The sequence below is a fragment of the Juglans microcarpa x Juglans regia genome, chromosome 3S (genome assembly GCF_004785595.1).
Source record: "Juglans microcarpa x Juglans regia isolate MS1-56 chromosome 3S, Jm3101_v1.0, whole genome shotgun sequence".
Lineage (NCBI taxonomy): Eukaryota > Viridiplantae > Streptophyta > Magnoliopsida > Fagales > Juglandaceae > Juglans > Juglans microcarpa x Juglans regia.
This window is the reverse complement of record NC_054599.1, coordinates 21463834-21607213: the sequence shown is the minus strand read 5'-3', so window position 1 is coordinate 21607213 and position 143380 is coordinate 21463834. Positions and strand designations below refer to the sequence as shown.

Genomic DNA, 143380 nt, shown 5'->3' with positions numbered 1-143380 from the left:
CAGAAGGACATCATTAAAAGATCTAAGATCTTTGAATCCCACTCCACCAACATGCTTTGGCTTACACATTTTCTTCCAACTGACCCAATAGATTTTGTGTTCTTGTCGTTTCTGTCCCCACCAAAATTTAGCCATTGTTTGCTCCAATTCATTACAAAGAATACTAGGCAACTTAAAGCAACTCATAGAGTAAGTGAGTATTGAAAAGGTCACTGCCTTTATTAACACCTCTCTTCCTCCTTGGGATAACAATCTCTCTTTCTAGCTTTGAAGCTTTTGCCACACTTTATGCTTAATATCTGAGAAGACCTTATTTTTAGCTCGACCAGTCAATGGGTGAAGTCCTAAATACTTGTCATATTGCTAGAAGCTTTGGACACCCCAAAAGGATAAGAGCTCCCCCTAATCCACCCTGCCAACATTCCTGCTAAATACCATAGTTGTCTTTTCTTTGTTGATCCTTTAACCTGAGGCCCTTTCATAGATCTCAACTAATTTATGTATTCTCACATTCTCCTGCATATTAGCTTTGCAGAAAAAGATACTATCATATGTAAAAAGGAGATGAGTTACTTTAGGAGTTCCTTTGCAAATCTTGATACAAGAAATTTGCTTGCTTGCTTCAGCTTGTTGTAGAAGATTAATCAGTCCTTGAGTACACAACAAGAACAAGTATCGTGACAATGAGTTCCCCTATCTTAATCCTCTAGCTGGTGTTATTAGGCCCTTGGGTTCACCTTTGATCAAAACAGAAAACGATACAGATCTTACACATAGCATGACAAGTTGAATCCACCTTGCCTCAAAACCCATTTTGTGCATAACTTGCTCTAAATAATCCCACTTCAGTCGATCATATGCCTTGCTAATGTCCAACTTAATAGACATATAACTTGTCTTTCCTTTAGTTTTCCATTTTAATTTAGTTGTTTTACAATCTGTATTTGCTTTATTTTAGAATGCAAAAAAGTTTGTTTCACAACTTATGTTTTCCTCTATTATGGGCGTCATAATAGTTATGTTATCATCGTGAAGAAGATCAGAGAAGAAATTAACTCAACAAATGTAAATAAATGAAGGGATGCCAAATGCATTGTTTATTTTTCTCTGCCTGGATTTTGTTCTACATGCATGACCACATGGACTGCATGTGCATGACATTAGGCCATGACTCATCAACATGATATATTCAAAATTTGATTTGGAAAACTTGCTCTATTATGAAAACTATAGTGTAAGACCATATATCTTTAAACAGAAATATTTCTTTAGTGGTTTTTCTTTTTCAGGTTTGTGAATCCAGTGAGGGAATGTTTCTGGGTTGTGTTTTTTTTAATGGGTTTTGGTTTTTTTTTTTCTTTTCACATCATGGAACCGAGTGATCTCATGAATTCATGAATATTTTTTTATATGAAAAAATAATTGTGATGTTTAAAAATATTATATATATATATATATATATATATATATACACACACACACACTAGTAGTGGTTTAGCGTGCAAAACACGTTTGCCACATTTGCCTAATTGAAATAAAAAATAAAATTCTTGAAAATAATGTGTCCAAACCGTAAATAAAGTGACTCCCTACATGCAGCACATATCTTGAATAATTGAATTAGATGTTAGTTCACAATTATCAAAATTAAAAGAGTACATAATATTGATTAGTAAATAGTCTAATTATTATGAGATTTAAATTATGTTAAAATTTCTAATTATTTATATGATTTTACTCTTTTAAAAATATTTAGCAAAATTTCATTATTTATTTAATGATGAAATATTAGTATTTTATAAATTAAAGTTAATTTTAAATGTATGATATGATATTTATATTTTAATTATCTATTTAAGTTAGTTTATTTTAAATGTTTTAACTTTTACCGTTGGATCAAATCTAGAGACTCAAGATGAAGGGTTGGCTGACAAAATCAGAAGACTATAACCGTAATGACAAATCAAATAAGAGTAGCTGACAAAGTGCAAATGGAAAAGGGTAATGATATCCCTACGTTTTATTTACTACTGCTCTACTACCCACATTTCCTTTTACATTTTTCTGTCGTTTGCTCTCTTAAAATCAAATAGTTGTTAGAAACGCTCAAGACCCATCTCCACTTGCCGCGCTCGCTCAAAACTCTCTCCTTTGTACCCAAAAGATGTTGTTAAGATTGGGCAACTACAAACTCAAATCATCCACCCAAAAGACACCCATGGAGAAATACTGTAGCACAAGCGCCAAATGGAACTTCCTTGTCAAAAATTATCTTTGAACTAGTATATTTTGACAATTCATCTTTGAATTCATTTTCTTTAGAACCTCCTATCAAAAAGAATTATCTTTTGTTTTCTCATTGATTTTTCATAGTACATACTAAGAAAACAGATGAATCGGAATCATCATCTCAAGATTATTCTGGGTCTTTGACAAACGAATCTCAAAGAAATTGACCTCCACTTGGTGCCAGAGCATTTCTTTCAAGCTCTAAGAACTTTCTAAGTATTTAAAGATGGTGGAAATTAGCCAAAAAGTAGATTTTTTGTTTGCAAGGGCGCAAGTATAATAATATTATTCCATGAAGTTCACATTCTCTTGAAAGGGTTTTTCCGCTAAAGGTGGATATAGACATAGAAGCTCGAGCTGCAACTCGGATACCTTCTTATTCAGAAGTTGCAATTTGGGTGCAAAAGGCAGAGTTCTGAGCTTCTAAGCGTGTGTGGCTTTTGGGCGCCAAGGGGAGACGACCCTTTCTGACAATTTTTAATCACAAAATGTAGAAGAAAACGTAGAAAAAGAAAGCCATGTGGGTTGAGTAGTAGAGCGGTAGTAGTAAAAATGTAAGCGTATCATTTTCTAATAGAAAAAGTAAAATACAAAAAGTAAGACTAAAATCATAATAACACCTAACTATCAAGGGCATTGATGAAATATAAATGTTAAATAAGAATTACTATTTATTATTGTTTATCACTGTTGATTATTGTTCATATCTTATCAACTCTTTTAAGTATAAGGAGATATATATATATATAGAGAGAGAGAGAGAGAGAGAAAGAGAGAGGGCATTCAATAAAAAAAATGGGGAAAAGAAAAAATGCTGCACGAATTCAATGTTAAAGTACCGGACGAGAAAATTTTAGAATCTTCACATCGAAAAGAAAAAGTATTGGCATTAGTCTACTGTTTGGCATCAGCCAAAATACACCCCACGTGTCAACCGATTTTACCGTTTGATTTTTTTCCTCTCGTTCAATCGACAGTTTGATGTGAGAGAGAACACTTGAAGAGAGATAAGTGGAGGCAGAGAGTTAGAGCTTGATGAGAGAGAACACTTGAGGAGAGAGAGGTCAGAGAGAGAGAGAGAGGGGTTTGATGAGAGAGCTTGAGGAGAGAGGGAGAGGTCTGAGAGAGAGAAAGCTTGATGAGAGAGAGAGCCTGAGGAGATAGAGACGTAGATGAGAGAGAAGCATCTGACATTTAAAAAAAATAAAAAGTGTGTGTAGTGTGTGTTGAAATAGTTGTGGATCCCTAGCAAAGCTCCATGGAAGAACATATCATATTATAAGCAAGGGTGGAACACTGGAACCGCCTTTCAAGAAAAACACATTAAAAAAAAAGAATAAATATATATAGAAGTCACTATTGGGAGCATCCATTTTGCACACATGATGTGGCATTATCTAGACCACACATCTCTCCAAGTGAGTGTTGGTAACAATCAACTAGAAGCAGCCATGCAGTGAGTGCAAAGTGTGTACTGCTATAATGACTTCTCTCTAACATTACTCTAAAAAAAATGGTGTTTGTATGAGACAAAATTAATAAACCCCACAAAAAAATTATTTTCATAATTTTGCCCCCCAACTTGAATTACCTGGCCTGGTCCGCCCCCACAAGGCCGCATGCTGCACACAGTTGTCTAAACACTCATGTAACATGCAGCAGTCTATAAAAGCAAATTAAAATTTTTTTTGAGATTGTAATCTATAGCCTAGAGGAAACTCTAGAATTTAATAATCTATATACATAATGTCATCAACGGTTTCCATTGAAACACACTCACGAGGCTATTCACATCATATAGACCACCCACTTCCTTTTCTCTCAAAGATCAGGGCATAGAGACACAAGATGGTGAAGTTCTCTATTCTCTAAGCAGTTTGAATTTCAGCTAGCTTGTGCCTGCAGATGGGAAAGAGCCTTTTGTCGATTATTGGTAACCCAAGAAAGACCTCCAAAATATCCAAAAATATCCCTCTTCTTAATTATAGGGACAGCACATGACACAACAAGCAACAATTAGTAACTCTTTACCCAACACATACACTCGTCCATCAACATGAGTAATTCAAGTATTCTCTCTCTCTCTCTCTCTCTCTCTCTATCTTCCTCTCTCTCTCTACTAAGTAGAAAACATGTTATAAAGTTTTTCTTTCAAGATATTATGCATGCATGTTCGTTTTTATTGATATGCATGGACTCATAATTTGATCATCTACCCTTAGGTTCATAACAAACTCTCTTCATCGGCAAGCAAGGGCAAGGGATATATATATGTATGAGATAGAACAGCTTGACCAGTTTGCAGATACTGATGCTATCAAAGAATTTTTTAACGAAGTGAATCAGTTGATCTACAAAACCAAGGAGAAATAGTTCATCGATAGAGGACAGTCGTTGAAGTTTGAAGATCGAAACAATGGGGATTGTTCCTAATTAATCTCAAAACAGCATTGCTAAAATGAGGCAAAGGAGCTATTTCCCATTACACTGGAAAAAAATTATTTGGTAGCATCAATATCTGATACTTGGGTCAACTCCAACAGCCAAATCAATGGTGTTGATCATTCACGTCGGAATACTGTCTGCCGACCAAATTGGGCCAAACAGATCATGAAGTTGGTCAGTTTCGGTTAAGGTAGCTGATAATTGGTTGGGCCACTACCACCCAAAATTTTAGTTACACTCCCTTGACAGCAACGGCTTCCTAATTTTGCATACTTATTTCTGAGGCCTTTTAAGTATGCTGTATCTTAGAACCTGGCCTGAAGTATTTTCCCGACAGTATTTAACTTACTTTTGTTATGTGCAAGTGCTTCTAGATATGGCGTTATTATCTCTGTGGTTAGTTTTAGGATATGTGCGAGGGGAGTAATTCCCTGGGCCAGGGAGAGTAGGCCTGGTCCATAAGGCCCGAAAAGTCCCAGGGCTTGAGGACAAGGGCTAGGCTGGGCCAGGTTGGTCCAGGGGTCCAAAAAGGAAAGCCGTCGGGCAACGCATGCAGGCCAGGGAATGGAAAGCAGAACTGTCTGACACTACTACTGGCCAACATTCAGGGACAGCCCCTATCCTTGGACCTTGGCGTACGGATAGGCCAAAGGGATGGACGCACCTGACCGGTGCCACGCCGTATTTAATGAGACGAAAACGGGCACGCCACGATAGAGAGTCATGCCGCATTTAATGAATCCCGAGGCTGGGCACACCACGACGTGCTTCCTAGAGTGTTAGTAATGGCCACGATCAAGTCTGGCAAGCCTACTGCGCAGCAGGGAGATGGCAGGGACACCCGACTCCAATACGGAGTAGCACACCCACCACGTCCTTCTTGAGAATTGTTTGGACTATGTATAAATACCCCCTCCCTCAGCCAAGGGAGGGGTTCAGACACTGTTTTAAATATCGTACCGTACCAGCCAGTACGGCCGGTATATGCCGTACCGACTTGTATTTTGGCCCGTACCGGCTAATATTTCGGCTTTTAATTTTTTTTTCAAACTACAAGCTCATTTTTTTTTACCTCCAATTCAAACTAGACTATTTATAATTTATATATATATATATATATGTATTTATATATAATTTATTCGTATATATACTATTATTTTGGAATATAATTTATATATATAATTTATTCATATATCGACTATCCCGAAACGGTACACGAAATGGTACCGGTATCGAAATATTTTATTCCAGTACCTTGATCGGTACGGTGTCCGGTACGATATTCAAAACTTTGGTTCAATTCAGACACTTTGACACTTCAATTCATTATTCTCTCTTGGAACTCACAATGACTTTAGCATTAGAGGTGTCCCATACCATCCTGAATCTCTCATTAATTTCTCTCTAGTAGCAGGTAGATGAATTGGGCCCCGTGGAGTTGCTCGGGCTGGAAACATGACATCAACAATATGTATGGCTATATGCACGTTTGGTGGAAGGTAGTTCTCTTATTTCGTGTATTGAATATTGTAATATTGGATCTGATGCGTCAACAATATTAATATATGGCCACATGAAAACAATATTGCCATGTCCTACTTTTCTTAAAAGATTGTCGTGTTGAAACATCTGGGAATAGTGTTTTACCTGTGTCCTCTCTGTACATGCTTCTAAGCATTCAACGTAGATCCTCCTCATCCCCTTCGATCTGTCCTCTCTTCTCATGAATCTTATACCATATTTTTCGGTCGTTTGTCTTGCATCGATCTATCTCGTTGTATGTTCTGCTGCAGTGCGTCCGAGATCTCCTCGAATTTTGTCAAGAATTCCAGAGTCTAGAATATTGGAATATATAATATAAAGTATGCCTCATAAGACTTATTGTATATTTAATGCTGTCAAACATATTTATTTAGACAGTTATAAATATTGTCAAGTCTATTTCACGTGACCATCTCCGTCTCTCTCCATTTTAAACTATAAAGTTCGATCAAGACCTAAACTTGTATGGGGTTCTAGCCGGATGATATGATCGTATAATAATTTAAATAATTAGATTTATCTCTTTTCATATTTTAATATAAAGTCTAGCAAAAACTTTATGCATCTTATTTTTGCATTTTTGCATGGGTTTGATCAGCCTCTTTGTACTCGGTCCAATCATATTTTAAAACTGTTATTCTAAGGAGTATGATCACCAAACGATATACCCCTTAGAATGATACTTTCTAACATGGTGATGGTTCCCATAAAAGGTGATGTTTAAGGAAGTCATGTCAAGAGACACAACCTTGATAACTCCTTATAATTTCTTGATGTTAGATATGTTATTGTTGCATATTGTTTGGAAATCTTTCTATCTATATAGCTGCATAAATGTGCTTGTAACATGCTTTTAATAGCTCTCCTTGTGTGGAAAATTTTCTTTTGGGGGTGGTTATAGATCTCTACTGAGATGTGCATTCATCGGCTTTCTATCTTTATTAACTCTCGAATTCAATTGCAATTGTTTTACATGGTTTTATGATTCAAATAGCTGAATAGCACCAGCTCTATCGTCTAATATTTGGCAACTTTACTAGTATTACAAATAAAACAGATAGCAACAACTCTATTTACAAATTCACCTTTTACAGAGGGAAAACCAAATGGTTATTTTAGCATGAGGAGGTTTCAAGATGTTCTCTTATCTGAGCAGCCACATTTGGACTGATACTTGTAATAATTGAACGGACATGATTCCTTTTGTTTTTTATGACTCTTTTGGGTTAGTTCCCCTTATTTCTTTTTGTTTCTTATAACTTTTCACTTATGAATAAAATAGTAGATGATGTTGCTCTTTAATCCCTTCAATATATCTACTAATATTTTGTTTCTAAGTCTGTTGAGCTTTGCTGTGTGGGCCATTAGATAACATGAATCATCAGCATCAAGTTGAGTTATCTTCAAAGTGTTGATCTAGGATTTGTGCACTTTTGCCTATATTAATATCTTCTTGCTTGTTCAGAATGAAGGATTGCCATATACACTTTTTTGAAGATCATTCTCCTATCATGGTCTTTAAAATTGGTAGCACAATTTGTACATGTTTGTTTGAAATTGTTATATGCTGTTTAGCTAAATTTGGACTTCCATTGCGTTCATATTTATGTTTTAGGCTTATATTATGCCATTATTTTTCTACTTTTGGACTCATTCTCATTTCATCGGTTCTATAATCTATAATTTTATTTTTTTTCCCAAATGTGGCAACATGTTGTAGCCGCAAATATTTTTTTTTAACATAATAGGTTATTTCTGGCAATAAGATATTGTTGCTAATAAATTTATCTTCGAGAGAGCCTTTTGATGTATGTTGCCAAAATAGTAATTTGCAGCGATTGCTATTTGTAGAGAAAATGAATTATCGACAAAATTTTTTGTCACAAAAATTATTTGCATCAATATGTTAACACGACAAATAAGTACTCCCAATAATAATGAATGAGTAAAACGACTTATTTTTGGTAATTTTTGTTCTTATTTACGACAAATGGAGTTGATAGAATAAGTACAATTTGCGACAAACTGTAGTTTTGCCAAATAAGATATTTAAATTGGCATTTTATTTTCTGCAATCTTGTGAGCAATCTTTTTTGCAAGAAAAGAGTTTTTGTGCCAGTTTTTTTATGTCTTTTGTGGCAAAACTAGTCCTCGCAAAAAGTCATATTTGTTGTAAGAAGTGCACGGAACTTACAAATTTAACACTATATATAGCATTACTCATATGGGGTTGGATTCGTTGTTGGTTGTCAACTGGTTTAGGGAAGGAAAGTATAGTTTATGGTATTTTGAGAATTTTTGAAAGGATATTAGGCGACTACTATTGATGATGAATTTTCGAATTCAGCATGTGTTTAAGGAAGGTAATGTGGCAGCGGATTACCTTGCTAGGATGGAAAATAGTGTTTGCAATAAAGTATGGTTTGCACTGGATGAACTTCCATTTTTGCTTAAGGGTATTCTCAGAGCCGATCGCAGTGGATTACCTTATTTAAGAAAGGTTCATAGATGGTGGGTTGAGTTGTTGGGACGTCTGTTTTCATTTACTGGGTGAACTTTCAACTGTAGTCTTTCACGGGTTTTAGCTTTTTTTGCCTTCTGTTGCTATTTGTTTCATTGTATATTTTTTTTTTTGCAATAAGCAGCTTGAAGCATAGGTTTTTGTATAGGTTTCTCCGCCAAAAGTGAAGATGAATAAATAATGAGGCCTGATCTCCATTTTCGTTAAAAAGAAAAAAAAAATAGCATTACTCATATAGATAACATAATATTAATAACAGGTAATGATATTCAAATTATTTATACAAGAAAAATGATTTGTATAAGTTTTAAATAGATAAATTTTGTGTAAATTTTTATAAAAAAGTTGACTCTATTTTAAAAAAATACAAAAAAATAATTATTTTTTAACGAGATATTTTTTTTATAAAAGACTTGCACAATACTTATATATTTAAAATTTATACTTAACATTAATCTCATTGATTAATCCTTGTCCGGGCCTGTTTAAGGCATCTAATACTGTCTCTGGCCCAACTTGGGTGAGAGCCCAGGTGTTATGTGGAGCCCATTCCTGGCAACATTTAACTCATTTAAGAACTGTTTCCCGCCAATTTGTCTTCAGCGCGCGCCATTTCTGAGATCTGACACTATCGTAGGCGCTTTGGGGGGTGGGGATAGGGTTCTTCGCTCTCTCTCGAGAGTCGGATAGGAGAACGAAATGGAGATCGTTCGGTCACAGAGGAAAGCTCTCCACTACGATGCCGTATCGACCCTCCCTCTCTACCGCTCCGCTCCACCGCTCGAAGTCAGACTCGAGGATTTCGAGCTCTTTGCCATGGATCGCCTCCGCGGTATTCCACTTCTCATCTTCTTCACTTTTACTCTTCCACTTCTTATTACTATCCATGAAATTCCTCTCTGAGCTCAACTTCTCGAACGGAAATTTGGAGAAATTTACTCTCTTCGAATTTATTTTCTGAGGATTATATTTATGCTTCGTTTGGTTCTCGAGCAACTGTACAAAAACAATCAGATCAATCAATTATTTGATTCCTACACATTCCTCTCCTCTTTCAAAGCAATCGATCGAGATGTAGGGTTCTTATTTTTCTTTTCTTTTTTTTTCATATTTTTTCTTGTTTAAAAGTTTTGCCGATCCCTTTGGCTGCTAAAAATATATAGGAAAAGATAGAAATATTATAAGTGTGTGACTGTTTTTTAATACCTAATTAGAGCATTCAACAGCTATATGGCTCCGTTTTATTGAGCTTTCTTCCTTACTAAAGACAAAACGATGTAGATATGACATCGACCTTATAGTTACTTGATTTTTGTTGCCTTTGTCATCGGACTTCAAATTTTCAACACGTGTTCTTCCAGAGTTGCGCTAATTCTGGGCTATTGTTTCTGGTGCAGTTCTTAAAGGGATTTCTGATGCTTTGTCCCGTGGAAAGAAGCCGGAAGAAATGGGACAACTGGTAAATTTTATCGCTTAACATTAATCATTTCCCGACATTAGTTCCATTTTAACCTACATGCTTTGCACAGGTACGCGATCTATGGAAAGCAAATATGACGCATCCGGAGGCATCTGAGGTTGTCAACAAGGATATTATATCCCACTTTGTTCTCCGTCTCGCGTATTGCAGAACGTGAGATTTTGGTCCATTAGCTCTGTGCTTATATTTTTCTTTTTATGGTTATCCCAAAACCTCTAATTCTAATTGCAAAATGTTGTGTCTTAGGGAGGACTTGAGAAAATGGTTTCTTTCCATGGAGACTGCCCTATTTCGTTACCGTTTTCGGTTTGAAAGCGCTGAAGCTCAGGTAGGCTCTGCTTATTCTATGTAGCAAGTTCTTTTTCTCTTTTGAGATTCTATGTGGCACTTGGTTCTTCATTCAAGTCAGACGGTGATCCTTCGTTTGGATTACAGAGAGCACTGATGGCTGAATTTGACCTTCCATACAAAGCAGTTAGCAACGCAGAATTTGAGGTAATTATGTGCAATCTGGTTAATAGAGAAAACTTTGCAAATATATGCAACTGCTTGTAAAAGTAAGGTATTATTCTAATTCGTTAGACGACTGACCTCGGCCCATCTAATTCTCGAACATATAGTGCCTAAGCCTTCTGGAGTTTCAACCATTGTAAGTTTTATTGGTTAACTCATTTTCCTCCACAGAGTACGAAGGACAAATTGAGCCAAGTTGCACGTTCCATCGGTCTGCCGTTATCAACTGGTACTGAGTTTGGCCACTTATCATCTCAAAAACATTTTAGTTCTGTGTTTTGGTCCTAATGGGTGCACACCACGCACTTGAGTGAATGTAATTTTCACCACAATTGCGTTAATAACAGTTTGAGTGAGTACTATAAATTCTATTTTGTCCTGGGATCTGAAAGCGACTTCCTTGCGTTGTATTATTGTCTTAAGTATTCGGTGCAGGTTCTGAAATATAATAAAATCTATAAATTTCTCTTGGGTTTTGAATGGTACTAACAAAGTAACTTCTCTCATCAAAGAGATGGTTTGAAAGTTCATTTTGGTTAGTCCTCACATTCATCCAGTTGAAAAAAATTCAAGGTCGAGGTCTTTTCCTTGCGCACTTTTTCTGCATGTTCGAGAATCCAATTATTGAGGTATAAAGTATGTGTACATTACCGTGCCTCTTCAAATCTTGCTCACTGGCTGTTTTGGAAAGAAAAAGATCTAGAATTCTAGAAAATTTTGGTTCCTTCTTCTTGAAGTCTAGGTTCTGACTGTAAAAGTTTTAGCTTTCGTAGCTATTATTATTATTTTTTATATTCTAATCTTCTTTCTCTTTTTGTTTATGCCCCTTCTTTTGCAGCTGATGCGGTATTCTACAAGGTTAGTTTATTGTTGTTTTCTTCTCATCTGTTTTAGAAAAAGATACGTTTGTTTTATAGGCGGGTATCCTGGTACAGATAATGGATAAGGTTAAAAAATGATATTGAATGTATAAGAAATATTCGCTTATAAAGTCTTGCCATCACGCAAATATGCTGGTATGCTCAGAACTTTCATTGGCGATTTTCACTTTATTTAAGCATCGTAATCAGATATATCTGAAATGGATGAGCTTCCCCCACCTTATAGTTTCCAGAGTAGTATCTCATCTCTAGTTTGGTAGTTTAATTTGGCTTATGTATTTTTATGTCCTTCTTAACCCCAATGAAGGTACCGTTTGAAGAAGTTCCAGAACTTGTAGCTGGTCGTAGAGTTTTTGTCCATAAAGGGCATGCATACGTTGCCATGAATCAGGTTACTAATAATTCTTGCTATTCTGGTACTTGAGTGAAATAAAGGTCATTAGCAATCTTATGATGTTTTTCCCCCTCTTTACAGGTGGTTTCCCTTGTTGCCAATCAATTCCGTAGTCATCTATCAAAGGCACTCATTCTCACAAACAGGTTGTTGTCAGCGATGTAAAGTTCATAATGTTTTCTATTATCATATGTTTGTAACATCTACCAGTCTTTGTTTCCTAAAATTTTTCTACATCATGTCCACGGTTTTGTTGATGAGCTAGCCATTTATTTCCACAATGCATTGTTCTTTATTGTCAAAACAAGGGCTAGACTTTCAAAATGATAGAACTTGCTGTTTCTGCTTGCAGAAAGTGGACATCTACCATCAGAGAACAAGAGAGCGATCGGTTGGCTCCCGTAAGTATTGGATGATGTACCCATCAAAAGAAGTATTGGATACTGAACCTTGTAGGTCAAAGTAGGGCTATTTGTTTCAGTATGGTACTTGACATTTTTACTGGAATGTCTAGATTGTAGAAGCCCTATGCACAAGCTACTTGGGTCCTGACTATTCTGAGGTACTTTATTTAGTATTTTAGCTTATCCTATTACTCTTCAATTACATATTTATTGTTCTATTGTGATTAATTTTTTTAATGCCACTTTAGCCAAGAGAACTGGGTGATATATCCATAAAAGAGATTGACCAAATAGCTCAGAGTTCTTTTCCTCTATGCATGCGCCACCTGTTTGAAAAGGTAAGAGAATTATTTGTAGAATCAGGATTGCTATTTTTCCAATTGAGTCATTCATCATTCGTATGCTTTCATCTCTTTTTTTCTCTGACATCCCTTCGCATTTATTAAAATTTTCCTTTGTTCATATGGTTTATTATGTCATTTATGTCAGCTAAGAGAGGACCATCACTTAAAGCATGGAGGAAGGATGCAGTTCGGCCTCTTTCTCAAGGTTGTATTTCAAACCTGCATTATATTCATTTCTACCTTTCTAGTCTATTTTCTTACATGTGTATTTAGCATTTCTATTATGTGAGGCTATGGCGTTTAGTTGTATAAGTCATGGAACTGCTAGCATGGTTTTTTTTGCTTGATATACCATGCATATGCTTGTTGCACATTTCATGTGGTCAGAACCAGTTGGCATTTGTGTTTTTATTTCATGCAGGTACAACACATTAGTCTATGTGTCTATTTGTAATTGGTTTATATTAGGTCTGTTCTTGTTTTATATTACTCTTGATGGAATCATGTATTTTCTTTCACTTTCTTGGTACTAGTTAGACTTCTTCGTGTGTTCTCTCTCATTTCTTCTAAATTTCCTTCCTGTTTAGGGTATTGGATTGAAGCTGGATGATGCCCTTGCGTTTTGGAAAGCTGAGTTCTCCCAAAAGGTAAGCATGGCACAATGGATTATTTTGCTATTTATGTTCATATGCATATTGCTTGTATTCTTTACATCATCAATTGCAAGTTACAAAATGCATCAATTCAAAAGGTTTATTTTAGTACAAATTCACCTGCACATTATATATATATATATATATGTATATATCAATTATCAGTAACGACTAGAAACCTGTGCCTACCCTGTTACCCTGTTTGTGTACATGTAAAGATGTTTTGGTATGCACAGTGAGTTTATATTTTGGAATACAGAGACGTGCTCTTTGCAAGCACTATTTTGGATGCTTCCTTCTCTCACGCTCTCTCTCATGTGTACTGAAGTTTTGGTAGATGCTTTGGTATGTAGTGCCGTGTTCCTTGCATTGATCAAAAAATCTTATATCATTGCTTAATCATTTTATTATAGGTTGGTGCTGAAAGATTTGACAAAGAATATGCATACAGCATTCGCCATAATTATGGGAGAGAAGGGAAGAGAACTGTAAGACATCAAAACTATCCCCATCAAGAGACTAATATTAAATGCTGCATTCTTAAAGGAGCTGACCTCTTATTCAGAGATTCCTTGTGGGGGATTTTTATTTCCTCTACTTGCTCGTGTAGATGTCTGTGGCATTGAAACATTTATGGATGTATATGCAGGATTATACTCCTTATTCTTGTCAAAAGATCATCTCTTCATCTCCCGGTGTAGGAGATCATCATGGGTGCCCCTATCGACATTTCAGGTCACTTCTATTACTAATTGTGATTGTCTCAATTATTTTCAATCATGAATCATAGAATTCAACTTTTTAGAAATCAATATGGGGGTTACATGTAAAAATATGTAAATATTAATGTGGAATTGAACCGGCTAAGCTGTTCAGAGCATCACGTTACATCTGACAACCTTGTCAACAACTTTCTGGGCTTCACTCTATCCTTTAGTCCCTGTAATTCCCCATAATTGCATTTCTTTCTCATGTTCATGCCTAAAGTATGTAAACGGATTTTTTTCATCCTTTGGCTGATTTTCAGTTTCATAGTTTGTTATCACTAATAAAAAAAATTGTCTCATCACCAATCCCACAAAGATGCCTCACATATACCAGAAGTTTTGCACTTTGTACTTGTTAACGTTTTAGAGTCATTGAACTTTTACTGGACAGTTGATATCATGGCATTTGCAATCAAGGAATGGTATAAAATTGTAAATCTTTTTTCATAAAAATGTGAATAAAATGTACTATTTGTATCTGTGGATTAATCTTATTGCACAGAATGCCCCTTTTCGAAATGAAGTAGCATTTGTTAAAAAAAACTGTATTCATTCCAGCATATTTTACTTACAGCTCTATGCTTATCATCTACCTTTAGTAGCCATCCTTTCTCTGGGGTTAGAAATAGCTATCTAATGTGGTAGACTTTAATCACAAGACAGGCTTTTACTGAATAAATCTATCATACATTTCTTAGTTAGTTCCAAATTATCGACACTACCACCACATTTAGAAATATTGGAAACTAATTCTAATGGAACATCTCTCTTGGCTTGTCAACTTTATGTAACAGTGAAGAGAATCTAAGAGCTGCCCTCGGTAAAATGAGATTAAATAACAGGGCAGTTGAAGATGTAATGGACAAAGTGCGAAGTAGACATTATCAGGTTGGATATTATCAACTACCTATAAATTTGATTTCAGGTGATTTTGTAGACATGTTGGTCAAGCTTTGTCAATAAATGGCTAACCTATATGCAGTTGGCATGCACCTTGACCTTTGAAGCTATACATGGTACATCATGTGATGCCGGGATTAACCATCCAAATCAATACTTCACTGACAGCCAAAAGAACCTGCAATCAAAGGTAGATCTTGTTTTGAGAAGCCTAATTTAATCTAATTGTCATGGTTGAACTTTTAGTCACCTTTGCAAGTAATATTTGAATAAGATGTTCATTATTAACTGTCCAGATCCACTTCCACAAGAAGTTTGGTACCTCCGCAAAGAAACTTATATCAACCTTTCAGATTGGATCTAACCCAATGGCTTGAGCTTTTCCACTCCATTATTGTCCTTTGATAACTGCTCATCTTATTTTGTGGAATGGATTTCAGGGAAAGTTTGGCCCTTCCAGTTTTATTTGGGAATCACTTCAATACCTTTTTTGGTTCCTTGAATTGCTATGATATATCTGACCTTGGATACCTATTCTCCACTAAGTGGACCATATAGGATATTTTTATGTATGGCATTCATATAGAATGAAGCATCTGCTGATACTTACCATGATCTCAATTGTGAGCCTGAAATTAAGCCTGAGTGCCAGCCAAAAGTAGGGGTGTATCAATCCCTCAGTTTGAGCCAAAGTGGCTACATTTGGATTGGACAAGATCAATCAGTTGAAAGGCCTCCTCTCTTTGAACTATTATTATTATTAACTTCATTTGTTATTTATTTTAGATCTTAAGCAGCTAGATGATATATGAAATATTCTGGAGGCCTTCTGCATTTTTCTTTTTGGAAAAGGCTACATATACAAAGAGTTGTTTTACAAAATAAATATTTCAAACTGTGTGGCCGTCAACTTTCTTTGCAAATGTGTGTCGTGCATTTGGCAGGTGTGGGCCGTCTCATTAAACTGGAATGAATTGCATTGCAGTGCTATATAAACTGCCATGTTAGCTGGTAGCTTGTATATTTTGTAAAACCAGTTGTACACTTGTACCAATAGCACTAGTTTTTGCTCGTTATCATTATTATTTTTCTAGTATAGTTAAAAATATAGGAACTTTAAATCTTAGTCAGACTATCATAAGTTAGATCTTAGCAATTTACAATGTTTCCAGTAATTTAGCCTGTATTTACTCAATTTTTCCTTTTGCAGAACCAGTCTACAGTGTAAAGAGAATTTTCAGGCACACTTGTGACTGAAAGAGATGCAGCCATCTCCAGGTTTTTTTTTTTTTTTTTTTTTTTTTTTTTTCCCTCTTAAAAATTTGGATCAATCCCCTCACCCTCGCAAATCTCTATTTCTCATCATAGTTGTGTAAGGCAGGTAAAGGACCTATAGTTGTAATCATTGAACTGAACCGGATCACTTCCCCATTTTTTGCCCATATGTTTTATTCAAGGAACCAAAGTTATTTGAGTCTGTTTTCCTGCCCATTTGTAAAGATGCTTGAGACATTTCTACTAGTGGCAAAAGGCTAAGCTTTCTATCTACTTTATATCTGCCTTTCCAGTTTCCGCCTCTGTTTTACTTTAAAAAGAAGGTCGCATAATTTTAGTTATCTTCATGCTTGAAAACTGAATTTGGTGCGAATGGAACATTGGTGGTAGATCCTCCTTTTTCTTAAAATTGTGGGTGGTTGATGGGAAAATATGGCATCTAATGGCACCTGGGTTGTAGTTAAAGGTAATCCAAAAGTGAAAATTCTTCATTACTGGAAAGGGGGGGTTTGAGCACGTGTTGCAACTTTGGAAAGCTCTCAAATTCGTCCATCAGGTTGGTGTTCAGCTTGGGAATATTGAAGTTTGATTAATCAGATTAGTTGGGTTGACCAGTGGTTTGTTGTAAGGGTTGTCTATATGAGCAGAGAGGCATACCTTTTATTCATTTTGTAAGAACACACTCAGAAATTGATCACAACTCTGATCTTCGAGGGATCAGTTCCTCCAAGAAAGACTTTATTAATCTTCTTCAATGAATTACATCAGAGACTACCTCCCTTTTTATACACACTACAGACGTTAAGTCAGTTAAGACTTGAGGGCATTTCAGTACATTGCTTTAGCTAAGTCAGGGTACAAGAGTAATTGCAAACTACTTAAATGGCATGTGCCATCACGTGTACAACTAACTGCCTAACTGTTTATTGCTAGTCTTCAGTTGATGGCTCCCCTCTCCTTCAGACTTCTTCCATCCTTATTCACCTTAATGATCATAACACATTTCAAATTATTGCTTCTACAGAATCATTATTGAAAACAGATCTGTCTTTTTTTTTTTAGGAAAATGAGAATAATATAAGAGAAAAAAAAAAAAAAGAAATCCATGGCCTATTATGCAAGAAGCGTGCCATGTTGGTTTACCCAGTTCTTGGTGATCTTGTGCCATGTATTATATTTCTCCCTTGCCTGAAAAAAATGGTTTTAAATTTCCATTGCGATGCCCAAGTAGTCTTGTTTTCAAATTATATTCATTGATTGTCATCATTTTTCATTGGTCACGGACCACTTTATATAAATATATATTTATATATCGATGTAATTTTGCATTTGTAATGGAACAACTCTACATGAATTTGATCTTTTCACTTATTCTCCAGTTCAGGTAAGCATCTTGGAGGATGCAGTCATTTTTATGCGCATGTCCGTAACAAAACTTGTTCTGTCGTATTGAGTATTTATGTATATATGTAGGTAGGTGTGACTTTCGTGGACAATTATACAATGAGAATTGATTAAGATCTGCATGGCAGTATGCAATTTTGTTGCGGTTTCTAACATATGTTCTTGTACTCATTTTAATATCAATGGAATCTTCTGTGTTTAGTTGCGAATGCTTGAAAAATATATCGTGCTGCATTAATAATCATTATACCTGTGGCCATGTGCGAGGAACTAGGGGTGCTACCCGCCCCCTACCCACCCTGCCCCGCATGGGTGGGGTGGTGAGTTTCGTTCTCGTCCCCCGCCCCCAGAGTGCGGGGGCGGGAGACCTCGTCTCGGATAAAGGGGTGCGAGTGAGGGGGGTCATCCGTCCGCCCCCCACCCCTCACCCTAAATTGATTTAGGGGTTTCGGATTGGAACTCTAAGGCCTTGTTTGTTTTCAGGAAACATCTCATCTCACCTCATCATTACAACTTTCTCAAATTCTCACACAAAATAAAATAAACAATTCAACTTTTTCAAATCTCAAAACAAAAATAATATTAAAAAATATATTCTAACAATATTTTATTCAACTTTTTAACTTTAATCTCAATTCATTTCTGAAAATAAATGAGCTCTAAATTGATTTAGGGTTCCAAATCTGTACACCCAGAGGCCAGAAATAGTAAAATACAAACTACAAAAAAAAAAAAAAAACAACAAACAAACAGAGAAGAGATAAATTTCAAACACATACACAAATTTCTCCACAACATACAAATTCACAATAATTCTCATCCTCCATCTCTGATTCAACCCATCCTTCCTCCAATTTCCAATCCAAAACTAAAAAAATAAAATCTAGGGTTTCAGATTTCTTATCTTTGAGTGGTGGCGAATGCGAAGTTTCAAAATAAGTTCAAATAATGGTGGAGTGACTGGAGTCCCGGTGGTGCTGCTCGTGCAGTCGTGCGAGAGAGAGAATAGATCAAACGAGAGAGACAAAGAGACTGAGAGAGCGTGAGAGAGATCGAGAAAGAGAGAGAGCGAGAGAGAAAAGAGTTTGAGAAGGATGCGGGGGAATGGGGGACCTTAACTAAAAGTGAAACAACGCAATTTTGTTCATGACAAAACAGCGTCGTTTCACTTACTTATGGGGTTTTTTTTATATATATAATTTTAATTATATATATATATATATATATTAAGCGGGGCGGAGGAAAAGCGGAGTAGGGCTTCTCCCCCTCCGTCCCTCACCTCCGCAGGTCTTCTGGGGCACGGGTGAGCCGCCCGCCGCTCGAGCGAGCCTGAACCCCCGCCCTGCCCTGCCCCGCATGGGTGGGGGCGCGGTGGGACGGGGCAGCGGGGTGCAGGGCCCCGCTGCCCACTCTTACGAGGAACACAGTTGGGTAATGTTTTCACATCGGTCTGGTATCTACTTCTGCTTTGGGTTTACATCCCTTATCTTTTTGAGTGGTATACATCTTTTTTTTCTTTTTTTTAAGAATATAGTATCCCAATTTTATTGATTACATATTGTGAAGGAATACCTTGTACATATGATGGGTTACAAGGAGAAAAATAAAGTCCCAAACCCAAGTTCCTAAAAAGAAATAAAGACCTTATATAGATATTACAAGAAAATAAGGAAAATTTTATAAATTTTAATGCCTAATAATGGGAAGACCTGCACGATCTAGAGAGAACAGGGCAATCATATGCTTAGGGAGTTGAAATAAAGATGAAAACTTACCGTATGTCCCATAGTATCATAATTTGCTAGACTGTTTACTAGCATATTACCTTCTCTATAGACATGATTAATACCGAAGGAAAAATCATTCTTGAAATGTAAAATATCATCCCAAATGGTTGAGTAATTCCAAGGGGAGATGCACATTTAGTGAGCCAATTAACCACAATGAGAGAGTTAGTCTCAACAATTAGATCAATAATATTCAGCTAATAACGCAAAGTTAAACCAAATCTTAAGGCAAACAATTCTGCAAAAGTGTTAGTACTAACACCCAAAAAACAAGAGAAACCAACAATTATAAAACAATTATGGGAACATAAAATACCACAAGCAGTAGGCCCATAAATACCTTTTGAGGCATCGTCAATATTCAGTTTAAGAATGCCCAAGGGAGGTGGAATCCATTTGACCAAGATAGGTGTTTTTGCCCTAATAGTGATCCAAGAGATATGCAAAAAGTTGAGAACATCAGGCTTAAGCAATGTGTTTAGGTCCCAGAGCCACTTTTTAATCTTACCAATAATGATAATGGCAATAGTATTAAGATCGTCAAATCTTGCTCTATTACGAGCTAGCCATACTTCCCAAAAGAGAAGAGATGGTAATAAATGAGCAAGTAAATTGAATTGGTCAAAACCCTTGAAAGAAGACCACCAATGAATAGCAGTATTTTTCCTATAGCTAGAGTCCATAAGAAAATGACCAAAAACATAAGAGAAATAAAACCAAAATCTCTTCGCCAGAGAGCAATCCAAAAACCTATGATTAGCGTATTCAATAGAGTCCTCAGAACAACAAGAGCATTTAGAAGCCATGTGAATCCTACATTGTTGAATTCCATCATCGAGGAAAATTTCATTATGCCACAGTTTCTAGACGAAGACTAAAATTTTGGTAGGGATGACTTGATTCCAAATAAAGCTTAAGGCATTGACGGGAGGGGAGTGGTCTCGAAAAATGTTCCAAATAGACTTGGAAGAAAAATTACCATCATGAGAATGTTTCCAAACTCTAATATCGCGACCTAGTTTAAGAGTGATAGAGAAGTGATTAACTTCATGAAGCAGAGTGGTATCACCCAAATTAGAAGGGATGGGCATTTTCCATTCAGTTGATGAGCAAACATCTTTTAATTTAAGTTGAGAATTGTTGACATAGAAACTTTTTTGAGCTAAGGAACCATTCCTCGTCCAGTTATCATACTAGAAATTTACAGTATCCTCCATAATTTTCCATTGACTTTCTTGGTGAATGGGTGGGAGGTAACGACATATAACTTTTCAAGAACTGCAATTATAAGATTTAGCCTCTGTAATGTCAAGCAAGGGAGCGTTTATCATGTATTTGTGATGAAGAAAAGTAGTCCAAGGTGAAATAGAAGAAAACACCAAGCAAGCTTACAATGAAGGGCTTTGAGGACATCGTGCGAGTTTCTAATACCCAAGTCTCCTTCAAGGATATGACGAATTTGACGCTAAGAGATCTATTTTTTTTTTTTATATGACCCTTGGAGTCCCCCCAAAAAAATGTGGCAAAAGCTTTATGGATAGAGTCAATGACTTTTTTGGGTGGATTGAGTACAAAAAGAATATGAATAGGGATGGAGGTAAGGACATATTTGATCAAAATAAGCTTGCCTCCCATGGATAATAAACGACATTTCCACCCAACCATTTTCTTATGATTTTGTTTAAGATAAAGTCGAAACCGGATATGAGAAGTTTTTTATAGGAGAGAGGAGCACCAAGATAAACATTGAGAAATTTATCCTCATTAAAATCCGTGGCAACTTTAATGATATTCTTCCTAGTATTTCAGATATTTTTATGCAGCAAGAACGCACTTTTAGAGTGATTAATCTTTTATTCAGAAATATTCTCATATTAAGAAATGGCATAAGAGTTTGAAGGCTTTTCTTTGGATCCATTTGTAGTGGTATACATCTCTAGCTTGTTTATAGTTTCATAGACAACCTTGTTTGTTGTTAACGTTGTGTCTAGGTGGGCATGCACACACGATCTTGTTTGTTACAATATTCTGCCATTATGCAACTCAAATTTAAAAAATAAAAAATAAACAAAAGAAAACAAAGTGCGTTCGGTTCAAAAGCATAAAATGCCTTTTCTTTCTTCTTATGGAATCAATTGAAGAACTCATAAATGGATGATACTAGCCTACAAAAGAAGTGAAAAAACAAAAGGGAAAAAATAAAAATAAAAAGGCTGTGGTGTTTTAGAAAGTGGTAGGATCATCTCGTGAAGTTAGGGGAAAAGAGCGATGTTGAGATAGGAATCTTTATTATTTAACGTTAATATAGTATTTTAATGAGATGATGATAATGAAGCACAACATTATTTAACAAGTATCATTGGAATATTCCTCCTAATAAAGGTGGCTCAATGAAGGTGTGGCGCTATTATGCCTAATAAAGTAACTTTCGGCACACTTCAGGAAATAGCGGATGGCTGTCATGAAAGCGTTCGAGTATTTATTATTATTATTATTATTTTTTAACCATTCCCTACCAACAACTAGTGGAAGTCTTGCTTACTTTATTAAATCTATTTTAGTGTTTGTTTTCAGGCTCCCCAGAATTTGGGTGGGAGAATCCAAAAAAGCCCGCCTCCTCCTTGAGGACTTCCTCTTTAAAGAAATAGGTGGCAGGTTTCTTTTTATGACCTACTGGGTTGCAAAAAGGCTTTGTTTTTGCTATGCAGGACCATTAACCAGGTTTCCATTTCTGTAGCATTTCCATGACAGGGTTCGGTTCTGAAGAAGATGAACAGGAAAGTACAGAAAACAAAGGGGTTCTTATAAATTAAACAATTTTGTATTAATTGTGGTTCTATTCCCAACCCCATGATAACAGCCTATTCTATTGGGGAAGGATACAATAATTGAGGAGTCAAAGGAGCTTGCTTTCAAATTGCCATTTGTCTTTGGTCTCTTTTTTTGGGCGCGTATATCTGAGCATTATCTTAATGAAAAATTCTGTGGCCCTATATGTAGCACTCTGTAAATTTTTTTTTTTTTTTTTTTTTATCGAATGATAATAAAAATGATTTTAAGTATATGAATGTATTTTTTAATTTTTAAAAATATTAAAAAATATAAATAAAAAAAAAGTTATATTTACAACTAACAATAACATCAAATAGTAGTACTAAGATAGCAGAGTAGCACTGCTCTTATGTTAATAAATTCGTGATGTGTTGTTTGATTTATCTATGTTCCGTAGAGTAAAAGCAAATGAAACATGGAGATGGAGTAGAATGTTTGCTCTTTCTGACACAATACAACAATGGTCCTGATCCTATTCATTCACAGAAAGATTATATTCAATTGAAAAATTCTTCTCATAAATTATTATTTATTATTTTATATTTTATATTCTATAAAAAATATCTACTCATCTTATAAAAAAATTATAAATATAAATATGAAAGTAAATAGCAGTTAATATCTAATAAATCTCATTAAAAAAAAAAAAAAAATCTCCGTCCCTCAGGATAATAGAGGAGTCTAAACGTAAGAAATACGTAGTCGCTACGAGGGCTCTATAATTTATTCTCAGTTTCTAAGTTAATTTGAGTTTGGAAAGCACATCTCTTCAGTTACGACATACGACAAATTGTACTGCTACAAATAAATGAGACAATGTCCATGGAACAACATCTGCAGCAGATTGCCCCCCTACTGGTAAAAATGACGCTGATGATTAGATAATTAAGTTTTGCGTACTACTACTGTCTCACCAAAGATTCTTGACCCATCTTTTTACATACTATTTGTTACTATTGCTTTTTTTTTTTCTTTTTTTCTTTTTTTGGATAAACTGTTTAGGGTATACAGATAAATAAATTATATATCATTTATTCATAATTCTTTTTAATTATTCTATTATTATTATTATTATTATTATTAAATATATAATGATTTATCTTGGTTAACTCCCAAATTTAGACAGAAATTCGAAGAAATATTTATCGGAGATGGGACTCGGATCAAGGCTCTCACCGTCTCATGCAATGACCTTAGGTTTTCTTCTAGGTTAATATTGCTGGCTTTCATTTCTCATCTATAATTTCTCCGGTTGTTTTTTTCAAAGAATACAGGTCCATTTGTATATTGATTTTGATGTCGGTTGACTTGGACCTTGACGTTCGTGCAATCCAATGGATAAGAATAGAGTACTGTCGCTACACGTTAGGAAGGCCCCCACAGCCATGATAATACAACCGAAACCCTCCCTGAGAGGGGAAGATCTTTTTCATCAACCATGGAGATGTGAAGCATCAAAGAAACTCTTGGTTCCTTCCCCACCTTTTCTTTTTGTACTTGGTTTTTTATCCTTCCAAAAGTTGAAAACAACTTACACCCTGTCGCTTTTGTTGCCACTCCTTTTTTTCTTTTCTGTTCCTTCTCTCTCTCTCTCTCTCTCTCTCTCTCTCTTATTTTCTTTCTTTATTGTTATTTTTTACATGTTTTTCTTCCTGCTGCAAGCCTAAAAAGGAAGGGAGAGAGACTTGGAAAGCATTTCCACTCTTTCATGGTCGCTCTCTTTACCATTTCCGGTCTTTCTCTCTCTCTTTCCATCCCTCTACCTGTCGACTTTTTCTCAGTTGAATACATTATTTCTTGTCTAGTTATCACTCCCCATAATCCCACATAAACAGTTCAACCTCTTTCTTCCTCTGTCGCTGCTTCTAGCCACAAAGAGAGTTCATTCTCTCTATACACTTTTTAGTAGAACCGTGTGTCAGTGAGTTAATGGCTGGAAAGTCCAAACCAGGCATCTTCTGGTTTATCTTTTGCCCCATGTCTATAACTATTTCCACACTCGTTTAGTTTACCAATTTTCTTGCTTAACTGTACTGTTCAACTGGCAATTTTTTTCCAAATTATCCCCAATTGGACAGCTTGGAAGTCACCAAAGACAAGATTTTTGCCTCTTCAGTGCTTGGTTCGTGGGTTTTCCAGAGGTACCGGTACTGAACTTTTGCTTATTCATCGGTTTTTTTGTTTTTTTGGTGGAGAGGCTAACTCATCTTTACAATTTTATGAACTGGGTTTCTAATTGTGGGGGTTCTTTACCCTATATGTTGCAATGAAAATCATTCCTTTCTTTCTTCCCATGTCCTGGTTTGGAGGGATAATAGGTCTTATCATCTTTGTTAAGCTCATCAGTACGAAGTAGAAAATCTTAGGAACTAGGTGGACTTTGTATGTTGCAATAGAAATCATTTTTTCATTTTATGAGAAAAATCCATACTGGGAAAGTGAATGTAAACAGTGATAATCGTAGCGATTCAATTGAATATTTATCACTTGGAAAAAAATGCTGGCAACTTGCTCCCTCTTACAGGATCTCTATTGAAAAGTAGAAAAGAAAAATTTTCATCTCGATACCAAAGGTAAGCTTGTTTAAGGAGCTTGATGTTGAATTAATTTGACCAAATTGGGAAAACAAACGAGATATATTTTCACGGCTGCATGTACTTAGTATGAGATTGCTGACTGCTACGAAAAGGCCCTGTCTTTTGCAGCTTCCCTCAATTTATTCCTTGAAATAATCTGCTTCACATAATTCCCGCCGCCCCCGCCCCCCCTTCTCTCTCTCTCTCTCTCTCTCAACAACTAATTTACAACTATGTTGAAATTAAATCAATTCGCTCAACGTGTGTTATGGATGTTCTGTGCGATTTAGGAGAAAAAAGAAGGAAAAAAAATCTTGAATCCAAAATTCAAGATTTCCAGGTTTCAAAATTTTGATTTGGATTTTGGATAAATACTAATTTGAAAGATAATGTAAATAGCTTATGGGTTATAAACTAAGACATACTTGGAAATTTAACTGAGTTGAAGTGAGAAGTTATTCCTCACATTGATTCTGTTGCTGGTTCTGGCAGTTCAGAAGTGTGTGAGACTAGAAATCTGTATAGAGGGCTGGTTGGCTGGCAAGCTGAAGGAACCTGGGCTTTGTGTGATGGAATCATCGTCATCATCAGGATCAACAAAGAGGGCTCGAGCAGCTGGGAATGGAGGCCAGGTCCCTTTATGCTTGGTTGATGGGTGTAATTCAGACCTTAGTAAATGCGGGGATTACCATCGACGTCATAAAGTATGCGAAATCCACTCTAAGACCTCAAAAGTTACAATCAGGGGTCTGGAACAACGATTCTGCCAGCAGTGCAGCAGGTAAGAACTAGAATACTTACAGAGGCAGAATACTGCAGTTTTGTCTAGCATGTGTAAACCTGTAATTTTTTGGTTAATTTAATCTAACTTTAACATGGTATATTGTTGAATTTGTTGGGGTCATCATCTTTTCTCTATTATCAGCCTGTTAGTTTGTTTTCGGTACCTTCGTTCTTGACTATGGTGTCATGTTACCAGCTTAAAGCTTGCAAATGTACAAGATAATTGGATTGAGGCTGCACATACCTCAATCTTGGTTGTCTTGACTTTGTTTTGTAAGTACCATTTGGCTGCTCAGCATTTGCTGCATTTAAATTATTTAATGGTAATTTTAGAGTCTCATTGGCTTTCAGTATTTGATGTGCTTGAAAATTAAGAAACCATAGTTCCATGCATTACCTTTGCTTTACATTTTTCCTCTATCTTCCTTTTATTTATTTATTTTTTTAAAAAAAAATTGTTTTTCATTCAAAAGTTTTATCTACATATAAACATGCATCTCCTTCTTTGCCAAATATTTTTGAAACGTGGAAAAAAATAGTTTCCTGGATATATTCCGTTCTTAATATTCTCCTTGACTTTTGTTCGTCGATGTGTCTGTATGGGTGAGAATGTAACATGATGAAGACTAAAGAGCCAGAATATTTTGTAAAGGGAAAGGGAGAATGGGGGAAAAGCATTTAGGTAGTAATTTGATAAACTGTGGCGACAAATACAGGGCTGTCAATGAACTGGATTTATAATAGAGATTCCTAGTGATAAGAATAATGTTAGATGGAGTATAACAAGGCATTCAAGTTTGCCTAAGGTTAAACTAGACATGAGATCTATTTAGCATCTGAATCTGTCTCTAGTGGGAGTTCTCTTAACAACACATTTCTTATTAGCATTTGTAGAGACCCTTAGATGTTTTCATTCCTCTGAGGAACATATCTAATGGTTCATAATTTGCAGTGCCTGATAGGTATTTTTGGTTGGGTTCGCTCAATACATACTTTGTCCTTTCTTTGTATGCTTGTTTTATTGCCATCCCTTTCAATGAATTATTTAGGTTCCATTCCCTTGGGGAGTTTGATGAGGGAAAGCGAAGCTGCAGGAAACGTCTAGATGGACACAACCGACGACGTAGGAAGCCCCAACCGGAATCTCTGTCCCTAAATTCAGGAAGGCTCCCCTCCAGCTACCAAGGTTGAGATTTTTGCTTTGCTGATGTGCTTGTGGAATTTTCTTCCACTCCCTTCAGGGACAGGATCTTATTTATGTTGTTTTTAGGAAAAATAATTTAAGGTACTGTATTGATGTTTGAAACTTCATCGTCCCAGGCACCAGAATCTTAACTTTCAGTAGTCCACAACTATTTCCGCAAGGTCCTGTAGCGAGCTCTGCTTGGTTTGGGGCTGTCAAAGTGGAGAGTGATACTGCTATGCTTTACAACAACCATTCGCAATTGAACTTCTTTGATAGAAAAAACAAAACTCCTGATTCTTTATGCCACAATTACAAAGAAGGAAAGCAGTTCCCGTTTTCACAAGGCACTAGTTCGTCCCTCCTTCCTGGAGCTGCTGTTTGCCAACTGCCTCCGGGTGCTAATTTTGCATCCATCAATGCTAGTAGCAGCCAGAAAGAGTTCTCAAATGAATTAAACCGAGTCATCAACTCTGACTGTGCTCTCTCTCTTCTGTCATCAACACCAGCTGAGACTCGGCAGGTTGGTTTGAGCCAAATGATGCTGCAGTTCAACCCGAGCCCTTCGGCTCAGTCGTCCTTGGTCCCCAGCCTGCAATATAATGGTTTAGGAATGGAGGGCAAGACAATGTCTTCTGCTTTGGTTAATGACTGTAGCAGTAATGCCAACCTTCATTGCGAGGGTATGTTTTCGATTGGGCCTGATGGTTCATCTGCAAGCGGGCCTCACCAAACGCATTCCTTCTTGTGGGAGTAGTCATATACATATATAGGCCATGTCTACCTCTCTCCTTGGTAATCCTCTTAAAAGCAGGGAGCTTTTATCAGATGAAACTAACTTGAGATTACCAATGTGTTACTGAATGTAAAATCTTTCTATCTACTATGGAAGAATTCACGTTCCTTGAGGAAAATGGAGGTCATGTCTTTATATAATGCTGTGTATATAAAGACATCTTCTTTGCTTGCAAAGAACATGAGCCACCTAAAAAGTTGGTTTGGATCGATGTTACTCTCTGATTGATTTCAAAGGAACCATCAAGTTCTTTTTTCAAAGTAAGAATATCAGTTTCAACCTTTCAAATAATGACGCAGTTGTTACCCCAAATGAGAGAGAGAGAGAGAGAGAGACTCTTCGATGGGGATTACTTATGGATCAGACTATTATGATTATAAGGTTGGTTTTCATGTCCCACATTGATTATCAGCGATGACGTTGATAACCCACGAGAGCTCTTTGGTATCTGTGGAGAGCATGCATATATAGCTGTGCAGGTTGTAGGATTTTCATTGATGGGAGGGACAAAACTTGAACAAAGTTATGAATTTTAATCATTCTTTACAAGAGGGAGCAAAGAATCCCATAAATTCTGTTTGAAATCATATTAATTCCACCTCACGGGGTCAATACATGAGACAGATCATGATGATCAATAGCATTCCTGTTGGCCAAGAAACAATAAATTAATAGCCAGCTTTCCTTATGGTTCATCAAATTAAAGAATATTATAAAGAAAATTCTCAAATTGTTCCTGCCAAATAAATGATTGATGTATTATGGTCGTTCAATCACCACTGGTCGGTCTCAAATTAAACTATGTTCTTGAAAAGTGCTTAATGATAATAATCTCTCGAAGATTTTCATTTAATTCAGCCATATATGCAGGCATACTATAGTATTCATGCTGCAAGATCCAAATAATTTCTTCTAACCATCCATTATTGATTTTGTACCTTGCAATTTTTTTTACCCATAAATGGTTTATTTCCATTCTAGATACAGATGAGATCAATAAACTCTTAATTAATAAAGTAGCTGTTTACTTGCTGCTCTGCCCATGTGGTGGTTGGTTGAAAGCGATCTGAAGTCATTTTCATTACCATAAAGTTCTATGAGCAGCTCCTTGGACTATTATTGCCAGCACTAGTGTCCTGAAAATCTCAAAGTCTTACTCAAAACACATTGTTTACAAGTTACTGTTTAAAAACGTGGAGCTTACTATAATTATTAAAAAATTAAAATACAAAATTAACCATTTAAATATATTAGCTTTTGTGGAAGTTTTTGTTAGGAACTATATATAAGAGAAGAAATAAAGCAAAAAGTGGAATCAATTACACATAGCACAACGTACTTTATGTGATTCGATAACATGCTTACGTCTATAGAATTGTTGGGGATTTTATTTAAGACGATAATTAAAGATATAGTGCAACGGTCATACAAGTGAATAATACATATGCTGGGGTGGAACTATGTTGCAGATTGGGGGTGCTACTCACCCTACCCCCCCCCCCCCCCCCCCCCCCCCCCCCCCCCCCCCCCTCCCCCAAAAAAAAACAAAAAAAAGTTTTAAAAATTAGTCTTATATATTATATAATTACAATTTTAAGTGTAAATATTCTTAAAATATTTAAGATTGCCCCCAACACTCAAACACAATGTATATCACTCAAATATCCTTAAGTCTATTAATATAATAGTCTTGATTTGACATCTCTATTTCTCTTTATTTACCTTTGGTGTGCATTGTGCAGTTTGTTTAATTTCATATCAATAATATTATATAAATTTTTCTTATCTTTTTGAGCTTACATAGTTACATGATTTTTTTTCTCATACGGGCCATTCTCTACTTCATTGAGTTTCTTGTCTATCACCTGTACATAATCTTCCTTTACAACCTTTGAGATGTTTTCAACCACATATTAATCAGTTAACTAGTTAGAAGTTTCAAAAGAGTTTATCTAATAGTTAAAACAAATCTGGAAGATTCTTGCATGTGGGAGGCAGCAGATTTATCTAACTAGATGATTAATGAGACGTTTCTAGAGAGATAGAGAGAGTTGCGAATAATTTATTTTATTTTGTGAAGAATTTATTAGTTATTCACATGCTTTTTTTTTTGTTCACTTATTAATAGTAATACAATTATATAATAAAAATCTAACGAATTTTACATTATTAGATACTTTTTCAAATTTATTCTTGATCTATAAATTTTTCCTTAAAACTTAAAAAAATATGAGTAAGCCGAAAATAATTGTATAATTTTATGACGTATGATTATTTTTTTATATAGTCACGGGTAAAAAGTACATATTACTTATGCTGACACATATTTTACACTTTGCAAATCGTCCTCTCAGACACCAAACCCTAGTTCCTACCTTGAATATATATATATTCAAACCTAGTTAGTGGGTCAAACAATTTTTCCGGACGACAGACCCCCACGAGGCTTGTCTATGATCGCACCGGCTTGCTCCTATAAGCCTCGGCTCCATGGCCCAAGAATCCACCAAAAAATCGCAACAGAACCTTATCGAGTCGGATCATTAAATAGGCCATCACAAACACAATCATGCTCCACACATAGAGAACCAACAAATTCCACTTCAATGAGTTAGATGCGTCAATAAACAAGTTTCCAAATAAAATTTTCTAAAGCACAATCACATGACATGCTTTGGTACCTTTTTTTCCTCCCCGCACAATCTATGTAATGGTTGAAAAATGGTGCAGCTTGTGAGAGAGTTTAGACTAATAGTTTAATTATAGATTATTATGGCAAAGATTGATGATTGATTTTCTTTCTTTTTAACATATATAATATCTTTGCCTACTTACGTCAAGACTGCATTCAATCATTTTATATGGTATTGAACGAAAAAATATATTTTCAAGTTCTTGTCCAAACTAGATCAGTATTTCTCACATATAACATGGGCTCTATAACATAATAATAAATGCTGCATTCGAGTGATCGAGCTCTCAAGTTAGGATAAAACTTAAGGAAAACTGAATAAACCCTATTTCAAACAGATGCGAATTAAATGCAACTCTTGCTTTTACCCAAGTGTCTTTGCCACAAACAATAATGGCCGGAGCTTTCAACTGGTGCAAGAAAAGAAAAGAAAGGTGACCGGCCTGCAAAGAGATATGACCAGAGCAAAAGCAACGTGCGGTCAGTACTGTTTCTCAAAGTGATAGGACATAGATAAACTTGGGAGGAGAGAAACCCCTCTAGGTAGACGAGACTTCCTCAACACGTACGAGAATTACCAAATTTGGAATAAGGTTCACGTCTCATAAAGATTGACATTGACAGTGTCTGCCTTAAAATGGCAAGAAATCTGACAATGGATACGTAGTTATAATCGATGATCAGTCCCCACGACATTCAGCTTTAGCCTTTGGATATACAATCAACACTACTTCTTTGATCGTTCCAAGTCCAACCCTGCCTTTTTGCTCTACTAATAAACCCACATCCAAATTATAAACTTGGTATTTGCAGTACTGTGATATGAAGTAGTAGTACTCCCTAATCCACTAGTTCTTTGACTTTAAAATTAATTAATTTATGATTTAATCTTTTTTAAGTAGAATTTGGCACGTTATATATATTTATTTAATTGTACGTCATGTACGGAAGATGCTAGATTTTACGTACCCAGATCAGATGATGATGAAATTTCATGAAGATTAATGACCATGCATTGAATAGGATTTGATCAGGATGTTAATCAGTAGCACAAGTTTGCGAGAAATGATATTAATGACAGTGAAGAGCTGTAAACTTGAATCATCCCCAACATCTATATATATATATATATGACTGATCATCATCATCATCATCAGCAGTAGTAGTAGTAGTAGTGTATGTTGCATTCCGTATTTTTCATCAAAGAAGAAAGCTGGTGTGCAGACTTTCACATTAAAGCCATACCTTATATAATTTCTCAATCTTTGATCTGCTAGCTGGAAGCTTTTTACTCCATTCATTAGAAGTGAGTTGATCAAAAGGATGGGAAATTATTCGAAATAAACTCAACAGTAGACTGTATATATAGTTACCACTACTCGAGGGCGCGGAAGTAATGGGTCTCGGCCCTGATCTGCAATATCTTGTACTGCGCCTAGCTTTTTGAGAGACCGACAGAAGATCAAATCTGTGGAGTGGAGACCACAATATTCTGATTGATGATGGGTGAGGTTGAAAATAAAAGCCAAGGGAAGTGGTGGTCAGCTGTGCAATCAAATTTGCGGATTCATAATTTCGATCTTTCAATGTCTTTGGTAACTGGTTAGCTATATATCTGTCTATATATATATATATATATATTTTTTTTTTGAATAACTGTATATATATATATATATATATATATATATCTATATGTATATAAATGTGCAAGTGTGCGTGTAACCCCTCCTCCAGCTAGCTAGCTTTTGCATTTCTGCATCATTCTTTATATTATGTTAACTCATGTAGTGCTGCTTGTCTTGCATATATACAATATTGTACTGCAAACCAATATACATATATATATATATATATCTACTATATTATAATAAGTGGTTATTTAAATGTAAATAGTAACTTTTGTTTTTTTTCTTTAAGTCGTGTTTTACTAAAAGGTACCTAAAACTCTTGATCATTTGATATGTAGCTCCCTTGTAGAATTTAATGAATTGTCATATTTTACCAAAAGGTCCTTAAGACTCTTGACCATTTGACATGTAGCTCCCATGTAGAATTTAATGAAGGATCATGTTTTATCAAAAGGTCCTTAATAGCCCCCGGCGAACATGAATTGACATATTTTTTCATGTCCTTTTTGTTCTAATAGTGTACTCATTTTCTTTAATTTCTTTTTGTTTCAATTTTTTTAAATAAAAAATTAATAATATTTTATTATTATATAGAGAGTAAATAGATAATCCAATATGGATGCAGACCAATGCTCATATTTTGCTAAAGTTTAGATTTTTTTTTAATCTTTATTTTTTGTCTTTCTTTAACTTTCTATTTTCTTTTCCTAGACAATTAAGCTACTAATTTTTTCACTTTTTTTTTATTAAATCATTATGTCGGGTGCACCCCGAGACTAACACACCTGAGGCCGTTCCCTAGTATATGTGTGTGTGTGTGTATATATATATATATATATATATATATATATATATATATATATATATATATATATATTTATAGGTTTCAGAGTATATGCACCCTCCATTAACAAAAGTTGCGTATACATGCAGCTCGTCCATTTGTTAATATTTAAAGATAGCCTTTACCTAAATTGTTATAATTCTATGGGTTAAACCAAATTAGTAGTTAATGGTATTAGAATTTTTGGATCAATGATTAAATCACATTGAACAATTGATATCGAAATAGAGACTATGCCACGAGCATGAGTTACTGTAGGTATATATATATATATATATTTAGTACTGTCAAATCATTGAATGATGATAAATAAGTGGAGCTGTCAAAAGAGAAAAGAGAATGGTTACTATTGAGTCAATGTCATAAAGTTATATGGTCGCCAAGAATGTCAAATTCAAAAGAGAAAAGCTAATCCTACTAAGGATGGATCTCGAACTTTTTTTTACGTAATGATTAAAGAAGTATTTTTTAATGTTGTTGTGAATTTTTTTTAAATGATTAAATATATGAAAAAAATGAATAAAAAAATAGAAAAAGACCAATTAGTCTTGTTGGGAGCCATTCTCGAGTTACACCCTTGGTAGGTGTAGCACGACTCAATTTAAAAGTATGGTGGAATGTTATGATCATGATGATTAAAAACTTAATTAAATTAGTATCTAACAATAGTCGATCTTGATACTTTTAGATCAACAGTTAGGTTATGACTTTAACATTCTTTTTAAGTCTCAAGTTGGACCTGCTATATCTTTTAAGGTAGGTTGATAGAAAGAACGACAACTGATGTCTTAAAAAACCTTGTTGATATTTTCAAGGACGTGATGAGTACGGAAAGAAAAATGTCACGCATTCATTATTTAATGGTGTAAACCCGAATTTATATGGGGTATTTAGGTCAAGATTCTACATTGATTGCGTTGAAGTACTATCTTAAGAAGATGAATCTGTCCAAATATGGAAGGAAAAGCTTAATATCTTCATTGGACTAGGGCAATATTAGTTATTTTCCATCAAATTATATATTTATGATCATTTTTGCCTTATTGGTAAATATTTGGTTTCAAGTTTTGGAAGTGATTCTAATTTTGATTTTGGTCAAATTTTTTGTAAGATTCTTGTTTATTTATGTATTTACTTCTCATACAATAATTTAGTTTTCTTCATAATTTCAAATTTTGCAACTATTTCAGTCTAGTTTGTGGCCTTCATAAAATAATTTCGAATTTCACTATTAATCAATAACTTTTAGAGTTTTCTCTGTGTTTTTAGGAGAATTTCTTGTATTCTCTTTGTTAATCATTTGTTAAAACTAGCCATCAAAATTAATCAAAATTCTGTCCCACGTCAGCTGTCTATTTGAAATGGTTTTCATGTATGTAATCAAAGAAATATTATAGGAATTAGTACTAGATCTGTCATGAGTTAATGAAAAGCAAAATGGCAATGAAAATTGAAAAAGTCCAAGAAAAAAGAAGAATATTCATCAAGCAGCCTGAATGCACCAGCTAAGGCGGCCTAAGGTTATATAGTATACATCGTTTTCAAATGAAAAAGGAAACACAGACAAGCTTGGAGTACACGATGTTTGGACCTTCAGCGCATTCAATATCGATCATGATTCATGACCCTGCCCATACGGCTACTGCAGGAACTCATGTTTGAAACTTAGCTTTCCGAGCGGTCAGAGGAACACATGCATGACGATGAGGTGATCTGTGTCAATACAATGGTACGACGTATTAATATTATTGGTCCGGGTCCTAATTTTTTTATGTAAATACAAAATATATATATTTATAGATTAATTATGTATTTGCATTCAAGTATTATATATATATCTATATATATCAAGACTATATTCATATAAATTGCATTTGCTGGGAGTTTTTGCCTGATCTCCCATGCAAGTATCTTCCATGTACATATCTTTGATAGCTAGATGTTTTTTTTTTTTTTTTTTTTTGCTGATCAAATATTTTTTTTTTCTTATCAGTTTTTGTATTTATATTTTAGATTAATAACACCCCTTATATCTTTATTCTTTTCTTCAGCTGCAAGAGCTTGAAAGATGAAGAAATTAATTAAGGTCTCATTCGAATATAGAAACGGTTTTATCTCATCTCGTTTTATTTCATCATTATAACTTTTTTAAATTTTCACACAAAATATAATAAACAATTAAATTTTTTCAAATTTTAAAATAATAATAATATTTAAAAATAACATTCTAACAATATTTTATTTAACTTTCAACTTTCATCTAAAACCATCTCATCTCATCTCATTATCCAAACGGGGCTTAAGACATTCATACTTCATTTTCAAGCACGAATTAATCTTTGAGTAATAAGATTTAATTTGTGTTTAGATTTTTCTATTAATTTACACGTTAGTACTGTAGAGAACACATGATCTTTGCACACTACAAGAAAAATAGATTTTTGTGACCAATTAATTTCAACAAAATGACTATTCGCAACCAATGAGTAATGACATGCATGATCACTTGTGCCATATATATATATATATATATAGTACGTAGGAGCGCCTGACTATCAATATTTAAGAAAAATATAAACTTATTTTTTTAATTATCGTTCAAATTATATATCACGTAGCAAATGCATGAGTTAGAAGTACTGTACGTGTTGTCTTCATTGACTTGCCACATTAATTAAGTCTGAAGCATCACTTTTGAAGAGTTGATCTGTCTATCTTAATTAATTTCATGGCCACATGATGAAGGTCTCTCTAGCTTGCGGGTCAAAAATTAATGCAGCGCAAGTACTAATTAAACAAATCACTTTTCTGGTTTTAGGTGCATCTCTAATTAATTAATTAATTAATATGCATGGAAGCTGATCTTTCTAGCTACAGAAATTAAATTAATATTATACTTTAATTGGAAATAATGTGTGAATTGAAGGTGTATATTTATGGTTGATCAGCACATGGCCAAATTAATTAATTAATTAATTAATTAAAACCATATAAATATTAGCACGGCATTCCCTTCCCATCAAATAAAGTGAATCAAGATGATGATGATCATAATGTTATCAGATTAAAAATATTTGTTGTCAATATATATATAGCCTCACATGCATGTCTAATCAGCCTAAGGGGATCATAACATTCATGCATGCGGGCTAGCTATTAATTAATACATAGAGAATTAAGTAGTTTCTGATCCGTGTAAAGGAAAATGATGGTTTCTTATTTTTAAGCTGTATACACACCAATAATACAGGTACGGTCGGACGGCTATTCACATTCCCTAGCTAGCTACTACTGATCATGCATGTGAATTAAAGTTGGAGAAAATCTAGGTCTATATATAGAAGCTTATACGATGAATCTTTAAATGATGTGATTTTTGTTTTAAATGAAAATGATGGGACTTGATATAATATAACTAAAATAAAAGGCGGCTAACAATACAAAGTGATATCGTGCTTTTTTTTTTTTTTCTTTTTTTTTTTTACATCAAAATAAATGGGAGGATGTTTTGCCATTGACTTTGGCTTAAGTTTTTGTTGGAGAAATATACAACAACTAAGAAATGATTTCTACATTTTTTAAATGTACAGATTTCACGTACACTTCTTTTAAAAAATATTAGTAAATTTAAGACATGTATAAAAAATTTAACTTTTTAATTGTGGGTCTATTATTTTAAAATAGAGTATATATGTGACTTGCACGTCTTTAAATTGTATTTAACATTACTCAAGATAAATATGACAGTACTTGTCTTTCATTTAATAAGTCCAGTAATGATATTATTTGGATTCAAATATTATCCTTTTGTAATATGCTTATTAAATTATCCTACATCATCTGGAGTAAATCTAATATGGTTGTTGAGTAAATCTAATTGGCTTGGCGGAACGATCAATGCAAACCAAATCTAATTTACCTTCGATTAGGATGTGGTGTAAACAGTTCAATAAAAATATGAAACAACACCTTTTCAATTGACACTAAAATAAGAAAAACCTACACCAAATCAATCTCATAAACGGTTGGCCTCCACTATTACCACCTGTCGCCGGAGGTGATCGTAGATCACTTCGACCGAGTTGGATCTCGGGTGGTACCAAATAATTTAGCTAGATCTAACGGCCACGACGGCATGGGATATGTTCATATCAAAAAATGGTAGCATCGAACTTGACTTGATCCGACCATGTCGATGCGAGAAAAATTTTAGCCGCCGATGATGTCTAAAGGCATAATATTGTTATTTTAAAAATTGTATATCTCGATCTATTTAATTAATAATATGAAAGATTCAACTCACTATTCAATCTACACCATACACTTACTTTTTGTTTTGTTTTCCTTTAACAAGTATATATATAACATATGAATGATAAGGAGAAGAAGTCATAATAACATTTCTTTGTGATTGAAGTATATAAAATTTATTTTATACCCCATTCTAGTAGATATGCACTAAGGTAAAATTCGACGGAGTAATCGTAGTACTAGAGCTAGCTCGTGCTTAATTTAGGTTGTCATGTGAATAGTAGTGAAGAAATAGTAAAAAAATAATGATAAAATATTAAATAATAATATATAATAATAAAAAAATAAATAAAAAGTGATAATAAAATAATAAACCAGAAAACAAGGAGCTTAGGCTCACACAGACACCCAAGAGGGTATTTCCGTAAAAGTGAAGTAATATACGAATGACGAATGTAAGGTCACATGATTGCCCGAACCCCAAAATGGTCAGGTGGCTTACTGGACGTTCTTCGCTTCATATCTCGACACGTAGCACCGCCCTTTTAAGGTTTCTCCCATTTTTCCGTTTTCGTTCTAATCCCCTGCTTCCCACGTGCAACCTCCCCTCACCTCTCCACCGTGTGATCGTCAACCATTCCACATGATCAAGCACCTCCATAACCCTCTAGACTAAAAAGCTTACGTACAACTCCGCTTATAATTCGCTAATTTGTTTACTGTGTCTTATCATTGTTAGTGTATTAAACAAAGCAAAGGTTGTTAGATTCTCAGCAAAAGCTCCATTGGTTCACCAACCATCTAAGGTTGAAATATATATATATATATATATATGGGGTATAAATAGAGCAAGACGCAGAACCAGTTGATTTCAGTGTATTTTTCTAGGGATAATTTTGCTAGTTTGTGGGGGGAAATGGGGAGAGGGAGAGTGGAGCTGAAGAGGATCGAGAACAAGATCAACAGGCAGGTGACCTTTGCTAAGCGGAGGAACGGACTTTTGAAGAAAGCCTACGAGCTTTCCGTCCTTTGCGATGCCGAGGTTGCTCTCATCATCTTCTCCAATAGAGGAAAGCTGTACGAGTTTTGCAGCAGTTCAAGGTATTCACCAAAACAACAAAACCACTTTTGCACCCTCCAAACCACAAAAGGCAAAGCAAAACCATCAAAACTGCATCCTTCTACTTTTATTATTCTATTTTCTAAGTCATCTTTCTTTAATTTAGATCTCCAAGTTGATTTTTTGAAAGAGAGAAAAAAAAAAGGGTTATTTTTTTTGGATGTTAAGAGTTTTTTGCCGTTTTAGTGAATGTCTCGGCGTTTTTAGCAGGTTGAGTGCTTCGGTGTTCGTATTCCTGTTAGATCTGCAACTGGAAAACCATAAAAAGAAGATCACTGTTGGATTGACTCCATTTAGTGTTATCTTTGCTTTATCTTTGGGTTTTCAAAGTCTCTGCCTTCTATTTTTCTTTTGATCTTTCCGGCCTTCTTTCGCTCTCACTTGTAAAGCCTGAATTTTTCGTTCGTGTTTTTCGTTTTGTTGAAGAAATCTGAGAAATATTCAATCTTAGTTTACTGTTTGGTATACACTGCTTTAAGTTTCTTTACAAGAAGTCGGAAGATGTGATTCAAGTTTCTAGTGTCTCAGAAAAAGGTTCAAACTTCAAGTGTTTTTTTCCCTTAAGCGGCTTTAAGGCTTTTCATAAATTTTTTTCCTTCCTTTTCCACTCATTTTTCTCCAAGAACCAAACAGAGAGAAGCTGAAATCTAGAATAAATCTTTTCTATTTCCGTTTTGCAAATTCTCTCCAGTTCCATTAATTGGTTTTAGTTTCTTAACCACATCCAAGTTAATAAACCATTCGTACGTCTGCCCTTTATTTACAGAACCTCTCTCTCTCTCTCTCTCTCTCTCTCTCTGTGTCTGTGTGGATTGTCCATGTCATAGTGTTTTCATGATCAAGACTCAGGTCATGAGAGAATATGAAGACGTTTGTTACATCTGCATGATCTGAGTAATAATCTAGGGTTTGATCTTTCAAATCCCCTACCTAGTTTAGGGTTTCTCTCTCTCTCTCTCTGGCACAACCATTAATTTGTCCCCTTTCAGATCCCAATTCATGTCATTAGTGACATATTTTGAAGTCTAGTAAGGGTATTTAATTTTGAGATTACTAGTTATATACAAGGGGAAACTGGGTGTTTATTTTCTCATTTGAAAAGGGGAAAAAAAAATCCTCATGAAATTCTAATTAGTTCACGAGATATTGGTCCGAGCGAGGCTTCTAATTAATTTACTAATTATAGACTTCGGTGCGTTCTTCCTTTGCCTCTTCAAAATTGAATTTATCAAATTAACCAAGTTTTAATTAATTAGTTCTTGAACTAATTAAGCTTATAATAAACTTGGCAGCAAGCAAACATTGATCGAATTAATTTTTTGGAAATAACATCAAATTAATTAAAGCTCCTCAAAACAAGCTGGTAAGGTTAATTTTTAAACTAAAAAATAAGCCACCTAGCCATAATGGTTTTAAAAAATTAACATACAAGGGCCACCACAGTCCTTGTGTTTTCTTTTTTGATTTTCTCTAATGTTAAAAATGTAGATTTACAAATTTTCAAGCTATATTTCGCTATTTTCTTATGTATCATTTACATTTTTTGTTATTTTCTTTTATTTTAAGTTAATAATAAAAAATAAATAGTCTTTTGGACATTTTGTCCATAGAGTGAAAGTCTTCTCCTCTTCTATAGGGTGGGATTTGAAGTCTTTGCTTTAGGCAGAGTGTGATCTCTCAGACGGTTTGTCTGTAGAGAGTTCTAGAAGTTAAGATCATATCAGTCACAAAGGAGTTTGTATACTGGTGGAGCCCCAACCGTGAGTAGTTAGCTTGTAATCTGGATTTTGCCCTGTATGTATCAGTCACAGCTGTAACTTCACGTTCATAAATGAATGCAGTCTATTTCTCATAAAAGAAGAAAATAAAAGAAAAAATAACATACAACCTGATCAAGAGTCAATATTAAGTATATATCCTGCTGCTGCTGCTGATCCTCACTACTGCCATGAGGAAAATACTGTTGTAAATTCATTGAACAGGCATACTACTACTAATTATTTTAACAAGAACTCAGCTTATCTTATGTTTAATTACCAATTTTGTTATGAGCATTTACCATGCTTCATTTGATCCACATTCCACCATTACACGATCTATTCTTGATCTTATCATATATATTCTCCGTACCTCATGCATGACTTTTGAAAAATAACTGCAGCTTAATTCATTCATTATATTCTTATTATCATGCTCATGAATATTTAGACCATTGTATTTAGAGCTTTGCTACGTACTCATCATCTCACACAGTACACTTATTTTTATTTTTTATTTTTTTGTTTTATTCCTGCTAAACTAATTGAGTTCTAAGGTAAAAAAATAAAAAATAAAAAAATCATGTGTGGTGTGTGGTGAAGGGATGATGAGTAGAGTTTTTCTTGTATTTAACTGCATGAAAGTTTTGCCCTTTGATTTATGAAATCATGCACGTTCGTAATTAATTTCATGCTATTGAAAAAAAAAACATATTCAGCATGCTCAAGACATTAGAGAAGTATCAGAAATGCAACTATGGAGCGCCAGATCAGACAAGCATATCTGCAAGGGAGGCGTTGGTACAGTTTAATTTTTTTTGTTTTAATTTTTTGCATAACCAGTATATATAGAGAACTGCTACAGCAATAAAAAAATTTCACAAAAGTAAACTTATAAACTGACATGGTTTCATCATGTGATATATTGTTAGATCTACCTTACAATAGAAGTAGCTTTACAACCTGACGTATCACATCAAGCCACATCAGTTTGTAGGTTTACTTTTGTAGAACTTCTTTGTGGCTAAAGTATTTCTCTAATATATATATATATATATATATATATATATATATATATATATATGCTCGTATGGTATTATTTAGCATTCCAATCTGAATAGATTGAGCTAATTTGACACATGATAGATTTTGATGGAGGTTTTGGCTTAATTATACTAGTGTACTAACATTACATGATAATAAAAACAAATTAAGTTGCAACGATTAATTAAGTTGAAAGATTTTCTTAATGCTGTCAAGCCGCTTATGATTAGTTAATCGATCGGTACAGTACAGCAACTTAACTGATATCTATTTTGGGCCTCGCGCGCCAGCCATAACTTTTTATAGGTGCTAATATTTACTTGTTTTATTTTATAAACAAGGTACATGATATATATATATATATATATATATATATATATATATATATATATATATATAAAAGGTAATCATGAAGTTAGCATGCAAAAGAAATCAGTAAAATTAACAACTCTTCATTTAACTAAAAATTATGTGGCTGCTGGACGGACAGAAGAGAAATGAGTTAGGCGGGGCATGCAATTGGATGATCAGTCTTACATCTTCAAAGATTCAAAATCAACAGGCCAGGAGTTTTCAGAGGGAATTAAGGTGGTTAATATATAAAGAAGTACTTAATTATCGGATCGAGAAGGATTAAAGCAAACTGTACAAACAATATGCTAGGATATATATAGCAAGCTGCGGTATATACAAATAAATTAACTAATTAATGAGACATATATATATATATATATATATACATTTTCCTAAACCTGCTTGGACCCTATTTAGTTTGGAGGTGAAAGTTTAATATTCAATTAACGTAATATAGATCAAGGATGGTGAATTAGATCTCATGCATATTGTCAAAATAAACTCTCATGGCTTACAATGATTATAAGTGGCTTCAAACGTTGTAATCTTGTTTAGTTATTTTGAAGTATGATCCCATGCATGATATGTGTTTTTAACTTTTGGTAGCATATATTGTTAAAAGTTGTACAGTGTCTATATATGATCACAAGGGCTAGTTTGGGGAGTGAAATGAGATGAGAGTTTTGTGAATAATAGTAAGATAGTTTGTGAATAGTAGTGAGATAGTTTGAATTGAGTATTTTTTGAGTTTTGTGAAATGAGAGAGAAAAAATCGAATAAAAAATATTTTAAAGTTAAAACATTGTTAGAATGTAGTTTTATAATATTATTTTTATTTGGAGATTTGAAAAAATTGAATTGTTTTTATTTTTTGTTTAAGAGTTTGTGAAAGTTGTAATGATTAGTTTAAAAAAGTTGTAATAATTACTTTGAAAATTTTGTATTTAAATTATGTTTGGGAATGAGATGGGATGAGATGCGATGGAATGAGATGAGAGTTTTAGAATAAGATCTATTTCCAATCAAGCCCTAAGTGTGAGCTAGCATTGAGTCGTGTACACCTATATAATGAATCTCAAGGATTATTTAAGGAGCTGGGTTATTGTAGTTCACCAAATTTACTAAAAGAGAATGGTGAATGATAGATCCCACATTATCTCATGGGAGAAACTCTTGAGTTTATAATGATATCAAGAGACTACTATAATATTGACCCGTCTTTTTGAAGCATAAGTCCATATATGAATTTGAATTTTCATTGAGTCATTACATGATCCAAAACTAAACCAATTGAGAATTCTTAACAACTAAGAGTTAAATGAAAGCTCAAATCCAATTAAGGTATCTAGCTTACTTACCCTAAATAGGTCAAAGTAATTTGGAACTAAAGAGTTAGTTATTACATATATACTTACAAAAAAAAAAAAAGAAGAAGAAGAAGAAGATAGTTATCAAGTGTTGTACTCATGTGATGACTGTACGTATATGATCATCGGTATCATGTGGTAGTATGAATTCTCCATGCAATCTAATTAAACTCTACTATACTGTACGTACTTATATATAGGAGTTGAGTAGTCAGCAGGAATACTTGAAGCTTAAAGCACGTTGTGAATCCCTGCAGCGAACCCAAAGGTATTTCCTCCATCTTTGATTCTAGTTAGTTTTTTTAATTGGAAAAATGGAAATACACATACTGCCGGCGGCCATGCACTTATGCTTTTGATCGATGGTTATCGTATATGTTAGGCATCTTCTGGGAGAAGATCTTGGCCCTTTAAGCAGCAAAGAGCTAGAGTCACTAGAAAGGCAGCTGGACATGTCACTGAAGCAGATCAGATCAACACGGGTACTCAGTCTTACCACCTTACCTTATCATTTTTAAGATATAAAATAAATAATAAAATCTATCTCTTCCCATCAACTTAAATTTTTGGGACAAGTGGTATTTTGAGATGGTATCAAAATAGTGATCATGATGAATTCGAACCCTGACTCTACACTCTACTCCGCTTAATTAAATATTACACTTGTTGGGCTTACTCATTGAGGAGAAGTCTGGGCCACAAATGAATGGGAGTGTTAAGATGTAAAATAAATAATAAAATTTATCTCTTCCCATCTGCTTAAACTTTTGGGACAAGTGGTGTTTTCACAATCATATCATATATTACAAATATAATTATCCTCTAGATGATAATTATACATGTACACTGATCATACAAGTTTTTTGTATATTTGTTAGCGCATAGATCTATGATTAATGCTGGCATACTTTGAATACCATTAGAGCAAAATTCTATAAAAACAAACGACGTTCCTTGTCAACTAGAAATTGAGAAATTAAGTATGAGTAGATTTTTGCAATTGCAAACTGTCAATTGCTCAAACCTGCAATAGTAGATGATATATACATCTTCGAGAATTTTAATAGTTTGATCGCAACAATTGCTCTGTTGGTTAAGAAGAACTCTATTTGTAAGTTTGTGTAGACATGTCCCGACACATCGGACATGCTAAATTATGAAATTAAAACTAAAAATATTAAGCTTATATAAGTTTGGATACTTTCCAAATTGAGCAGTATATGGCATGTAGCAGTATGAAAGATGAATGTGTGAAATTACTACTTGTCCAAAAACCTTAAGATGATGGGAGGTATGTTTTATTATTTATTTTATATCTTAACACTTCCCCTCACGTGTGGGCCAGACTTTCCCTTATTGGGTAGCCCAACACGTGAAATATTATTTAATTAAATGGGATAGATTATAGAGTTAAAGTTCGAACTCAGTACCTCTGCTCTAACACCATGAAAAACTTCATGGTAGAACTAATTTTATGAGATGAGTTAGGCCTATGAGTTTCTTCACGGTATCAGAACCTGCCACAGGACGAATGGAAGCTCAGGGCCTACACTACTTATCCCGTGATAAGGACCAGGAAAAATAGTAGCCTGCACGTGAGGGATGGTGTTGAAAAATAATCTCACATTGTCTATGGATAAGGTCATGGACATATTTATAAGGAATTAGCAAGCTTCTCTTGTAAAACCGATTTTATGATATTAGTTAGGCCTATGAATTTCTTCAAAATGTATCTTTCACACTAACTTGCGAGTTGAAGAACTCATAGGATAAAGTTATGATAAAAAAAAAATTTTGGGCTAAGACCTATAGAAAATCCATGTGGAGTGTTAGCAGCACATTCTTGATCATATTAATAGGAAAATTATTCATATTTAAGCAATCATAGGCATCAAGAAAGTCTACACGAAGACAATATTATTAGACCCATTTTTCACAACCTGTCCTCCTATTCATTTTAAATTTGGACAAGCACTTATCGTGGAATACGCTCTTTTGATCTATATGCTGCAACTCTAGGAGGAAAGTTGGGGACGGACTGATACTAACATATAAGATGTAGTTGCTTACAAGAGCATGCAACTGTGTACAGATCAGTGCTTGCAACCAGCAACCTAGCTAGTATATATATATATTAGTTAATTAAGATGCGTGCATGGATTGCAATTGACCTTGAGCTTCCACAGTACACTAAAAGAGTACTGTCTTAGTTGAGTTAATTAAGTCACTAAAATTAATTTAAAAAAAAAAATTCACCAAACTGATCAACATTATATGTAAACAACTCAAGTACGAATAACTTAATTTGTTGTTCATGACATTTTGACAGACACAAATCATGCTGGATCAGCTCACTGATCTTCAACATAAGGTATGCTCAGATCAAGCTTCAACATAGCTTTCCTTACTCATGCTCAGTATCTCCACCCATTTATAAATTCATCTCAAATTTCATTTATGCAGGAACATATGCTTGATGAAGCAAATAAGACGCTGAGACAAAGGGTAGGCAAAATTGACATGAACCGCTTTAATCATAAGTAGTGTTCATTAATTTGTGCTCTAATATGTACTGACTTTAAAATATCTTTTTTAAAGGTTATAATTAGTTATCAGCATACATATACCTGATATCATTTGCATTAGTTTGATCAAACCTAGATCATAACTTCTATATATGATGATCAAACCCTGATCCGAAATATGAATGGACTAATATATATATGGACTAAACAATTAACGGTCAAATTAACTAATATTTCAACTGTTCAAATTGTGTAAACATGAGAATAATCAATTATCCTTTTGAAATATTAGCATCATGAATATGAGTTCTTGCAGCTGATGATTGATTTGCAGCTGGTGGAAGGATACCACATAAATTCACTCCAACTGAATCCAAATGCCAACGATGTTGGGTACGACCGACAACCAGCTGAAGCTCAGGGTGATGGCTTAATCTTTCATTCCTTGTGTGAACCCACGTTACAAATTGGGTATGCATTCCTGATTTTATAATAAGGAATTACATTATATATATATATATATATATATATATATTACTATTAAGATATATAGGCAATATGCCAATTTTATCGTGCGAGCACCGATCTTCTCAAAATCTTAAAACTGATCTAATTCACTTCATCTACAAACTAATTAAACAATGATATCTGATCGATATGGAAATGCATGCAGATATCAGCCTGATCATGATATAGCAGTCGCCACAGGCGCTGCTGGCCCAAGCTTGAATAACTACATGCCAGGATGGTTGCCATGATAATATTATATGCAGAGAGCATGCATCATGCATGGTATGCATTGATTCCTTCCACAAGAATCAGTATATATAGTCATCGTTTTAATTTTGATGTCGTTTGATGAAAATTATGAGACATTTGTAATTGTACGAAATTATATAGTACTTTATATGTTTTAGTTGTCTGCATGTGTACTGCTTGATCAAGCACTGAGCTTTTTAATTTCTTTTTGTAGCTGCATACGTTTTGGAGCTGAATAATTTCATAATATTGTATGTTTGCATGTCAAAATTTAGAACAGTTATATATATAACTTGAATTGATCTCGATGTAGATATTGCTACATATATAGTTTATAAGACGATCATCATCATGGTCGATCTATTCGCTATTGAGAAGGACTTTATATATATATATATATATATATATATATATATGTATTTCTCAATCTTAATTTCGTGTACAGGACAAGAACTTCGATTCTTGCTTACAACTTACATTAATCCAACTACTACAGAATGTTATACAAAATAACTGACAACTAATTATTAATTACTAGCTAGGAACTTCTCTCTGTACAACCCCAAAAATCTAACATGACGTATTGGTTATGTCCAAGAAACAAAAGTTAGTTGTTGAACCTCTTTTATTCTTAACTTTTGGATAGAGAAATGTTTTATTTATAAAGAGATCCCATAAAACTAAACTCTAAATAGATGCAGTTGAATGTGGTATGTATATATATATATATATATATATATATACACTATAAGAAAACTGCTTATTTGCGACTAGTTAATTCCAGCGAAATGATTATTTGCAACTAAAATTAATTGTGAATAATCTTTTGATTGTAATAAATTGGTCACAAAAGCCCGTTTTTCTTGTATGACGTTAGATTGTAAAATAAATATAATGTATCATTACATGAAATCATATCAATTTTTGAATTTATTTTTGTTAGATTTATCACTTCTATTTTGGATAAGTAGCTAATTTCGAACTTCGATGCTTCATGAACGGGCAAGAACAATTCCATAAATTAATTAACTTTCCCTACTCAAACTGTGAATTCTTCCGGGCTCTAAACAACTATACAACAACAACATCAATATAATCATGTTATTATTCATATTAGATTTTATTAATATTTTTAATTACACAAGTTGATGTCACATTTTCAGTAATTTTATATATTAATTATGTAAACGAATAATCACTTGATGATTTCAATAAATACGATTAGGAGATGACAAAATATATAATAGTTTTTTGTTTTTCTAGAGCACGATATCTAGTTGGCATGTCCTTTCGATTAATAAGACAAACCTGATCAATTACAAGGAAAGTGACTTTTCCCGGTAATTAATTTCGCTTAATTTACTCATTCTCTCTAAAAGAAATATGCAATACTTGCATATTCTATAATCTATAACTATAAATATATAATCTATAACTATAAATATCATTGAGCGGTGCTACTCTGCCGCTCAGAGTAGTCTGCTCATTTAATGTCATTTATTTTTTTTCAATTTTTTATTTATATATTTTTATCATTTTATAATATTTTTAAAAAATATATAAAAAAAATATCAATACACTAATAATTATTTCCTTAACTATTAAGTAAAAAAAATTAAAATACATGAAAAATACTATCAACACACGGTGGTAAGCCATCGCGATTTGCGCTTGTGTTACTCGTGCCCGAAAGAATCTTGTCATCCAATTATTAAATGAATTATTAATGTTATTATCATTTTAGGTCGTCGGTCAAATCGAGTTATTCGTGGACTTCTATATTATTTTTATATCAATTATTAAACAAAAAAAAAATTATTTAGAATACATTATTATCAGATAATATAATTTTACAAGATTTTATGATTAATATGCATCCCCCCTCTCCTCCTTTATTTTGTTTTAATGCTCGGTGTGGGCAAGCATATGGGCTTTTATCCCCAATTAGTTTCAATCAATCGGATAGCCCACAGATGATCAGGGCCCTACAGTTGGACGGAGGTATTTGTCATAACCCCAAAAGCCAATCGATAATTATTAAATAAATCATTAGCTACTGATAAAATTATTGGCAAAATTAATATTCTTTTTAATCGTATTATTATTTTTTATATAAATCGAGTTGAATTTTGAATGGAAGGAATTTTGCTCAAATGGTTGATGAATGAAAAAAAATGGTAAATGTATCATATTTTAATTAATTAATTAATAAATGATGATAAAAATTCAGATAAAAAAATAATATTACTTACAAAAACTGTCTCTAACCTTTGCACAATGCAATCTAATTTTACACCCTTAAATTATTAAAAACTTTGCATTTTGCATTTTAAATTCCAAAAATATATATTATTCACCCATATCTAAAGTATCAAATAATTTATTTATTTTTTATTATTTGATGTGGAAAGAGGCATTCAACAGAACTACAAATAATATATTTTTTTAAAATTATTATTTTTTATATGTTCAGATTCCTAAGCCCAATAATACTCTGGCCGAAAAGTCATACAGCCCGAGAATTACAAAACTATCCCGTATCGGATGGTCACCCGAGGCTTCTCCACGCGCTTAATCGGGAGACATGAGGATGTCTCAGACTCAAAAACAAATTCGTTGACGATAAGGTTCCGCGTCAGCTGGTCTTTGCCTAATCGCCACCACCTTCACTGTTCAGACCCACTCCAAGCATGGATCGTGTTCTACACGCGCCAAGATTACGCACGCCGCACGGGCGGCGGGCTTTATCTTATCTATAGTCCACACAAAAGATGGAGCTCCCCAGCCAAATCGGCGCACGCACTCGAACCCTCATATATATTAAATTTTCTCTCTATCCAAACGGGAAAAGAAAAGTCTGAGAAAAAAGAGAGAGGGAAAAGCGTCCGGAATATCGCAGAGCTGTCTCCGCGATCGGAATACCACCGCCGCGTCTCTTTCCTTCTCTCTACGTCTTCCAGACGTCGTGGGAAGAATTTCCTGGGAAACAAACTAATCTGCCTGTAACAACTCTCCACATGCAATTACGTGAAAGCCTCACCAATCAACAGAACCGCTGTAGATAAAGTTTCCGAGCCTATCCACTTGCCTCGTTTTCCTCAAGTTTCTTTTTTAAAGAAAGAATCCATCATCCTTTTAGAATTTATCGTCATTTGGTTTTGGTTTCTAAGATTTTGACGAAAAATCAAATTTTCCGGAAAAAGGAAAATGACGAGAAGGCAGCATCAAGACGAGCAATCTAGAATTTTCTACGAGCTCTCCGCTCTGGTCCTCAACATCCTCAGATCCCCGCCGTCGCCGATCCCTTTCTCCGACTCTCTGCCGCAGGCTTTGACGACGTCACCGTCGTCTTCTTCCTCCTCCAGGCGGCCCTCTCCTGCGGCTCAGATCTCGCCGGCGGGTTTCGCTTCCCTGATGCTTGGGATTTCACTGGCCCTGATGCTATGCGGATCGGTCACTTTCTTTATCGGGTTTATATTGATGCCGTGGATTCTCGGGCTGGTCATGGTGTTCTACGTGGCTGGAATCGTATCGACCCTCTCGATGTTGGGTCGCTCCCTTCTCTGTTACGCCACTGCGCCACCCACGCCGCGAAAGGACATTCCTGGTAAGAAATTTTCTCAATTTCATGGCTATTTATGTATTGATTTTGTCTTAAAGTATTGTTTGTTTGTCTGTATGATCGAATTCGTTGCCTTTGTATCTTGCTAATGATGCCAAGGAATTGGTTTGATCTTTCATATTCTACTCTGCGTAGGAGATTCTGTTAGGCGCGTTTTGTTTGTTTCTTAGAAGCACACGAGAAAGAGTAATAAGTTGCTTAAATTACTTTCCATTTAATTTAGGCTTTCTGTGTAGTGCTGGATTCATGTTTTATTCACGTCGTGTTAGGCTGGTGGGATTTAGGATCCTAATTATGCGAATAGGTGCGATTAGTTGAATACCGTATGCAGTCAATTGTTTGTGAATGGTGGTTGCAAGCATACAGTCCTATTGGGTTTCATGGCTTAAGAGGCACCACTAACACCGGGCATGGACAAGTTTCAGGAAGTCTTCTTTGTCCTCCCCCACCTCTCAGTTCATCCTGCTTGTTCGTTGTCAAGCTCTAATCTTTTAACTTCTTTCGGCTGCTTCTCCTATGGCTTTGTTCTTTTATCTGGAATTCGAATTCCAAGGGTCCTTACACTTTCTTTTTTATTCATAATATGATTTCATTTCTATGCCAAAACAGAAAAATGAAAAATCACGTGGACTGAGGGTTGTGGTGGAGAAGCGAAGTCTCATGCTTGGGTTTGGGAAGGCCCATCATTAGGTCTGATTTTGCCTCTTATTTCCTACCTGCCTTCCTCCTCCCTTATGCATAGGTGAAAAAGTTGCCGTAGTTGTCAATAGTCCCATCTTGATCCACCACAAACTAGATGTTTGCTGCTAGCTTGCTATGTGCATATCTTATCAAGCAACTACTGCGTAGTATCTTCTTCTTGGATACAGAAGTGCTGTGATTTTTTGTAAGAGCAAAACAGGGGTGAAGAAAAAACAAAAGAATGGAAGAAATTGATTGGAGATTGCTTCAGGGTTTAGATTGGTTGCAAAGAATCTTTAATAATTCATTTTGTCAGAGATGTGTGATACTTGATGTTAGTAGTTAACAAGTATGAAGGTTGGATTATCTTTTTAGTTCTCATTTTCAATTTCTTTGATACTTTTAGCTGTTGCAATATAAGTATTCATGTTTTGTTAGGCAGTTTGATTATGTTATTTTGGCTCCCCATACAAATGATCAGCCCATGACAGTCTTCATTATTCATTCTAATACCAAAAGGCTATAATCACCTGCCCCCCTTCCCTTAAAATATATATGAATATGTTTAAAAAAAATTATAAATGAAACTGCATTGTCCAAAAGCTATGGGATTGAGGATCTCCAAGGAGCGATTTTTCTATATCCAAGAGAGTTTCCTGGTATTATAAGTGCTGCTCAGGAATGTTATGCGTGGCATTCGGTGAGTACTTGGGATACATCAAAATGAATTGTTGTTAGACATTGCTTTACGCATGATTGTCTTAATGGGTAGAAAGAGTACGTTGCTTTTCTCCAAATAAAAGCTTGTTAATCAGACCTAAATTCTGGATCTCATTCAAATATAAACTTAGCCAATCTTGAAGAGCTTTAACACGTGGCTTGATGAATAATTAGTCTTTTACTCAAATTTTTTGTGTACTATTGACTGCAGTGGCCACAATGCCATTTCGGAAGATTTCTGATATTTTTTGCCCACTATGGCTTCCAATTGCTGCAGCTTGGAAACTTTTGTGAAGGGAAAAAGGTGGTTCTGAGGAGAGAATTGAATTATTAGGGGAGGATCCGAGGAGAGTCAACGTTCCTGTGGATATTGCTTCTTCTAGCAACACATCGGGACAATTACACTACGTAGAGCCTCTTCAAGTATTGATGCAGGAATTGTGAATAATTTGTCTATTAAAATGTTTCTGGATGTGGGGATAATAGTAGATATGGTGAATTGTTAAAGGTTTTCTTTTGCTACTGCCTACTCATTTCCAAGTTGGGAGAAGAAGTCAGAGCTATTCCCAGTTTGGTTCTCATATTCTCTTTCATTTTTCCACAAGTTTATGTAGATTTTCTTCTCTTTTTTCATGGATATATATAAAAATTTTAGCTGTTAGGAATCATATTGTTCACTCACCACAAGTTTGGTTGTGTTTTTTGGTGGAATATTTTGGAAATATGAATGAATATAACGAAAATCTCCAACAAGTATATATCTTAGTCGAAATTGGTGATCATAGAAAGGAATCGAGGCCGAGGTATTTTCATGTCCTCCAGAGGATTATTCTTTTTCCTTGTTATTATTGGTAGCTAATAATCTCGATTATGGCATACTACCAAATAGCATTAATTTTTCTTCCGGAAATAGGTAAGAGATGAACACTCCTCATTCTCACAATGGTCCACAAATTGTCTTTTCACGTCTCTCTTCCTTTCTTTCTTTTTTTCCCTTAAATTCTGGAAAATGTAATTTTTTTTTTTTTTCAAAAAAAAAATGTTTTTACCTTGTTGATCATCATCTACTAGGGCCATTTACCAAATTGCATATATTTACATTGCGATTATCTTAATCTAATTGTCATGTTGCTTTGTCACATGGGACAATTAATTGGTAGTTTAGTCGAAGAAGCGACTGCCATCGATCTGCGAGGTGTCTATATACAAACAAATGGACAAAGGATATCACTCTCTTCTTTTCCTCTTTTTTGGGTCTCTGTTATTGGATTTAGAAGGGCCAAAAGTCAAATTACGTACAGAACTTAAACAGTATAACTTTGATGCATTCCATTTAACTAGTAACTGCCGACAAAAACACAATGAAAAAAGACACCCCAGTAGAAATTTAAGGTATTTCTATTCAAAACAGAAAAAAAGGGAAACAAAAAAGAAAAAGAAAAAAACATCTTAAGACAGCAGCAGAAAGATTAACAAACGGCAGATTACATCATAATATTGCTCTAAGTACTCAAAAATCAACTTGGGGGGCACAAATAAATGAAAAAGGAGAGCAGAGTACGTATTGATCATTAATTCATTATTAATTTGCAGGTCAACCTCATGTGTAGATGTGGACACCAATGGCGATGAGAAAGATTGTTATGAGGCCGAAGAAGATGATGGTGTGAACAAGGATGGAAAACCCACTTGTATGCATGTTCCCAAACTCCACTATTCTACCCTTCCCGGGCAGCTGGAACAACAGCCCGGGCTTAACAGCACGAACAGCACCACTGCGATCACCACCGGACCCCAATCCGCCATTTTCTCTTTATCTCTGAATATTTGCAGTTCTCTTTCTCTCTCTCTGATCAGTGCTCAGGAAAAAAAATGATCAGTACTGGTCACGAAATAACAATGATTTGGCAAAGAAGAAAGGAATAAATAAAAGAAAGAGGAGTTTTGAGTATATGTCACTAAAGAAGATGTGATCTTCTGGCTACACCTTGACAAGGCCGTCGGTGCCTCCACGTAGAAGCCAAAGCCGTGGCAACATGCACGTGTCTGCATGTGACTCGAGCTCTTTAAATGGCTCTTATCATTTTCCTAATGACGACAGATTAATCTTTTTTTTTTTTTTGGGATTAAAAAAAATCTATTTTTATTTTTTATTAACATGGATGATACTTTCTGAATTCTTCTATACAACTCAATCTCTACGCACAACTTAATCTCTACATGGCATTAATTTTTTTTATTTTTTAATATGAAACGTGCGTTTTGTTTGCTTGGATCCAAATTCATTCCCCCTAAAGATTCCATATGCACAATTCACTAAACAATAAAGAATAAGTGTGATAAAACTATAAAAACAAAATGGGTAGTGGCAGGAGAGCATAACCCAAAATGGGTGGTGGAGACTGTGACACGCGTAGGAGAGAGAGAAAGAGGTATACACAGATTTGAGAGGAGAGGAGACTCGGGCTGGCCATGGGGGAAGCAAGAGGTGCCAGTGGATGGCTGGTAGCCTCGAGAAGGTGGTGTGACAACTGCTGGCGATGGATCTGGGTCGTGCGACAGCATAGAACCCGTGTAGGTGTTGGGTTTGCTCTTTTGGAGTCCCACATCGGTGGGAGAGAATTGAGGAGCAGGCTTCAAGGCCTATAAATAGGGTGCTTGGCCTCTTAGTTAATTACACCAAGTCATAAGCTTAATTAGTAACTTGTGACTCTAAGAAAAGTCCTCTATTAACTTTTTCTTGTAAAAATGAAAGAGGTGAGAGTTAAAGTTTTACTAGTGGAAAAGCTTTGTGGGTGTCATTTGGGGTGAGGAGAAAAATTGTGTGATTGTAATAATTTTTCACATAGTGTATTTTCTTCTTTGGGTCTGGTGGTTTTTCTCCTGTTTTTGGGAGTTTCCACGTAAATTCTTGTGTTGTTATTATTTCTCTGGTTTTCTTCATATTTCACCAAAAAGTGGATCCTGTGGGTGAATTTGGTAGGTTCAAATTCCTAACAAGTGGTATCAGAGCCACTAGGTTCTTTTTGGTGGGTGGAGCTTTGGTGTGGTAGTGTGGATACGTACAGTCTAAGGAGGTTCTGTCTAGGAAATTGGTATTTAAGTGGTCCAGTGTGACCCTCCAATCTTTCGTGGGAACCTTGAAGTTCTGTCTAGGAAAGAATAATCTTTCCTGGGAACTTACTTAGTGAGTACTATTCATTTCTACGATAAAAATTTATCGAAGCAATGTCAGGAAGTAAGGCTTCAAATTCTATCAGATATGAGGTGGAGAAATTTGATGGGAGAATCAATTTTGGCTTGTGGCAAGTTCAAGTCAAAGATATTTTGATTCAATCAGGATTACACAAGGTGTTGAAGGGCAAACCAATCCCTGAAGTCAGCAGTGATACTAGCGTGACTGATGAAACAAAGAGCAAATCTGTAATGAGCGATGAAGATTGGGAGGATCTGGATTTGAGAGCAGCAAGTGTGATACGTCTGTGCTTGGCCAAGAATGTTCTTGTAAATGTGCATGGAATATCTACGGCAAAGGAACTCTAGGAAAAGCTCGAAGAGTTGTATCAGACGAAGGGCATCTCAAATCGGGTGTACCTAAAGGAGCAGTTTCATACACTGCATATGAGTGAAGGTACAACTATTTCAGATCATTTAAGTGTTCTCAATGGCATTGTCTCTGAGCTAGAATCTATTAGAGTTAAAATTGATGATGGGGATCAAGCCTTGAGACTCATCTGGTCTCTTCCACCTTCCTATGAGCATATGAAGCCTATTTTGATACATGGGAATGAGAAAATAATTTTTTCAGAGGTTACCAGTAAACTCTTTTCTGAAGAGAGAAGACTAGGTGGTGGAAGAAATGGTGCACCTGGAAACTTAGCATTGGTAGTAGCTGGTAATGGGAAGAAGAAGAACTCTATGAAGATGAAAGTAGTCTGCTGGGGGTGTGGACAATCTGGGCACGTCAAGAAAAATTGTCCAAGAGCAGGAGCAGGTTCGGCAAGTTGCTCCAAGTCAGTAAATGAAGATACTGGTAATGAAACTAATGTTGTGTCTCTCTTCATGGAAGACGATGTCTGTTAAAGGGACATGTACATCCTCGTGGCATGCCGCTAATTCTCAAAGTTGTCATGATAGAGGATGTGTTAATGTTAGTGGGTCCACAAGTTTGCACACAGGCATTGGTTTGGCATTAATGCAGAGTGTGGTGGAAATTTATGTCGATGGTTGATGAACTTCCAGGAAAGCCAAACGTGGAAGTTGCACCATAATTTTTCAGTAAGGTTATTTTCGACATGGGCCGAAATTGAAATGTTTGGAATTGGTTTATTCTGAGTGGGTATGCTTTTATGGTGGAGCATGATAGCAGAAGCTATGAAGATCTTCATTGCAGTGGAGCGTGGCTGTGGAACCAGCCAAAGTCGCAAGGTGGAGATTATTGAGTTTGCTCTTTTGGAGTCCCACATCGGTGGGAGAGAATTGAGGAGCAGGCCTCAAGGCCTATAAATAGGGTGCTTGGCCTCTTAGTTAATTACACCAAGTCATAAGCTTAATTAGTAACTTGTGACTCTAAGAAAAGTCCTCTATTAGCTTTTTCTTGTAAAAATGAAAAAGGTGAGAGTTAAAGTTTTACTAGTGGAAAAGCTTTGTGGGTGTCATTTGGGGTGAGGAGAAAAATTGTGTGATTGTAATAATTTTTCACATAGTGTATTTTCTTCTTTGGATCTGGTAGTTTTTCTCCTGTTTTTGGGAGTTTCCACGTAAATTCTTGTGTTGTTATTATTTCTCTGATTTTCTTCATATTTCACCAAAAAGTGGATCCTGTGGGTGAATTTGGTAGGTTCAAATTCCTAACAGTAGGGAGGGGGCTCGATTCGTGAGGAGGAGAGGGAGGGAGGCATGCGGGAAGGCAGATCAAAGGTGGGGGTGATCCAGCGAGGTGGTAGTGGTGGTTTGCGATAGTGGGAGGTTGCGGCGGCGCTGGGCTGAATAGGAGAGCAGATCAGGTGAGGGAGGCCAGGCTATTTCAGGATGAAAGGAGGAGGCCGGCGACGTGGGGGCTAGGGGAGGTTGGCGCCAGCAAAGGGAGGCTGACGCCGCCGGTGACTACGTGGCTGCACTGCAGCGGCATCGCTGTGGCTGAAGGAGAAGAAAGGGAATAGGGAATGGGTTGTCGGCTGAGAGAGAGAGAGAGAGAGAGAGAGAGAGAGATGAGAAATGAGAGGGAAAAGAGAAGAAGTTGGGTTTATATCTAAGATTTTAAATTTGTTGTCACCAACTAATTTTGTCACTAATGAATGTATATGTCACTATAAAAAAATATTATCTATAAACTTTTTTTTATGATCTTAATTTTGTGAAAAAAATAATAATTTTCACAAATTAAAATTTGGGACAAATAAAATTTTATCCAATATAATTATTTGCTACCAAATAGTATTCGCACGAACCGTTAATTTTTTGTTACCAACTAATTATGTCACTAATGAATGCATGTCACCTTAAAAAAAATATTATCTGCAAAGTTTTTCTAATGATCTTAATTAGTGGGAAAAAGTTTTTAATTTTCACAAATTATAACTCGTGACAAATAGAAAATTGTCTAATATAATTATTTGCGACGAGATTTTTCTGACAACGTGAATTTGGTGGCAAATTGTAATTATTTGTAACCAAATTGTATTCGCGGGAATTGTAAATTTTTTATCAACTAATTCCATTACTAATAAATGCATATGTCGCTATAAAAAAAAATATTATTTACAAATTTTTTCTAATAAGCTTAATTTTGTGAAAAAAAAAATCTTTAATTTTTACAGATTGTAAATCGTGACAAATAATATGGTCTAATATAGTAATTTACGGCGAGAATTTTCCAACTATGTGATTTTGATGGCAAAACGTAATTATTTACTATCAAATAGTATTCGCAGGAAAAATTTTTGTCTCAAAAATTACTATTTATTGTAGTGCGCATTATATTGAGTCACTCTCCAAACATCTCTTTTAATTTGATTCACAATCAATAAAACTTTATGCATACCAATAATTAATATATTTTTAATTAAAGCAAATTGATGATGTAGCATGTCCATTTTGTGGGCATCTAATTTGTTTAAATTGCCAAGCAAAGCAAGGCCATGATCGAATCGATTAGATGTAATCCATTCATAAAGCAAAGCCAATCGGAAATAGATAAGGCACAATATCCCATGCATATTGCAGTGTCATGACCCACCCAGATCGATGTTGCCGATGAAAAAGCCAATTAAGCAATGAAGTAACTGCATGCAGCAGCTGGTCGATCTAGCTAGCTAGCTCTTACTATACAAATGCAGGTTCATTACGGAAACGATCGAGACGACGCTCGGCCACTTTTTAATATGTAATTAGAAATAAAATCCTCCTTCAAACGATTCTCCTGATCACCAGTAACCGGTCTTCACGGAAGCAAGATATATAGTAATTTCCATGGTATATATGAGCAATATCATATATTTTCAACTGCAACCGTTAGATCGAAGCAGACAACTGCCCTTTGTTGCAAGCAAATATATTTTTGGAAGATGCCAGCTTTGTCCGTTCACTCATATATTTAATTTTTTTTTATTTAATTATTAAGAAAGTAATTTTAATATATTGATATATTTTTTTTATTTTTTCAAAACAGAAATATTTTGGAATTAAGTGTCCTGAATGAATTTTTTTTTATTTTTTTTTACTTAGTGATTAAGAAAGTATTTTTTAATAATGTTATAATTTTATTTTTTTTTTAAAGTATTTATGATGATTAAAAAATATATAAAAAAAATAAAATATACTATTTGGTAAAGTTATTCAGGTCACTTTTTCGTAGCCGTAGCAGGATTCTTTTCAAAATGCTTTAAAAGTATAACGAAAATAACAAAAAAAATAAAATATAAAATTTGTATTAGTGGCCGGCATGCCAAACGATAGGCGGCACACTTACATCACTCTACTTCTATACTTTCACATAGAATATATATCCTCTTACCAAAGTACATAAACTGTCAGAATTTCCTTACCAAAGGAAATCAATTGTCACGGTTCGCTTTGTTTGATAAGTAAATTCATCTCAATTTATTATTATAAATTTTTTAAATCTTAATATCAAATATAATAAATAATTTAATTTTTTTAATTTTAAAATAATAATATTTTAATAATATTTTATATCCCAACTCAATTCAATATTTAAATACAACTAAATGTCCCAGTCCCAGCATATTTTGTCTAGTTGGAGTTGGACAATTCCCCATGCGTGCATTTGAGTTTTGGAAATCCAGATCACTTTCTCTTGCTCTTCAAGCTAGCAAAACAATTTGCGTAGCTAGACAGAAGCTGCTAATTAGCAGATCACATTACTTTAGAAAAATTAATAGTATTGGGATAATTTGCAGCTAATTAATTATACTTCTTAAGCAACATTTAAGAATAAATTATATTACAGAAAACAGGTAGATATTGCATATGAGGGATCGAGGACTCAAATCATGTAGAACATGGAAATCATGCAGGAGCCCAGTCTCATTAATATTATTAATCGGTAACTTAAAACAAACACGTAGCTAGAACACTGAGATATTCGTGTAACAAGTGAACAAGAAAAGCATGCATGCATGCATGCACCCATTTTCTTTTGGGTTGGGGATGGATGAAGTAATTAACCAACGTACAAGTGAAGCTTGACGGCCAGCAAAAAGACGCAAATGAGAGCAAAGTAGAGGAGGGAATGAACCAGTATGGATGCACCGCCGGTCCGAAAGTTGCCAAACTCCACCCACCGACGGTGCCCAGGCACCTGGAAAAGCAGGCCCGGAGTTAACAGCACAAACAGCACCACAGCCACAAACACTGGACCCCAGTCCGACATCCTTGGTTATGAGCCTTGGGGAAGTGGAAAAAACGATGTAGGAGGGTGCTGTTCTATTGGCGTTAAAGAGACAACGAGAGAATTGGAGAGCTGTGGAGGTGTTTTTACGGTATTTAAGGAAGGGGGAAAGAGTAGAGAGCAAGGAACACTTTGGTGGGAAGAAAAGTAACTAGATAAAGAAGAGAGTACTGCCGTGGAGGCGGAGGCTTAGGGGAGTTGGTCACTTGGATCCGATCCACTGATCGAACCCGCCGTCCCACGTGTGAGCTTCTATGTGCACGTGACAACTGGGAATAACGTGTTAGTAAGGGATTTGGATTGCAAAATGATACTTTGGTACTTCATTAATTTGCCTTCTCAAATATATCGTTTTTTAAGAAAGTGATTAATAGTGAAGTTATATTTTTTTAATTTTTAAAGATGTTTAAAAAATATTTTAAAAAAAAAAATACAATTGCACTAATGGTAAATTTGAGAAAACGAACTCATCAACTGAGTAACAGCACCCATTTGAATTTCCTGACTTCTTATAACAAGGGCATAGAGACAAAGAGACATATTAATTGGAGTTCACAATATTTAAATTTATTTCTGTTAGTTTTTTGTGCAACATTGATCGGACAGAGGTGAGATGCATCTTATCTCATCTCATCTAATTTTAACTAATAATTTTACTATTATTCATAACTTATCTCAACTCACTATCTAAACGAGTCTAAATTTCAAAATTCGGTCAAAAACTTCGAAGTAATGTAGAAATGATTTCCAAGAGAAAATGGAATGTAGGAACATATTTTTACTATCCATTTGTTGTTGTGAGATTTATTACTATTATAAATAATATTAAAATGCTGATACTTTTTTATATTAATTGTTTTGAAAGGCTTTCTTACGTGGGTTGTTATTCGGTTATGTGTCAATAAACGATTGCAAATTGATTTATTTATTAAGAAATTGATTAAAACCACAGAATTAGATCATGTTCCTTATATTGTCGGACTGACTTTGTGTATAATCAGCAAAGATTAGTGATGTTGGGCATTGGAAAGTTACTAAATGCCAAATTGATGAATGGTTAAGGTTCTTAAAAATGGTCTATTCTAACAGCCAACAAGTGTTACAAAATGCGTTGAATATTACGGGTACCAAAATGTATGGGCTTTGCATTGCAGGGGCTGAAATTGTTGTTGGATTATTTGAGTTGGACTGCTACAAGACCCAGTCCGTAATCAAGCCCAGGCCCATCTTCCGTTTGGATTACGCAAACAAAATAAGATATTATCTAAGATCCAGTTGAAAATAAAAGTGATCGTGAAACCTGCCATTAATAAATCTTTTCTAGAAAAAATATATATCTCCTCTCTCTAACCCAAACTCACCTTCCCCTCCTGTTTTCTGTGCAGATTTAGGGCTGGTTTACATCTAGATGTTGTTTCATTTTATCTCATCATTATAAATTTTTTAAATTTTCAAATAAAATCTAATAAATAATTTAATTTTTTTAAATTCCGATTCAATTTTTTTAAATATCATAATAATAATAATATTAAAAACTTAATATTCTAATAATATTTTATTTAACTTTTAATTTTCATCTAAAATCATATCATCTTATCTCACAATCTAAACCAGAAATTAATGTGTGTTTTTTTAAAAAAAAATTTGTGCTCTTAGGTCAAAAATATTATATTTTTCTTTAAGGGACACGCATACCACAACTAAAATGTTTCTGATTGCCGATTTTCAAGTATCTCGGATTCTGGAGTAGTTTGTGAAATAGATCATGATAAACACGTGAGCCAATTCGACTCGGGGTGCGGTTACTATGCCGCTCATGTACGCTCAGCGTAAAATTTTATTTTAATTTTATTTTTTATATTTTTTTAATACATTTAAATATTTTTAAAAATAAAAAAAAATATTAATATATTTAAAATCATTTCTTTAATTATTAAATAAAAAAATAAAAATAAAAAAATTTACCAAGAGATCAAATTGAGCGATACAAACGAGAGAGCAAAATAATGTTTCTAATTCGATTATAATTTAAACTATCATGTCATGTTACTTTTTTTTTCAAAAGGAAAATGATATTTTCACCGAGATATCACCAATAAAATCCATCTATTGTTGATTTTTTTATTTATTTAATAGTTACGTAAGAGTTTTTAAACGAGTTTGTAATTTTTTTTAAATGTTTTAAGGGTTTTAAAAAAATGTTTGAAAAAAAATATTAATAAAAAAAAAGTTTTGTTACTTTTCATCTACATACCACAATTATTTTTTATTTTTTTATTCTTATTAAACTAATTAAGTTCTTTTACTCATCATTTATACACTACATACTTATTAAAAAAAATAAAAAATCACGTATGATATAAGAATAATGAGTATAATTTTTTTTTTAAATTACATGTTCTGTAGGAACTTTTGGTGATTTTTCACTGTAGATGGAATAGCGTCTTTTCTTGAAAAGTCAGACTACTCTAACGTCCAGAGTAGTTCACCCAACTTTTTAAAATAATTTGTGCATGTGTTTTTACTTAAAAAAGAATTAAAATAACATGCTTTCAATAAAAACACTGATCATACATTTTTCGATACACTTCTTCGACATGTACTAAAGCATTTCCCAACTTTTAAAAGCAATTAATTATAGTCCACATTTACCAACTACGGCTTCCAACCACAACTCCATCTACTCGTTAGGCATCAACAAACCGTATCTTATAATACTTCTCTCACTACCTCTATTAACGAACATGGACTCAACCAGTAGTTTATTGACTTTTTTTTATATGCATTCGGTTGATTGTTGATCTTGTGTTTCACAAGTCTGGATAACAATAGTTGATGTTGTAAAAATCGTGCAACAGGCTGGAGGGAGAGAAAGATTATTCTCGACCCATTGAGTTGACTGAGTGTTGTTTGGAGGCCTCGACAATTTTTCAGTGTGGCTGTCGGCGTGTATGTCCATGATGGTAAATGAAAAATAAGTATAGAGAAAATAAAAAGAGATTGACATCAAAATTTACGTAGTTTGGCAACATATCTATGTCCATAAGGGTTTGGAGAGGAGAGTCTCTACTATAATATATTTGTTTACAATCACTCATGATTCTTCATATCTCATTGTACAAAAAAAGTTAGAACTCTTCCTGTTGGAAATATTGTCTTCCTTGAGAGGTTTTCTGAAGAAGAAGATCTGATTGAGAGAAAGTCTGAGTCTGCCTAAAATATTGTCTGGGTATCCCCTTTTATATAATCCTCTTCTTGCAACTGTTGGTAGTTGCTTGTCTGATTCTTCTCTGCACATGTCAACCTATCATGAGGTGGATGTTCTCCTTTGCGTGTGTCAGCTTCCATTCTCTTCCTTCTTTCCCTCTTACCATTTTTATACTTGTATACTCTCATGTCCCTCTTATCTATTTCTTGTTTCTCTTCTTATCTTTAGTGGTAATTTTGTGGGTTAGGCCCAACTATCTGCTATGTATTTTATCCCTCCACATTGATTGTAATGGTTTTTTGTTTGAAACGTTGAACCTCTCCTCTCTCATTGTTTTAAAAAAAAAAAAAAAAACTCTCCTCTCTTATCCTAATTTAATCTTAAAAAAAAAACAGTCAATAATGAATGGCCTTCCCCCCGTCTGGCTAAATTGGGGAAAAAAAAGTCATTTTCAACTGTTTCTATTCTATAAAATGAGAGCCACTCGCTTGGTGGGTAGCTAGGTTTGTGAAGAGAACTATTAAATATCCGATGTAATCCATTATCTTGAAATTAATAACAAGACAGGGAAGTCCATTGACCCTCACTCCTAACAAACACGTTATTGGAAGGACTAATAATATACATTAAAGCAGGAGTAGATATTGTTGAACCAATGTTTTGAATACTGTACTGAATATCGTACCGGTCAAATCACTAGAACAAAATATTTCGATATTAATATAATTTCATGTACCGTTTCGGAATAGTTGATATATGAATAAATTATATATATAAATATATGTATATAAATTATATTTCAAAATAATAGTTTATATATGAATAAATTATATATAAATACATATATATATAAATTATAAATAGCCTAGTCTAAATTGGAGGTTAAAAAATGAGCTTGTAATGTGAAAAAATAAAAAATAAATAAAAGTTAAGACCGAAATATCGACTGGTACACAGGCCGGTATTTGGGCCGGTACGAAATATATATAGTATCGGTACCGGCCCAGTAGCCAGTACGACAAATACCGGCCGTACCGACCGGTACAGTACGGTATTAATAACAGTGGTTCAAACCACACATTTTTCGAGTTTTGACTGACGTCCTGTTAAAAATAGTAATGTTAGACACAACGTGTCAACTTTTTTTAAAATAAAATTAGAATCCATCATATAATAAAACAAATGGATCTTATTTTTTCAAAAATAATTATAGAGCAGTAGAGTTGTACCGCTCGGTGTTATCGTTAATTATAAAAGTAACTTTTTGTTTTTATTTTTCTATTCATATATTTTTAATATTTTTAAATATTTTTAAAAAATAAAAAAATATATATATATCAATATATTAAAAATCACTCTCTTCATCATTTGGTAAAAAAAAAAATTACCCAACAATCAAACCAAACAATATGTTTTGACGGCATAATAGACTTTCTCCTAGTTGTATACTCAAACCGGATCTGCACAAATTATTTTTTTTATTCGACAAATAACAAATGATTGGTAGAAGTGAGAGGCATGTCTCAATCAGATAAGAAAGCACTCCAATTTTCAGTCCACCACGTTACCTAGCCTTCTTTAGTTCTTTTTTAGAGACCGATTCCTTTACGGGGCAGTACTTTTTTATTTTGAAGAAATCTATTCATCTTTTATCATTTTATGATAAAATATTATATCATAAATTTATAAATAAAATATAATAAATAATTTTTAATTATCTAATATCACATTATAAAATAATAAAAAAAAAATTTTAGATGACGAATAATTACTCATATCCATTAAAAAAAAAAAAAAGGAAAAAAAGGGACAAAACAAAAGTACCCATCGATCTTCTTCTGCGCGCCTAAGTGATGTCATGACATTATCTTCTTATAAAGAAGCTCGGACCAGGGCACGAAAACTCAATGCCCCACATGATGTCCACACGAAGCTTCCTTTGTTCCTTGATATGTGCCGCAAGCGGCGATCACTTACGAAACTCGTTGTCGTAAACTGGTAGAGATGCAATTTCCTTCACTTTTTCATCTGTGTTCATTGTATAAACACAAATACTACTACTGCACATGCAGCAATTTTTTATGATATGAAATTACAAGATTGTCCTCTCATTTCTTACCATATATATTTCTTTTATTTATGGAGAGCAACTAAATAATTATTTTATATTCTTAATTTAACATATCTCGTATTTTTAGTTTTGTTATTCCCCCCCCCCCTTTTTTTTTGTTAAACTAATAAAACAAATCATTAAGAGAAATGATATTTATAATCATAGAATGCACAAGCGCTATGCACTTATTTTGAAAAAAATTAAGTAAATATGAGATACATGTGAAAAATTAATTTTTTAATAGTGGATCTTACTATTTTTCAAAATGAGTGCTCGACATTTGTATAACCCATAACTGTATGTAATATTATTTATCGAGTAATCACTACATTGTGATTTTTGTTTTTTTTTCTTTAACTTGGGACGAAGCAAATTATATTTTTTATGATTTTTTTAGCACATTAAAAAATATTATTATTATTCCATTATATAGTTACTTAATAATCTTAATTCTAATTATGGAAGATGATCGATTGGTCTTATTAATCCCAAATGATTATGACCATGTTGCTTTTATAGAGCATACATAGACTATAGTTCTTAAAATATGACGTGTAGAAAAAATAATGAGCATTTTGAAAATGTGACCTTTTTTAGAGCATACATAACCTATAGTTTTTAAAATATGACGGTTAGGAAAATTTAACTTTTAAAACTATTATTACTGGTGTTAAAAAAAACAAATATTATTACTGGGACCAAACAATTATTTTAAAACTGGTCATTGTCTGAGTGCTTTTGCAACTAAAATGAATGGGACTAAGCAATCTACCGAAGTTGTCTGGTAATGGATAACTTTTTTTTTTTTTTTTAAGAATAATGTTAGTATGTTTTTTCATTTTATCTCATAATTTTGATAGCTTATATATTTATTTTTTTAATTTTTTTTCTTAATGTTTAAAAAAGTGACTGTATTGATATTTTTTATTTTTAAAAAATATTTGAAATAAAAAATTAAAAAAAAAGTACGAATTGTATTAAGCGGCATACAAAGTGGATATGTGCAGATGGTATAGTACTCTTTTGTTTTTTAAAGTACGAGGTTAATAAAATAAGGTCATTTGATACGGTTGTTAAATGAACGAATATTTAATAAAAATATAAACAATAGAGAATAAGATGTATGAAATTTTGAAATGATGGATAGCTAAATTAGAAAATAGTATTTTTATTTTAAAAACTCTAAGCTAAACTTTTAAGAAGGGAAGTGATTGCTCAAGCGATCATTAAAAATGTCACAGCATTTTTTAATATTTAATTGAGAAAAAAAAAATTTTAAGTCTGTATAAAGGACACACATTTCCCACGGTTAATACAACATGACTTAATTTACAAAAGAATTTAAAAGTCTGAAACTTGCAAATCAAAATGTGCTACGTTAATGGTGTGAATATCTGGACGGTAGGTTATCCTCACTGACTTGTATCTAAAATGACTCGACTTTAATTAAATCATTAAATGTGAGGATTAGGATCTCTATATTCATTTGTTATTTATTTATAGAGAATCAACAATGTAGTATTATATATACGAGTAATGCTAGATATAATTATGAGTTCTACAAATATCAAATAATCATTTTAAAAGAGTGTGATCTACTATTAAAAAATAAATTTTTATTCATATAAGTATCATATTTACTCTTTTTTGTTTTTAAAAAAGAGTGCGACGCTCGCATATATTATGATTTTAAATATCATTTCTCTTATGCATCATGTAAACTCTGCAAATCAAGCTCTTTATTTTTGTTATTGTTTAAATTTTTTATCTAACTTTAAGGCTTGAAATAAATACAAGAATTGTATGACATTTTATTATAAATTTATATACAAGAGTTTTTCTGATAAAACTAAATACTCAATAAATATTATAAATTTCAAATAAACATCTTAAATTTTAAAGTTTTATAGAATTAAAAAAAAAACTCTAAATCCTGATTTTACAGTATATAAGGTTGAAGTTATTTAATATTTTTGTTGAAGAAACGACAAAGCTTAATGCCCCAGATTGCGAAATAAAAGATTATCTTGGAGCTATACCTCTGTATTGAGTATCGACGATGATTCTCAAATATCGCAGAACAGAGTATAATAGGATAAAGATAGAATGCAATAAAAATAAAGACAGATGGAACAAGTTAGCTACACTTATCTGTCAAAGCGCCAACCCTTTCAATCTGAATTAATCAAATCTCTCAACGTAGGATTTTTATTTTTGAAAAGTCGTCAAGGATTTGAACTTACGACCAGCCCAAAAGGTAATGTACCTAACACATTACGTATATATAATATACGGTGCACCTGTTTCTCATGCCGAGGCACCGTAAATATATATATATATATATATATAATAATATTATATATAGTTATAGAATACGTAAATATTATGTAATCGTTTTGAAAAAGAATGAGATTTATTATTAAAAAATTAATTTTTTTATATGAGTCTTATATTTATTTATTTTTTTAAATAATTATATAATATTTACACATTTTTCATTTTTCTATATACTCGTATCTAAATGTGTTTTCGTTTTCTATGCATTGAAGCTTGAAATAAATATTCAGCACCCACTTGCCCCAATCCAACGGTGCAGACCTCAGGTTGGAGTCAGCCTGAAGGTCAACATTCAGTAGCACACCTGATGAGGTCACTCCTGTAATTTGGTAGACATCTTTTAAGATTTTTTTATTAAAGTTTATCTAAGATATTCATATTCTTGATTAGTCTACGTCTGGGAAGATAATTATTTTCAAATATTTTTAGATTATTTTTACTATTATTTATAAAATATTTATAATTATTCAAAATTTATTTTATTATTATTTATAAATTATCTAAAATTTTCTTGATATTCAAAAGGAGCTTAAAAAATAAAAAATATATATAAAGTAGATTACCAAATATTTATTATTTAATATTATTGGAACAATTCAAGCATTTTTCCTTTATATATATATATTTTGTTAATTTCAGATCCTAAAATCCGATAAAAAAAAAATTAAGAATTATCCCAATTTCCCGATTTTTTTTTTCGAGAAAATTCTTCAATAAGTGAGTAATGTTATACACTTTATTTTTATCTTATTTTGATTATATTAGGTGATATGTGATATAATTATCACTATTAGATGATAAAGAAATATATAATAAATAATTATTTAAATTTGTCACATCATATTTAATGAGATGAAAGTGAGATGATAATATAATGTATAGAATTTTTTATATATATATATTCACATTTTATTGGAGTGATAATCAGCTGCGCTCCAAACTATTTGAGCTTTTTCCAATAATTTGTGCCCACGTCATAGAAAAGCAAGCCTTAGCTATACCCGATGTAGCGGATGCTGCCTTGCTTGTTCGTACAAACCTCTCCCGGCTCTCCTCGCTGTACATTTTCCAAGTTCACCTGAAGCGACCGTACAGTGTAACAGTAGCGTCGGCATGCGAAGTAACAAATCCAAAATCGCTCTCGAGTTCACTTTGTTTTGCTGTCTCTGGGAGTTTCGGGGTTAAACCGGGCCTGGACTTTCTGTGTTCGTGGAGTACGGGTCAAAAATAGTATCTCCTATTGAAATCAGCAATGGTTGTAAATGTGCAGACGTTTGCTTCAGATGATCACTATTGAACCGCTCTCTCTGCAACTCGTCCAGCTTTGATTGTTTGCGAATTTCAGTATGACGCAATCAGGTAAGCCTTATGAGCTTCTTCTCCTTCTTCTTTTCATTCTATATTACTTTCCGATTTATCACTCCGGCTTTCTGCTATTCCACATTTTTGGTGAAATTGCTTTTCTTTGATTGATCACCAAATTTCTTTGTCTTCGTAAAAAACATTTATTTGGTGAAGAATTTGATTCTCGGGGGTAAAGAACGAGACAAAAATACAGGAAAAAATGGTATCAAATCTGTTACCTGGTAATGATTGATTGGCTCGCTTGGATCTCAAAATAGTTAAAATTGACTAGATAATCAAGTCGCTAATCTTTATACAGATGAGTATTTCTCTCTTTGTGTCTGTGTTAGTGTTACAAAATCTCAAATTGCATTAGCCAAAATTTTTGCCTTCCCGCTGTCATTTTATTAACATTGTGTGGGTGCTTTTCCTCGAGTAAACTCAGGATATGATATTAAAGATCTTTTTCGAGATGCTCAAACCCGGTGGCTAAAGCCAGCAGAAGTGCTTTTTATTTTACAGAATCATGAGAAGTACCAGCTAACCGAGGAGTCCCCTCAACAGCCAACTAGTAAGCCTCGTATACTTGTTCAGACGATTTATCAACACCTATCTATTTTTTTAAGCCTTGCTTCATATTCTTGGCCGTCAATATTACTGATCGGTGATTCGTGGACAGGTGGATCATTATTTCTATTTAACAAGCGGGTCCTTAGGTTCTTCCGTAAAGATGGTCATAATTGGCGGAAAAAGAGAGATGGAAAAACTGTTGGGGAAGCACATGAACGACTTAAGGTCTGTTAAATATGAGGGCGCATTTGGTACATGGATGTGTTATATCTTTGATCTAGCTAATTTTCGCGAGGAGAGATTAATGCCTTTTTTCTTAGATTTAGTTTTTTTAATTTAAAATATCATTTGTTTATATAACCTGGTATGCATTTAGTTGTCTCATGGCTTGTCTTCAATTTTGGTTATGTGGATATGAGGGGTTGTACAGATTATAGTGACTCTTTTTAATTATAGTGTATTGCCAAATTTCTTGTTATTTGTTCATTTTGGAGATCGGTAATATCTAACTTCTTAATTTGGCTGCTATATTATAGTTATCATAATTTCATTTTCATTCAATGATATTCCTAATGGCTTTTTTTCGTTCTTCCTTTTTTTTTTCAAAAAAAAAAAAAAAAAATTCAGAAGGTTGCAGATGGTTGAATAGTCTTTATTGACGGAAGTCTTATTTTTTAGTTTAATACATAACTTATGCAGTTACAATAGGCTCTTAGGTTAGTGGAGTTCTTGTGGTTGATTCTTTGGTTTGAGGTTGACGTTTACCTTAATGGCTAGGTTGGAAATGTTGAAGCATTAAATTGCTATTATGCGCATGGAGAGCAGAACCCGGATTTTCAGAGGCGTAGCTATTGGATGCTGGATCCGTGAGTAGAGTTTATTTATTAGGACTGTCTGTATATATCTTCTACCTCTGCATTTCATTGAGTTCTGGTTTTTACTTTGAAAAATTATTTATACTGACATGAGTTAGGGAAATCTTAAACAGGTCTCAAAACTCCAACGTGTGTGTTCTTGTGTGTATTATGTGTAATGTGTCAATTGAATGTATTGGACTGTCATATTTCCTTGCCTGTTATTTTCCTTGGCAGGGCATTCGAGCACATTGTTCTGGTGCATTACAGACAATTAACTGAGGTGAGTTCCTAAATCCTGATTTTAGCCTTCTCACTATAGCTATACTTGAACATTTGGTATTACCTTGTGTCGGCCTTTGCCGAGCTGATTATAATGGCTTTGACCAATGAATTGCATTTCCCAGTTAAGTTGTGTTATACCCACCGAGGGAGTAGCCCGATAAATTCTTCCGAGAAGGCTAAATGCCTTTTTTTTTTCATACTCTTTTTTTTTTTTTTTTATATATATATCCTTAAACATTTAAAAAAAAATCACATCATCATTTAAAAACACTTCCTTAATCACTAAGTAAAAAAAAAAAATTGTATCGGGACCCATTGTTAGTAGGGATCCTCGGGATACAAAGCATTTCCCTTCCCAATTTATATTCTTCATTTCGTCTGCCTAGTTTTCAATGCTTCTCAGCTGTTGGTTCTTTTATCCCGTTTTAAAGGACCTGTTTTGCATGTCCATGCATGATTTTAAGCCCAACTGGGCAGAACCGTTCTTTCATGCCCATCATCACCTAAGAAGAGCGTCACTTGTTTGATATCATAGAACCAGGATGTGTTGATGATGCTTTAAACTTCTCAATGGGTAGGCAGTACTTTACCTGGTGTCGACCCTGTCATTATCTCTTGTGACCTAAGTGTGTCCCAAGTATGTACAAGTTGTCTGATCTTTCCACAAAGCCATAAACTTTATTTTAATCGCATATATTTTATATAGTCCATTTTAAACTGAAACCAATTAGCATCCTGACTCCTCCACTCCCTGGGGTGGCCATTGGGCCCCAATAAAGAAGCGTAGATGTAGGTAATTCTTCTTGCAAAATATTGATTGCTACTTCTCTGCTTGACTGGTTTTTAATACTTTCATTGTTTGAAATAGAGAGAGATTAAGTTCAAACTGACATAACGGGTTGCATTATGGGTTGTAGGGAAGGCATCCTTCTGGATCTGCTGTACTGTTATCTCCAGGATCCTCTTCTACCTACAGTCAGAGTCCTACATCTTATACCACTCAAAATCCAGGCTCTAACTCCATGCTGAGTGACTTCTTTGAACCTTACCAGAGTTCATCTAGTCCAGGCTCAGAAGTTACTTCTGAGATAGCCATAAAGAATAATGGCATGAATGACCTGGACAGGATGAGTAGAACGGGACAGAGAGAGAGTTCTTCTGAGCTTGAGGTTACTCATGCTTTGCGAAAGCTTGAGGAGCAGTTAAGTTTGGATGAAGAGAGCTTTAAAGATATTAACCTGTTTGGTAATCGAGATGAAAGTTCGAATGATTCATATATTCCAGAATATGAAAGGGAGAACTCAATGCAGGATCAATCTGCAGCTTCACTGCATGGACCTGAATATATTGATCAGTGCTATAGGGGAGATGCTCTCTTGCGAAAGCTTGAGAAGCAGTTAAGTTTGGATGAAGAGAGCTTCAAAGAAGTTGGTCCATTTAGCAATCGAGAGGAAAGTCCAAATGATTCAGATATTCCAGAATATGAAAGGGAGAACTCCAAGCAGGATCAATATTATAGGGGACATGATGGAGTTCAGGATAACTCAAACAACCTTGAGATTCTTCATGATGCAGGTTCCTTTTTTGTGTCTTACATGTGGTGCTTAGAATTGTTTATGATGAATTTGTGTGCGCCTTATCAGATCTGCTAGATTCTTAATACTACATTCTGCTTGGCTGTGTTTGGTTCTAGTTATATATGTGGATGTTCTTTCTGCCTTTCTGGCATCTTGCTCAACGTTGGTGATATTTTTATTGAATCTAATGCGATCTTCTATCTTCTTATGTGTTATCTGATAGAATCATCAGCATGTGCAAGTTCTTGGTCAAGATTGAGCTGCAGTGTTGTTTTTTCATATGTTAGTTAGCATAACTTCTCTGTGCTCCTTTTTTATTTTTTTTATAAGTAATAAAAGATTTTATTCCCAAGAAATAGGCATAAGCCCAAGTACACAAGAAGAATACAAAGGAAATACCTACTACTTTCCAAAAACAAAAGGAAAACTAAAACAGATTCTGGAAATTATCTTCCATTACAAAAGTTTTAGCCCACAAACTCAAGTACTAAAAAAAAATCCATAGTTCTCCCAATGAATGTTCTTTGTCTTCGAAGCACCACATGAGATAAGAAGGAATCATCTTCCAAACATGAACAGCATTCTGTGCTCTTTTTTTTTATAGCTCTCACAACTCTACTCATATCAAGTACCACTAGATCTGGTGTAACACATTGTAGACAGATTACCAAGCACAAAAACAAGAGGATGTAAAAAGGTGGTGTGCTATATATAGCCCCATGTGCGTGCTCAAACGCAATAAAAGGGGTGTTGTTGGTTTTTATATAAATCTTGACAATAGTTGACATGTGTACTGTGAGTGAAGTTACAAAAGAAAAAGGAATGTTAGAAGTCAACAAACTACGGTGCAAGTGTTTTCAGCCTGGGGAAAATAACTTTGCATGAGAGCACAAGCTTTAAAAGCATGCCACTATGCCAGTACTGCTGGTAGAATTAAACAAAAGCAGCATATAATTGTGATTCCCTGTCAAAGAGTATGCTGATGGCCCTAATTTTGTCCATTTTAATATGCTGTAACATAAAAATTGTTTGGTTATATGGAAACTTTTGAATAGGAAATCAGCATCTATCCTTTTGTGACGAAGCTGTTTATTTTCTTTAAATAACTATAGGCACATGAAGAAAAAGAATTTGAAATCTCATGCCTGTCTTGTTTAAGAAAAAACGTTATACTTGTGAGCTTATTAAATCAACTTTCTAGAGTTGCCAGGGCAGATTCTTCAGTTTATCTTCATGATTTGGTCAACTCAAATATTGAATTGTGTTCCTTATTTCTTTCTCCTTCTCCCAAAGGTTTGTGCGCTTGCAGTAGTTTCCAGCTTGAAAAATGTCATAATGCTCTCTAGTTTGCACTTTTAAAGTTTCACACCAATTTTGTCTCAAAGCTTTTGCTTACTTTGCTTTCCCTGTTTCCCCTTTTATTTACTATTGTAAAAAAAACTATAGGGGAAAGAAACCAAGAAAGTGCTGATGATAGTCATTTTCTGTAGGTTACAACGGTAAACATCACAAGCAATCATTTGGGCAAGATTTTGCGGATGGAAGTAAAGGATCTTTATCTTGGGAAGAGGTGTTTGAGTCATTTGACACTTCATCATGTGTTGAGTCCCAGAGAAAACATCTGTTTACGCTGGATGGAAACGTGAGTATCATGAAGAATCTCTCAATGTCTCCTTGTTCACATCTAAGGAATATGCAGTACCTCGGATTTAGTATGAGAGTGCAGTGAATGTGATCCCATATTATCTAGAGAAGGATAAGTTCTTGTTGTTTAAGCCTAAGCTACATTTGGGCTTACATTCCAAAAGTACTAGTCAATATCATAATTGGAACCCCTTGAAATCGTTTTTTTTTTTTTATAAGTAAAGTTCTTACACGAGCAATGTGAGATTCCATTTACCACCTTCTCATAATAAATCTGGAGTATTACAATCCCCCCTTAAATCAATGACTTCCTCATACAGACTTCTATCATTGACTAACTCTAATATCATTTGCATCCATACAAGAAAAGTCCAAGCCAAATTTGTGCTCATACTCCAAAAATATTAGTTAATGTTATACAAATAAAGCCCCTTGGAATCATCATAAATGGCAAGAACTTTTCTCTCCTAGGCAATGTGGGATCTCATTCACGAATCACCACCCTCTATATACTAAATTTGGGGTGTTACAAAATCTCTCATGTTAAATCTATGCTACGATTCAAGTTTTATTTTTTAGTACTCTTTTTCATCTAGGCAGCCTCTATGGACTTTAATGGGCTAACTTTTCATGATTTTTTTCTATCTTTTTTCTACTTCTATATAGGCGTCTCTCTTGTATACACCCCGTGTACTTAGATGCGCCTTTTGCTTCTATTGTAACCTCTAGTTAGGTGTTTCTCATGTATATATATACTACCTGTGTACCTGGGTTTTGCCTATTTCTATGAATATAACTTCTTGATTACCTATAAAAAAAAAAAAAACCATCTATGCTCCAATTCATTCCTGGTAGTAGTAGTTGTTTTTGGGACTCTAAAGTATTTATGCTTACCAAAACACATACCATTTACAATAGGCCTTAATGCTCTCTCTCCACCTCTATATAGCATTTGTTAAATGATCCTTTGATTATTACAAATTGTTTCATTTTTACATGTTTTTCATCATTACAACAGGAAAAACCTCTTTCCCTTTCAATGAAGGGACCAAAAGAAGAGGAGCATAGTCATTGGATACATTCCAATGCAGATAATATTGAAAACAGTATGATTTCCTCTATTTTGGATTTTAATTTTTGACCCTTACTTAGCATCTAGCGAGTTTTATAAAGCTTTGACAACGATCATGTTTTACCAGCTTCTCTGTTGCTGCTTAAAGAAGCTGACAACTTCAGATTTCCCACATATCATTCACTCAGAGAAACTCATGAAACTAATTCTGACTACTACACGACATTGTTTGACCAAGGCCAAATAGGAATGCCTCTTGAAGCAGATTCAAGTTTGACTGTCGCTGAAAAACAAAAATTCACCATTCGGGAAATATCCCCAGAATGGGGTTATGAGAATGTGGCCACAAAGGTATGTATCATGTCATTTGATGTCTTTTGTGCTTAGATTTATTATGCTTCTTTTAGTCCAGTGGTGTTGTTTTCAGGGCTGAATATCTGGTTTGTATAAGGGGTCTACAATTGGTCTAGAACATAAAAAACCAGGCTGCATCTATTGAGTGGTTAATGGAATCCATATCTAACAATGGTATATTCCTATTTTTTAAAACTAGGTTTTCCAAACTCTACCTGGTTGAATGAAGCATGATCAGTTTGATCCTTTTACTAGACTCAGTTTTATGTGGAAACAAAACCTAGGAATCGTTACAGGTCATCATTGCTAATCATCTTGGCTTTGAATGATGGTCCACACATTGGTATGTATATATGTGTGTGTGTGTATATATATATATATATAAAGTATAAACACAAACACGCATATATTGATAATGAACTTTATTAAAAGTGCAAAGGGCACAACCTAGGTACACGATATATATAAGAAAATAACCCGAGTAGGGAGAATAAGGAAAATGAAAAGATAACATCTAAAACATTGGAAAAGCCAAGACTACTTTGTGCTAACATCCAGACACGAGTTTTTAGCATTATGGTGCTTAGCTACCATTGTGTTCTCTCAACATTCAATGGTCCAAGCATTGTGTTCTATACCACATTAAACATAGAGGAACCACGGACCAAACTTCCCTGCAGCAATGACCTACATTCTGATTTCTCTAGCAAGCCAACAATTCTACTGCCCCTTGGGGAATCACCTATTCTGGTTGGAAGTCCAAGGCTCACTGTGCTTTAGCCACTTCGCAGTGCAACAAAAGATAGCGAATGGTCCCACTATCTTCTTATACATGCAACACCAATCCATCACTATGGTTCTCTCTCTTTTATTTTTCGTTTCTTTTTTCAGATTATCCGTGGTTAAAATCTTCCCTAATGCAGCTGTCCACACAAAGAAAGCCACCCTCAATAGAGTCTTTTTCCGCCAAATGTCTTTTTAAGGAAAATGAGGATGTATTTTACACAATGTATAGTAGAAGTTCTGACCTCAAACTCCTTTTTTGGAGGGGACCCACCGGATCTTATCCTCACAACCACCTCCCAACCTAAGGGAGTACAAAAAGGTTAAAGAATGAAACATAACTCCACTTCCCAATTCTGCGCTAGTCTTATAAAAGTGATATTCCGTTGTCTCGTATCATTGGAGAGCTTTAATAACCTTGCACTGAGGCCTCCTGATTGAGACAAATCCTTAACAATTCCGAAAAGGCTACCTTCAGTACTGATAAACGCACCAAAACTCTTGCCAAAATATGATCTTAGACCCATCTCCCACATCTCAATTCCATTTCCCAATTCTGCGCATCTGATAAAAGTGATTCCACTGTCTCGTATCATTGGAGAGCTTCCAGTAATCGTGCACTGAGGCCTCCTGATTGAGGAAATCCTGAACAATTCCTAAAAGGCTACCTTCCAGAGTTGATCATCACACCACAACTCATGCCAAAATATGATCTTATACCCATCGCCCACATCAAATCTGATAAAACTTGAGAAAATCCCTCACCCTTGTGTTTTTCCGCATGCCTACCCTATAAGACCCGCTAATATCATAGAGCACCACCCTCCCTGCATACTATCGTACTTCCACCACCTATCGCCACAAAACCACCATTTGTTTGGAAGCAGCACTAGAGCCATTTCTCATTAGAGCTCTATTGAACACCATCAGATTTCTAACTCTCAACCCACATGAGGAAAACAGAGTGCAAATCTTAGGCCAGCTAAATAGATGGAACTTGAACTCATCACCAACTCCCCCCTGCAAGAAATCCTTTTGAAGCTTCTCAATGGAGTTTATGGTGCCAACTGGTATGGGGAATAGTGACAAATTTTTCAATATTAATTGCTATTGGTGGTGTTGAATAAAAACTTGGTTTTACTGAGGTTAAGCATTTTTAATTTCATCCAATCCAAATGGATGGTTTCTCTTGAGATAGATAGCTTAAGGCCCATGGACTTAACCTCCACCTCAGAAATTCCTGAATGACCTCCTCACTTCTTCAACAGGGTAGAACATCTCTTTTAAAGTGGGCATCCAATTGCAAATGCTTTGTTAAATGCATATTGATCTAGCCATGTCACATTTGGTTAAGATCCAATGTCTGACATGCACTTCTAATGCAGATTCCATATCATATGATATATTCTGGCATAAATTGAATTTGTTGTTGCAGGGTCTTTATTTTGTAGAGTTTAAGCCTAAATTCTAAAATCCAAGATTCTCAATGCAGGTTGTCATTATTGGATCTTTCCTGTGTGACCCATCAGAATCTGCCTGGGCTTGCATGTTTGGTGACATTGAAGTTCCTGTTCAGATCATTCAGGAAGGTGTAATCCGTTGTGAAGCTCCTTCTCGCCTTCCTGGAAAGGTGACACTCTGTCTTACTTCTGGTAATCGGGAATCCTGCAGTGAGGTCAGAGAATTTGAGTATCGGATGAATACTAGAACTTGTACTCACTGTCATTCACAGAACTCAGAAGCCACCAAGAGTCCAGAAGAGTTGTTGCTACTTGTTAGATTTGTGCAGATGCTTCTGTCTGAGTTATCAATGGAAAAAGGAGACAGCTTAGAATCTGATATTGATTTATTGAGAAGGTTCAAAGCTGATGATGATTCATGGAGCCGTATCATAGAGGCTCTATTAGATGGCAGTGGAACTTCATCCGGCATCATTGATTGGGTTTTTCAAGAGCTTCTTAAAGACAAGTTGCAACATTGGCTTTCGTCCAGATCCCAGGAGAGATCTGACCAGACAGGCTGTTCCTTGTCCAAGAAAGAGCAAGGGATAATACACATGATTGCTGGGTTGGGCTTTGAGTGGGCCATGAGCCCTATTCTCAACAGTGGAGTCAATATAAATTTCCGTGACATTAGAGGGTGGACTGCTCTTCATTGGGCTGCGCAATTTGGAAGGTAAGTGAGAAACATGGTATATTTGCTGAACATATCTCCTGATTCTTGCAAAGCACTAATACTGCAACAGAAAAGGAGAGAGAAAAACATTCCAAAGTATAGAAAGCTATATTGATGTCGTAGCTGGTTTTTATGCTGGAGTCTTTTTGGATCACTTATCAAGTCTCATAAGCATAGAATTATACACTGCTGAATTTCATATTCTAGTTCTCTCACTTTGAATATGTGGTCCTAAATAAGAGCTTCTCTCCCATTTGGGTGGCTGTCCCTGAAATGCCGGACATAATTTTATGGACGTTGAACTTGTGAACTTGTTCATTAGAAATCTAGGAACTTCTTTGAGATTTCGCATACCTAGTCAAATGTATTTTCATGTAGCTAAGAACAGGGATTCTGTGGAACCATTGAGAAAAGTATCTCAATGCTTCATGATGTGGAACTAGTGAGAAAGGGATTGCCGCTGCGTACAACTTTTCTATTTTTTTTTTTGATAAGTAAAACAAGTATTTATTAATTCACCAAGTGTCAAATTACAAAGTAAAATGCCCTAATTATGTAGGAGCATTAGAAACTAAGAAGTCATGAAGGTCCATGCCATTAAAGTCTACAGCAATGGCCCAAGTACAAAGAGTCCTAAAAAATAACAGTTTTAGCTCCTCCAAAGATCTCTCTGTCTTCGAAAATCCTCTCATTGCGCTCCTGCCACAAGCACCACATAATACGGATAGGGATTATCTTCTAAACTGCTTTGATCTGTCTCACTCCTCGAATTGAGGTCCAGCAAGCCAATACATCCAAAACGGTTTCCGGCATAACCCACGCTAAATCCATTCTTTTAAATACCTCGTCCCAAAGAGTTCTGGCTACCTCGTAGTGTAAAAGTAAATGACACACCGACTCACCCCCGCTTTGACACATGCAACACCAATCTGCAATGATTATCCTCCTCTTTCTCAGATTATCCGTGGTGAGAATCTTGCCCAAAGACGCTGTCCATACAAAGAATGAGGCTTGGGGAGGAGCCTTATGACGCCAAAGCCTTTTCTAGGGAAACTGTATCTCTGGAACTTGTGTGAGGACCTTATAGAAGGAGCGAACAGAGAACACCCCTTTCCCCACAGGACTACCGCAAATCATCTGGATATTTGGACGAACAGAAGACAAGAGACTATAAAAATCTACAAAACTCTTCATCTCCCAATCCTGTGCCGCTCAGTTGAAATTGATGTTCCAGTGAATGTTCCTACCTGAGACTTCCATAACCTCCGCCACTGTGGCATCTTTGGCACTTGCAATCAAGAAAAGAGAAGGAAATAGATCTTGTAGAACACTATTACTACACCAAGCATCCTTCCAAAATCTGATCTTGGAACTTGTCCCCAATTGCAGTCTAGTGTAACGATGGAAGACCTCCCATCCTCTTCTAATATGTTTCCATAGCACCATTCCAGATGCTCCTCTAACTTCTCTAGTACACCATCCCTCCCCTAAATCACCATATTTGTTCTCGATCACAGTCTTCCATAAAGCCTCTGGTTCCTTGGTTTATCGCCACAACCATTTGCCAAGTAATGCCTGGTTAAACAACCTCAAATTTCTAGTACCCAAACCACCATTGGAGATAGGATGGCATACCATCCCCCACTTGACTAAGTGGAATTTAAACTCATCTCTTAAGCCCCCCCACAGAAAATCTCTTTGTAGCTTCTCAAGTCGACCCGCCACACTTGCCGGTAAAGGGAATAATGATAGAAAGTAGGTGGGTAGGTTAGAAAGTGTACTTTTGATTAACGTAATTCGGCCCCTTTTCGACAAATACATTCTCTTCCACCCTGCCAGTCTCCTCTCTACTTTTTCAATCACTGTATCCCAAACCGAGCGTGCCCTCGGTGCTATATCCAGCGGCAATCCCAGATATGTCATAGGAAGAGACGCTATCTTACAACCCAGTGTGCCAGCCAACTCCCTAATATCTTGAACTTCTCCAATCGGCACCAACTCGGATTTATCATAATTCACTTTTAAACCAGACACTGCTTCAAAACACAACAGCAACGCCTTCACAGCCCTCAACTAGGCTTGATCAGCCTCACACATAATAAGCGTGTCGTTTGCAAACAACAAATGAGAAATAGTAGTAATACCCCTACTCGGCGATCCAATCTGGAAACCACTGACAAACCCATTAGTCACTAAAGCCGAGATCATCCTGCTTAGTGCCTCCATAACGATAACAAAAAGTAAAGAAGATAATGGATCCCCTTGTCTCAAACCACGAGAGCTCGGGAAGAAACCCTCTGGACTGCCATTGATCAACGCCGAGAACCGTACCGTGGATATACACCATCTAATCCAAGACCTCCACCTCTCTCCAAACCCACACCTACCCAGTAAATAAAGAAGGAAATCCCAATTAACATGATCATATGTTTTTTCCATATCTAGCTTACACATAATCCCTGAGTTGCCAGCCTTCAATCTATTGTCGAAGCATTCATTGGCAATTAGAGCCGCATCAAGGATCTGTCTACCCTTAACAAAAGCATTCTGCGGTTTAGTAACAATCTTCCCCAAGACCCCACTTAATCGATTGACAAGCACTTTTGCAATAATCTTATACGCACCATTCACTAAACTAATGGGCCGAAAATCTGTTATCTCAATGGCCCTACCTTTTTAGGGATTAATGCAAGAAAAGTAGTGTTGAGACTTTTCTCAAATTTTCCTACCGAGAATAACTCTTGAAACACCTTCAAAAGATCCTCTTTAATCAACTCCCAGCATTCTTGAAAAAAACCTATAGAAAAACCATCAGGTCTGGGAGCCTTATCTTTTGCCATCTTCCTTACTACATCAAAAACCTCTTCCTCTTCAAAAGCCCTCTCCATCCTGATAACATCCCCTAGTTCAATAGTGTCAAAAGCCAATCCATCCAAAGTAGGCATCTAACCCACCTACTCAATGAGAAGCTTTTCAAAGAAACCGACCATGTGGTCTTGAATAACCTCTTCTTCTCTACTCTCGGCCCCCTTAATTCTCAGCACTTCAATGTTATTTCTTCTATGAGAGTTTGCAATTCTATGGAAGAACTTCGTACTCTGATCCCCTTCCTTCAACCAAAGAGCTCTTGATTTTTGGAGCCATGACATTTCTTCCTGTAGGATTATCCTCTCAAGATCTGCAACCAACAAAGTTTTATGTGGTTGCTCCTCATTAAGTGGCCTCCCTCTTGCAGTCTTTCTAAATCCTAAATTTCCATCCACTTGGTATTTTTGTTCTCCTCCACATTACGGAAAGACTTTATTCCACTCCTTTAAGTCTCTTTTAAGGCTTTCAGTCTATTTGCAAAAATGAAACTGGGTCTACCTTCAAAATGATACGAAATCCACCATTGTTTAACCCTTTCCACAAAACCTTCTGACTTCAACCACATGTTTTCAAACTTAAAATATCTTCTACCGCTACGAATACCTCCACAATCCAGCAAAATAGGCCAATGATTCGAGGCTTGACGTACCAAACGCTTTTGCCATACATCCGGAAAATGGCTTTCAAACTCAGGTGAAATTAAAAAACGATCCAATCGGGACCAAGTCTGATTATTTGACCATGTGGCTGAACTCCCCACTAGTGGAAGGTCTATCAAGTTCAAGTCAAAGATACACTCTAAGAACTCCAGACTTGCTGGCCTCAATCTTCTGCTTCCAAAACTTTCACTATGGAAACAAACCACATTGAAGTCCCCCCCAATACACCAAGGGAGCTCCCACCAACTATGTACCCTTGCAAGCTCATCCCACAATAATCTTCTATCAACGTCTAGGTTAGGCCCATACACACCTGCAAATGCCTACAAGAAATCATCTGACACACATTTAAAAGAACATGCTACCATATATCTCCCTATATACTCCTCCACTTTCACTACCACCCGCCTATCCCACATCACCACAACTCCTCCCGATGCCCTTGAAGAGGCCAAATATACCCAGTCTACATAAATATTGCTCCATAAACTCCGAACAGTCCTCCTACTGATCATCTTCAGCTTCTTCTCCTGTAAACATACAATGTCCGCTTTCCACTCACGGAGTAGACGTCGAATCCGAAGACCCTTCTCTACCTTGTTTAGACCCCGGACATTCCAAGATACAATCTTGAGCTCATTGGGAAACATTCAGCCCCTTCCCTTTTGCCTTATTCCTGCTGGAGCTACCCTCCGAGTTCATCGACCACATCAATATTTTTAATTCCCGACTTTTATGAGTCCCCCTTCTTTTTTTGGTGGTGTCCAGCTTCCATAGCAGTTAACAAGGCTATGAACTGCTCCTCATACCCATCACGTGCAATTCCCACAACATGTTGAATTTCTTTTTCTTTATGTATTAGCCAATCTGAGGCTTGATCTGGGAAATAGTAGTTTAATGGGATAGGATTCCCTATCTTCTTGTTCTGGAATTTCTGAAACTCACTCCCCGCCGAAAACTCCTCCAACCCGCAAGCCTCAAGGATGAAAATTTCTTCTTCCACGGAATGCATAAAATCATCCGAGTCATCCTCAATCTCAGCCAACTCAAACTCCTCAGCTGGTTTCGCAGACACTGTCGCCGGAGCCAAAAACACCCCACCACCACTCGTCGGTGAACTATGGATCTCCAATGACGAAGAAAACCGTGATTTGAAGCCTACCAGAGCCTGCTGCGCACAAAGCTCCGGCGAAACCTCATTGGCGGCCTCCACAACCTCTGTCGGCGATGTCTGTCCCCGCTGCCTGACCCATCGCCGTCAGCAAGCTGTCCGGCACGAATCCGAGGCTGTGAAGCTTAGAGGAGTATCGGGCTAGGGCTCGGGTTCTCGACAATCTTGGGCGAAGTGGGTCTAAGGATCTTGGGCTGGGCTTCCCTAGATCCTGGCCCACTGCTTTGGGCCCTGGGTTGAGACAGCCCAGCCCCACCAGACAGGTCCTGCTCATTGGGCCGGGACAGCCCACCCAACCTACGCCAGAAGTTCTAGCCCTTTCCCCTTTTAACTTTCTATTAGGCCCCTTTATGGGCTTTACTTGGCCCACTTCCCATTCCATGCCCTTTTAAATTAAACGCTGCTTCCTTTTCCTTAAATGAACTGACAAAGACTACTATTGCAGCCATATCTCTCTGCAAGGAACACAACTGCCCCTGCATTTCCAGCAACTTCTATTTTTTTTTATCTTGCATGCCTATAGCCGAAGGAAAAAAATTTGCAGTTCTTGGATGTACTGCACATACCTTGAAGAAAACCAATTTAACTAGTCATAGGGAATAATTATATTGCTAGTTTCATGGTCGAAATCAGGTGTGAATGGTTGAGGTTTTATGCTCTTCAAATAAGTTTGCTTTGGCTGGTAGTGGGGATGCAGTGTCATTATGATTAAGGGTGATCAGTACGTCAAGAACTTGTAGGCAATAGATCTTATCTATATGATGGGTAAGGTTGTTGATCTCTATGTCTATTATTTATCCTGTACCTCGTGTATAATATCTAATGCCTATGAGCTTTCTGAGTAGTAGACCATTTAAATATTGTTCTGCTGTAATAGGGAAAAAATGGTTGCTGCACTTATTGCTTCTGGTGCATCAGCTGGGGCAGTGACAGATCCCACTTCACAAGACCCACAAGGTAAAACCCCGGCATCTATCGCAGCTGCCAGTGGGCACAAGGGACTTGCCGGTTATCTTTCAGAGGTGGCACTAACTAGCCATCTGTCATCTCTCACATTGGAAGAAAGTGAGCTTTCTAAAGGCTCTGCAGAGGTTGAAGCAGAAATGACTCTGAATAACATCTCACAGGGGAGTCTCACAGCGGATGGCGATCAGCTTTCCCTTATAGGTACCCTAGCTGCTGTTCGGAATGCAGCTCAGGCTGCTGCACGAATACAATCAGCTTTCCGTGCGCATTCTTTTAGAAAACGGCTACAGAGAGAGGCTGTTGTTAGCATAGATGACTATGGTATCAATTCAGAAGACATGTCAGCTATGTCAAAGCTGGCATTTCGTAACTCGCGCGATTACAACTCAGCTGCATTATCTATTCAGAAGAAGTACCGTGGTTGGAAAGGTCGACAGGATTTTCTAGCATTTCGGCGGAAAGTTGTGAAGATTCAGGTATCACATTTTCTATATAATATAATAAATCTAATATGCAATCGCATGACATGCTGGAAATTTGGAATTTTTCTGTGCTTTAGTAAGATAGATATTATTCCCATACGTTTAACAACTTGCATATTGGATAACTCAAGGGTATATGAAGTATATCTTTGCCCTTTTTCAAGATAACTCTGAACCATTCATATTCCTTTTAAATTATGAAAACCTTTTTAATTAGTGTATAGGTTTAACTTTTATTGTGTTGGCAGGCCCATGTGAGAGGTCATCAGGTACGGAAGAATTACAAGGTGATTTGTTGGGCTGTTGGAATTCTAGACAAGGTTGTCCTACGATGGCGACGTAAAGGAGTTGGTTTGCGAGGTTTCCGGAATGAGACAGAGATTATTGATGAGACTGAAGATGAAGACATTCTCAAGGTGTTTCGCAAACAGAAAGTGGATGTGGCTATTGATGAGGCTGTCTCTCTGGTGATGTCCATGGTTGAGTCCCCAGATGCTCGTCAGCAATATCATCGCGTGCTTGAAGGATACCGGCAAGCTAAGGTAAGTAGGCTATAAGTCTTGAATTGGCATAACTTCAATCCATCTAGTTTTCGTATAATCTGAAATCACTAAATATCAGCCTTGAGTTCAGTGCTAAATATTCATCAATCTAGCAGTTGACAACATTAAGAATAGTGGCAACTATATAGCAAGAAATTAAAAGTTATTATTCATTTGTGCATATAATTAGTTAAGAGTAAAATAGAAGGCACCAGCACCCAATTTTGAGTCTACAATCAGCCCATAGTCGTCTCAAAGGAACTTAAAGTTATGATTCATTATGTGTATAATTAGTGAGAGTAAGATAGAAGGCACGGGTATCTAATTTTGAGTCTATAATCAACCCATAGTCGTCTATCACCAGAACATAGTCCCAACACTTCCCTTCTAGCTCAAATTTGAAGCCCGTCAGGAAGTCTCTACTCCTTAAATGAGCTTTAAGGAGTTGAATCAGTTGCAAGTTGTGATTTCTTTTATTTGGTCCGGATGGGCTGGTTCACTTGTTGTCTTGTTTTGTTTCCAGCTGAGATGCATGCTCTGTAGAGAAGGTTAATTTCTTCTCTCTGTCCAAAGCTCAAAAGGCTGGTTGTATGTTTCATCAAGTTATGATGTATGTTGTATTGGATTTAGATGCAAATCCTATTTTTGGACTTGTACAATTGAAGATGCAAAACGATTTATTAATGATGAGTTGATACTTTAGGAGACTCTCTATTCTATATATTTCAGAAACCTGGTGGATGAATTCTTTTACAAACGTCCTTCAATTGACCTGAGAATTGGATTAAGATGACTACAATTTTTAAAGAAATAGTCATTTTTTAAAGTTTAAACCAACGATTGTAATCTCTTCATGTTGGAATTTGCATTTGCTTGTGTTGCTAAGACATACGGAATTTCTTTAACTATTCATGCAGGCTGAACTTGGTGGCACGGGCAGTGGAGTGGGATCAACTTCTCTAGGTAATATATCCGGAATGGAAGACGACGAAGATATGTATCAGTACCCATAGAAGCATCTGTTATATCATCCTAACTAATATTAGGTTGACCCATTCTTTAGTTTGCTAGATGATTTCCTGATTTAGTTTGTACTTAAATGGTTTGGATTTCACAGTAATTGGAAAGTAACTAAAGAGCTTATGCTGTCTATGTATATGCGTAGTGTAATCTAATATCTGTACATGGCTTGTAAAGGGGGGGTTTGAATGGATCTTAGACTTTAGTTAAGTAAATCTCTCTCTTCTCTCTCTCTCTCTCTCTCTCTCTCTCTCTCTCTATGATTTCAATTCTCTTCTTTGTATGGCTGCTTTCACTGTAAGGTTAAATAAATTGTCTGCGAATTGTGCCTTTTGATATTCTTCTTGTTTACCGTAAGTGATACCATCCCTACCATGTGCCCCTCTCTACTGCCTTTGTTGCATGCACGGTTTGAGACTTCAATCTTTTATCTAAGAGATCTCCCATCTGTTGTGAGGCCGAGCTAATACTGTTTTCCCTTTAAAAAAGTAATTTCTGTTTCTGTTTTTTCTTTTGATCAGTATCCATTACACTCCTATTTTTTTAAAAAAAAAGAAACAACAACGGTTTCATTGTAAGAGCAGAAAACCCCAGCCTCTGAGCATATGATATAGGTTTACTGGCCACGTGTCTTAGGGATGGTTTTCTCCTGCTTTCCTGAATAATAGTACTCCTCATCTCTCTGTCGCTGTCTATTCTATACATGTTAATCCCATTTTTCTACACGTCCGCATCTCTTTATTATTTATTTTTAAATCTCTCTTTTTATGTTATATTTAGCCAAAAAAAAAAAAAACATAATATAAGTAGTACAAATTCTGTTCATAATAGGTTTGTGTCGAAGTAGTGTTTTTTCTTTAATTAGATGATGACGTTCTACTTATTTATATGCCGAGGAACGCAGTAGCTTTCTGGTTCTACTTATTCTTTGGTACTATTCCCAGACCACCAGGTTGGTTGTCCCACGCAGATGTTTGTGTTAGATCTTTTGAACATCATCATCTTACAGAGAGGGTTTCCTCAATTCCCTTGCCAATAAGTGATATGATCTGTGAATAATAATGAATAGTTTGTAAGTAGTAGTGAAGTAATTTTCACTTACCAAACACAGCCTTACATTGACGAGCACACCATACGTATGGAGAGCCCCAAACTAGTGACAAAGATTGATTAGCAAAGTGCCTTCAAACTGACATAACATCTTAGATAACCTCAACATCCAAATGTAACCTAAATGGTGAAAATCAATGAAAGTCTTGTTTGATATGAAGCCAAGAGGGGTAAGGTTTTTAGAACAGTGCTGCAGTTGGATCTATATTGGCTGAACAAAGCATCTAGAGTAAACAATACTTCCTTCAATTTCATCTGTTGATGATATGTTCGGAAGAAAGAATCTTGATTTTGGTATAAATGTTGATATGTTGACTTTAATATCTTGGAATTCAGTTTGCTGTAACTGTTGCGTTCCTTTTTCTGCTAATCAGCGTCATACCACCAATCATTTTAATACAAGTTACTAACAAATAATCTAAACGCAGAAACCCATATTTGCAGCTCATCCAAGAATAACACTACATTTGGTACCAGCCAAAGCTTGGGAGAAGCAGATAAGACGAAGTAGAAAGTGTTCTAAATCTCAAACGCAGAATTCATTCAAACAGTTGTGCAAAAAAAAGTATCTTCCACTTGAACAATCACAACCAAGAATCTCACAATTTGGGACAGAAAAGCTAAATGAAACATAATAACTATCCAAAGAGGATCCACTTTCCATTTGATATGTCTAGAACTGACAAATAAACAAGCTCTAATCCACAGGATGTTCTGGTCACATTTACGCCATTTGTTGAATTTTGGTCAATCATGTCTTCATGCATAGTTCAAACGGAATATGTCATTCAACACATAAAAGCTTCCTTGAGGTGTTGGCATCAAATGGAACATCTGGGTGCAGAAAGCATGACAAGGAATTTAGTTAGATACAATAATAGCAAAGAACGAAGATCAGTGCTTCTCATAACGCACGCATCCACTCAAGGAGAAGGTGCCATTTGAGCTTAGATACTGTTAGCCACGGGAATAAAATAAATCTCTCATCATATTATCAATCTCTCAATGTCATATCCAGGAACAAAACTACATGCAATATAAAGATACAGCACAAGAAATTTGCTTCAAAGAGAAGATAGAAATCATCCCAGGTTTGTATCTTTATTCCAAGCACAAAAAGTACCTCTCATTACTTATCAATAAACAGGACACTCGTTATCATGACATTTATGCCAATACATTCATGTTTCCTGGACAGAATTCTTAGTAAAATACACAACAAGGACAAGAAGTTCATCGAGAGAAATACACTACAACGTGTTTCCTTCACATCTTATGCCAATATCGTTGGCATAAATCATCCGGTTCAGAAAATCACAAAGGCAAAAAATCGTGGGAGACGCTGATAATGATTCACTTGAAGGAGGAGGAATGTACTGCTATTAAGGAAGATCTGCACTACAAATGTAGACTAACATGAAGGCTAAACTAATTATGCTCTTACGCCCCAAACACTGGCACAATCAGAATATGAAATAGTAAGATAAATACCAATAGGATAAAAACAAAGCACGAGATTCACCAAGCAGTGCCACCAAACCCTAGCAAAGCAAGGCAATGAAGAGATCAAAACAGTAAATATTGACTACAAACATCGCAAAGATGCAAAAGGTTCTTTGACAACAAAAACGTAGATCTATCAAGAGCAAAATAAAAATTAAATCCGATTTGGCCGAGAAAAATCCAGTTTTTTAAGTAGACCTGAATCTCAAACCAAAAGCAAATCCTTATTCGTCCCATGTAGATATGCGCAATATATACAAAATGAAAAAATCAACAACAAGAAGAATCAACGATCCTTGGCTGATTAGCATCGGATCGATCGGGACACGCCTCGAAAGTTTAAATATCCTAAGAGGATCACATCCCGCTATTAGGAGGAGATCATGTGTAGAAAAGAGAACCTGGCTGAACTTGAGGGCGTGCTGTTCGCCGGCGAGCTGGAGGTTGCCGCTGACGAAGACGAGCATGCCGCCGGCGGGGCCAGAGGGCTGGCAATCGACAGTAGTGATGCCGTGCTGGCACTGCTGGAAGGGGAGGCTAGTGAGCTTGGCGACGATGTTCTGGGAGCCTTGGGTCTTCTGGCCCTCGAAGGTCAGCATCGACTCGTCCTGGTAGAGGCTCACCAGCCCCGCACGGTTCGCATCGAACGTCGAGTAGTAGTGCTCCACGAATGCTTTGGCTAACTGGTCCGGATCCATCTCCACCGCACCCGAGCAATGCCCCCGCCTCCGACGCGAAAACAAGAGAGCTAAAGAGAGAGAGAGAGAGAAGAAATGTTGTATTGCTGCGTATCGCAGAAGGGAATTTCGAGTGTTTATTGGACGCTTCTATTTTATTGACCCTTCTTTTCACCTATGGGGCTAATAAATAAATAAATAAGAGCATAAAATATAAATATTCAAAGTCTTGTAACCTTGTTATCAAGGACATTCCTTATATTCTTTTGATTTGGATGAAATGAAACGAAGATGTGTTTTGATTTCAAAAAAAAAAAAAAATATATATATATATATATATATATATACTACTCATTTTGACGTGGAACTCTAATTTAAAAATTTAAATAAAATAGTGTCCAAAATATAAAAGAAAAATATTAAAACCTTAAATTCCTTCTAAATAAAAGAAGATTTCTTATTTTTTTAATATATATTTAAACATGTAAAAAACCATGGTATAAATTAAAATATTTTTTAAACATATTGAAACACTTGTTAATATATATATATAAATTTATTAATAGTTACTTTTTTAACCATAAAAAAATGAGCATTTTCTTCGAATATAGTATTTTTTAATAAACAGTATTTGCAACTGTGGTGTTCGCATTTTTGACATAAAACAGTATAAAATGTGTAAAAATATCTTAGGAAAGGTTTGGATCGTAAGTTGAAATAATAGTTAAAAATTTAATAAAATATTATTTTTTAATAATATTATTATTTTTTATTATATTTTGTGTAACAATTTAAAAAAATTTATAAAAAAAAATCATCCTAAAAATAAAAATTTAGAAGACTGAAGATGTAATTGGCATCGTCGACAGCAGGGTTCGAATCTGCAAGGGTGTAACCCAACAGATTTCAAGTCAATCTCCTTAACCACTCGGACATATCCACAATCATTAATAAACTTGGTCAAGATATTTAAATATTATAAATGATTAAATCTACATACAATCGTAAAATACATAAACGCCATAAAATCATTTTGAAAAAAAGTAAGATTTATTATTAAAAAATTAATATAAATTTCATATTTTATTTACTTTTTTTAAAACGATTGCGCAGCAATTGTGGACTCATATATTTTCTCTTACAATTTTAGGATGTAAATTTCACTTCTTTTCAAAAAAGTAAATGAATCTGAGACCGAAACCCAACAGATTTTAAGTCAGTCTGCTTAACCACCCGGACATATCGACAATCATTAACAAAGTTGGTTAAGATAGATGCTTTCCTTGAATTCTAATATGGCTTCATGTGTTTGCACTGATCCGCAGTGCTTCAAAGAAGTGTAGAAATCAGGCAAGAATAGTGATATTACTTGAATTTGATACAATGTGATGGTTACATGAATCCTCAGTCGAACAAATTGTTCGAAAAAAATAAAAAAATAAGAAGAAAAGTGTGGTTCTGTAAGTAAACATCAAGTTATCAACCATGCTTATTGTAGTCCTGACTAATATACAAAATGCACTTCTCCTGTTGCTGAGAAGCTATATTTCATTTCTTCAACAGAACAAATCACTGTGACACGAGTATTAACACTTGATCAAAGAGTCAGAACTCTTCAAGGATCACATTTTATTCCCTGATCTTCTATGATACATCAAAGCCTAGGGGTTTTTCTCCGCCATTTTCGACTAATATCTCTGAATTTTAGGTCCAACCGGTCCGAGATGAAAGGCTTGGAGATGAGATCAACTTTGCAAGTGAAAAATCAACTGTCTTCTATATCTGGCTCATACAAAAATCAAGAAAAACTCAATCCCAACCTGTCAAGCACGGCTTCTATATACACTGCTACAAGAAACAACTGTCTCCCTGGATATTATAACAAACACAGCAAGAAGTCAATAAACTAGTAATCGAACAGATCTATGAAAAAGAGATAAAGGAACAACAACTGGAAATTTGATGTGAGCCTAAAAAATGCATTTGATGTGAGCCTTTGATGTCACCACAAATGCATTAACTTCCAAAAGAAGAAAGAAACTATGTGTTGAAGAGTAAGAAACATGAGTGGTGATCTTACTTTTTGGAAGAACTCTGAACCCATTTAAGCATTCCTATGCATACACGAGAACAGCTTGCCGTGCTTATCTCAGCAGCAAGCCTTTAGAATGTAAGTTGTCTCTATATATTCCCATTTGAAGCCGATTGGAATTGGCGTGAAACCTCTCTATAAAGTTGTTGTGCTTCAAATGGTTTTGAAACATATCCATCCATTCCACATCTTATGGATTCCTCATGCGTTGCCTGTATTACATCTGCTGTCATGGCCAAAATGGGAACATGCCACTTTGAAATATTATCATAAGCTTCCACAGATACTTCCCCACTTTGAATAAGATTATTGATACTACATTCCACTTCCCTAATTTTTCTTGTAGCTTCAAACCTGTGATGGAGAGAGATTAAATGGTTCTTAGATCTAGCAATTGATCCACCAATCGTGTCAATAATTAGTAAAATGGAATAAGATCATCAATGGAAAGAGAAAAACATGTAGCCCAATGAGAGTTATTGTTCATAACCACCAATAGCAAATTTGATGCGAATTACTCCCATCACATATACGGTAGCCTAAAACTTTCTAAATGGTTAATTAGACAACTAGAAGTACATATTCTAGCCTGACATCATTAGAGTGATATTCTAGTTATCATTTATACTTTTTTTTTTATATATAAATAGTTATCATTTATACTTACTTAATGAAGCCTTTAATCCCCAGTAAAAAATTCTTTAAATCAGAGATTTTACAAGCAATCAAGAAGAGCATACCCGTCCATTTCAGGCATTTGGATATCCATGAAACAGGCATCAAAATGGTGAGGTGGTTGAAGCAATGAGATAGCCTTTTTCCCACTGTCTGCACAGACCACATCAGCTCCATACTTCTTCAAAGCACCAGCAGCTACTTTAAGATTCACATTATTATCATCTACAATAAGGATTTTTCTACCAAGAAGAAGATTGCAGACAGACAAGCCAGAGATCTCCCCAGTGCGGGGTTTCCCCTTGCCCCCAACACCCATGGCTCGCTGTAATGAGGCAGCAAGCATGCTTGCTCTCAGGGGCTTCATGACGATTGGCGGGGTGTGATCACTTGAAGTTGCAGCTCTTGTTCTGCACGGGCTGATAGAACTAGCTAGAAGGAACAACTTGGGAGGCATCCCACAATCAACCTTCTCTAAATTATTGATGAAATGAGCAGAAATGACTGAATCCCTATCCCAAATCTCCTGCTCAACTAGTACCATATTGGTAACTGTTTTGCCACTGTTTATGCTAGACAAAACTTGATTGAAATCAGAAACCACTTCAACATGAATTCCTAGCCGTTGGATATGATATCTTGACACCTTGGCACGGATTGGTCTGGGGTCCACAACTAACGCCATCATGCCCTGAAATTCGGAGGATGCAAGATTGGATTGGTGGTTGATTTGCTGGCTCTTATACTCATTTGGATCGGAGCAGCCTTTGGTGAAGACAGCAGTAAATGTAAAGGTAGAACCGATCTTTGGTATGCTCACAAAACCAATTTCCCCATTCATTAGGCCAACTAGACACTTGCTTATGCTTAGGCCAATACCTGTGCCTCCATGTGTTCGGGAGATGGAAGGACCCACCTGCATAAAAGGAGTGAAGATACGAGATTGGGCTTCAAGAGGGATTCCTACTCCTGTATCCTCAACAGAAACAATTAGGTTGATAAGGTCAGAGGAGGACAATGAGAGAGGACAAGTGGATCCTTCTCCACTGAGAGTCTTAAATCCTTCCCAGCTGCAGCGCCTATCTGCAACAGGGAATCCACTCAATGTGTTCTTCGATGGTGATTCCATCTCAACTCCTATTGAGCCAATCACTTCCTCAACAAGATGAACAGTGACAAATATGTGCCCTTTCTCTGTGAACTGTAATAAAAGTAAATTATCAGCTCCTCCATTTATAAGAGGAACATGCAAGATAGTTTACTTTAATGAGAAATACTTTAGCCACAAAAGATTACACAAAAGTAAACCCACAAGCTAAGGTGGCTTGATGCAATACATCAGATTGTAAAATTACTTTTATTGTAAAATAGATCTAACGAATCACATGAAACCATATCAGATTGTGGGTTATTTTTGTGTATGTAGCACTCCTCTTTAATATTCATTAAAAGAAACTCCTTTCACTTTCCAAAATTACACGACACCATTATGCCTATAGCACAATTCAAAACACAAGCATTTCCAAAATGAGTTAATTCCTTATATCTACTCAATTTCTTCATTTTATTCTTTCTCCACCAGATACAAGGAAGACACTCACCCACAAGATAAACCATTAAATATCAAAACCAACTTTGGTTTGCATAGGGTAATGACTGAATATATTCCCAAGATTGATCATTTTCTCCCTTTTCTGAATCTACAGTAGCAGAAAACAGATTTTTTCCCAACACTTTTGATTATATACAACTGACATTTTTCTTTTTATTGGCACTGGGTGTCCGAGAACAAAGTCCCGACTAATCCCAAGAGTGCACATACCCTCAGCAAGAAATTTTCCGCAAGTGCACATCAGGTAATTCAAGGAGAAGTTCCCCCAGTCCGATGACTCCTAAAAATTATTTGCACCCAAGAGGATTTGAACCTTAGACCTGGAGGGAGCATACCACCAAGACCAAGACCAAGATCTTTACCACTTGAGCCAACCCCTAGGGGTTGATTATATACAACTGAATTTTAGAACCTACTTTGTACTTACTTTGATTGAGTTACCCATAAGATTGGTAATGATTTGACGAAACCTTCCAGGATCACCAATTAGCATTTCAGGAACTCGATCTGAGATATAAACTGCCAGCTGCTCTTTCCACAATTTTGGCCATGCAAAACCATCAATTTAACTATTAGACAGTGAAAGCGTGCAATGAAAGACAATTCAAACCTAGAAACAATTATACCTCCACTCCTTTTTCCTGGGACTTTCCAGAAAAGAGTGAGAGAATATCATCCAAAATTGCTCTCAGATCAAAACGCACGGCCTCAAGCTCAAGTCTACCAGATTCAATCTTTGCTTGGTCTAAAACCTCATTTATGAGTGAGACAAGAGCTTTTCCACTGGCCTGTGCAGTTCTGACATAATCTTGTTGAGTAACATCCAGATCTGTGTCCATGAGCATATCTAACATTCCTGAAAAATTAAGAGCATTGCATTTCCATGGTTTAGAAAGCTCTCTATAGTGACCATTGGGCCATACGTATAACTAATTTCCATTAATGAAGGACAGTGTCAAATACTCACCGAGAACACCATTCATCGGGGTTCTGATCTCATGGGAGACGGTAGCAAGGAACTACAGATGGTTGAAATTTGTTTAGGGCCACATTTGCATGAAAAGCAACTTAAAAAAAGTTGTACAGAGTAATTCAAGATATCAAGTACCTGAGATTTTGCAACATCAGCAGCCTCAGCTCGTTTTTTGAGCTCCATCATCTTATGGTAATCATCTTCAACTTTGGCAATTCGATTCACAGTTGCATGGAATATATATCCAACAAGTAATGCAATCACGAGGATGCCAATAGAAGTTGTTATTGCTAGCCAATGCCATGGCGGTTTTTGCTTGAATCTGTATCAGGCATAAACTTAGTTTTCAACCCACTTCAAGTCTTCAACTACTAAAGTTTGATTATTAATATATTTTTCCTCAGAAGTTACAGAAGACTGGTTATTTGGGATCCAGTAATAGCAGCCACATCAACTAATTAGACAGATAAGTCATACAATGGCAGCAACTCATTATCCCTCTTTTTTTTTTTTTTTATAAAAGCATGTAACTTTTCGTTAGTCATTATGTGACGCTTAATTGGTACAAACTAGCCAAAGGGTTCGATATGGTGCAGAAGCTGAACCCAGAATAATCGGTACAGAGAAGAGCTTATTTTTACCTGCAATGCATCTCATGCTTCCTGACAGGATCTCCAAAATTAAGGGTGCTAACATGCTGCAAACCATCATCCGATACATTCGAGCCATACATGCTGATTGGATGTGAGTCATTGGTTGTGTCATACACATTCACAATGATAGTCTGTTTACTAGCAAGCTGTTGAAGCAACTTCTCCACAAGTGATTCAATATCAAATACTCCCCCAAGATATCTGCTTGGCAGCACATACAATGGTGAAAAGGTTTCTTATTAGTTTCTTTATTTATTTTACATGCTCCAGTTAAATGCAAGAAATCCATTTTCTACGATATGGCATCGGCAACATGACTCTTAATCTTCCCAGAAAAAGTTCAATGAGTACAGTAAATTCAAGTATTATCAAGCCATTTCTCCTTTTCCATATATACATGTGTACTATGCATGTACATACATACATACATACATACATATATATGCAGGCTTTACAGCTGTCATTCTTCTTTTTCTTTGTAGGGGGCAGGGGGAATTTTGAGGAATTCAGAAACCCTAAGGAGAATGCATACCCATCAGTTGCTTGAATTCTCTCATTCAGCGTAACATTTGAGGGGAGATCTGCCTTGTAGACAGCAAATGTCAATATAACTCCAAGACGATTTGTTTTTACTAGCCTCAAAGGAGCAGATAGAACCCCCTTTCCTGATGCTCTGGCACGCAAAACATTCTCACGATCTTCCTGTTGGTACATAACTTGTTGAAATTTTATGAATGAAGATAATGTATGAAATCAAATATTTCCAATAAAGTACAATGTCCGTAGTGTCAAGACTTTAGAATTTCTCAGTCACAACCATATGCGGTTCAATTGAAAAATGGTTCAAAATTCAGTTTAATCATTCAAAATCGTCACACCAGCAAACTAATGAATCACAAGAGAATATGCAGAAGATAGACCAAAAAAAAAACTAACCTTCCCCGACAGCATATCAAGTGAAACCACATGAGAAATGGTATCCTGTGCAAAGATGACAGGAGCATATTCTTCCTGAATTAGGGATGGCTCTAAGGCTTCTGCGGCATAATCATCCTCATGAACGGGGTTTTGTTCAAGGGTATCCATCCTCTTAATGGTCCAGCCTTGTTGCTTCTCGAATTGTTCCCTTTCTGAGTGGAGCACCCTAACAGCATATGCCACACCACTTGTGATGGGCCTCTCAAAAGCAGTTCTTTCCGTGTACCTTGCAAAAGTCCTCTATAGATTGTGAAAGTTAGATTGCTTTGTTGACTAGATACTAGTGATAGTAGGCAAAAGAACTCGGATCTGGTTTTAGATTAAGCTAAATTAACAAAGATCAAAATTGAGACCTCAAATCGATTCGCTATTTAGCACCTTCAACTCATCTCCCATATGTAGAAAATGCATCACATGACACGATTATGCTATGAAGTTGTAGAATAATGAGAAGCTAAGTGATTAATTGTTGTTAAGTGATCAGCTTAAAAGAAGTCGCCGGAAAAATAGCTCAAGTACGGTTGTGAATTAAGCCATATGCCTCATAATTAACATTCTTGACCAAAAGCAATAGAAGAAACAAGTTCGAAATAAGGCAATTAAGCATTTTTATTGAAGAGTTGTGGATTCCGTCAAATTTTAGAATCCTAAATTGCTCAAATATGAAAGAAGATGAGTTTACCTGATCCATAGCAGAGGGGTTCTTCCCATGGTGGAAGGTTGAGATCATAACGGACATGGCTTGGATATGATTCATACTCACATTAAACTGATCCTGCAACATCCTAGCCCTCTCGTCACACATACTTGCAAGGGTCTCTTTCCTCTTCTCAGTAGCTTGTAACCTCATGTAGCAGAAGATCCACAGAGACACTATGGTCCAACCAAGTACCCATGTAATCAAGAGCTTCCTCCACCATGCTTTGGGCACTTTCTTAGACCCAATATACTGGTAGTAGTGGTGGATCTTCCAACTGTTTCCCGAGATCTTCTCCCACCATTTTAGCCACATCTTGCCACTATCACCAAGTAAACCAGTCTTGGTGTCCACTATTCCACTATTTATGAACCAGTTCATGGAAATTACAGACACAATCCAGTAACATAGCATCAAAAGCAGATGCCCCACCTTAAGGCCAAACCCAACCACGTGAAGCAAACTCATCAGAAACAGTTACCAACACAAGTTAACAACAAACAGTAACAATACGAGGTGAGATTGACTTCTTGCTTCTCCCCACGAGAGAGGGGGGAGGGGGTTGTCGAGAGACCCAGTATCAAATCCGCAGAAACGTTCTAGTTAAACCCAACATCAAGAAGCGGGTAAAAAACTTCGAAGAAGTTGAAAGTGAGGAAATGAAGGAGGACGAAACTCACCCACTTCCAAACTCACCAAAAGCAGATAGATTGAAAAGTATGTGTAAGTGGAGAGATGCTATCTTATCCACCCAGACAACTTCAAAATTGGAATGCAAGAAGAGCCCAGGATTAGGAGAGATAAGAATTCACAGATAAAAAAAAAAAAAAAAAAAAGGAATCAAGGAATCCCAAGATTCAGAGTTTCTAATCCCAAACAATTTGATTTTATCTGTAAACCACCAACCAAAACCCAGGACAAGAAATGGGCTAAACTAAGCAACAAAGATTCGAAATTTAGTTAAACCAAATCAGAAAACCAACCCCCCCAATAAAGAATCTGACACGAGATCTAGTTTATAGGGGTTCCGACCTTGCTGAAATCAAACAAGAACGAATTTAAGCATGTGGGTTCTAAAGTTTGACTCTTTTGAGTAAACAAACCTGAATAGAACTACGCACAAAACACAAGAAAGACCAGAATTGGTGGTAGAAGAAGAAGAAGCAGCGATAGGGAGATAAAGAAGGTGAGTAGAGTAAAATCATGGACATTGAGGAAAAAATGAATCAGCAAGAAAAGGTTGGAGAAGAATATGGTAATGGTGGTAGAAATGTCTGCTAGCACAGGCCATTATCTCTATCCACATAGTCCACACCATCCAACCCCCCAAAAAAATATATTTCAAAGCATAAAAGTTATTTTTTTTTTATCATTTAATATATTTAATTATTGATCTGTATAAAATAATAGTATAATTAAAATATATGAAGACAGGAAAGGTATAGTTCCACTTGGCAGAGATCAGAGTGCTTTTTATAACTTTCCTTCGTGTTCGTTCACATCCCAATTATCTATTCAATACCGCCAGACAACTTGTACACACTAGGGTGTGTTTAGATTCTAATATGAGTTGCGATGAATTATGAATAGTAATAAAATGGATTATAAATAGTAATAAAATGGGTTAGTTAAAATTAATAAATAATAATGAGATGAATTGAGATGAGTTACAAATATAAAATAGACCTAGGTTGTTTAACTATGTAGTTGCATGCCAATTTTTTATATGACAAATCTACCCTCGCATGGAAACAGAATTTCACTTTTCTGCCTAAATGGCATTAGGTACCCCGTACTTTACCCAACTCGTCGGTACCCATCACAGTGAACCAGTGTCCAAAGAGTGGGTAAAGAGGTAAGGCACCCATTATTAGAATCTCTCAAGGTGTTACTATCTTTTTTACTGTGTTGGAATCTCAAAAAACTTAGAGGCATACAGCTCCAAATTCATTGAAAGTCTCGAAAATACATCTAGTGGCAACCTTTTTTTCATCATTCCAAATGGATCCTGAAATCGTTTAAAAAATCCAAATATTCTAGTAATCTTGTTAGAACTTCTATTTGTTTTGAATCTTTATTTTGAATATTATCATTTTTTATTGTAATTATTTTTTAAAATTCTGTTTAAATTTAAAGATGAGATGAATTAAAATGATTTATAAATAATAATGAGATTTATGAATTGAAATTTATTATTAATAGTAAAATGAGTTTAGATGAATCCAAACGGCTCTAAGCGATTATAAAAATTATTTGTAATATACTTCATTAGTCTGGGTAAATTCAAAATGACACTATTATTCTTCAGTGATACTGACATGACGTCCGATTTATAAGTTGAAGCCCCACCAATGAAAAACTTTAATATATTGTACCTTGTGACCACCCCTGCCCTCGAAAGGAAAAGAATAATAACTAAAGATCAACAGCTTGGCTGCTTTAGGCTTTATGGCTTCTGCAATTTGCTTACCGTAATGGGAAGCATGAAAAACTATGGGGTTGGAAGAGAGAGAGGGGGATGTAAGATGAGATTGGAGGGCGAAATGGTCATTTAAAAGTGGGCGGTAAATGACAAAATAGTAATTTGAGAATAAAGCAGTGGCAAAGGAATAAGGCACTTTAATCAAGGCTGGTCAGGGAGTGATTAGGCCAATCACTACTACGGCTCCGCTTTGGTTGTCTCTTTCTGACAGCGACGTCCCACGTCAGAGCACCGGTTCTCTGGCTCTTGGCCAATCGGCTTGTAATGCCCATTGCCCACATTGGCTTTAACGCCATACGTGTCACCCGTGGGGACGTGGGATAACATTATCTTCTCTCACGTGTTCATTAAAACGACAGCTAGGTAGATTAACAAATTTTTATTTAGTTCCCTTTTTTAAAAAAAAAAAAAAAAAGTTTGAATTTATTTCTAAATTATTTAAAGTTAATAAAGTTTATTATTTATTCCATATATTCTAATATTATCTAGTATATTTTTATGGGTGTTTTTAATTTTCATAGATATTATATATATTAGTGCTTATAAATATAAAGATTCAAATAATTTGTATGATATTAATAAGGATGTGACTATTTTTTCATTATTATTTAAAATGCCCGCATTATAGAACATATAATAAAGTCAATGATATATATATACAATTATGTTATAATTTATTTTATAAATAATTAATATAATTACGTCACTTCATTACAATAATCTCAAGTTATATATATAACTATATCCCATTTAAATTAAAGTTGTTAAATAATTATTAAAAAATTATAAATTTATCTTTTTGATATTAATTAACTTAAACGAGCTACTCAAATTTTATAATAATTTTATATTTACAAACTAGATATTTTATTCAACTGTATTAGATATATATGTACCGCAGGCCGTCTGTCATGCTCGGACGAGCTTGTCGCCTGTCGGCTCTGCAAGTTTACGTCCTGCGAACTAACCATATGTATAAAGTACTGCTTCATTAAAAAGTAACTTGTCCGAGTTGCCAAGGTTTTTAAAGCTGTTTTTTTTTTTTTTTTTTTCCTTATTCACTATGCTCAAATCGTGTCACTCGATCATAATGGCTGGCCGGCTGGCTTGTTATGATGGTGAAATTATATCAATTTATAATTTATTTTTTTATTTTTATCATAATACTTCTCTTTGTTCATATATTATAGCAAAAATAAAAACGATATTTATGATAATTTATAGAGTTGTGGAATACACAAATATTATATAATTGTTGTAAAAAAATCGATTAAATATGATACACATAGAAAAAATTAATTTTTTAAGAATAATATTGCATATAATTATATAATAAATAAGTATTACGTAATTATTTTAAAAAATATATATTATTATTAAAAAATTAATTTTTTTATATAAATTTTATATTTATTTATATTTTTAAAAAATATTATTCGATATTTGTCCACTTTACAAATATAAATATTATTTCTTATTTTCTAATAATAAATTTCACCCTCTTTAAAAACAATTAAGTGACTTTTGTTACCTAACATTACTCATGTGAAAACGATTTCATAATTATTAACTTTCGAGCGACAAACTCTGCCACTATATTGGTGATACCATTTATGGTCGGAAGTGATCAATCAAATGATTATTGAGTGTGCAATTTATTACATTATTGAAAGTCGTAGCCATGTATATATATATAATTACGAGAATATAAATGCATACGCATAAATAAATGGAAAAGAAATACATTTATGAGTTTAAACAATATCCGTTCAATAAAAGAAACTGATAATCGTCTAGTGTAATTTTTTCACCATCTATTGTAGTTACGAATGGGAGTAATAAACATAGCTTGAAGGTGGCTGTTCACGTCGTATTTTGGTGGTCTGGACAAATTCAAGCAGGCAGTGTCATTACGTGAATTATTTGAAGCCTCTGATAGTATTTTGGTACAGTTGTACAGTAGCGTTTCGTATATTTATAGTGATAAATAAAAAATAAGTGTTATGAAAATAAAAAAAGATAACACCAAGATTTATGTGATTCGACAATATGTCTATGTTTACAGGATTTGAAAAGAAAAATCTCCAATATAATATATCTGTTTACAATTACTCATGAATCATCATATCTCATTGTATAAAGAAGGTTAGAACTCTTCTTCAATATATTTCCATTGATTCTCTATTGATCCGTCTCTCAATCGTCTTTTGATCTCTCCATCTTATCAGTTCAGTCCCCTCTAATATTGTCTGGGCATTCCTTTTTATTATGAATGCCAGCTTGTCATGAAGTTGCAGATCTCCCTTGTGTGAGTCTTTTTGCTTTCTTTCTCCTGACTTGACATTTTACAACCCTTGTATATCTTTTGTCTCCCTCTTTCTCCCTCTGAAATTTGCAACCCTTATATCTCCCTTATCTCCCATCTTTTATCTCTTTTTTGTCTTCATTTTTGTTCCCAGTGATATATTGATAGACTGGGTCCAATTTATGAGCTATAGACATTTTTTCCCCTTTACAGTGGCATTTGACCTATTTTTGAACCTGTGCACGACACACTTGATTCCAAAATGGTGAACTTTGTCAATTAGCCATAACTTGAAGCAGCTGATATAAACTTGGGATGTATTGTCTTGTTTAAAAAGATGTTAACGATTCAATGAAAGCTCAGTTCATATTTGAATCCGTATTTTAAAATGATTGGTCAAAGTTGGAATTAAGTTTAGAGAAAATTTATTTATAGCACACTTTTTTTAAACACATCTAGGATACTGATAACGTGGAAGTCTTCCACATAGTTAACGTGAAAGTCTTCCACATTAACTATGTCAAAGAATGATTGATCTTTTTATTTTATTTTTTAAATTATAACAAGTTTCACTATAAGTAATCTGTTGCACACCAGGCCTCTTTGTAGCAAAACTCGTTTCATTTGTTAAAATTATTATAAAATGTACAAAATTTTCTATTTCTCGAATATATGAGATCTCATTCATCATCTTTATATACTCATTTTTGTATTCAGTACAAAAGAGTACAGATTAAATATATACACGATAGGCAAGAGTACACTCATTTGAAAGTTAATGTATGTTAATTTACATGTTGAAGTAATTTACCCATTGAATGCTAAATTTAGCAACATGGAGTACTGTTCTGGGTCCCCAATTAGATATTATTGCTGGGCTTAAACATGCTGCTAGTGTCATCTTTTTCAAGGACTTGGTTCCACCAAGAGAAGCTGTACTTCTTGAAAATGTAGTTTGATGCCATGGCATGGGTTAAATGCCACCTCCCAAACACATACCTGAGTTTGCAAGCTCACCAGAGAACATTATTGAAAATGTTCAAAAACAAAAATAATTCAATGAAATAATCAGATTCCCTAAAATAAATTATGATGACTTTCCACAATGTGATTTAAAAGTCTAAGTACGGAAAAATGGGAAAGTTGTGTATCGTGCTGTCTTTGCATAATCTAAAAGTTATTATTCTAAAGTAGACAGCAACTTCGCAACTAAAGTCTATATATATATATATATGGGGATGAACACGTTAGTTCAGTTCATAATATGTGTACTCTGTCGACTTATTTTTGTCCCTTCGGTAGTAGGAATTAGTTTATTTTATTTATATGTTCCTTTTTTATGACCTATATAGGAGTCGCAAAGAAGACAGAACACCCTAAATTTGGGAAATCATTAAAATATTTATTAGGAAGAATAATGTTAAATATAGTTTTATAGTGTGCAAGTCTAGTAAAATAAATAAGATTTACATCAAAAAATCATTTTTTCCATATAAGTCATAGATTTATTCACTTTTTTAAAAGAATTTCAAAATGTGTACGCGTACTTACACATTTTAAAATTATAAATATCAATTAATTCAATTCTCTATGAAAAAACTATCTCATTTGGGAATAAATAATTCATTAAAAAAGTCTTGGGAAAGTTTTGTTCAAAGTTCAAACTCCAAACTACAAAGTAAATAATTATGGACAGCCGTGAATCGTGAGTTACGTAATTATTTTGAAAAAAGTAAATATATATAGAATTTATATGAAAAGAAAATTAATTTTTTAATAATAAATTTTATTTTTTTTCAAACTAATTATACGATATTTATGTAATAATTATATATAGTATTACTTATATATATATTAATTCAAAGAAAAATGCTAATAGTATCCCAAACTTACTGCTCAATTTTATAGTTGATGCATTTAACGCTTGGCCGGCCGGTAGCACCGTCCTCTTCTAAATTCATAACATCGATTTAATATACTGACTGTTGACATAGTGATAAGACCTATGTAGCATATAGCTGTACCAGATAAATAAATAATAACTAGGGCTGGCCCCCTTTTCATGGATATTGGGGATTGCGGCATTTCAATTTTCACCCACCAAGACGAAAACGGATGACGAGTTGCTGTCATCGACAAAATTAAAGCAAAAAAAAAAAAAAAAAAAGACTAATAAAATGAGAATTGTGTGCACGTGTACCACCGTTCAAGTTAGAAAGGTTGTTCTTCTCAAACAAACTACTGGTCTTTGCTCATTACATTGGCATTCTCTTTTTTAATCCATTTTGATCATTTTTATAATCAATTCTTTTTTTCTGGGGTACTTCTTGCTTGCAGGCCATGATGTGTGCCTACCGGCTGACGTCCAAGCACCATCGCAGCCCTACACTTGGGCGCTGAGAATCCGATCAACGGCTGCGTACGCAGGAGGACGTAATACAACGTGCGGATACGAGACTTCAGAGTCTTTTGAAACAATCCCAATTCCATTAGTAAAGGATATTTCTGTTCACAGAGAACAGATCCACGGTGGGCCAAGAAGCCCATTAAGTGTTCGTGTGGTAGCAATGCCTCCACGTGAATCCTATGATTATAATAATTATTATTATTTTCCACCACTTTGTACAGCTTTGAGAATAAACTTCTTTATATATTCGCATGAATTACGTAAGTATCGCTTAAATTTATTATTAAAAAAAGTAATTATTTTTTATGTAAATTCTATATTTAATTATTTTTAAAAAATGTCATTATTAAATATCATTTAAAAACAAACTATTAGCTTTAATTAGGGAAGAAAATTAAAACAATGAGCCCATTATAAACATGCCAAGTTGCCTATCAAAGCGAGTGCCAAATTCAGCCATGAATGAAAGTACAAAGATACAAAGTGCGGCGTACTAAGAATGCCTGACAGACCGGGGTGGGGTTCATTAATTAGTAATTAAAAAGTCCCTTGAAACCCATTAAGATTCAATGGGGTCTGAAACAATTAATTGGATTTCACATGACACTCGGTCAAGTAAATTCTCCTACAGTAAAAGACTGTGTTATGACTATGAAAATTGCCACAGAAAAAAGTTTGGATTCCAGGCCCAGACGATGACCCAGCGATCCATGAAAGAGATGGGTGTAAATGTGTCTGTCCGGGTTGTGTTCCAACTCCCAGCCCCCAGGTGCTTTACTAGTGCATTACGGTGGCTTTGGCAAAAGACTTTGGAAGGGTGGGTACGGAACAGTTATTTAGTAATGATTGATAGTACTGTTCTGGTTCAGAAATTTGGATTTCAAAACCGGGTCGGAACCAGGCCTGGTTGGTTAAACCTGTGCCGTAATCCGAATTGAAATTGGTTTTTAAAAATCCGGAATCCGGATTCCGAGTTGCACTCGATTTTTTTTTGAATCAAATCCTACATGTTATGAATATTTTTTCATGAAAAAATGTGGATGCACCATTCAAATTCTATTTATTTAATTTTTTAAATCAAAACCTACATATTCCTTGACTACCAATAAAAAGTCACGTGGAGAATAGAGTAAAAAAAAAAAAAAACCATAAAATAAATGATTTATTGGACATAATATGCATTTTCCTTTTGAGTTTCTGACTTCCATTTAGTTGCTACAAAGGAGAAAAAAAATCAAAACTTTCAAACCTGAAAAAAAAGGTATCGGGTTGTACCCAGGTTTTTCTATACAAGTATTCGTCCGGATTTGTTCCAGGCCAGAACCTATAACAGGAATCCGGTTATTCGAGTTTCGGACCACCAGCCCGAATGAACAGGCCTAATGATTGGAGAGAAATGTTATTATTCAGATTCTTGCCATTTTGCAACATTCGTGGAGAAAAAAATGGTAATTATTTGATATTTCTTAAGTATGAATATTAAAATTGATCGCCATATGTATTCATGAAGATAAGTGATATTTAAAAGTTTTTATACTATACATCATTTATATAACATAATTTTTAATATGTAAAATTAAAATCTTAAAATTTATTTTTTAAATTAAATTATACCATATATATCATGGGTGGTGTAAATGTATTCAAATTGAATTATTTATTATAAAAGTATGTAATAATTTTCTTGTCAAAACTTGTCGGATTGTCATCGGAGTGCAGTTTGGGCTTTTGAAGGAAAACTTAGAATTCTGTCAATTATGGGCCCCTTTTTTATTAAACTAAAGCCCATTTATAAAGTCATATATGATGTACCAACCCTGATCCAATGTAATTAAATACTGTCATTTTATTTATTTTGTGAATTGCTGTTTGGTGTTTATTTGAGAAGTTTCAGCAAAAGGTCCTGTTGTGGGGATTTTTTTGGGATTTGGCTGAGAAAAGCGGGGCAGATGAGAAAAAGATGGTTATGGAGCATGGCGGTTCTGCGAGTGTAATTCTCCTGCAAACACAGCTCCTTTTATTAGGTAATCTAGCCCACCTCTCTGAATTTGGGATATACTAAATTAACTATATCTCTAAACTGATAACTGATTCTAGGGCTTTCTTTCTGAGTATTCAAAATTAGGGTTTTGATCATTGAGTATTATTGTTTAATCTGGACTAGACCTCTATTCACATATATTCAATGAAGATGTTGTATTTTTTCTATTTCGATTCGGTTTGTGTTTCTTAATTTTTGGTATGGTCTCTGTCTGATGCATGAAAGAATTGCTGTCTCAGTACTCATTATCCAACTTCATGAAAGAGAAAGAGTACAGAGAACCAGTGTTTCTGTTGTAATTTTGAGCCCTTTTTTTTTTTCAATCTCAGATATCTTCCAAGCTCGAGCCTTCGTTGATTGTATTGCGGAAATGATAACCAGAAAATTTTGTTTTTATTGTTTTTAAATTTTACTCGGACATGTTCCTCGTAACATTTAAGTTGATTCTTTTATTTTCTTCTTTTTACTCGAGTCGATACATAACCATATGCTCGTTATTGTTTGCTCGTTTCCATGATTCATGTATGGCAGTTTTCTTACTTGACTTTTGTGAACTCGGTTTTGATTCATCAGGTAGATTATTTTTTGAAGTATGAGTAAACACAGAATTCTTAGAGTTGAATAGCAGGCTGGCTGAAGTTTTCTGCTAAGTGGCAGCCTTGTTGTAATAAGAAACAAAGAAGGGGACCAAGGAAATGGAGTGCAATAAAGATGAGGCCGCCAGGGCAAAGGAGATTGCTGAGAAGAAGTTTATGGCCAAAGACATAATAGGGGCAAAGAAATTTGCTTTGAAGGCCCAAAATTTATTTCCCGGGCTCGAGGGTATTCCCCACATTTTAGCAACACTCAACGTGTATATTTCTGTGGAAAACAAAATAAATGGAGAAGCAGATTGGTATGGGGTACTAGGTGTGGATCCACTAGCCGATGATGAGACAGTAAAGAAACAATATAGGAAGCTGGCGCTGATGCTTCACCCTGATAAGAACAAATCCGTAGGAGCTGATGGGGCGTTTAAGCATATTTCTGAGGCGTGGAGCTTGTTGTCCGATAAGGCTAAGAGACTAGAGTATGACCGGAGGAGGAATGCAAAGGGGTTCCAGAAAGTTTCAGCTCCTACAGGGGGTTCATCAGCACCACCAGGAGGGAATGGTTTTTACAATTTTACCAAAAATACAACTTCAAATGCGAGGGCTCAAAAGAACACCACCCGGGCCGCTAACTCTTCAACTTCTGCTTCATCTCATAAGCCAAAACCCAATACCTTTTGGACTGTGTGCCATCGATGCAAAATGCAATACGAGTATTTGAGAGTCTACCTTAATCATAATCTCCTATGCCCTAATTGCCATGAGCCATTTTTTGCAGTAGAAACTGCTCCGCCTCCTTCAAATAGCTCTAAACCATCCACCTCATGGAATTCTACTCAGAAGCGGCAAAACTCCAATCATCAATCAACTGGTAAAAACACGATTAATTCAGGAAAGAAGAATGACCCATCACCAAATGTTGGAGCAGGAGGGTATAGTAATCCTGATTCATATAACCAGACTGACTTTCAGTGGGCTCCATTCTCAACAACGGCAGGTGCTTCAACTGCTGCTCAAGCTGCAAGCATGGTTCAGCAGGCATATGAGAAAGTGAAGAGAGACCGTGAGAAGGCACAAGCCGCCTTAAAAAGAGAGGAGGCCTTGAGGAGGAAGCATCAATCTAAGAAGATGGGCAGTGCTTCGTCTAGTGGCCACTCTAGTGCTTCAAAGAGAAGAAAAGGCCTAGATGATCTTGGTAGTGGCTATGTAAGGGATGCCACAAATCAAATGGGTCTAGAAACTGGAGGATCTGGAGCAACTAAATCTGGAGCTGAACCGGCTAATTCTAAAACAGTAGGGCTTGCTGGAATCAATAAACCCAGCAGCATGAGGGATGTTTCTCATCATGAAACCCAGAATCGACTGATGCAGAAGGCTAGGATGGAAATTCATAAGAAACTAAACGAGTGGAAGGAAGTTAGTGTTGATAAAAATGTTGTTAAAGAAGAGGGGGCTGAGAAGGAGAAATCAAATGAGAAAGGTGAAAAATCTTTGGGAAACAGCGACTTGCCTGGTCAGAACAAGTCTGGCGCAGCTGAGGATAAGAAGATTGGAGCCTGTGCCACGGAGTCCTTTCCTGGCACTTATGGTGCCAATGTAGATGCAGCAACCTTGGAAACAATGTCGATAAATGTCCCAGATCCAGATTTTCACGACTTTGACAAGGATCGAACTGAAAGGTCTTTTGGAGAAAATCAGGTATGGGCTGCATATGACGACGATGATGGGATGCCTCGATATTATGCCATGATTCATAATATAATTTCGTTGAACCCATTCAAAATGCAGATCAGTTGGCTTAACTCAAAAACTAACAGTGAATTGGGGCCCCTAAACTGGGTTGGTTCTGGTTTCTCTAAAACTTGTGGGGATTTTAGAATAGGCAGATATGAAATCAATGACTCCCTGAATTCTTTCTCGCACAAGGTTAGGTGGACGAAAGGCATACGTGGGGTCATTTGTATATATCCCAGAAAGGGGGATGTTTGGGCCCTCTATAGACTCTGGTCCCCGGACTGGAATGAGTTGACGGCAAATGATGTAATTCACAAGTATGACATGGTGGAAGTACTTGAAGACTATACTGAAGAACTGGGTGTAACTGTTACTCCCTTGGTTAAAGTGGCCGGTTTCAAGACTGTTTTTCATCAGCATTTAGACCCCAGAGAAATTAGGAGAATTCCAAGAGAAGAGATGTTTCGGTTCTCCCATCATGTCCCTTCACACTTGCTTTCTGGTCAAGAAGGTCTGAATGCTCCAAAGGGTTGTCGGGAGCTGGACCCAGCAGCTACTCCAATAGAACTTCTTCAGGTAATAACTGATGTTAAGGATGAAGAGATTGTGGAGAATGAGGTTATATTTAAGAAGGATAATGTAGTGGCTGATGAAGAGATTGGGCGTTAAAAATGGAGAAGATATTTTATTACATTTGTATATTGGTGAGCAGAAAGTGAGATTCGCCACATTTATGATCGAGGGTCAGGTAGAGCTTACGGGAATGTGCAACTTAAATTTATGTGTGCAAGACCTCATATCATTAGCGACCTCGCTTCTCATTCAATTACAGCTTGGAGTTAATCTAGAAAGGGAACTTACACTCTACTTAAAGAGTTCAAGCAGCTCGAAGTTGGAAGCTCCCTGTAGTGTTCATGGAAAAAATGGAGATTCTTTCAATGATTTAAAAGCTGAATAGAGCTTCTCCGGGAGCCAATTCATTCCTTGAAAACCATCTCTGTATCATCGGAAGGTCATCAATGGGGCCTGCTTGGAGCTGCCGGTTCTTTCTCATGTATTCCATACCCCTCCACTGGCTCGAGTTTCACGTTTTCATTTATCTGACTGAAATTGCATGTTCTTTCATATTTCTCTGTAGAGCTGTCCTGTTAGTTCTGTTCAGAAATCAAATGATAGCATAGTTTTGGAGTTGAATTTTCTTTGACGCTTCAATATTGCTAATCACTGCAAGAGATTTTATATTCTTAATTATATAGTTCTGGTTTTCATACATTCTGATTCTGTGACACTACCATCTTGAAAATAAGTAAATTTTACATCATTGTCTTTTTCCTCCCTCTCCAACGCAGACTGCTCTCCACGCTAACTTCTGCGTACCTCTCTTATCAATTTCCTCTTCCATTTTATTAAGGCAATCCTGATGATGATTATTTATGCGTGTGGTGCTGAAGAAGTCACGATTTGATTGAATGCGTTTTACCATAGGGTTACATAGATAGAGTTGCAGCAACAACATGGAACTCTTGAGACTCATTCGGCCGCGGAATTTCGGGGTTATGACTTAATATGATGGTGGAGGTTGTTATAAAAACGTGAGTTTGAGTAATTAGCTTCTGGATACCGTTCAAAGTTGGAACATGTCAAAAGAAACAGGTTGAGAAGTGAAAACCTTGGACTAGGCCAACCTTAATGTTCAAAGTTGGAACATGTCTTTAACGCTTTTCTTAAAACGAAAACGATTTTAAAAAATAACAAAGAACAAACTAACCTTTAATAATAATATTTGTGTTTAAAACCGTTGATAGCCGGCTCTTTTAGGCAAATTGGTACATGCATTATTACTGATGGTAAACAGGACGTGTTTCGATTCAAATTAAATTTAAATTATTTTGATAAATTTAAATAAGAAATCAAGAATATAAATATTAATCTCGACCTTTTTTTTTTAAAATATAAAATTTCGTATTTTAAGCATTTTTTTAAAACAAATTCATAGAAAGCAACCATATCAATCGATATGAATTCAGGATGAAGGGCCCAGATTTATTTCCGGGCTGATCAGATTCCGAGACCGTTAACGCGCATAGAGATGGATGTTTGTGGATGAAAGATAATCGGTGGTTAATTGAGACGCCGTTTGTGACCTGACCAGGCTATATCTACGTTCATCTCGATGTCCAACCAGATTACGACGCGTCAGCTACACCACGTGGAGCACCCAATCACCAACGATGGTTGTGGGCCTGTGGCGCTTCGTCCGGGGATCCTAGCAAGTTAATTCCCGAGCTCTATATATAAAAAGGGTTCACACGAGAATACGAAGTCCGTGGTTTATTGCGACTTGCGAGAGAGAGAGAGAGAGAGAGAACCCGAAGGCGAGGAAGGGGAGAAGAGAAGGGAAGTAATCTCCTTTAATTCTCCGACGGTCTCGTGCTCCAACCGTTTACGGCAACCGGATCTCCTGGTAATCATGGTAAGTTTACTCTCTCGTCTCTTGGTAATTCGAAATGTTAACTCGTTTCCGGCTGGATATTTTTAAATTTTTTTATTTTTTATTTTTTATCTTTATTTGGATTATGCTGTTCACATCGTAGTCTTTTCTTGATCCGTTCTTATTCCTGATAAGTCGATCGCTAGATCGATCTGATCTAGCCGAATGCAGCTGGAACGGTTGTGACTAACGAAGGATCTAATCTATAATTTTGTTCTGCGAATAATTTTTTGATGTTGATTCGTCGAAAGCGTCGATAACATCCCGCTCCCCTCTCTTGCTGCATGCAGATGGTATATTATGATTGTATTTCCGATTTCCCATCTTTTAAAATCGTTACCATCTATTATTGAAAAACAAAAGACTTAAAAGGTTGTAATTGTAAATGCCGAGGTGAGAGAATATGAACCATTTAGTTACAAATAATATTTAGCATTTCAAGAAATCTAAAGGTCCCTCGATCTAAGTAAATATAACATCATGCATCTAAGCATTAAAATAGATTTCAGTGCTATGAATAAGAAGTAACCGAAGGTATGAGAAAAGTAATGAGTTTTTGTATGTTAGTTTGTTGCGCCTTTCTCAGTCTATATTTATGATTTTTTTTTTACCTTGTTTGGATGGATATATAAACCTGAATTAGAGCGTAAATTGAAAAATTGAAGGCCATGTCTTTTTTTGCCCTATGGTTTGATGATTTTGAACGAATTTGTCTTGTTCGGGATGCTTGTGCAGACAACTTCAAGGCGACTTGCGGATAGGAAGGTGGAGAAGTTCGAAAAGAACATTACAAAGAGAGGAGCTGTGCCCGAAACAACCACGAAAAAAGGAAAGGACTATCCTGTTGGTCCTGTTCTGCTTGGCTTCTTCATTTTTGTTGTCATTGGTTCATGTAAGAATCTGCTTCCTTGGTAACCTTTGTACCTATTCGTCATCTCTGGTTTGTTTTGTTTTGTTTTTGTTCATGGTGGCGCTTTACTTATGAAAATTTTTTTGAATAATGTTGGTAGTAATGACTTAGTTTCTTCATTTGAATTGTAAGCTTAAACGATTAGCCCATTCTCTTAGGCTAGTAAGTGAATTGAAGGGCTCTCTAATTTACTCCCCCCCCCAATTATCTTCCTAAGAATGATTTCTGTGAATGATCACCAAGTTAGTAACTATTTTCTGCTGGTGATCTTTGTTACTGTGCTTGGGTTGGGCTGCTTAGAAATCTTAGGTTATGAATATCTGAGTTGTTGAGCTTTGGGATATCTATCTTGAACCCAAAGTTCTTATTCAAATCAAACGAATTGAAATTTCTCATTCTATAATTTAAATGGATTGGCTAGCCGCATTTTTATTAAATTATGGTTTAAGTTGAATGTGATGCTTTAATCATGGCTTTCTACATCATAATTGACATGGGCTAACATTAATAGAAGTAATGAGCCTTCACAGAAACTCTCCACTTTGTGACTAGTGTGCTTAAATCTTACCGAACCTTAGAGAACAGAGTGGAAAATGAAACCTATTCTCCAGTTTGGACTCATGAAAGTTTACTTCAGGTTGAATTGAATTCGAGAATCTACCGTGGCCGCTCATTTTTCTTTTAATCCTTGTGTGAATTTGAGTTTTTTTGTATGGTTGCGTGGCGGGGTCAGTCAGTACAGTTAGTTTTGAAAGTGCAATCACATTATCTAACATTGGTTAATGGTTCCTTTCATGGTTTACTGATGTCATATTTTCATTGTTCAAACAGCTCTCTTCCAGATAATCAGAACAGCAACAAGTGGAGGCATGGCGTAAAACATGACCTGAAATTGAGAGATGGCAGCAGATGAATTCCTGTCGTCTTTTGACTCTTTTTGTTAGCTGTTTAGAAAACCGATGATACATCAACTAGTGTTCGTTCGTTCATGTCGGGACTAACTCGAGTGTTTCTAATAAAAGACAATTTCCATGTGTAGTAATTATAATTTCTCTTATATTATCTTGTTTCTATTGTCTCAAAGGGGCCGCAAGTGACCTGCGCATTGAATAGGTGAGGCTGAGAAAATTTTGGTTAACCAGCACACGAGGTCTTTGTTTTCGAGGATGAGAGACTTGAGCTTAGTCAAGCTTCCTTTTTAATGAATAAGTTTTTTCCTTTGTTTTTTTAATGGTTTCATGAATAAGCTTTTCACCCTCCAAAAAAGTAGAAACTCGTGAAAACTTATTGGGGACATTTCAGACTTTGGGATGGTGGTGTACACAGTTTGAAGTCATTCGAAAGGCCTGGATACATGGATTGCTTTGTTCTGATTAGCGTGCTCTTTTACAGCCAGTCTGGAAGAGGTTATGATATAAAGATTGTTTTAGTGGCCGTTTGGTTTTACATTAACTTACCAGCAGTATGGGGTACGAACTAAGAAGCCTAGGTTTTTCGGCGCGGGAATGAGTTCTGAATCTCTGATCAATGCGGAAGATTTTCATCACGAAACAGAAAAATGTATCCGCACAAACCCTGAATTATGTGAAACGTATGAAACCTTATCTTATATGCATGGCAGCCGAGAGAAGGGAAGTCTTGAGAATTTTGAATACAATTTTATCTTCAGTTCTTACATCAACTAAAGGAAAAGATTATAGAGATATGTGGATTTTTGTCACATTTTTAATGTCTCAATTAGAGGTCTGTTGGTGTTAATAATAATGACTACTTAATTTGGCTGCTGAGGCCAACTTCGGGAAAGAAAATTCATTCGAGTATTTTTATACTGCCGGGGTTGGGGGCACAATTACTTTGATTCTTCTTGACCATTTTCGCCAACTAAATAGAGACCAAGTAGGACACACATCCAGCTAACTGAGAGAATGGGCAGTCTGGACTATGTTCTCTAGAACCGAAGTTATTGTCATGTTTGTACACAAAAAGGGAAAGCTGATCATCATAGAACCCATAGTTACCATCTGAGTCACTTACAATGGAATTTGGCTGAAACAATTTCCAGTAATCGCTAAAGCCAATCATGCCTAAAACCCGAACTAAAATGAAAAATCCATCCGACACACCGATGCTGCTAGAAACAGAGAAACTGAAATTAAGCAGTAGCAGTCAGGCAAGGGTGAAATGCAGTGCCACATGCAATCCATTGCCGCTTCCTCCCACGTGGCACAGCACATCCAGGAACCTTCAGCCACTCTCTGCTTGATACGTTATAAGTAACCAATCGGTTCATTTGTCTGTATCTCAAGGATAGCATGAGCAAGCCTTTGTTACCCAAGCAAGTCATCCTAACGTGCTTTCCGTAAAACTCCAAGCACCATATGTTTGGCATTCTGTCTACCTCCTTCCACAAGAGCGTCATTTTCTGCAGCTCCCATATGCAAACACATGTGGCTGCATTCTTTGTCAGCAACCCCACTAGCATGATCTGGCCTCCATACTCTGCGAGTGTGTGGTCAGTCAGATGTAGTGGGGCAGGAATTATATACTGCTTCCAAACCCCAGTTACCATATCATAGGACACAATCCCTTCAGGATCTGAACGCATGAAGTAAAGTGTTCCATCAATGGAAACAGCCTGTGACCGGAAGTTCAGGGATAGTGGCAACTTAATATACGAGGGCATGTTTCCAGGACGGATCCAAGAGTTCTTTACTGAGTCATATACTTCAAACTCGCCATTACATCCCACCCACAGGATCTTATAGCCCCCAGTGGTTGAATTCCCATTCAGAGTCATCCCTACTGCAACACGAGACCAGACCTTAACAGATCTAGCTGGCAACTCTTTAAAAGATTGAGTCAGGGGGTTGCATATGTAGAAGTTCCTATGACCAATATCAAGAAAACACACTAGGCCCCCTGCTGAAGCCACAGGCAAAATGATAATCTTATTGGGTAGAGAAGAAATGGTGGGGTGGTGCCATTTCTTCAAGGAAGGGTCATACATAGATCCAGAATTCACGTTTTCATGGGTAATGGTGTAAAACCAGGGATTGCCTTGTGGGACTTGGGCACAATGCTGAGAGAAACTTTGAGAGTTCAGCAAGGAATTCCATTTCTGGCAAACTGAACGAAAGCGAAAAAAGGTAGCAACGGGAATTCTTGCAATAACAGCTTCAAAAAGGTCCTCTGGAAAATCTTTCCAAATCTGTTCTTCCATCACCTCAACTGTATTAGTAGTCATGGATGATTTTCCACGGGTCCGATCCTTCCGAGATTTCTTGGCCAGTGGAAGTTTGTAAGGTTCCAACATCTTGAGACTTTCAGACTTTCTAGCCGTCATTATAAGACTGTAGTAATCATCAGTAGAACCGTCATTGACATCGAGCAAGCACAGCCTGCATGGAGAAAGATAGTTATCAGTATATTTTTTATTCGAGGTGCATTACTGTGCCCATTCCAAAAGTATATACCCAAAATAACTTGCACAGAAATTTTGGAGAGAGAGAGAGATTGGGGGCTTACAAAAGGCTAATGAAATATTTTTTTTATTGATAAACAAAATTTTATTGAGAATAAAGTAGACACAAAAAGCTAATGAAATATTTAAAGTTGAATGCTGGAAAACTCATAACAAATTAAAGAGAATTCAATCAAAACATATTAATATACATCAAAAAATGCTATTCATTTAGGCAGCATTAACAAATAGCATTTGCAAGAACTTCTATGGGCAGGCTTGTCAAATCTAAAACTCCAAGAACTTTAGAGACTATTGTACGCTAGCAAAATCTGAAGGATAGATCTAAGGCATTGAATTTTCGAAGGTTATTCCTCAAGGAGAATGAAATTAACGACCAAATGCTTTCTAGTCATTACACCCAAGCTACGACTCTTCAGTTGTCCTCATCAACACAGATTTGTGCTCAAGGAGGAGAACAACGCCATGATTGGACTATATACTCACGACAAAAAGGTTATTTGTATACAATATACAATAAGTAGTTTAGAGAACACCGGCATTTAGTAGCTCAATAAATCATTGCACTAATTACAACATGCATTTTAAAAGTGAAATTGGAATGTAATTAGGTTGGAGAGAGAAGGTCGCCAAGTGAAATGAAAGGGAAGAACATCAATGGCAAAACTATATGAATTATATAACATGGAAAGAAAATTTTGTAACCTAATCTGAAACCTAGTGAAAATGATGTCAAAACATAGCAATAAATAAATAAATAAATAAAAGAAAAGAAATTCTCCAACAAACACAATTTTTTTTTTTTTAAAAATGTAATATTTAAGAAACTGTATATAACAGGCAGAACATTCACATTTTTGCATGGACTAAATAACACAAATAGTATAAATGTTTCTTAAACCTCAGCATCAACTCCATTCGAAGCCCATGCCAGAAGTTTATGCAAGGGCTCTGATGGATTTCTCACCCACAATACAGAGGTCAGACATTGTGGTGGAAAGATGCTGCTGCAATCTCAGGTTTCTGGGGAGATCATGTCATAGTTTCACCTGGATCTCATAGTTTTCAACAACCTATATCCCAAGCCAGACCAGACTGCAAGTAAGGCTACTAAGGCACCAGTATGACTAGGGAAACATTTTTCAGGCCATATAATCAGACAAAAGCAATGCTACATCCACGAAATGACTACAATATGTAGTCTGATCTGTGCAGAATTAGACTATGGTAGCAAAACTTACTAAATTTTATTTTGTGTACTTAAAAAAGTTTATTTTGTGTATTTACATAAAAAGAAGACTCATAATATATCTAAAGAAAATTTAATCATGTACTTCATAACCCAAAGTAAGATGGTGGGTGCAAACTCTGGTTACTTGAAAGGTTGACATGGAAATATATAAAGTTTTTAAAATAGACATGAAACCTCACTAAGACAAGGCCCTTGGAACCCAACCTTAGAGAGTAAATCTCAGATACACAATCCAACCACAAGAACTATGTATCAGGTGATCTAGGAGAACTCCTAGTAGGGAGTTGAAGCCAGGATGTATGAGTCTGCAGCTTATCCCAAGCCCATCTGTGACCGCTAGGCTGCACCCTGATCGGTTAGAAACAATTTCAAATTGCAACTAGCTATCTTGTACACTGTTAGTAAAGATAATTAGTTGTATTCTAATACGTTAATGAGTATTTGACTGCATAGGTGCTAGTTTCCATGTCGCAAAACTATCACCTACCTCAAATCTATCTATCTCTGCTGCAAGGGGCAAATTTAGCAAAGAACAGACATGATGTTGATATATAGGCCACACTCATGTCAGTTTGTCACCAATTCTGAAAAGCAAATCAGGTCTTTTGGGCTCATGCCTTAAGCTTTATTGTTGACATAAGTTTATATACCCAATTCATGAACTACAGCCTTTCTTCCAGGATAAATCACAAATGAAGAAATCAAGATAAGACTGTGATAACTAACACCTAAAATTTTTTTTATGTAGTTCTTCTCATTTGGTGCTGGCCGTTTTACCTTTCTATAGTCAGTAATCTTATATAAATATATATATATATATATATATATATATTATAAGTAGTAATCTTATATGTATGTATGTATGTATGTATGCATGCAGGGCGTTGCCACAGAGGGAGAGCCTTCCAAGAAAAATTTGACCAAGTTCTCAAAATGAAGTGGGTTGTCTTTTCTATTAGAGAGAGATAGACAGATAACATTTTTTTGTTACTATCGGAAAAACAATTTAACATACCTGAATCACCAAGAAACTACAAAACAAAATTCTTAATTCCAAAAAAAAGGAGAATAAATAACATGAATTAAAGAAATCGGAAAGCCTAAGCAGAAGATCCCCCCCCCCTCCCCCCCCCCCCCCCCCCCCCCCCCCCCCCCCCCCCCCCCCCCCCCCCCCCGGCGAAAAAAAAGGAACAGAGATTTCTCAAATAATAAACAAATAACATAAATTGTCTGTGCATAGTATAGATTCTCAAAAAGCTTGGAAAGATCTAGAGAGAGATAGAGAGGGGGGGAGGGACCTGTGGTGTTGCTGAGAGTGGAGTTCGGAGAGAGGCAATGGATGAAGAGGTTGAAGAAAATGAAGAGGTTGAGGAGGATGAGGATGAGGAGGATTAGAGCCGTAGAGTTCCAAGAGCTCCTGAAGCTGACCGATGAGCTGCCTCAGCATGGCCAGCCCTTCCATGCCCCAGCCGAAGGCCACTCTCCGATTCTCTCTCCCCCCTCCCCTATGAAGGCAAACTCAAAAGCTAAAAACCAAAAATAAAACAAAAAATAAAATAAAATAAAAACCTCAAAGCTCTCCACTCTTCTCTTTCCACGTCAGATGGCCCAGTCGATAACTTGTATTTGGGTTTCGATCATCCCGCGAGATTTGTACATCAATTTCTCCCCTCCTAGTTTACCGAACGCCCTTCCTGAGAATGAAAACGTTTGTTACAAGTGATTGGTGTAAACAGTATGTAAATATAATTGATGCGGAGATATTTAATAGGAGAAAGATCAAATTGATGAGAGAGAAATGAGAAAGGCTGAAGAGAGAGAGATCGAATTGATAGAACTGATGAGAGAGAAATATCGAATTTATGAGAGAGAGACCAAACTGATGAGAGATGAATAATTTATTTTAAATCTGATGTGGTATGAACGATTGCACACTAATTATATCTACCGATTATATATAAAAGAACTGTCTGAAAATAGACTTAGAATCAAATATGAAAGAAATTATGTAAGTAATATGCTAACAATATTACGATTAATAAATTTATATAAAAGAAAAATATTACGATAAAAATAAATTTATAAATTTATCTATTTATAAATTGAGATAAATTTATGTAATATATTAAATTTATTTTAAAATAAAATAATTTTATAAATATATAAAATAATTTTTATAAAAAGCGGAATACCATTCTGCATTCCACGTGTGAGCACGGACTTTATAACTTATATCTTTATGGACTATGGTCAAGACGACTCAAAAAGCCTTTTTCAACCAGCTACACCTTTTTGAAAGATCAACCGCTGAGATTACATCTCACGAGTCACTTTCTTTTCTCGTTCTTCCTTCCACAGTTCCCACGCACACGGCATGATTGTCCTACCACTTTCATTTTTATGATGATTTTGTTAGATTTACGAAACTACCTACTATTTATTACTAATGTCCCCCCGCCCGGCCCCCCCAATCAATTGTCATAAATGCCCTTTACCCCCAACATCATTTATTTTATCTTTTCCTTTTAAGTTTTATGGGCCTCGATTTCTTTAAGGTTAATTTAAATACAGAAATCATCTCATCTCATATCATTTAATTATTATAATTTAAATTTTTTTAAATTTTTATATAAAATATAATAAAAAATTTAATTTTTTCAAATCTTAAAACAATAATAATATTAAAAAATAATATTCTAACAATATTTTATTTAATTCATTCTATTTCATCTCATTTTACTATTCAAACAAGTCCTTAAAAAACCTTGTGATTTTACTTTGTTTTTGGTGCATTGACTCTCCCAAAATATGTAGTGAAAATATGAAGGCAATAAATCATTTAGCACAATAATAAGATCTCGTGCAATATTCTTCTTTATTTTAAATTTGGTCATATTCGATTATACTTATTAACGTAGAAAAATAATTAATTTACAACTCTGTTATAATTCTATATTAAATGAATGGTAATTTTAATATATTTTAAGTGGCTTAATATATCAATTACTTAAAATTTAATACATAATAAATGTAATCCGAGATCATGATCAAATTTAGAATGAAGAACAAAATTTCTGTAAGATCTACGATAAAATGCTGCTATACCATTGATTTATGAAATAAACTAAACATACCTGACTAGTTAATTATGAGCTAAGGTATTAAATGAAGGTATGTACAAAATTCAATTGAAGAGAGTAGAATAGAAGTAATGTCATTCTATAATGGTCTATAGGGGACCCAAGTGTCATTTTGGATTTTTAATACTTTGCAACCAAAAGTTGAGATTGACAAAGGAAATTGCATAAACATCACCAACAATTGAAATCATGAGCATAGGAACATCCTTGTCTGCCCACACGGCCAAACCATCATTCATGGACAGGATTACATTACATCATTGTGTGGATGAAACAACCGTGCAATTCATGGGCGGGGGGGTGCATTATATATTTATTGTATTCGTCCAAGTTCCAAGGGAATGCTTCCTTTGCTGACCAAAAAAAAAAATAAAAAAAAGAGAAGAATCTGAATCATCTGAGAAACTGAAATTTCCCCTTTTCTAGAGCTAACATGCATCTTTCACTTGCCTAATAACATGGTTACAACCAAACTGTCATAGTTCATTGCTTTCTAACTCTTCCCCGCAACCCCAACGTACACAGAAGTCATGGTCACGGCGGCTATACATGATGATATGAATAATGCTGTTGCTTCAACGTAGCACTTGGGACAATGTCTGCCTTTAAGGTTAGGTTAAACACTCTACAAGATATTATAATGTGCTACATTATTTTCTTTGTTTTTGTTCCTTTTTTTTTATATATATATTCTATTGTTTCGCTGGGTTTGGCAGAGGAGAGGTTGGTTGGTAGAGTACTGTGATTCAGCTTCTCGAGAATGTTGCTTCAAAATGTAAGCTTATCATGCGTAAAGGTATATAGGAGGGAATATAGGAAATTTGACCATGTATTTCTATTAAATATGGGGATTTGGATTTTTAGTGCCAGATTTGGTGATTTTTAAGTGATTTTATATGTAAGAGAAATGATTTAAGCACATAGAGAGATTCGATAAAAATAAATTTACAAACTGATATGATTTGATGTGGTATGTTAGATTGTAAAACTGCTTTTATTATAAAGTGGATTTAACATATTACATGAAGACACGTTAGTTTATAAATTTACTTTTGTACATTCTCACTTAGTCATATTTAAATGAATAATCACTTAAGATTATGCTTTATCAACCAGTGCAACTGGCAACATTTGGATGAGAGAGATCCTAGGAAAGAATTCAAGAGGGAGATGGTCGGGGAGTAAATTTGAAGGAGAGAGGTGGGCAACTTGGGTAAAGAGAAAGTAATGCATCATGATATAGAGAGGCAAAAGGAAAGGTCATAGGGGAAGGGTTTGATTTTGAATGATGGTTTGTCAAAAATCAAAGGGAGGGAGGATGGGGAGGCGGTGGGTAATCATTTCTTATGGCCTGGGGAAGAGAGGATTTTGGTCCTTTTGTGGTGGGTATAGTTGTATGATAGCTCATGATGATCATCATCATGGATTCCCTTCTTTTACGTGTGCTTTTGATTACTCGCTTGGCCACTTTTTCGAACATGGGGGTTCTTTTGTTTTCTCCATATGTGAGTCACAGAATGATCAACAATCATAGCCATCAGACCATGAAAGATCTAAGAATGTGGTCCGAGCATGAGACCCAAGCCCAAGAACAAATGGCCCTAGAGATTTGGCAAGCCCATTGGCTCACATGCACAACGACTCCTAATTAAAGGAACATGGGATACATCTTCCATGTAGCGGGGAGACAGTTTCACAAATTGTTTATAAAAGAACAGTCCTACCTCAGTCATAGCCTCCCACGTCTATAGTCTTTAGATTTAAAAATCATCTCAATTTATCTTGTCTAAATTTCTAATCATTACAATCTTTTTAAATTTTTAAATAAAATATAATAAACAATTCAATTTTTAAATCTAAAAATAAAAATTATATTTTAATAATATTTTATTTAACTTATAACTTCTATCTAATTATGTCTCAACTGTGCACACTCTACAAAATGTGTTTGAAACAAATGCTTTGTGTAATGGATAGGAGCTGTAAATTATTGATTTTTTTAATTAGCTGTTTTTTTGGGTCTAGAAGTCATGCTATGTGTTAGGGTGTACCATACTTACATGTCCCTATGCCTGACATTATTTATTATTAAAATAAGCGATAATTCAAAAATTATGAATAATACCACGTTAACACAATAAAATAAAAGATATTAGAGTATAATAACATTTTTAAACTTTCGGATTATTGTAATCCTAATTTAAGCATCTAATTTGATATGCCCCATTTGTAGGCTAGATTATAGACTCAACAGTGAACACCTATTTCATCGTGAAGAATTCTATTTGCAAAGTTGTTTTATTGATACACTAATCACTTAATTTTACACACCATCACACCCATGACATTTAGGGCTTAGCACCAACTAAGTTAGAGTTGGTATGTCCATCCTTTGACTCAGATTCCAACTTTATCAAAAGTCAAATCCGATCCCTAACTGATTTTGAACTTTTTTTTTTGTTGTTTTCAACTTCATATTTGGCGTACTTTTTTAAAAATTAATTTTTTTATGTGAGCTTTTAAATTTATATTTTTTCAAAATTTACAATCTAAAGTAAATAATGGCGGGAGTAGGGGGTAAAAAAAGGCGGCGTTTTATTGTTAATTATATGTGTTATCACTCATCATAGATTCATATAATACTTTTAACATTTTATCATATTATAGTGTCTGATTATATGTTATCGACTTATCATTTTATTTATTATTTTTATAATTTTTTCCATCACTCAATTTAATTGTTAGTATTAATTAATGAAAAATATTATTTAAATTGACTTGTACTATATTGACTTAAATTTAAATATAATTATTATACCATTATTATAATACATTGCCACATTAGTATTAAATGTAGACTATAAGTTTATAATGTTATTATTGTTAGTATTTATACTTGTACTATAGGATTGATCATTGACAATTACATATTATTATATTATAGTATTACATGTTATTAACAATTTCATGTTATAGTTTATAGACTTGTACTATAGTGATTAATTACATGTTATCGTCTATAGACTTGTACTATAGTTTTTGTAAATAATGTTTAATTACATGTTATTAACTCATTATACTTTTACTATAACTAGTGTCTAACATATTCCTATTAATAGCTAAAGTATAATTTGTATTATATATTAGTATAATAGTATTACATGTTTATACGTTAGTAGTTAATTACATATTGTTCTACTAAAGTATTACATATTATTATATTAATTTCTAACTTAATTATATACTAGACTTAGTATTCTATATTTAATTTATTATACTAGTCACTAGTGATTATATATTATATATTGGAACATTGGTTATTATATATTACTATTATTATATTATATGTTTTTATACTTTAGTTATTGTACATTACTATTACATATTATTATAAAGTTATATATTAGTCATTAGTGTTTATCCATTTGTATTACATGTTATTATACATTAGTAACTTAGTTGATTAGTATTAAATTTTATTATGCATTTTAGTGTTTATACATTAGTAATAAATGTTATTATATTTATATATTAGTAATTTATTGTTACGTGATAGTAATATTGTAATAGTATGATGTTTATATATAAACTATTATTAGTCAATTTAGTCTATATATATTATAGTATAAATATATTATTTGATAATAATGAGCTCATGCTAGTATAGTATGGAGTTTAACTAACTATATAAAATATAATTATATACAATTTTTATGATTAATATATAGAAAAACACATATATATTTATAAAATATATATAATATCGGTGTCAGAGTCGGCATATCGGAGTTGGATTAGATCGGAGTCAGAGTCAGTTCAACTTCTCCGACTCCAACTCCGATGGATTTTTGGATTTTCGCTCAGCCTTATTGACATTGGCACACCATACATCTAAAGTGACATGAAAGACTTCAAAGGTGTGATTTTTTTTAAAAAAAAAAAACAACATTATGGATTTTAAACAAAACAAGATTTAACCATTGTATTTGATTTTAATTTTTAAGATTTTCATTATGATTGGCGTGGCAAGTAGGCACTAACATGCCTACTCCGTCAGTAGCCTATAGATGTGTCACGACAAATACTAGTATCTACATGATTTTATTAAAACTTTATGTATGTTTAAATTTTTTGATGATTGAGATGTGTATTTATAGTGACTTGTAAGTAAGTGAATCCTAAATAATAAGTTACCCAAAAACTTAACCGACATTTAAACATTTTAGCCTAACACATTGTCATTGCCTATTAACAAACCACACTCCCAATCAGATTAACTACCCGAGCAGGCAACACAAGTAAACCCTATTTTGTTTTTGAACATTTGATTAATGATTTTTTTAAAGGAATATAAGGGTAGAAAATAATGTGAAAATGAGAATGGAACTTGCGCCTGTTCTGGAATTACTAGGATTAAAATGCCAGTCGTCCTAAAGTTCATGTTCTCTTTTTGTTTTCCAAATTTTCTCGTCGGTGAAGTGTCTCGACATTTTTTCTTCCTTGGATCAGTTTTCAAGTTTGCATTCAAAGGATACGACGTCATTATCATGCCTCTTCATTCTCTAATTTATTTTGATATTAACATGATTCAATGCACTTACCCAAAATGACATGATTCAACAAAGTCTCAACAACCAAACCCCATGAGTAAACTCACCCTCACTTACCCTTTAATAACTCACTAATCCCATTCACTAAACATGACTACAAACTTACAACTCTTTCACCCTCGTTATAAGCACAGTTCAATCCTTTCTTGTCCATCCACGTATTTAGTATGGGAACTTGCGTGCAAAACTTGGCACATTATAACGAAGAACATATTTTCAGAAGCCGATATCCAGTTGTTCTAGTGCCTGATGACATTACATTGCCACAATTTGCGCTCCAAGATGCTAAAGTATATGCTGACAAAGTGGCATTCGTGGATGCTATGACTGGAAAAGAAGTCACTTACAGTGATGTGGTTAGAGACATGAGGAGGTTCGCCAAGGCCTTGAGCTCTCTTGGCCTTTCAAAAGGGCATGTGGTGATTATTGTTCTTCCAAATGTTTCAGAGTATGCCATTGTTGCTCTGGGACTCATGGTTGCTAGGGGTGTGTTTTCAGGTGCAAACCTCACTGCACATGCATCAGAAATTAAGAAACAAGTGGAGACTGCTGAGGCCAAGCTAGTTGTCACAAATGGTCCAAACTACGAAAAAGTAGCGATCTTGGATAGAAAATTTGTTAGAGTTTCGGTCAAGAATTCTAAAGCTTATAGTATCATAAAGATACATACATAAAATGAGTCTAATTATGTTTATTGAATATTTAATATTGCGTAATAAATTTACTTGTAACAATAAATATTGTGAAAATCACTTTATGTACCTATTTCTTTCTCTCACTCTATACCCTAGAGTTTGATCGGGAAATTTAAATCAACCATATGTATCTAAGCATATATTAATATTTTGTTGAAAACCACAAGTTAAAGGTTTGGGAATACCAATAATCATACAGGGTGAAGAACTCATCGACGGTGTCATGAATTGGAGCAAATTGCTTGAAGTAGCTGACCGAGCAAGCACCAATATTACTAAAGAGGATGTGCACCAAACTGATCTATGTGTCCTCCCCTTCTTATCAGGCACCACAAGTTTGTCAAAGGGTGTCATGTTAGCTCATCAAAATCTGGTTGCCAATATGTGCTCAACACTCTTTAGTGTGGACCCAGATATGGTGGGCTAGGTCACTACACTTGGCTTGATTTCGTTCTTCCATATTTATGGGATCATTGATATCTGTTGTGCCACCCTTAGAAACAAGGGAAAAGTGGTGGTGACGAGAAGATTTGAACTCCGAACATTTATAAATGCTTTGATTACTCAGGAGGTCACATTTAGGGGTGGGCAATGGGGGCCCACCCCCGCTACCCCGCCCCCGTTCGCCCTTGCGGGGGCAGGGGGAGGGTTGACCCCAGCGGGGCCCCGCCCCCCACTCCGCACCCCTCATATTTTAATATAAAAAAAATTATAATTTTTATTATTTATATAAGTATATTGTATATAGATATATACAATTTGTTAAAAACTTGAAGTTGAATTCAAGTTAATGGATTGTTTTGGCCTCCTAGGCCAACCAATATATAGGAAGTCAAAACAATCTAAAATACAACTCTAACGAGTTTATATTTTTTTGCATGTATAAATTTCAATTTATGATTTAAATTTTATTATAATTTTGGTTTTAAAAAAAAATTTAGACCCAAATTTTTTTTTTCTAGCACCAGAGCTTCTTACGGCTTTCGAAAACAAGTTCCCAAGTGTACATGTTTAAGAGGTGAGCAAGATATCTCATTTCACCATGTTGCTAATGTTGGAAGATCTAGACCAAGACCCTAGTGAATGTTTTGGGTCTTTGATATGTGCATGTGTTAAATTGTTTTCTTTTTATTTACTGATAGGCATATGGACCGATGGAGCACAACTGCATCACTCTCACCCTTGTGAATCCTGAAACTGGCTCTTGGCTTGCAAAGACGAACTCGGTTGGTTACATCCAATTTGGAGGTCAAGTTCATTGATCCTCAAATCGGTCGATCCATACCCAAGAATACACATGACGAAATTTGTGTCAGAAGCCAATGTGTAATGCAAGGTAAAGAAAATGAAGATCACAACATTGTACTGCTGTCATTATTCGTCCAATTCCCCAACACAAAAGTCCAAAATCTTGTTTCCAAGTGATATATTTTGTGTGTAAGCTCAACCTCCATCGTTATGATGACCTTACTTAGATACTAATTGCAATATAGCTCCTCGTCTCTTTAGGATATTATAACAATAATGAGGAGACTGCATGAACCATTGATGATGACAAATGGTAGCTTCACACTGGTGACATTGGATTCATAGATGATGAAGAAGATGTTTTCATTGTGGATCGCATTAAGGAGTTAATCAAGTACACAGGTTTTCAAGTAAGTCCTTGCGATACTAAAAAACGAAGTAGCCATTCATGAATTGAAATCATTATAAAAAGTATGATTTTTTTCTTTAAAAATAATGTGAGATGTTATTCACCACCTTTTTATATTCGATTAGGGTATTAAAACAATGATAAAATGGGAAAATTCACTAATACTAAAAGTTTAAGGTCCCGTTTGGATAGTGAGATGAGATAAAATAGTTTTAGATGAAAATTGAATAAAATATTGCTAGAATATTATTTTTTAATATTATTATTGTTTTAAAATTTACAAATATTGAATTATTTATTATATTTTGTGTGAAAACTTGAAAAAGTTATAATGATGAGATGAGATGAAACCATTTTTGTATCCAAATGGGACCTAAATGAATAGTCAAACTAATTCATATATCGTGGACATAATTTCCTTCTTTTTCATCAACACTAAAAAAAACTATTATAATACTTTATCATGGCAAAAAAGAATTTTTTGAACATCTATAGGTGGCTCCTATTAAACTTGAGGCTATTATTCTCGCTCATCCCTCGATTGAAGACGCAACTGTAGTGCCGTGAGCATCATCGTCATCTTTATCAATGTTGCTTTTGCTAGCTAGTTGAATCTATTTTAAGAACTTGGAGACTGGAAAAATCAATAATGTCTCTAACATTTATGGGGCTTTGGAATTACAGAATGCCTGATGAAGAGGCAGAGAAAATCCCAACTGTAAGCATTGTGATGACCTCTGGTGCAACAGAAAGTGCAGAAGATGTTATAGATTATGTTGCCTCAAATGTTGCACATTACAAGAAAGTGAGGATGGTGCAATTTGTGGACACAATCCCAAAATCACCTTCCGGAAAAATAATGAGTAGCTCATTAGAGATAAGATGATAGATGATCATTTGCGAGCAAAACTCCACACACTACAAGAAAAAGGTATTTTTGCATCGTTTTGAGTTTGACGAAAATGAAATCACTGCGAAAAGCCTTTAATTTCAACGATTTTGATGACGCTGCAGACTTTTAACTTCAAGTTTCGAAATTGGTCTTTTGCAGTATTTTTTCACTTTTGCGATGGAAAAATTTGCTACAATATTAAAAAACTTGTTGCGATGGAAGTGGTCCGATGAAATTGCGAACCTGGCCTTTTGCAACAATTTTTTAATTTTTTAGCGACGAAAAAACTCGTTGCAATATTGAAAAACTTGTGAACTTCTACTCGGGCGCCAAAACGCATGAAAATATCCCCCTAAAAACCCTAATCCCTCTCTCTCTCTCATTTCCTCTTTCTCCCCCCTAACCCCCCAACCACCTAGCTAGCTTGCACTGTCACTGTCAAAAGAAATTACAAGTCGTTTGAACCTAAAGTTAGAAAAGGGATAAATTGTATTTATTCGAGTTTGCTTATTTCTATTACTCTGATTCTTTTTTGTAAATAATTCTTATTCTTTTATTTAGTTAGCTGCTACTTTTAGTATAGAAACAATTAGTTTGTTAAACAGGTGTATATGTAGGACAGACTGTACAGTGCTCAATACACAGAGAATATTCAGAAAACTCTTCCTTCATCCTTCGTGCAATTGCTCTCTGCATTCCTTCTTCTTTTTCTTTGAACTCTTACATGGCATCAGAGCTCTGAGAGCAATATTCATAGAGGATTTTGAAGGTTCCGATAACTCCTCAAACAATTCCTCTGTCCATTCAGGCAAAAAATCAAACACCCCTCGTGCCACATATATGGTCAAATAATCGAACCTCACCGACCCCAGCAACCCCTTTCGCCTGGATACTGGCGGACAACCCTGCCATTATTCTGGTCACTGACTTGCTCACCAGCGACAATTATGCCACTTGGTCCCGTTCGATGAGAAGAGCCCTCCGGCCAAAAACAAGTTGGGCTTCATCACCCGTTCAATCCCTCAACCCACCAACCCAGACGACCCTCTTCTTGACTTCTGGGAGCGCTGCAACGATACGGTTGTCTCATGGCTTCACAACTCTATCAGCTCATCCATCAAATCCAGCGTTGCCTTCATTGACAATGCCCACGCCATTTGGCTCGATCTCCAGGATCGGTTCTCCCACCAGAATATACCTCGCATCTACCAGCTCATAAAGACCCTCGCCAGCCTCCTTCAAGAATCTGACACTGTAAGTGTGTACTATGGCAACCTTAAAACTCTTTGGGATGAATTGCTCATTTACGATCTCATTCCCATTTGTGCTGGTGGTTCAATGAAAACCCTCTCAGACCGTTACCAACGTGATTGTGTGTTTCAATTTTTGATGGGTTTAAACGCTACCTATTCCTCTGTTCGAGACCAAATCATGCTCCTAGATCCTCTCTCTCCCATCATAAAAGTTTTTTCCCTCATTTAACAGCAAGAACGCCACCATTAACTAATCCCTAATTCTAGCCCATCTGACTCAATGACTTTTGCCATTTGAAAACCTTTTCAATACTCTACCAGAAACTCACCCCAACCCAAATTCAAGAAAGAACAAGCCCATTACTCTCATTGGAAAATCACAGGATATTCCTTTGAAAACTGTTTCAAGGCTGGTAATGCTGAGACACCCATTTGTCCTCATTGTCACATGTCTGGACACACCATAGAGAAATGTTACAAGCTCCATGGCTACCCCCTGGACACAAACTTTTTAATAAGTCTTAGGGATCTAATGCTCTTGCTGCTCAAATTGCTCCTGACCTTGAGGACATCAGTGATGATCGAGTAGGTCTTACTAAGTCTCAGTACCAACAATTAATGGCTTTACTTCAACCAAGGGAGTCTTCCACCACAATTCAGCCCTCTGCTAACTAGATCCAGTCCAACATTCCCCCTACTTCAACTGCTCACATATCTGGTATCCCTCTTTGTTTATCCACATGCACACACAATTTCTTTTTCTCTGAAAATGTCCCTTGGATAATTGATACTGGTGCAACTAACTATATGGTCTGTTGCACCACCTTCTTCACTACCATTATTGCCAATGTATCTCACTCTGCTAAATTAACAAATAGCACAAATGTACCTATTATACACATTGACACAGTCCACTTAACACCCTCCATTTGTCTCACAGAAGTCTTGTGTGTTCCATCTTTCAATTTTAATTTAATTTTAGCCAAAAAGTTGGCTACCAATCTAATTCAGGACCTTTTATCTTGGACAACGATTGTGAAGGGTAAAGTGAAGAATGACCTATATCACCTGCTTAACACTACTGTCTCTCCCTCTACACTGGTCACCACACTTTCACACTTATCAAATGTCAAGAACTTTGCTACAACTTCTGTTTTACATACTAAAAATGTTACTGACCTATAGCATTGTCGCCTAGGTCACCTTTCCTTTCCTGTTTTAAATTTGATTTCAAATCCCATTGTAAAGCAAAACATTTCTACTTCTAATACAAAGCCTTGTTACATCTGTCCATTGGCCAAATTTCATAGACTTCACTTTCCTCATAGCACACATAAAACATCAAGACCCTTTGAAATTGTGCATTGTGATTTCTGGGGACCTTGTTCAGTCCCTACTTATGATGGTTCAAAGTATTTCCTGACATTAGTTGATGACTTCACTCAAAGTACCTAGCTATATCTCCTTCATACTAAAGCAGAAACCAGAAACAACATTGAATCCTTTGCCAATATGGTTGAAACTCAATTTAACCTTAAAATAAAAATTTTAAGATGTGATAATAGAGGAGAATTCCAAATGCAAGCATTTTTTTCACACCAAATGAATCATTCATCAAACTAGTTGTATTGCCACTTCACAACAAAATGGAGTTGTAGAGAGAAAACACCAACACTTGCTTAATGTGGCTCATGCCTTAAAATTTCAAGCTGGTATCCCTCTTGAATATTGGAATGATTGTGTCTTAATAGCCGCATATCTCATAATTAGGACTCCTAGTCCTTTACTTCAAAACAAGACACCATTTGAACTCTTATTTAAGTCTCCACCCACTATGCTTACTTAAAAGTTTTTGGATCTCTTTGTTTTGCTGCTACACTTTCCCAAGGTAGAAAAAAATTTGATCTTCGAGGTCGCATGTGCATTTTTCTTTAGTACCCTTTTGGCACCAAAGGTTATAAATTACTTGACCTTGAGTCCAAAACCACTTTCACCTCTCGAGACGTGCATTTCCATGAGTCCATCTTTCCCTTTCAATCCCTGTCTCATCTCTCATCATCTCCCTCTCAAAACCCCTCCCTTGTCTTTACACAACCCTTGCTTGATTCCCTTGATTTCCCTACCACATCTTCCCCCTTCAAATCTGCCACTTCTTTTCCCCACCATCCAGCCACTTCACCTTTCATTTCAGTTCCAAACTCATCACACTAACCTGTCACTACATCCCACAACTCCCTCCCCTCTTCCCATCATGATGACCCTTTCATTTTCACCCATGTTCCCTACCTTCTCCTCCTCTTCGCAGGTCAAACAAGGTAAGGAGAGCTCTACAATACTTGCAGGAATTTTACTACCACCAGACTTCACTTCTAGCCCCTTCTCAATTGCTATCCAGGTCTCCATCATCCTCTACTGGTAATCCTTGCTCCTCAGCCAATTTTCTGATATACCAGAATTTTCCCCCATCATTTACTGCCTTTTCCAACTCCATTTCCATTGTTTCTAACCCAACAACTTACAAACAAGCTTTCAAACACCCTGGTTGGTGTCAAGCTATGAACACTGAACTGTCAGCCTTAGAACAGAACCAAACTTGGACTATCACCGACTTGCCTCCTGGAAAATAGGCAATTGACTGTAAATACGTCTACAAAACCAAATTTCATGTTGATGGGTCTGTAGAAAGGTTGAAAGCAAGGCTCGTTGCCAAGGAATTCACACAACAAGAAGGGATAGATTATACAGAGACTTTCTCTCCAATAGCCAAGCTTGTTACTGTTAGAGTTTTGTTATCTGCGGTAGCAGCACAAGGCTGGTCACTTCTCCAATTTGATGTTAACAACACATTTCTTTATGGCGATTTGGATGAGGAAATATATATGCAAAAACCTCTTGGTTATAACAAATGAGGACCCACTCAAGTATGCAAGCTTCTCAAGAATCTTTATGGCCTTAAACAAACTTCCAGACAATGGTATTCTAAATTTTCCTCATCTCTTATTGCCTTTGGATTTGAGCAATCTAAAGCTGATTACAGCTTGCTTACTAAACTAGATGGTTCATCCTTCACTGCCTTACTAGTTTATGTAGATGATATTATTGTGGCAGGTAATTGTCATTCTTCCATCACATCACTCAAATCTTTTCTTAACACTCAGTTTAAGATTAAAGATCTTGGTTGTTTGTGCTATTTTCTTGGTTTGGAAGTTGCAAGGTCTTCCAAAGATATTCACTTGTGCCAAAGAAAATATACCTTGGATATCTTGACTGTCTCGAGGACACTTGGAAGCAAACCTCTCAAGCTGCCACTTGAGCAGAATTTTAAGTTAAGCAAATCTTCTGGTGGTCCACTCTCAGAACCGAGCTCTTATAGAAGACTTATTGGCCGTTTGCTATATCTAACCATCACTAGGCCTGATATATGTTATGTTGTCCAGCTCCTTAGTCAATTTATGGATCATCCTACGACTAGGGGTGCTACCCGCCCCATACGGGGCGGGGCCAGGTGGGGTTTTCACCCCCATCCCCTGACCCCGAGATACGGAAGCGGGGTACCCCGATGGGTAGGGTGTGGGGCGGATTCCCAATCCGCCCAACCTCTATCTACTTGAAAAAAAAACACAACATTTTACTTGGTTTAAAAATTATTTTTAAGTGCAAAAGTAATTAAAAATGCATTTTAGACCCAAATTATAAGTTTAAATTTTTTAAATATGACTATAATTTAAAAACTATGTAATTTTTAAATTTGCTAGTGTATATTTTGTGTAAATTGTAGTGTATTAGCTTTTAAACTATATAGTTTTTAGATTTGCCAATGCATATTTTGTAAACAAATCTAACAAATTGTAATATATATTTATATACACACAATTTGTAAAATATAAATATATATTTATGTTTTATATATATAATATATATATATATAAATGTAGGCGAAGACGGGGCGGGGTTGGACCCTCCCCCCTCTAGAGGCCCTAGATGCGGGACGGGGGGCCCAGCCCCTGCATGGACGGAGAGAGGTTGCCCGCCCCGCCATGCGGAGGCGGGGTGAACGGGGGCGGGGTGCGAGGCCCCGCTGCCCACCCTTACCCACGACTTCACATTTGGCTGCAGCTCATAAAATACTTCGGTACATCAAAGCAACACCTGGACAGGGCATCTTGCTCTCATCTTCCTCTCAACTTCAACTCAAGGCCAATTGTGATTTTGATTTGGCCTCGTGTCTCGACACACGTCGTTCCGTTACCTGGTATTGCATTCTTCTTGGAGACTCACTTATTTCTTGGAAGTCCAAGAAATAATGTGGTGTCTCGTTCTTCAGCCGAGGCTGAGTATCGCTCCTTGGCCTCCACATGTTCTATGGCTTCGATATTTGCTTCTTGATCTTCGAGTTTCTCATCCTCAGACTGCATTACTTTACTGTGACAATCAAGCAGCCATCCACATCACAACCAATCCAGACTTCCACGAACATACAAAGCATATCGAGTTAGATTGTCACTTAATCAGAGACAAGATCCAATAGGGCATCATCATCACAACTCATGTTTCCTCAAAATGTCAACTCGCTAATATCTTTACAAAGGCTTTGCCTTTATTTATTCTTGAGTTGCATTTGTCCAAGATGAGAATAGTGAACCTCTATTCTCCATTTTGTGGAGGGCTATTACACACTATAGATGATCAAGCTGCTGGTTGTTCATCTTCAAAAGAAAATACAAGTCGTTTGAGCCTAAAGTTAGAAAATGAATAAATTATATTTATTCAAATTTGCTTATTTCTATTAGTCTGATTTTTTTTTTCTTTTTTTTTGTAAATAATTATTATTCTTTTATTTAGCTAGCTGCTACTTATAGCGTAGAAACGGTTTGTTTGGTAGACAGAGGTGTATATGTAGGACAGACTGTACAGTGCTCAATACACGAGAATATTCAGAAAACTTTCATCCTTCGTGCAATTGCTCTCTGCGTTCCTCCTTCTTCTTCTTTGAACTCTTACAGACAGCACCACGACGCCGAACCCCTCCTCCCTCTCGACCTCACTCTCAGATCCTCTCTGTTCACCTCGGTTTCTTTCCGAAATGGATGCCGTTGATGATTGATTTATATGGCTCCCAGATTCTGTTGTGAGGCTTTTTACGGGATTGTACTCCGTGGGTCGTTGAAGAACTGGGTAACTCATTTTGATTTTGAATGACTTTGTTTGGTGCCTTATTTTTCTTTTTACTGGTTTACTTCTTTGTTCATCTTCAATTCGGTTTCTCTATCTTTATATGCGGATGCTTTTTCAATTTGATTTTTGTCTCAAGTGGTTCAGATTTTTGCAAATTATTGTACATGGTGGGTAATTTGCTTCCAAGTTTTCTCAAAACGTGAGTTTTTATTGTCAAATTAGAGGAATCTAAGGTGATTAGCTTACCTTTTAGGTAGTTTAAGATTCATGCGGAATATTGATGCAAAGTAAAAGTGTTTCAATCACATAATACTCTGCTATAACTTTTTTTTTTTCCCTTCTCTCTGCTTCTCTCTGCCTCTTTTGGTTAGAAGCCATACAGCTTCAATTAGTAAATCATACTTGAATGAAACCAGCTCCTTTATGGCTTGTTTAAAGAACAATTATTTAGTTAATGGTGTTGTTTGCAACAATAGATAATTATGTTGCAAATTTGATTTGCGGAAGATCAAAAGAGCTGCGAGGATTTGGACTTGAATAAGGCCTCATTTTTATTAAGAATATGCTATTCATCCAAACTTGTTAATGTTCCCATTTTTTTTCTTGGCCCTGGCACTTGTTTTCTCACAGAAAATGGCAATGGTTATTAATCCAGATGCTTTGTAATCTTGGTTTTAATTTATTGTTTACAGAATGTCTTAGATGGTTGGAGTTCAAAACTTTTTGCAATTGCTTTGCTGGCATCAGGTCAGAGTTCTACCATAACAGGAACGTATGCAGGACAATATGTTATGCAGGTACTTTGCTAATTGACCATATATATTTTCAGGCCTTAGCAAATAGAGAAAAGCTTGTATGCCGCCCTTAGTTGACCGCTACAGTGTACTGCTCTGAAGTTTTTTATTTTTTTTTACTTAGTGATTAAAAAAGTGATTTTTAGTGTATTGGTGTATTTTTTTTAAATATTTAAATATATTAAAAAAATTTAAACATTTAAAAAATGTGAAAAGAAAAATGAAAAAAAAAAAAACACAAAAAGTGACTAGGGGTATCAAATATTTCCCAATTCTTTTGTTTATCCAAAGGACAGTATTAAATTTATACCTTAGAAAGCTTTCAGATTTGAAATTTAAAGTTAAGAATAATCCATTTTATCTAGCATTGTCTCTTAATCTCAAAGGATACAGATAAGTTATGTCTGTTTCCTTTTATAGAATGAACAGCCAGGGAATAGAAAAAATATATTTCTAATCATAAAGTATTGGTAAATTAATTTATGGATATTTGCTTCATGATGGCCTTGATCAGTGATTGGGAATTCATATTCTAACTGAATTGTTTTTGTTACTAGTTCAACTTCGAAGTAATGCCTGAATTAATTGGATGCTTTTAAGCAATTACTTTATGGCCTCCCATTTATTTTTGGGAGTCTCATATCATGAATATACTTTTGTCTAACTTGGTTGAATTACAAGATCTTCACACTAATTATTTTGACCTGACTCATCTTATATTTTTGTTTTGGTAGGGATTCGAAATTTTTTAACTCGTTGCTTGGCTATAGTCCCTAGTTTGATTGTTTCACTTATTGGTGGCTCTGCTGGGGCTGGAAAGCTGATCATCATTGCATCAGTAAGATATATAAAGATATTCATTCCTGTCAATTACCTTTTTCTTCCAGAATATGGGATCACTATTCCAAACTTAATTGAATATACTAAGAGATGCCCTGAGCTTTGTATAGATCTGAACCCTATATTAGTACTAAAATGCATGTTTATATTCACAAATCAATGCAGTTGAATTAGATTTATTTTTAAGTTAGTTTCAAAGGAATAATTCATGATTGCTAGTAAAACAGCCTGATCTGTTATGGCTTTATTTTTTTTTCTTTTGAATGGAATATAAAAGACATTGGATCCTCCACAGCAATAAAACTTCCAAATGTTCTCTAGGTTTTCACATTTTCCCAAATGTTTCAATGATCTTAGTATTGGAAAATTACATTTTGGAACGGAAAGCAGTGTCTTTCTGCTTGAACAAAATTCTCTGAAGAAAAATAAATTGATTTTACCAATTACCATTGTTTTTAATTCACCATTATGGTCCCTTGGCTATATCCAAACAGCACCTATACCACCGCACAACATATAGAAAATTCCTCACTGTATGCTAAATGATTACAATATACGACATTGACAGGCTTAATTTGTGGTTTAAAATGACATTCGTGATCTCATTTTTCAACATGCAATGTTTCGCAAAATTTGATGTTCTTGTCTATCTCGTTGGTGCTGCAGCTTAACTATCATTTGTGTTGTCAGATGATTTGCTTCCTTTTGCTCTCATTCCACTCCTCAAATTCACCAGCAGTAAGAATAAGATGGGGATTCATGCAAACTCCAGAGCGGTAAGGTTTATTATGAGTAGCAACTCATCTTCCTATTCTATTCCCTTACATATTTGATTCCAGGGCTAGGCTGGGTATATTTGAGTTGTTTACATATTTCATTTCCGTCAAACACAAAATTGCTGCAAAAAGACCTTTTTCTTGTAGTGGGATCGGTTCTTTAACTCAAATTTATTATGGAAAATACTACTCCCACCGCTCCTTTTTACCGCTCTATTCTATCGTTGTGATTTTTTATTTTTATTTATTTTTACTTAATGATTAAGTAAGTATTTTTTAATAATATTATGATTTTTTTTAAATATTTAAAAGTGTTAAAAAATACATACATAAAAAAAACAAATAAACAAATAAATTTTTTTTTTTTATAACTAACGATAGCTTCAGCGGTAGCCGAAAGCGGTGGCTGCAGTGCCATTCATTTATTATTGCATTTTTCTATATTATTTGAACAATACCACTTTTCCTCTTAAAATTTTATAATGTTTTCTGTCCGATAGACAGCGGACAGCATCGGACCAAGTAAAACATAACACGAGAAAATGTGCTCGCGAGGACGGAACTTCTGTTTCGATCTTCAAAGTTAAAAGTAATAACCAACTCCAATTATTAACAATATCACTCGCCTGACGAAGCCACCTGGTGCCAACCTTAATCCACACAAAACTTTTGTCAATCTTCGATTATTAGCGTTAATAAAATATTCAAAGGCTCACACAGAACACATGATCTCTCGCTTTTCACCTACCCGGCCGTGCCTGCCTTCATATCCTATGTTGTTGTTATGCTTGAATAATTAATTATTTATTTATTCCAAAGATTAATTGGACCTATTTCCATTTTTTTATTAGTATCATCATGTCAATTTGTCCGAGTTGTAGATTACTATAAACATTTATAAGGTTATATAATTGTTTATGAGACAAACTTCTAATGCTTGTTTATTTCCTTTTCCTGCTTTTTGAACGTGAGAAAAAGGTTCGTTACTACAACACGAGTAAGAGAGTATGAGTAAGAGAGTATGCGTTTGTTGAAGTAAGTTAAAGATTTCAACAAACTTATACCAACTCTTAGTAGTCATGTTATTACAACATGTTAAAGTTTCTGTCCTTTTGAAGTTAGTCTCTACCCTTTCTTTGTGTGGGTTTTTGTTTTTTTTTTTTTTTTTCACACTTGTTCATCTTACGTGACTTGATCTAAAAATTTGATATTATGAGTCAATTTTAAGTCATTTTTCTACCCGACTTTGTATGTATGAAAGAAATATTTTAGCTACAAAAAGATTACACAAAAATTAACCTACAAAATGACGTGACATAATATGATACGTCAAATTATAAAATTATTTTTATCATAAAGTAGATGGAAAATTATACTTGACCCCATGATTTTGCCCCTCAAAGATATTGCTCATTTTTTTCTTTTTTTTAATGGTCGAAGAAGTGGCTATTAGTGAAGTGATTTATTTTTTTAAAATGTTTTAAAAATGTTTGAAAAAAAAAAAAAATGCAACTGCACTAGTGGTTAGTTTGAGGGGCAAACTCATGTGGCTGAGTAGAAGTGCCAAAAGTAGATACAATGGATCACACGAAGTCACATCAATTTATGAGTTTATTTTTATGTAATCTCTTTATATCTATAGCACTTCTCTGTATGAAATAGTTATATTACAATTACGTGTTCAAGTTTAACCCAAATATATATGTAAAACATTTAAAAAATATATGAAAATAGTGTCATTTTGAAAATACATGTAAAACGTTTATGAAATATTTTGTTACATGTGCACACTGTATTTTTTAAGGAGGCCAACAACCCAAATTTTATTAAAAGAGCATCACTTTTATAGGAAAAAGCTTGAGGAATAGAAGTATCCCAAAACCAAGTTTTAAAACTGTAACCTATAAAACTATATTAGATATAAGAAGTATAATGCAAACCAAACTACATATACGGCTTCTCAATCAAAAAAAAAAAAAAAAAAAAAAACTAGCTAAAAAATGGCTACTTTTCAACAAAAAGATCAAGGATTATTGTCGAAAGCACGGAATTTCAACTCAATCCAATATTCCACCTATAAGTCTCGCCCAAATTCTTTATATAGTAATTCTACTCATATCTGAATTTTTATCATATTCTTGTGATGTAATATTAGATGATTAGAGATTATTTATTATATTTTATTTATAAACTTATCAACTAATGTCACATCATGAGATGGTGAGAGAATGATGAATAGATTTACTTAAAAAAAAGTAGGGCCATTATAAAAAAAAATGTAAAAAACTCATTTTTTTTTTTTTTTAGAAAACTCATTTTTTTTTATGAGATCTACATTTTTACAAAAAATTTATACAAGATTTGTACCTTTCATTATTCTATCCAACAATTTTACAGTATGTACACGGTAGTGGTGATATAATTAGATCTATGACTTAGCTCAAGTTTGAATTGAGAAATACTATCAATCTATCTAATCTCATTATTATAATTTTAATAAATTTTTACATAAAATATAATAAATAATTCAATTTTTTTTTATCTAAAACATGAAACCTAACCTCACTCTTCCTTTTTATTATTACAAAGAGAAAATACCAATTGAATTACAATTTAATCAGTGATCTATATTAATTATTAAGTGTGATAAAATACTAATGATGCCGTGTTTTTATTTTATCTTATGACATCTTAACGTCGGAAATTCTTGATCCACCGGGGGTTGATCATAATTAATCTGTTCCGGTCACGGCAGCACACGTAAAATATGATTGTGACCAACAAAAAAAAAAAAAAAAAAAAAAAAAAAAAAAAAAAAAGGTAATCTTACTCTCGGTTGACTAAAAAGTTGTGCGGTCAACCTCGGAGTGAGTCGACTCGCTATGATGGGCCATCTCTCTCACTCTCTCTCTAGCCTTCGACTCCAACAAATTCAACTTTACAAATCGGCCCGAAGCAAAGAAAGCTTGGCTGCATAAGATTCTTGTGAACCAGATATGTACGTTCCGCCCGCATGCCGCTCTGGAACAGAATGATAATAATCTAAGCGCCCCGCCAATTTCCATCCGAATCACCGTTTCTCGTCTTGGCAACAAAAAGTAAGCTGCGCATTCTCTCTCGCTCTTAATTTTTTCTTTCGATTTCTAAATCTATAAGCATCAAAGAAAGAAATATATAATCTACGCAGACTTTCCCCGAAGCGAATAAAACCTTTGAGTTTTTTCTCCATTCAATCTGAAACGCAAAACAAAAAAAAAACAAAAAAAAAAAAAAAAAAGAAAAGAAAAGAAATTTGTTTCTTCTCAGATTCTGGCATTTGTTTTGTGTTGTCATTGTTATTCTCGGGATTGATGAGAAAAAGGAAATGAAAGAAGCAATGATTCCAGATTATCTGCCCTCTGAGAGGAAATACACGGTGGAGATCTTTTTTCTTAATTCCTTTTGGCGAGAAAAATAGGAGTAATAATGACGATAGATGGAGGAGTGGGAGTTGCCGATATTTTTCTATATTTGGACACGCTCCTGTTAGTTTTATTCTGGAAACCAAGTCCTTAGTGTTAAGTTTGGTAATTGGAAATGGAAAAAGATATGATTCCTTTCTTTTCCTGTTCTCGATTTTCTCGGGAAAGTGCAGAGAAATCGTTACGACGCCGTTTTTCTATCCCAAATAGAAAGTCGTTCTGTTTTTGTTTTCTTTTTAACTGGTTACTCGATGGTGCTACAGGAAGGGGACTAACTTCTCCGAAAGCCTTCAAAACCACAGGGGACTGGGAGTCTGGGACCAGCACCTTTATCTAACAGTGACATTTCATTAATTTTGACAGTTTGCATAATAAATATTTTCTCTTGCCGAAAGCCAGTTTTTTTGTCTTTTTATAAAATTCGATTTCCGTGCTCAGTGCAATGCAACAAATTATACAAATATAGGTACTAGGAAGCATGATAAAAATAAAATGATGCGGCATTTAATTTTGCATTTCGTTATTACATAATCGAGTATGTTGGTTGGTATTTGTACGTTTGATTAGGTGGGAAAAAATGGTGGAGCCGATGTATTACATACGAAAGGCAGATAGTCATGGGTTTAGGTTGCTGGTAATTGTGTAGTTTGTCTGATCTATCAAGGTGTGTACCTTTTTGTTGATGAGTTTGTTGTCTTATTCATTGACCGACTTGTGGCTTTGCGTTGATGATGGTAGGTGTGAATTATTGGAAGGGTAGGCTGTGTGTTTAGTGCTTCGTTGAATTTGAAGGGTATTTTGCATGAAGGGTGGTAAAGGAGACGAAACTGTAAATAAATATAGGAAGTTTAGTGACTGTAAGTGTTGCAGGAAACTGGGGAACACTTCCCGTCCCTACTCGGGGTCAAAGGTGACTGATTGTATTTTCAGAAAGGCAGCATATAACGTGCGGACTTTTGTGATTTGCTTCTTTCTCTTCCATTATAAAAAAGGAGATGGCAATTTTTTCTTGGGTTCTCTTGAGGTTGGGACTTGCTTCCGTGGTATCTTAAAATCCGGGAATGACTAATTGGCCTACAGCGATGGATTATTGACTCCTGCGGTAGTCTTACGGGCCAAAGAGTTGAGAGTTTCTGCTAGTGGGAGGTTGAAATTTTCTCTCTACATATTTTGAGTTGTGTACTTGGGGGGGAACAGGGAGGGCACTTTGACATTGTCTCTGAAAGGCCACTGTTTTTTTCCGTGATTTATCGATCATCTGAATCAGAAGAGATGCCTAGCTCTTCATTGTGCGAGTAATGAAGCTAATGCCTATTCTTGACAGTTATGAGCTTGATTTGTTTTATCTGTCACTTCTTTCTATTGTCTTCTAATAGCATGTTCTTAGCAGGTTGGCGTGGGGTTTGTCAATCACTATAGGAGTATTTTGCGATCACCTCTCTCAGTATTGGTTGCTATAATTCTTTCTGTAGTATCTCAATAAAGTCAACTTTAGTTTCAAGTAACATTTTCAGGAAGCGGTGACCAGTTGCTTTTTGCATCTTTTGAAGAAGGTAGTGTGATATCAATTTATGAGTTCAGTCTTGCTGATGGAGTGGAATGAAAAATCCCCCTCGCAATGGGAGTGGGAGAATCTATTCGTTTGCAATGCAAAAGCAAATGAGAATTCAAAGTTGCAACCAATAGAATGGGCTATGCAAGCAGATCAAGGAATTAACCCTGGATGCTTTTATTCATCTGGGGGTGGTGGGTCTGATCCAGAGTTGGGACATGCTTCTCTGTCAAATAGCTTCAAATCAGCTTCAGTAGATTCATATTCAATTGGTGAAAGTAAGACATCCAAGCTCACTCTTGAGACCTTTAGAGATTTCCCGAAAGATTTTCACAGGAAGAAAAAACTGGCCAAGATGGAGACAAATGGAACTTCTCCAACAATTGAGCTTCCATCTGGCTCTGGTGAGCCATTGCTCAGTCTAAAACTTGGTAAGCCGATGTACTCTGAAGATGCTTGTGTTGGAAACAGTACAGAGACCTCAAAATTTTCTCTGACTTCCATGTCATCAGCAACCGCAGCTAAGAAATGCAAGTCCAGTTGTCAGAGCACACAGACATTGCACTGCCAAGTTGAAGGCTGTAACCTTGACCTCTTGTTGGCTAAAGATTACCATCGCAAACATAGAGTTTGTGAAAGTCATTCAAAATCCCCAAAGGTCATTGTAGGTGGTCTGGAACTTCGGTTTTGTCAACAGTGTAGCAGGTAAATGCTTCTTATAAAATGGTAGTTATATGTCAGAACATATTGAAATCCAGCAACAATTTGTTATTGATGATTTTATCAGTAGTCACTCTTTTATCTGAAGTCTCTTGGTCATTAATAATTCCACTCGTGTCCTGATTCATAACCAATCAACATTAGCTTCAAGTCCTAGCTCACAACTTTAATACTAGTATCCACATTGTTTTTAATGCCGAAGGTTCCACAGTCTGTCCGAGTTTGATGAAAAGAAGCGAAGCTGTCGCAGGCGTCTTTCTGATCATAATGCTAGGCGACGCAAGCCACAGCCAGAAGCAGTCTGTTTAAATCCAGCAAGGCTGTCTTCATCAATTTATGGTGCTGTTTTTAAACTTGGAATTAAACTTTTCCTTTTTTCTTTTTTTCTTTTCTCAATATAGAGTTACCTGGACTAAGTTATCATATGAGCATGCATAATACACATTATTATTAGTTTTGAATCCATGCATTAAGGTGATTTCATTGACAGGTTGTGATATAATTATTTCAACTCAAATGTCTTTTGATACAATGTTCAACTGTTCCATTGGTGAATTCGTAGCTTTGTGTTGCTTTTTGGATGCATCTAATTTAAACATAGCATGTCAAGTGTCACATAAATTTCTGCATTTATGGACCCCAAAGAAGTCTCTCCTTATTTTCTCCTTATTTTTTTCAAATTGTAGGGAAATTGAATTTAGTAACTATTAAAGCAAATTCACAAATTTCTTGTATAAAGAAGTTTTATTCTTAACAAACTCATCAAACTTGCCTGTTTATCCCACAAAAAACCTCATCACATTATCCAAATCGGACCATAAACACCTGCAAAAGGCTATTCTAAACAGTTTTCAACATTTTGAAAAGAAACAGCAACGGAAAACTCCCCCAAACAAAAACTCTTTCCCACATAATCGATATCCCACAAAAAGCTCATTTAGATTCTGAACACCACTAATCTACATGTTGACAACCCACGAACTCCAAACTTCACCATGCATGATATGCTCCATTTTTCATTTACCGTAGACATAATATAAGCCTTCCATCATCTAAGCAAATTCCTCATCCTTGGCCGCTTCTTTTCCAATCTCAAGCACCTAGCGTTCCATGACAATAGCTAAGGCTTCATATAAAACCATGAACACCCCTCCTCTTATTCTTGTCCTGACTGAACTACTCCCTTAGAAATTGTAGTTAATTTTTTTTTTTTTTTATAAGTAAACGATTATATTGATATGAATAGGCATAGCCCAAGTACACAAGATGGTATACAATTCAAATTGTAGTTAATAGAGCATATTGATTGCTTTAACTCTCTACTAACCTGGCTCAGGGTTGCAGGTTTCGGATTAAGAGCCAAATCATTATGATAGGTCTCACTTCAATGATTTTGAACAAGGCCATTAGCTCCTCTTCAAACCTTTCGCAAGCAATCCCCCCGGAATGACTGAAACCCTTCACTTTCGGTAAGATTGAATCTAATTCCACTACACCTATGCCTCTTGAACTCGTTTGGTCAGAAGGCCAGCAAATTTCAGAGGCTCGCAGTTAAGTGGTTCCTCTAAAAATGGCCCCTTACCTGAAAACGAGACCTGCTCCATAGAGATCATGCCTGGCCAAGAAATCCAGGCACTGTGGAGAGTCACCAAATCTCTGTCAACCACAAAGATCAATCTTCCAAAACTCAAACCCACTTTGGCAATTTAAGCTGGAGTAATGAAGGGATCCTTGACTTGCAAAACCACCCACTTGTCTCAGCGGCTGCTCTGTTGTCTCAAATGCTGGTCCAATAGTAGTTAAGCCCATGTCTACTTTTTATTTATTAACTCAAGCACCTCCTCACTTTTGCTTGAAATGCCCCTATGAGATACAATAGGTCATATGTTGCCTTAAACCAACCAGTGCTTCCAAATCCCCAAATCCGACAAATGGCCTTGAGAAACTCGAATAGGCCCTACTCTGTTTCTCTCGCCAATAAAAGACTGGAAGAAATCAACCTCTTAATGAAGCTTTTTTGTGAAATGACTCCAATTGATAATAAATCTATCACGACTGCCACCTCCTACTCTATTTCTGTTTC

At 35.4% G+C, this 143380-nt stretch overlaps 12 protein-coding genes, 1 long non-coding RNA gene and 2 pseudogenes across 35 annotated transcripts in view; 9 read left to right on the top strand and 6 right to left on the bottom strand.

Moving 5' to 3' along the window:
- The first annotated feature begins 9384 nt into the window (after nt 1-9384).
- LOC121257375 (probable DNA primase large subunit) lies at nt 9385-18017 on the top strand. Of its 4 annotated transcripts, XR_005939207.1 has the most exons (21): nt 9385-9629; nt 10195-10256; nt 10327-10430; nt 10524-10605; nt 10713-10772; nt 10962-11019; nt 11629-11648; nt 11979-12062; nt 12147-12211; nt 12418-12466; nt 12580-12627; nt 12718-12807; nt 12959-13018; nt 13401-13460; nt 13880-13954; nt 14116-14201; nt 15028-15121; nt 15216-15323; nt 16344-16411; nt 17788-17792; nt 17882-18017. XR_005939207.1 is itself a non-coding variant. In XM_041158365.1 (19 exons), exons 1-19 carry the CDS (start codon nt 9497-9499, stop codon nt 16359-16361), a joined length of 1356 nt encoding a protein of 451 aa, XP_041014299.1. In that variant the 5' UTR covers nt 9385-9496; the 3' UTR covers nt 16362-16874. The 4 variants fall into 4 exon arrangements, 1 of the variants encoding a protein (XP_041014299.1); XR_005939206.1 differs by lacking the exon at nt 17788-17792 and having other exon boundaries at nt 17793-18017; XR_005939205.1 differs by having other exon boundaries at nt 17788-18017.
- Nucleotides 18018-23941: 5924 nt separating this feature from the next.
- Nucleotides 23942-27887, top strand: LOC121257374 (teosinte glume architecture 1-like). 3 transcript variants are annotated; one of them, XM_041158363.1, is made up of 4 exons: nt 23942-24572; nt 25505-25788; nt 26840-26976; nt 27111-27887. In XM_041158363.1, exons 2-4 carry the CDS (start codon nt 25577-25579, stop codon nt 27728-27730), a joined length of 969 nt encoding a protein of 322 aa, XP_041014297.1. In that variant the 5' UTR covers nt 23942-24572; nt 25505-25576; the 3' UTR covers nt 27731-27887. The 3 variants fall into 3 exon arrangements, with proteins under 3 accessions (XP_041014297.1, XP_041014295.1, XP_041014298.1); XM_041158361.1 differs by having other exon boundaries at nt 23942-24578; nt 25500-25788; XM_041158364.1 differs by having other exon boundaries at nt 24421-24572; nt 25500-25788.
- A 10052-nt stretch (nt 27888-37939) lies between these two features.
- On the top strand, nt 37940-46415 carry LOC121257372 (agamous-like MADS-box protein MADS4). Of its 2 annotated transcripts, none has more exons than XM_041158359.1 (8): nt 37940-38285; nt 40781-40862; nt 43027-43094; nt 43209-43308; nt 45156-45197; nt 45290-45331; nt 45668-45822; nt 46025-46415. In XM_041158359.1, exons 1-8 carry the CDS (start codon nt 38101-38103, stop codon nt 46107-46109), a joined length of 759 nt encoding a protein of 252 aa, XP_041014293.1. In that variant the 5' UTR covers nt 37940-38100; the 3' UTR covers nt 46110-46415. The 2 variants fall into 2 exon arrangements, with proteins under 2 accessions (XP_041014293.1, XP_041014294.1); XM_041158360.1 differs by having other exon boundaries at nt 37941-38285; nt 45686-45822.
- On the bottom strand, nt 44617-45232 carry LOC121257373. Its single transcript, XR_005939204.1, has 3 exons — nt 45096-45232; nt 44998-45003; nt 44617-44668 (listed from the first exon to the last, which is right to left on the bottom strand). It is a non-coding gene; the product is annotated as an uncharacterized LOC121257373 (long non-coding RNA).
- A 2469-nt stretch (nt 46416-48884) lies between the features above and the next one.
- On the top strand, nt 48885-51801 carry LOC121257368. 2 transcript variants are annotated; one of them, XM_041158357.1, is made up of 2 exons: nt 48885-49717; nt 51411-51801. In XM_041158357.1, exons 1-2 carry the CDS (start codon nt 49318-49320, stop codon nt 51425-51427), a joined length of 417 nt encoding a protein of 138 aa, XP_041014291.1. In that variant the 5' UTR covers nt 48885-49317; the 3' UTR covers nt 51428-51801. The 2 variants fall into 2 exon arrangements, with proteins under 2 accessions (XP_041014291.1, XP_041014290.1); XM_041158356.1 differs by having other exon boundaries at nt 51345-51801.
- Nucleotides 51802-52602: 801 nt separating this feature from the next.
- LOC121257370 lies at nt 52603-53139 on the bottom strand (annotated as a pseudogene).
- Nucleotides 53140-58562: 5423 nt separating this feature from the next.
- On the bottom strand, nt 58563-59123 carry LOC121257369. Its single transcript, XM_041158358.1, has one exon. The coding sequence runs from the start codon at nt 59025-59027 to the stop codon at nt 58818-58820; it is 210 nt and encodes a 69-aa protein (XP_041014292.1). The 5' UTR covers nt 59028-59123; the 3' UTR covers nt 58563-58817.
- Nucleotides 59124-67771: 8648 nt separating this feature from the next.
- LOC121257367 (calmodulin-binding transcription activator 4) lies at nt 67772-85409 on the top strand. Its single transcript, XM_041158355.1, has 13 exons — nt 67772-68062; nt 68493-68618; nt 68727-68842; nt 69395-69483; nt 69709-69754; nt 70674-71331; nt 72824-72975; nt 73996-74083; nt 74177-74400; nt 76679-77361; nt 82937-83501; nt 83756-84049; nt 84967-85409. Exons 1-13 carry the CDS (start codon nt 68050-68052, stop codon nt 85060-85062), a joined length of 3150 nt encoding a protein of 1049 aa, XP_041014289.1. The 5' UTR covers nt 67772-68049; the 3' UTR covers nt 85063-85409.
- Nucleotides 85410-86699: 1290 nt separating this feature from the next.
- LOC121257365 (nuclear transport factor 2B) lies at nt 86700-88523 on the bottom strand. 10 transcript variants are annotated; one of them, XM_041158348.1, is made up of 4 exons: nt 88084-88520; nt 87671-87720; nt 87532-87577; nt 87254-87358 (listed from the first exon to the last, which is right to left on the bottom strand). In XM_041158348.1, exons 1-3 carry the CDS (start codon nt 88378-88380, stop codon nt 87562-87564), a joined length of 363 nt encoding a protein of 120 aa, XP_041014282.1. In that variant the 5' UTR covers nt 88381-88520; the 3' UTR covers nt 87254-87358; nt 87532-87561. The 10 variants fall into 10 exon arrangements, with proteins under 10 accessions (XP_041014287.1, XP_041014280.1, XP_041014282.1 ...); XM_041158354.1 differs by having other exon boundaries at nt 87532-87572; XM_041158350.1 differs by having other exon boundaries at nt 87532-87551; nt 87683-87720.
- Nucleotides 88524-89705: 1182 nt separating this feature from the next.
- On the bottom strand, nt 89706-97378 carry LOC121257364 (histidine kinase 3-like). Of its 2 annotated transcripts, none has more exons than XM_041158342.1 (11): nt 96025-97378; nt 95301-95582; nt 94897-95066; nt 94353-94565; nt 93847-94033; nt 93706-93757; nt 93365-93594; nt 93166-93264; nt 91192-92327; nt 90440-90805; nt 89706-90228 (listed from the first exon to the last, which is right to left on the bottom strand). In XM_041158342.1, the coding sequence occupies exons 1-10, from the start codon at nt 96505-96507 to the stop codon at nt 90541-90543; spliced, it is 3117 nt and encodes a 1038-aa protein (XP_041014276.1). In that variant the 5' UTR covers nt 96508-97378; the 3' UTR covers nt 89706-90228; nt 90440-90540. The 2 variants fall into 2 exon arrangements, with proteins under 2 accessions (XP_041014276.1, XP_041014277.1); XM_041158343.1 differs by having other exon boundaries at nt 89706-90141.
- A 7697-nt stretch (nt 97379-105075) lies between these two features.
- On the top strand, nt 105076-108919 carry LOC121257363. Its single transcript, XM_041158341.1, has 2 exons — nt 105076-105257; nt 105848-108919. Exon 2 carries the CDS (start codon nt 105970-105972, stop codon nt 108265-108267), a length of 2298 nt encoding a protein of 765 aa, XP_041014275.1. The 5' UTR covers nt 105076-105257; nt 105848-105969; the 3' UTR covers nt 108268-108919.
- A 982-nt stretch (nt 108920-109901) lies between these two features.
- Nucleotides 109902-112041, top strand: LOC121257362 (stress-associated endoplasmic reticulum protein 2-like). Its single transcript, XM_041158340.1, has 3 exons — nt 109902-110071; nt 110825-110981; nt 111831-112041. Exons 1-3 carry the CDS (start codon nt 110069-110071, stop codon nt 111875-111877), a joined length of 207 nt encoding a protein of 68 aa, XP_041014274.1. The 5' UTR covers nt 109902-110068; the 3' UTR covers nt 111878-112041.
- Nucleotides 112042-112913: 872 nt separating this feature from the next.
- On the bottom strand, nt 112914-117356 carry LOC121257361 (F-box only protein 6-like). The gene is made up of 2 exons (XM_041158339.1): nt 117031-117356; nt 112914-114397 (listed from the first exon to the last, which is right to left on the bottom strand). The coding sequence occupies exons 1-2, from the start codon at nt 117192-117194 to the stop codon at nt 113152-113154; spliced, it is 1410 nt and encodes a 469-aa protein (XP_041014273.1). The 5' UTR covers nt 117195-117356; the 3' UTR covers nt 112914-113151.
- Nucleotides 117357-123649: 6293 nt separating this feature from the next.
- LOC121258790 lies at nt 123650-126720 on the top strand (annotated as a pseudogene).
- An 11676-nt stretch (nt 126721-138396) lies between these two features.
- The window catches only part of LOC121257359 (squamosa promoter-binding-like protein 2), a 10879-nt gene continuing 5895 nt past the window's right edge, over nt 138397-143380 (top strand). For 4 of the 6 annotated variants that reach the window (XM_041158334.1, XM_041158333.1, XM_041158332.1 and 1 more), the window contains exons 1-3: nt 138397-138662; nt 140416-141282; nt 141500-141636. In XM_041158334.1, coding sequence (XP_041014268.1) covers nt 140597-141282; nt 141500-141636 — 823 coding nt within the window. In that variant the 5' untranslated portion in view covers nt 138397-138662; nt 140416-140596. Of the gene's footprint in view, nt 140321-140415; nt 141283-141499; nt 141637-143380 lie in introns of all 6 variants that reach the window. The other 2 variants (XM_041158335.1, XM_041158331.1) reach the window with 2 other exon arrangements.

Excerpts from the sequence above, each read along its gene's own strand:
- LOC121257369 (XM_041158358.1), bottom strand. The coding sequence starts at position 59,027 with ATGTCGGACTGGGGTCCAGTGTTTGTGGCTGTGGTGCTGTTTGTGCTG.
- LOC121257362 (XM_041158340.1), top strand. Across the intron at positions 110,982-111,830 it reads TTTTGTTGTCATTGGTTCAT|CTCTCTTCCAGATAATCAGA; the intron begins GTAAGAATCTGC and ends TTGTTCAAACAG.
- LOC121257367 (XM_041158355.1), top strand. Across the intron at positions 69,755-70,673 it reads ATTACAGACAATTAACTGAG|GGAAGGCATCCTTCTGGATC; the intron begins GTGAGTTCCTAA and ends TATGGGTTGTAG. Across the intron at positions 83,502-83,755 it reads GGAAAGTTGTGAAGATTCAG|GCCCATGTGAGAGGTCATCA; the intron begins GTATCACATTTT and ends TTGTGTTGGCAG.
- LOC121257368 (XM_041158356.1), top strand. The coding sequence starts at position 49,318 with ATGACGAGAAGGCAGCATCAAGACGAGCAATCTAGAATTTTCTACGAG. Across the intron at positions 49,718-51,344 it reads GCCGCGAAAGGACATTCCTG|TGGCCACAATGCCATTTCGG; the intron begins GTAAGAAATTTT and ends TATTGACTGCAG.
- LOC121257365 (XM_041158344.1), bottom strand. The coding sequence starts at position 88,380 with ATGGATCCGGACCAGTTAGCCAAAGCATTCGTGGAGCACTACTACTCG. Across the intron at positions 87,573-88,083 it reads ACGCCCTCAAGTTCAGCCAG|ATCTTCCTTAATAGCAGTAC; the intron begins GTTCTCTTTTCT and ends TTTGTAGTGCAG.
- LOC121257363 (XM_041158341.1), top strand. The coding sequence starts at position 105,970 with ATGGAGTGCAATAAAGATGAGGCCGCCAGGGCAAAGGAGATTGCTGAG.
- LOC121257375 (XM_041158365.1), top strand. The coding sequence starts at position 9,497 with ATGGAGATCGTTCGGTCACAGAGGAAAGCTCTCCACTACGATGCCGTA. Across the intron at positions 11,020-11,628 it reads CGGTCTGCCGTTATCAACTG|CTGATGCGGTATTCTACAAG; the intron begins GTACTGAGTTTG and ends CTTCTTTTGCAG. Across the intron at positions 13,019-13,400 it reads AGTTCGGCCTCTTTCTCAAG|GGTATTGGATTGAAGCTGGA; the intron begins GTTGTATTTCAA and ends CTTCCTGTTTAG.
- LOC121257364 (XM_041158342.1), bottom strand. The coding sequence starts at position 96,507 with ATGAGTTTGCTTCACGTGGTTGGGTTTGGCCTTAAGGTGGGGCATCTG. Across the intron at positions 94,566-94,896 it reads AGAATTCAAGCAACTGATGG|ATATCTTGGGGGAGTATTTG; the intron begins GTATGCATTCTC and ends GCTGCCAAGCAG. Across the intron at positions 90,806-91,191 it reads CAAATGCCTGAAATGGACGG|GTTTGAAGCTACAAGAAAAA; the intron begins GTATGCTCTTCT and ends TCTCCATCACAG.
- LOC121257374 (XM_041158363.1), top strand. The coding sequence starts at position 25,577 with ATGGAATCATCGTCATCATCAGGATCAACAAAGAGGGCTCGAGCAGCT. Across the intron at positions 25,789-26,839 it reads TTCTGCCAGCAGTGCAGCAG|GTTCCATTCCCTTGGGGAGT; the intron begins GTAAGAACTAGA and ends TGAATTATTTAG. Across the intron at positions 26,977-27,110 it reads GCTCCCCTCCAGCTACCAAG|GCACCAGAATCTTAACTTTC; the intron begins GTTGAGATTTTT and ends TCATCGTCCCAG.
- LOC121257361 (XM_041158339.1), bottom strand. The coding sequence starts at position 117,194 with ATGGAAGGGCTGGCCATGCTGAGGCAGCTCATCGGTCAGCTTCAGGAG. Across the intron at positions 114,398-117,030 it reads CACTCTCAGCAACACCACAG|GCTGTGCTTGCTCGATGTCA; the intron begins GTCCCTCCCCCC and ends TTCTCCATGCAG.
- LOC121257372 (XM_041158359.1), top strand. The coding sequence starts at position 38,101 with ATGGGGAGAGGGAGAGTGGAGCTGAAGAGGATCGAGAACAAGATCAAC. Across the intron at positions 40,863-43,026 it reads TATCTGCAAGGGAGGCGTTG|GAGTTGAGTAGTCAGCAGGA; the intron begins GTACAGTTTAAT and ends ACTTATATATAG. Across the intron at positions 45,198-45,289 it reads TCACTGATCTTCAACATAAG|GAACATATGCTTGATGAAGC; the intron begins GTATGCTCAGAT and ends TCATTTATGCAG.